At 40.3% G+C, this 144,179-nt stretch overlaps 3 protein-coding genes across 7 annotated transcripts; 2 read left to right on the top strand and 1 right to left on the bottom strand.

Annotated features, from left to right (window-relative positions):
• Positions 1-13,726: 13,726 nt before the first annotated feature.
• Positions 13,727-26,114, bottom strand: SUB1 (SUB1 regulator of transcription). Its single transcript, XM_080371220.1, has 5 exons — positions 26,029-26,114; positions 24,026-24,098; positions 22,226-22,345; positions 16,412-16,520; positions 13,727-13,976 (listed from the first exon to the last, which is right to left on the bottom strand). The coding sequence occupies exons 2-5, from the start codon at positions 24,095-24,097 to the stop codon at positions 13,897-13,899; spliced, it is 381 nt and encodes a 126-aa protein (XP_080227346.1). The 5' UTR covers position 24,098; positions 26,029-26,114; the 3' UTR covers positions 13,727-13,896.
• Positions 26,115-35,033: 8,919 nt separating this feature from the next.
• Positions 35,034-81,823, top strand: ZFR (zinc finger RNA binding protein). Of its 5 annotated transcripts, none has more exons than XM_080372587.1 (20): positions 35,034-35,154; positions 35,446-35,530; positions 47,698-47,980; positions 49,651-49,795; positions 50,612-50,830; positions 52,106-52,353; positions 53,315-53,506; positions 58,093-58,381; positions 59,313-59,506; positions 64,030-64,149; positions 65,126-65,271; positions 65,640-65,802; positions 67,443-67,648; positions 67,883-68,033; positions 69,477-69,618; positions 74,577-74,674; positions 75,496-75,591; positions 78,422-78,533; positions 78,644-78,741; positions 79,471-81,823. In XM_080372587.1, exons 1-20 carry the CDS (start codon positions 35,118-35,120, stop codon positions 79,648-79,650), a joined length of 3,204 nt encoding a protein of 1,067 aa, XP_080228713.1. In that variant the 5' UTR covers positions 35,034-35,117; the 3' UTR covers positions 79,651-81,823. The 5 variants fall into 5 exon arrangements, 4 of the variants coding, with proteins under 4 accessions (XP_080228713.1, XP_080228712.1, XP_080228715.1 ...); XM_080372586.1 differs by having other exon boundaries at positions 58,093-58,393; XM_080372589.1 differs by lacking the exon at positions 78,422-78,533 and having other exon boundaries at positions 58,093-58,393; positions 79,471-79,609.
• An 8,903-nt stretch (positions 81,824-90,726) lies between these two features.
• Positions 90,727-138,505, top strand: MTMR12 (myotubularin related protein 12). The gene is made up of 16 exons (XM_080372590.1): positions 90,727-95,441; positions 104,166-104,220; positions 105,405-105,544; positions 107,327-107,399; positions 108,646-108,776; positions 109,422-109,515; positions 112,024-112,147; positions 113,475-113,550; positions 116,893-116,999; positions 119,189-119,313; positions 123,514-123,592; positions 125,238-125,308; positions 132,529-132,701; positions 133,440-133,607; positions 134,507-134,668; positions 135,693-138,505. Exons 1-16 carry the CDS (start codon positions 95,382-95,384, stop codon positions 136,266-136,268), a joined length of 2,214 nt encoding a protein of 737 aa, XP_080228716.1. The 5' UTR covers positions 90,727-95,381; the 3' UTR covers positions 136,269-138,505.
• The last annotated feature ends 5,674 nt before the right edge of the window (positions 138,506-144,179 follow it).

Below are 144,179 nucleotides of genomic sequence, written 5' to 3'. Positions count from 1 at the left end.
GAGGCTTTCTGTAACCATACATGTGAGAGGTGCATCGACTTAGGTGGACTGTCGCAGGGCTTTTTCAACAAATCCAGACAGAACAACCCTTTTGCTCTTTTCCCCTGTCTTCAATCCTGCAAAACCCAAGAACCCCTAGAACTTCAGTAAACCAGTTATCACTAACAAAACAGATGTATGTTGAAGCCCTGCAAACGGTATTCACCCCGACAGACACCCCACCTGGGGCACCCCAGTTGCCTTCTGCCCACCTGCTCCCCCCAGCAGCCAGTTCACAGCACCTATCACAAAAAATTGAGTTGCTTAGTTATACTGTACCTTGGTTCTATATAATGTCTCCCTGCACCCCAGAGAATGGTACATGCATTGTAAGTCAGTGGCTGAGGCATTTTCAAATTGATGGGATTTAAAGCTCAGAGGAGGAGTGTGTCCAATCCTCCCAGCTTTTGAAAAACGCTGAAGGGGTTCTACCTGCAGACCCATAGGGGTAGGAATTAGATGTATCTTCTCATACATATTCAGATCTATTTCTCTTCATCTTTTCTCCTAAAAAACCTATAACACTAAAAAAAGGTATTGCAATTTACTACAGCTTAACAAAATTGACAGATTCTGAATTTCTCCATCATTTAATTGGTCAAGGTAGAACAAACTGTAATGCACAGTTCGCCATTTTTCAGCACTAATTTCTTTTTCTTCTCCCTTCCCCACCCAAAACAACATAAATTATATGGAAAAGTCTGTTGTGGGGGTTTTGGGGAGTTTTTTTCCTGTTGTTTTTTGGTTGTTGGTTTGTTGGGTTTTTTTAATAATTAATTCTGGACTAAGACCAGGTTTCTAAGTGGAAGCAAATTTTTATGTCCAAGTTATAACCTCTGAAAAACAACTTATAATAAGAATGCTGACACATTTTTAAATGGAGTGACATGAATGGCGCCAATATAATGTAGTCAAAACATGTGGGAAATAAAGTATTTTGTTACAGAAGGATATAAAATTCCCAACTCAGAATAAAGTATATGTCTGGTATTTACTGGATTCTACCAAACATAACAATTTTGCAAAACATACATGGGCTTCAGGGAGTATAGGATTCAATCAGAATTCAAAACCTCTTCATCTTGAATACATTTGAGACAAAGGGATGCACAAGACACAGGGGCTAACTTCTTTCCTTCCTCCAGAAACTCAAGAGGGATTCACCCCGAGTGAATAATGGTTACAGATGAAATAGGAGTTCAGCAGAAGATCTGCCTAGCAGAAGCATTCAAAAGCCCACATAAAATCCAAAATGTTATAAACCACTTAAAATTATGAACTGTGTAGTAACTATGCCACATAGGAACCATAACAATATACCAAAAAGGAAAAGAATGGGAGTTTATACATCCTTTGCAAGTCAGCAGAGGTAGTTTCAGTGCTGACATGAAGCAGAGCCTGAGATGAGCTATTATCATGTTATCTTTTATTAGTTGTTAAGCACTGTATTCAGATCTTCGCCAGAGAGCCCTTGTCCTAACGGATTTACAGTTGCAGGCCCTCTGCCATTTGTTCCAGCCAACACTTAAGTCCTCTCAAACTCCTAACGTCAAGATGGATAAAAAGATCTGCCAACACAAATCCAATGACTGCAGAAAAAAAAAAAAAAAAACACCATGAAGAAATACTACAACGCTAGAAATACAGAAAGAGTTAATTGCACTTTTACAAATCACTTACTGTGGGAAATGTTTAAGAGCAAATGTTTAAGAGTGACATAAATGGGAAGAGATGGATTAGCGAAAAAAATGGATTTGTCCTCTCCTGAGGACAAGAAAGCTGGCACAGACTGCAGAAAACACTTGCAGGACTCTACCCAGCATCTTTGATCAGGCAGAAACAGGAAGAAATAGCCATGAAAAGCAAAAGGAGTAAGATGGGATGGAAATTGAGTCTTGTATGAGACAGGTAGATACTGTGTCACCTGGGCAAAGAAAGCAAATAGAAATTAGGAAAACCTAAGGACTCATGTTTGTTTAAAAAATGTTGCCCCTCTGCCCTTCTCCCCTCCTCCCTTCAGCTGCACAGTCTCACCCATGGTGCTGACACAGGCACACATCTGATGAGAGAGGGATCATCGTCTTCCCTGAAGAAAACTACTTGCTTGCTCCTGCTGGGTTATTTTTCTGCCAAATTAGCCACTTGAAGAGCAATGGAGAGAGGAGTAGGGCTGTATCTTTTCTGCGTTAGTGAGCCGCTACATTTGGTTTAGCCAGCTTGCCCTGCTAAATGCAAGCCCCAGTGTGCACACAAAAGCCCTTCAGCATTGCTGAGTGAAAAAGCATTTTTGCTGGCAGGGAGCTGCCTCCCTCATCTCTCTGATGGATCCATGCTTGAATGTAGGCACAACTGAACTTCAAAAGCCTTATTAAATCTCACTTTGGTTTTAGCTGTTTTACCAAGTATCAATGCTTTTTTCATGGGGTGCAAAACATGGGAAATTATTAGGAAAATTCATCCTGGTAGGTTGCTAGCAAGATGCGTTTCACTGAGTGTTGCACAAATACAAAAGCCTGTGGCCCCTCAGTACTAGTCACCAAGTCTCACGCTGTCAGAGATCAACTTCAGATCAGCACATTTTAAGCAGAAATGGCCAACTGGTCGCTCAGCTGTTAATATTTAAAATAATGCTGACATCTAGTGGCTCGTACACTCACACATGTCTGTGCAGGTCTTAAAGCCACTTGTGTCCAGCATCATTTCTTACCTTTTGGAGGCAAGAGGCTCCAGCTGCAAGTGTCATGTCCCTCCCAGCTGTGCACTATTCCAACAAAAAAAATGCATCCCAGTTCTGCAAAGATCATAAATTAAATCAAAAAATGATAGGCAAAAAAACAAAAAGGACAGGAAGAAAATATTGTTCCCCTTTTGTAGATGGAAATTGCCATGGGATGAAAGAAATTAGAAGCCAGATGATTAAAAGATGATGGGGTCAAGACAGAAGCCAACTACAGCTGAAGAAAACTAAAGAAGAGTCCAGACTTCCCCAGAAATATCAGGTGCTTGAAAATTGTCAGATTTGGCGAGCTGGAGTGAGGCACATCAAACACTAACCCTACCCCACCTCACCCTCAGCGCACAGCTGCTGGCTGGCTCTGCCCTAGAGCACTGCTGCTCCTGGTCTAGGTTGAAGTGTCTTAAGTGACCCACATACAAAGAGAACACACCAAAAGGAGGAAGCCAAACCTTGAGAGACCCTAAAGATAGCCAAAGAGGAGCCTGACACCTGGCGAGGGCAAAGATTAACAGTGTCTTGTCCTGTCCATCTGTACAGTGAGCTTTTTGTTGAGAGACCTATAAGCTATGAATCAAATAAAGTAATACAAAGGTGAACTTTTTTATATTAAAGTTCTGCAAAGACACTTGAGTAGATCTCATTTTGGCCCTAGACAGCAGCTCTGCTCACTTTAACTGCCAGAAAACTGGAAAAATCTAAATAGATACCTCTCCAACAAATGAACATCACTGCCCATACACCCCTCCTACACTGCATTTGCCTTCTGATGTATCAAAAAGCAAGAACTGACCACTCACTTGTGCAGTGCATTTATATTTTCCAGTACAACTTAAATATCAGGCCCTTGAAGATGAGACTGTAAAGTTTTGTATACATTCACATGCTGACTAAACTGTAAGATGGCTCTCTCTCTTCAGAGTTATGGAAAGCTGGTCTGAAATTTTCTCAAAATGTTGGCTATTAGAAGAACCTTTGATGATAGAAGAACCTAGGCTGATCCTACATCTTACCTGGTGCAGGAGTAAGACAGATAATCCAGAGATGAGCAAGTCAGCCTTCCTCATGCTGGAAATTGAGTTGTCCCATTTTCTAGTCACAGGAGGCACATGTTCATCTGGAAACAAGTTATTGGACCAGAAATGCATTTCATACAGCTGTTCTTGCATTATTTTTTTCCACCAAGAAGAAAGAGTCCAAAGAGACTATTGCTAGCACTTTGCAACAGTACCTTGCCTCATTTCAAAACAGACTTTAGTGGAGGAAGATTATTCTCCTTTTTCCAGGTGCTGGAGATAACAGGTAACAAAGCTGACTGCCAGGTCTCACAGGTGCCATCGATGCTGCTGGCAGTATCGCAGGAGGTATGCCCACGGGCACTGAGAACCTGATAGGGGTAGAAGACAGTTTAGAGAGAATTACAAAAGGTAGGACCGTAGCAAGATGGCTGATCATTTGAGGAAACCTGTATGTAGTAGAGAGGTGAATTTACACTTCATGCCACAACCATATTCAGTCTATACAGAAGAACAGATATGAGTGGGGCCCACATCTTCAGAGGACAAGCCAAGAAGTCCACATGTAGTAATCCGTCTTCACAAATTTTCCTATCTTTTACAGCAGTAAATGCTCAGTGTAGTCTGAAATAGCAAAGTCCTGAGGCAACAGAGGGACTACGTGGCCCACGTGAACTGTGCTATCATTGCTCTGCTTTCCTACAGGCTGAAACAAAATTCTTAGCAAGAGTAAACACATTATTCTAAATATCTTGAACAGTGAACATTGTCTTGTTTTAATGTATTGCTCAAAGTGGTCATACCAAGGCAAAAATATATCTGCAAAACACTGGCCGATTAAGCTATCAAATGGAATCTACACAGGCATGCCTTTTTTGAAGACAACTGTTCTCTAATATCCCTAGTCCCATCATTAACACAGTAACAGGGTGTTACTTAACACAATGTTTTAATTTCAACTCTCATTAATTTGAAAATGATGACTCAACTCCCTGTCCCACCAAAGTCAAAGTAAAGACTGAAGGTTCACGTATCAAGAAGCGGAGGAGAGCACTCCAACAGATGTTTCATGTCCAAGTGCTGCAAGGCCGTGGCACTACTGGCAGCCACAGCACAGAGCACTCAAGCATGCTTTATCGACAACTGCTCGCCATCATAACCCAATACTCGCTCTGAGGTGACTTGACTCTTTTCATAGAAGGGAGGAGGTCGACCTCTGAAAGACCAGGACAGCATCTAGGAGGTTTAGAAAGGAGGGAAGGATTCTAAACCAATAATGCAGTGTTATTACAGGCCACACACATGCAGACTCCCAGTTCTTCTACACAAATGAGCTTTCTACTCTACAACATCCAAGACATCCACATACATAGGCTGAGATGTAGTACCTGCTGCAGGTGATTTAAGAGAAGTCATTGTTATGAGGTTAACAAAAAGGTTTTGATTAATGACTAAATGATGATCAAATGATCATTAATTGATGACTGAATGGAAATTAAATTGTGAATAAGCAAAAATTGAATAATAAACAGTGATTTGAGAATGATCTAAATTATTATTTAGATGGCAATCAAACACTCTGCTACTTACTACACTTGTAATAATTAAGCTATAGCTGTAGATACAGATATGTATGTCACCAGCATACAACATAGATTCAGGCTGAATGTAAGATGCCACCCTCGCTGTAGGTATCAGATGCTGGGTGAAGGGTCTGTCAGCCTTGAGGACCAGCTCTGAGAGGTGTCCCGGCTCGAGTGGGAGCTCACTGCAGTGCCGCCCGCTGCTGTGCTGCAGAGCTCAATGGGCTGGTGGTGGAGGCTACGGGCATTTATATGTGAAGCGATAGACTGGTAGTCAAACCCCCCTTGCTGTTTCTGCAGCTGCAGCAGTTTTAGTTTTGTCTTGTCCCAGCTCAGGCTGGAGCCGTTATCTCCTGATAAGATGTACCCTAGACTCTTCGGTCCCTGAGATGATGCGGCCTCGTGTGGTTCCCATGGTTTGCACAGCAAGGCTGTATCGGCAAGGCCTGCTTGTTGGTGATGCTTGAACCGAAGCACGGCTCAGTGGGCATCCAACTCAGTACCATTTACATACTTAACACTACACACATACGCCGCATTAACCTATACTGAATTACTGCTTAAGAATTGTTGCCAGCACAGAACTTGCATTTAGCAGCCACTTACACAGATACTTGTCTGAGTATTTGTTAGAGAAAATGTAAGTTATTAAATAGTAATTATTGAGGTTTACCCAGAAGAAAAAAAAAAATCTCACTTCTCTGAAATACTACTCACACTGTTGAAGATTTACCAACAGGCTGTCAAACTGTTTTATAAGAAGGTTTTCGATTCAGATCTTGTATACTTTCAACATGAAAAGCAGTGATACGAGTTATTTTATTCCACTTCTTTACACCTCCCATACATGTTGCATTCAAAAGATCCATGACAAAAAAAGATCTGCTTGGCAACATTATTACCTTACCTTGCACCAGGACCCGCATCCTAAATGCTGTACCCACTTACGATGCCTACAAACATACACTAGCCAACAACTCAAGCAGAAACATAGCCAGATGCAAAACAGAACTGAAAACTATCCAAACTATGTATCAATTGCAGAACTATAAATTTCTTGACTATGCACTAATCTCAATCCTCCTGAAGACAAACCCACACAAAACAATGTTTAATTAATAAAGCTAAATATCCATCCAAGGCTGACTTTGACAACAACCAAACACTCTAAAAAAAGTCAGTTGTGCCCTTCACTAATACGGCAGACTGCTAATACCAAGACTTTGAGGCAATTCTGACCTCAAGGAGATCCATCTCATTGCCCAGTGCACCCAGCAGCAGCCTCCCTGCCCAAGAACTCCCACACAGCAAGCGAGCAGGTCTCTTCCTTCAGGCGAGGATGCAACCTCCATCTGTGGAAGGCTCCAATGTTCTCACAAACCTTCACAGAAATTTACCTATTTAGTTAAGATAAATGCTTCAAAGTATTAAAAGCACAAACAAAAGCATAAAAGCACTTTAAAACTATATATTAGTATAGATTCAATCAGCTTCAAAAATGTCGTGGTGCTAAATATCCTGTTTATCTAGGCAGGTCTCTGAAAAAAAATAAATCATTGCTACAACTTTTTTCAGAAATATTGCATTAAAAAAACAGCACATCTGTTGTTGAACTTATGTTTGAACACAAATAGTTCCAAATTTAAGCTTGGCATTTTTTAACCATTTGGGCTTTAGTTTTTGCTTTCGAAATGAGGAAAACACTGTTTCTGGAACATGTCCTGAAAAAGTTCAGAAAATAACTTGTTTCTTTAGTTGCGCATTTCCCTCTCCTCACCTTTTCACAAGGCATATAACAAGCTTGCAATTTTATAGTCCTGACAGACACTTCTATCTCTTTTCAACAGTTGCTCAGACTACAGAACAGTCTCAACCAGGTAACAATCTGGGACTCTTAACAAAACCGAGTAAGAAAAGCATCCAAGCATGACCTTTGCAAGTTCACTTTCAAAAGCTGCAACTGGAGCATGTTAAAAATAAGATTTGCCAAACTCCTTAATGATCACGGGAAAAAACATTTCCATTTCCTGCAAAACAGTGCCGCAAAATTAAAATACCAATGTTATAGTTGAAATTGAAATAGCTAAAGTCCGAAATAAATTCACTAAGTATTTATTAAGGCAGGAAAGCAAAAACAGCGTGCTGGGCGGCCGGGGAGTCGCAGCTCCATCCAGGCTTGCGAATTCCAACAAGTAACACAGCCCTTTTATTCTCAGCTTCAAGGCCAGTTTTAAGCAAACAGTTATGCTCTCAGTACCATAGCAAGCAGCTGTACATTACAAACTAAACTATTTTTACACTAAAATCTAGACAAAGACAAAGTTGTCATAGTAACATGAGATTATGGTTTAACATTGGCCTTAAGAAGGTACATCTCGCAACCTCATGGTTAACTCTTTTCTCGCCAGACAGAACGTTCTCGAATCTGTTGCAGCAAGATCATTTCTTTTGTTAAAAGCCCATTTGATCAGCAAATCACCCTTAGTTACTTATTACACCAAGGCACGCACAAATTTATAGGACAAGTGGGCAAAATAACTAAATAACTTATTTACAGTAAGTTGTCCCCAAAACCCAAAATGTTTGTTCCCAAACAGATAAGCCACAAACATTTTCCACCAATCACTGTGAACTGGTTTGGTAGATGAATGGCACGTTACTACAGAATAGTAATGTAATAGATGCTGTGTGAAAATGAGAAAAAGATAGGGACTTTCCCCACACAGTCTCAGAGAAGTGGCTCACAGTAAATCAGGGCAACTAGCTCTACTACTGAAACAAGACTACACAACATATGGTGACAAATCTCTTAAAAAAAAAGGGGGGGGGGATAAAAAAGTAGGGTATATGTAGGGACAAGCATTCTGCAAATTAATATTGTTGAAGCTTTCTTTGAACAGACAGAAGGGCAGACAGTACATTGTAAATGCTACTCATGTCCTACGTGACACTTCAGGAACTTGTCAGGCTACCCAAGCAACTTTTTCTTTCTATGAACCAAACCCCTGCAATTACAAATACCCTTCCTTACGGCAAGCAGGTACCCAGATGATAACTCCATTCATTTTTGCCCAAGGATCTGTCGCCCTGTGGTATTTTCCAAGCTGTTAATGATCATTTCAGGGGGAAAAGCATTTGTCCAGTACTTTTCACTGCAGACAGTAATCCAAGCTAGTCTGAAGAAAATTACTTCATTTGGGAAGTATGCATGCTGGCAAAGAGTAATCCAGCTATTGTTAAGTATACTTTTTCACAATGCTAAAAAAAAAAACCACCCCAAAATAAAGACATAAGACCATTAATTGGCCTGTGTTAGCAGTAACAGCTCTATCTGCCAACTATCATTAGGATCCAATTGTTAAGCTATTCTTTGTTTGGTGGTAATACGAGTGTAGCCAGAGATGATTGTGTTCCAGGAGATGGAAGGATGCTTCCAGTCAGAATACAAATAAAAGAGGAAATACAAAGGGAGCTGCAAATCTTGGTAAGGATGGCAAACAGAAAGCAGAGGAAACAGCAGAGCTCTGCAGAGCCATTTCATGTTGGGATAGCTAGCAAAAACCTTCAGAGATCACATAAACTCAACACCACAGACAAGACTCCAAAGTTTTATTGCTATGTACTACTAACTTTCTATTTCAAGTAGTTAGTTGTTAGGATCACATCAATATCAAGTTTGTTCTCATCATACGATGTCATCCACCTCTCCCTCAGATATACTGTGTGATGATATTTTAGTAAATAGAACAACTTAGGTCTTTCTTTTCCTAAGAAGAATGGGCTTTATTTTCCAACAGTCTGAAAATTATTCTGACACATTAGCCTATTAGAGAAAGCATGAAATGGTTTTTTGATTTTAATTTCTGCCCAAGTGAACTGGTAACTAACAATAGTCTACTAGGCGCGCTGGCCAAGGAGGCATAAATGTTTTTATTATTTAGCCTTATTAAATACACCTAGAGATTTCCAAGAACACTCTGTTCACCCCACCAACTCGTTTTACAGCAATTTCTATTCACCTTTAGGATTGACAGCCCACCCTCTTTCAAAGGGTAACTATGTTTTTAGAAACTTGAGTGCTCAACCCAACCTCAGTCCTAACGTCATTCGCCATCCCATCAATGAGCATATGGATTCATTGAAAGTGAAGAGGAAGTACAATGAAAACCAAATTAAGCAGATGTTACAAAAAAAAAAAAAGTATTATTTTTGTTAAATGAAGTGCAATACCAAGGGGAACAGCTGTCAGCAAGTTCTCAGCCTTCAAGTTATACATACCCCCATGACTAATGGCATGTCCCTCTGCTCACAAGACCACAAGATTTAAGCTTCCCTGATAAACAGTCACTAAGCCAAGGACCGTCTCTTCCCGTTCTTCAGCAGGTGTTTTTACACCTTTGCATAACAATACCGAGGGCAGGGAACACACAGGCTTGGTTCACAACAGGAAAAACATTGTCTATCAGATTGCTCTACAATACATAGCCACCGGAGCCACAGCCAAAGATGAATCCGATCAGTAAGTGGGTGGCACTAAATGAGAATCGGTAGGACATGATGACCCACCACCAACCCCAAACTCCACCTCTTCCTTTCAGCCACAGTCATCTCTCTTTCTGTGCCTATAATCTGATAATCAAAATTACTTGAAGAATTACCTGTTAGGTTCATAGCTACAATCAATCAGTTAATCCACTCCCTAAAAATCAGTTCACACCAAGCAAATACCCTTCTTAAAGAAGCCTATGCTGACCTAACTGACCAGTGATAATAAATAAATGGTGAGAAGCTTTTTTCTGTCTAATCTATGGTTACGTTTATTGTCAGATCAAAAAGAAACTCTGCTGAAAAAGAGAATCTGCCGTTTTCTTAACAGTTGCAACTTATCAGGCACTTCCCTTCCATTTGATGTTTGAAAGTGTGTTTATATCTGCTGCTTCCATTGTTTATATGACACCCGTTCTTCTGCCAGTGAAAAACTTCCATCCCTCAAGGCTACACAATCAAGCTCCCACCCACAAACATGGACCAAGAATAAGATGGCTAAGTTTTCAGATTTCCAAATGACAAGTTGCAACAAACAACAGTTCCTATAACCATTTAAGAAAAAGCAAGTTTTAGTGCAGCTAAATTTCTATTAAAAATAACACTATGTCAACAGAAGTCTTCATTTATTTCCAAGTCTTCAGATTGTTATTACACGTATGCCATTTAAACTATTTTTTATTTGAACATTAAGGTAATTACAGTTGGAGGGCTCAAATTTCCAGTGGCCTCTGTAGTAGATACCACCAGAGCAAAACATGAAACATTCCACATTGTTAATAATATGACATTTGAGTTACCAGAATTACAATCACCAATTTTTTTGCTAACAGATCACATAAGAAGTACGCAACTGGGGTGATTCCTTTAGCAGAAATATCAAACTGAGTACTGCATGTGTTTAATTTCAATATGAACATCTCCACATAAGAGCAACATCATACATGACAGTTGATTTATCACACATATGGTACTTTGGCTGCTCTAACTGTGACTTATTTTTCCTCCTAAGCTCCATAGTAGGTTTCCTTTATGAAACATATTGCTAATGTGCCCTGCATAAACATCAAGAATTAAATATATCTTTCTTCTGCCACTTCAACAGGGAAGGGAGCAGTGGTTTTATCTCATACAACACAGCCTTTTCATTCATGCACCATTTTTGTCCATTGACACTTCTACATGTACCCTAACTACCATTTTGTCTGCAAAAAAATAATCTTTATTCAAAAAAAAAAATCTGAATTTTCTTCTCAAATTAGAAAGACTACAGTCATAGACAATTACATATGACAAAATCACTACCACCTATTTATTTCAAAGTTACCACTGAATGTGTCAAATTTTTGTCAAGTAACAAGCACATCAGTCATCTGAGGTGTAATGAACTGGCTCACAATTCAGCTCATCCCATTCTGGAGTTCGTGTGTTTAACCGACTAGTTTTAGTTACCTTTTTTATAGGACACTCATGCAGATGTTGAGATTGGGTCAGGTAAAATATACGATACTTTATTACACACAGAAATACGAGTGGCACGTGGAAAGGCATTTTTAAAACACAGACCTAGTGAAATCAAACTGTCCCAAGTTTATCAAGTAAAATAGGATAAACAGCTCCAGTAATTATCACCATAAATTCAGCAAGAGAGTCATCTATATAGGAACTTGACTAGTTCTTGATTAACAAATATTAATTTCTTTGAACACCGCTACCATCAGTTTCAACTAGAACTAACCACTGTATTAAAACTTGTTCACTTACGCCCCCTATAAATGAATGAATTTAACCCTCCACCTTCCTGAATACAATTATATTGTCCTCTGATACACAATTGCCATCCAATGACCTACTACCACAGTAATCTAAGCGAGGACAATGTTTCCTCTAATACAGTCATGCACTTTAGCCACATGAAAGTTTTGAGGTAAAATGGGTGACATCTGGTTGCAAACTTTCAGATTTAAAAGAAAAAATAATCATATATACATACTGCAAATAAAGAACACCTAGAACCTGTCAATGGTGATCTGAAGCAATTTATTTCATTCACTCATCTGTGAAATTTTAGCAGATATTTCACATTTATAGTATTTGGTCCAGATATCCATACATGCCTTTAAGAGTCACTCAAAATACAATGTTGTGTCCAGAAATGCATCTGCTACCACAAAACATCTCTTCATCCTTTATTCACCCTCAGGCAGTGCTACACAAAACCAGATCTTAACTTCATTTGTGATACATCAACAGTGGGTAAGTCAGGAGGTATCTGACATAATATTTAAAGTTTGATGCAGTCACTATTCCTCACCCTTCAATAACTGTTTGTATTGAATTATTATAAATTCTGCAACACAGAAACAGTGTATAGCACTTCCATGCTTGTCTGCAATATAAACAAAACAGGATTTACTGTTTGTTCAGTTTATCTATAGAAAATTTAAAGACATTGTTTAACATCAAATGGCAGAATTACAGCCAAACCAATTAAGCTGTATATTCACTACGTAGCCATGAAATGACAATTCTCATGAATTTTTTCATCTTCTTCCTTCAATTAACTGAATTAAGTCAGAAAATTAACTTCTCCAATTCTGCTCTTCACTGTAGTTACTATGTGTCAGCTAATGTGTCAGCTAACCTTGATCCTTTGCCATTAATTTCCACACTACTATGCCTCTTATGTCTCCGAGTTCTCCTCAAACATTGTATTCCCCCTTCTTCATTCCATTGTTTTGTGTCATCTACAAAGAAGCCCTTCAACTGGAGCAGCACCTAGTCTAATAGAGGTTCCACTGGACAGCTTTTCTTAACAGAATAGTACAACGGTTGACAAGTGAAGTTTGCTGGAGACATGATCCATGATGTACCAGTGCTCCACCGTAGGCACCAAGTACCTTCTGTACACAAGATAAAACAGCTGTGCACATGTAAGCCACACAAAACAAGCCGAGTTAAGTGATTTGGGCAGGCAGTGTGGACAGGCCAGAAGCACGACAGCCAGACATTTCAGCTGAAGCAATTTTAATCCTGTTTGACTGTTTAACCTGTGTTACAGCCTAATTGAAGCATCGATTACGCAATACTCTCCAACAAACAAAAGCCCTACAAAGACACGTTAACTGTTCTTTTCTATAGAATAACTAGTTAGTATGTGTTCGAGAATGAATTTAATGCAAAGCTTGAAAAAGGTACCTAACTAATAACCACATCTGGAGCTTTTAAATACTTACTCTGAGGTATGTCTATTACTGTAAAAGTTTATGCATTGCATTCTAAAGTCTAGGGTCCAAGAAAAAAAGGCTAACTGTATTTTCTAAGTCAAGCAAGCTATAGAAAACTGGGAAGAAATAGCATGTGGTTTGTGTGCAAGTGTTACTATTTAGCATAACGCTTCATGCAAGTAATGCAAAAAAAAAAATCTATATACTCAGGACTGTTTACATCTGAATAAATAGGGTAAATTAGCAAATACAGTATTCAAAATTATCTACAAAAATGTGTTTTACCAAGTATTCACTGTTTGTATCAAGTCTTAAAGCAGAAAGCTGTCAGGGAAATACCAAAGAGTATGAAATAAAAGAAAAAATTAAATGCAGACATTCTCAGAAATCTCCTCAGAAAACAAATTCATTTTAACCGATAACTAAACTGAAACTAAACCAGAAGACTAAAGCTATTAAGTGGCCTTATCAGCAAACATCTTTGATCAAAAGGCCATAAACAAGTATGCTTTACATATTATTTATTTTACAACATGAGGTCAAAGCAACACATCTCCTTTTAGTAAAGTATACACAAATAGCCTCACTCAGAATACACTTTTAATGCACATAAAAAAAGTATTCATCTTACAAATCGTTTTGCAATCCAAATATACAATAGCTTGGAAAACAATATTTTAGAAAACTAAAGCCAATGTAAAAAGACTGCTTAGAACAATGAAAATGATAGAAGTTTCTGTATGGCTTTGTCTTTACAGTTTTCTTACTGCATCATCAATATCAGAAATCTGTTCCTTCAGCTGGTTCCACTGTTCTGGATTTAAAGAAATACCTGAAATGCATTAAAAACAAACACTTAAGACAAAAAGAAAATTTTGGCACAGGATCTTACATAATTTTATTAAGACTGGTTTCATACACAAAGTCTGTGTCAAAACTATTAACGCTTGAGACACTTCCACAACCATCTTTGTTACAAAGTGAAACTACTTATTTGGAACACTTCAGTTTAACTTTTACACTTTAGCTCATCTCTGGACAAGTTTAAATTACAAAGTCAATTAGTATGTTGTAACAAATTCAATCACAAATATTAAGCTAAACATGGAAAGTAAAATAGACCTCTGGCCTTGACAGAAGGCAGCTCAGAAGCCCTGGGTGAGAAGAAGAAAATATATTTGTATTCCTGTTGGCTTCTAAGCGCCATACCTCTGGACTGAACTTGTATGCACTTTTAAAGTACCATAATCCTGGGGTTTTTTTCCTCCCATTTCTTAAAGCACTATAAATAACACATACTGTAAGTAGCATTTTGGAAACTATTCCACTCCTTCACACCCACAAACCAACACGGAAATTATTTTTTCACTTCCAGTTCACTGCAGTTTCTAGTGACATTCAATCAATAATCATTCAGTGCCCCACAACCTATGTCCTCAGTTCTAAATCTGCTTCCTCAGGCTTGAGTCCAGGCACATGTTTCCTTTGTGCCTTAGCCTCTTCATTCTTCCCCTACAACCTCTATGACAGGCCTACACAAGTACAGACCCACAGGCCTACCTCTCATACTCTCTTCCCACCAGATGGTTCTCCCATTTACTGCCATTCTCCCCCCTCACTGATCAGGTTTCCTTCATTGCTTTCTCCCTGTAGGTGAAGCCGGACTTGTAAACAGGTGAAACACTGAATTTCATTTTTGGGGCTCATCGCCCTTTTCTTCTTCTACCATCACTGTCTTACCAGGGCACCATAACATCTCTGAGCAGCAAGCAATCTGCATGGAGCTACTCTAAGCAGCTTTCCACCAGTCTTTCAAGGGCAAGATTTTATTTTAAACAACTAAGTCAGGTGTGGTAACCATTATTAGGGGACCAAATGTCAAGATGTCCCTGAACCACAAACCAGATTAAGTGCACCCAGTTCAGTCCTTCTCTTTGAAACAATCTGACACAATTTAAACTGTTGGGGCTGGGCAGGGAGGGTCTGGTTTTTATTGCACTGCTTATACCATTTTTAGGACAGCTGGATAAGCAGCTCTTAAGTGCCTCAACAGAACATTAATCTCACATACTGTATCAGATTATTATTAATTTTATCCTAATAAAATTCAGACCCTCTTGCCACATTGGTAAACACTTCTACCTACATCATGTAATTTTTGTCACTTAGCCTACCCATCAAATCTCATTCTAGTTTGCCACTCAAACTTTTATGCCCCTTGTAGACTTCTACCTCAAAACACAGCAGGTTAAAGTCCTTCAAAGTCAGAGTAATTTTTTAGTTACATAGCAACAACAAATCCAAAATAAGTTTTCCTGTACAGTACCAGTACACCTGTTCATACAAACCTGTTCTCAGTGGTTATTTAAAAAATGTTGAAAATGCTCCTCAAGCTTTCCAAGCATGCATTCACTGAATTCCCCCCGGACACACCAGAATAAGGTAACAAACTTTGCATAGATTGTACATTAAACATCTTCAATTTCCAGGTAGAATGTTTCATAGTTGCCTACTTCCTTGGCACAATATGAAAACCAATTAAAAGAGGGTTTTTCTAACAGAAGCAACATGACTTCTAGAAGAGCGCTACTACTGCAGCTATCCTTGCATCCTCATCTTGCAGATGGTAAACTTCTGGAAATGGTTCCATGAAGGCATGCCACAAAAAGCAAGTATGGGAGTAGCAATTAAAAGTACAGTGGCTTATGCTGTGTTGTAAATTAGAAATACCAAAACTTGGAACATGAGGTATTTTCATCTCAACTAAAATACTGACATATTTTTCCAAAATTAGTCACATTAAATGTTTTAATGATTTTAAGCTAAATTTTGATAGCAATTCAATGACATAGTTGTTCTAAAGAAATTAACATCTTATCACAAATAAGTACGTTAAATCTTTTCAGTGCTTTTTTTAAAAATCCAGCTGTAATAGAAGAAATAAATTGTGTTGATTAAGTTGGGGGCGGGGGACAGGGAGCTCGGCTATAACTGCCATACCCAATCTGCTTGTATTTGATGCCTCCATAAATCATGGAGGACCCATTTGGGAAAACAGACTCAGGCCAATGAACCCACTTTGCTTTTGTTTATAATCTACACATAAAACTAACCATTTGTTAAAATATAAACTACAGAAAAGTAGAAATACTACTTTAAAAATACCATGTAGCAAGAAAGTATACAAATTTGATACGCAAAATCCATTTTGATCCAGCAAACCGCAGACAATGTTTTAATACAAAGTAACATGAAGCAGAACAATACCTTTTCTGCCAGGCTTCATTTCACCTTCTTGGTCCATCCAATATTCTCTAATATCAATTAAGACTTTCCCTTTAAAGTCACGGACACTGACATACCTCATTTTGCCAATCTGTCAAAACACATATAAGGGTCTTTTAGGTATTTTACATATTACAACATTCACTTTTCCCAGCAGTATCAGATTTGGACATGTGACATAGCACACTGCAGCTTATTTTAGACACCAGAGACACAAGTAGTTCAAAAGCTTAATCCAGAGTAGTCAGTAGGCTGGTAAGCAATGACTTAAAACAGGTTGAGCATTCAATGCTCAACAGAAAAGTAGCTCTCCTAGAATAAAAGTACCTATATTCTTAACATGCTTATTTTTTACAAAAGCCACTGATTCGCTATTTTCCGAAAATATTTTGCCTCTATTATAACCATCTTCCTTCACAGCAGTTGTAAACAAACAGGGAAGAGGGAGCTCTACTCCCAGATTTTAGTCCATTCCATATGTACAGAAAGCAAACTACACATTCACATGAGGTAACCACAATTTCTAAAGGGGTTTTTGTTTCGTGTTTGTTTGGGTTTTTTCCTTCTTTCCTTAAACACAGTATACACAGATGGAAATGAAACTCAGCCACCAACTGTCCCGTGCCCATTCCCAAGTCCTTATGGTGCTTCACTGGAACTATGGTTAAAAGGTTATTTCAATGTACCAGGTATTCCAAAAAAACATTCAAATCCTTTAAGTTTACCAGCATGTAGCATAGTATGAAATGACGTTGAAATTCCCTAATTTCTGCACTACAGTGGCTTAACTGAATTATGAGGGTACTTTTTTTTTTTTTTTTTTGGGGGGGGGGGGCGCGAGGAGGGGACCGGGGGGTGCAGTCACACGTGACAGCTATGCCTTACACTGCATATAGGGTCTACATTTAGGCTACACATTTAGGCTCATTAAAAGGTCTTTCCAAATTTGATAAAAAATTATTTGTTTACATAAATTCAAAGTATAATGTGAACTTGAGAATCAGAAATTAAATAATAAAACCACAGCAAAATACAATTCATGTAAGAAATTCTTAGAATACTACATGCACCTTCTGGCTACACTTTATGAAGAAAGAATACATTCTGAAGTAAACCATTTTAAAATAGAATATTCCTTCCTGAAAAAACATTAACTTTAGTTCTCAATTTCCTTAATTTATGCATCTCACACTTCGATACAAACTTAACAAGAGCCCAAACACATCTTACTAGCACTAAGACTGACCAGAAAAGCTGAACAACTCTCCAATCAACTAAAATCATCAACAGAGGTTTAAGTCATAAGCTACTATTGCACAAAATAGATATAAACAAAAATGCTTTATGTTTGTTTAAAGCAATTTTTCTTCTTATGCAGATCATGATAAATTAACTCTAAAACTGATTTTAAAACAATTTGGACATCTTTAGATTCCCGAAGCCTGAAGCAGTTTCTCTACTTCAAAGTATCCTTTAAAATGAACAAGGCATTACAGTTTATAACATAGTATTTTTTGATTGACTTTATATTAAATAGTTTCACAGTGCTACAAATATAACATCCAAAAATAAGGTATGATGTCATAGTAGCTTAGTTCTTTCAGACCAAACTTGGTACCATGCCCAACTCCATCAGCACTGCTGACAAAGAATATCCTAAATAGCCTGCACGAACAACATTTCTTGGGTTTACCCTTTAACACTTCAGTGACTTTTAAGGTCACCATTAAGAACAGCTTCAAGCAGTAGTACTCTGCAACACCTTTATTTTTCCAGGGCTATCAAAGAATATTAGTGCATTGCCAAGTAATTCCAGATTTGCTTTAAGAAAAAAAATCTGATACAATATAGCAGATTACAGCTGCAAATATAGTAAAAGGGGTTAGGATTTGAATTTTAAGACAAGACTTTGTCTTAATTCAACTACAGTAAGACAAAGGGCAATAATGCAAAGTTCACATTTACTTAATCAGTTAAGTCTCACCTTAAATGGAAACAGCTCCATATGAAAATGCTAAAATTAAGTCTTACATGACTGTCTAGATTTCAGCTGAGTGTTCCCATCAAATTTGAACATTTAGTTGAACTATATGCAAAAGCTGCTACTGCTAAAAGCTTTAACTAGGCTTCTGAAGAACAGTTTCAATTAACATCTAAGTTAAAAACTTCAACTAAAAACTCGATTTAACTATTTAAGTAAACCAATGTTTCTTGATGCACAGTTACCTGCAATTCTGGCACAGAGTCATTTCTATACAATTCTTTTTTCTTGCAGCAGCTGACAGTCCTAGAATAATTTCACTGATCTAAGCATCTCTGTATCTCTATAACCACAGCAGTGTCCAAGGGTTGTATTGATTTATAGCTGTGTAGTTACCGCAGTTCAACCTCCATAGACAAATTCATATGCTTTTTATTAAATATTACAGCTCCTTAGATTACACTATTCTATTGAATTACATAAATCAGAAGACATGAAGGGCATTATTTCCATGTTTCCGTTCCTTAGAATAAAATGCACTGTACTGTGTCTTGGTTCCTTTCACACTATGCAGCTGACTTCCTCTATGAGTTTCAGCGATCACTTCTTCACAGTTACTCCTATTTCCAGGTCGGCCTATGTTGCGATGGAGGGAAGACACAGTCACTCAATATGAGTGATCAGCAGACTTCGTTTATTGTACCTTACAGTCACCTTTTATGCCTTGTTATAATTAGCTCATACATATTACAAAAGTTAAGCTCATTATTGGTTAGTTGCCTAAATACCAAGCCCGCCCCCAGTTTCTCTTCTGTAGTTATCTGTTCCCACCTGCAACACTCTTTTCCCACCGAAATCTTCCTGTTACCGTGTAACAAGAACAGCCAAGGACAGTGTATTTTTGCTTTATTATTATTCAGATAAGCTGAGAGGGATGTGCATTTTTGTCCAGCCAGCTGGACTATGTCTGTGTGACCCTTTTCAGCTAGCCAGTTATCCACAGGCTTGATTAATCTGTGTACAACTGTGGAAGTAGAAACAGCAAAAAAGCATCCTTTCTTAGCTGATAACTGCATATACAGCATTAGAAGGAGCACAATAAAAACTCCTGTCAACAGCAAGATCTGCAACGCAACAAATCCGTTGTGAAATGCATCGATGACCACCTAGGTTTCAGAATTAATGTGCTAAACCAATCACCTTTCTAGAGCATCATAAATTTATATATTTATCTACTTTTGGGAGCCTATGATAAAGACATTATACTGGGAAACCAAAGCACTTATTTCTCACAAGTCAAAAAAAGCAAACACAACCCCAACTTCATAATAACAAAAAGGAGAAGCAGGACAACACAGAGAGGGACGACTTTCGAAGTAACAATTTCAGTGAAATGCCTGATCACACAAAGTGGTTCTACTCTGGGTAGTCATTAATACTGCATCCTGAGAGCATGAACACACCTTACCCAAAGCAAGCGTAGGCAGATGACAGGATCTGTCAAATTAACCAAAGCACACGATATAGAGCTCATGTTGGCTTGAAGCCATGGACAGGAATCTAATGCATCAACACCAAACCCTTCCACATTAACATGAATACTGCTTGTCTTTAAGGCCCCTAGTAACACATGCCAAATGGGAGGAGGATAAATTTCCACACCCCAACTGCACCCAAGTCCTGTAACAAATTCCAAGGTATACTAGGCTACCTATAAAAACTAAAAAGGCCAAGACATGTAAATAAAAAAAAACACACTTGATCTCTGATACTGAATTAATTCCCTTGTACTATTCTTCATAATCAGTTTCAAGAGTATCATTATACCAACACTAGTCTCAAACAAAAATAATGAAATGTACATCTTCACGAAAATGCTGAATCTTCTGAATACAGCCATCACAATGAGCTCTATATTAAGGAAAGCTGTATACTTTAAAGAATGCAGCCTGAGAACGTAGAACAACAAGTTGCAAAGTTCTGCATCATTTGCTGCCACTCCCACACACAGTATGGACACCACAGAACTTCTGATTATCCTATGAATGCTTTACAGCCTGATTTCCATCTATTGAAGTCACACTGGGAAGTTATACCGCAAAGTCACTTGCACATCACAGATCATTTTACTGCAGCGGGAGAGCAGAAAGGAGAGTTTCAAGTATAAACACACAACCTAAAAAATCAACATGCAACTAGAGCTTCTAGCATGCTCTCCTGGCGAGGGGGTAGAGAGGGCAAGTATCCTCAGACCTACAGTGCTATTTCTACACTGAAACAGTTGCATCTTCCTTAACCCACACAAACTGATGTAGCATGAAAAAACTCACAATGTTTCACACAACACAATAAGCCACCTAAAAGAAATACTGTTGTTAACTAAAAGGCAGGCAGAGACTAAGTAACACTGACATTTTAGGTCAAGGTGATATTCAAATACTTTTTCTGGTTTATATTCAACACTGGAAGAATCTTGTTCTTAGACTAGTGTAAGAGTCCTCCTCTATTGCCTATTTTAGTAACTTGTTATTATCTTAGGTCAAAAAGATTGAAAGAAACAGATCACACAAATAGTTCTGCTTTTATTTGAAAAGGTTTGGGGTTTTTTTGCATCAAGAGAGCAGTAAAAACTTTAACAGCTTTGTCCAAGGCTGGAATTTTTGAACTTATTACACATACAGCATAAAGCTTATACATAATTTTTTTGAGCTCTAACTGCAATTCACCTCTTAAGATACAGAAGACACTATCTCCTTTTTCCAACATGGTTCAAAGCATGCCCCAGCAGAACTAGAAGTTTAATTTTCCTTCAATGGGGAAGTACAGGCATTGCCTTCAACAGAAGCTCTCACTCCCAACTATACACAAAGAGGAAAGCAAGAACTGATACATTAAAAATAACCGCCCTGTATTACAATATCAGTTAAGCAGGTCATCCCTCTAGAAAAGTTAGTTGGGTTTTTTGCCATATTACTTCACACAACTACAGCCCCACACCATTTCTCTTCCCTTATTCAGTGTTGAGGCCATCTTATTAGCCACTTCTCCCATACCCTTTCAGTAACTTAAGAATCAGAATCTCTAAGAATTTAAAGTTAATTTCCAGGCACATTTAATAAGCCTTGATCCACACCCCTAAAATACGTAATTCTGAGCTACATATATTCTCGCACAGCTTTCAGCACACTGCTACCACCTGAGCTAACCCCAGAAGCTACGATACCTTGAATTCACAAATGCATCTTGTCACCGAAAAATGTACATTCATCCCATCTTAAAAACAAGGACAATGTCAAGAATTATAACCTTTCTGGATCTTCAGTGAGAAAAATCTGCAACATAAAACAAAGGAACAAGCAAAACCTATTCCAAGACACTGTCTTACAATACAGGAGCCTAGCTGCCCTTGACCTAATTAAATACAAATGAAGAGTCCATATTTTGGTTTCCAAGAACCATTTTTTCAAGAGCCCTGATTAAAAAACATTTCCATGTAGAGACAGTCCTGATCTAATATTTACAGTATACTCATGGTAAATACCTCATTTACCAACAAAATGACTACCCAGAGATACCAAGGGCAAAGACATCAGCATTAAAGCTACTGCTACAGCTCAGATTCTTTTACTCTGCTGAAACCTGACAATGCTTTTTCTGAGCATCTCATCTGAATGCTAGCATTGTAATTCCCTTTGTCCAAGGCTTCAGCAGACGAAGTGCTACGCTGCCAAGATATTCAGACCACCTCATAAAATTTATACTGAGTATGATGTAACATGTTACCTTAACCGGGCTCTAAGAGTTAACAGTTTTACCTGAAACATATTCTCATCTCTATTACTGCTTTGCTTAGAAGACGCTGCACCTTTTGAACTTTCACCAGTCTTTTGTTTCTTTACAGGCTTTTCGGGAGTCGCTTGCTTTTTCCGCTTCGCCTTGGAGCAAAAATATAAAAAGAAGAGCATGAACCACAACTTGTTCTGTAAGTTACAGAAAAGTTTACATTAGAGGTCACAAACTACTGCTATGCAATGCGTGTGATCACCTTCCTGCTGTGAAGCCAAGAATCCAATACTGTATATTTAGACTGAATATAATAAAAACCTAAGTATCTTCAAATAAGCCTAATTCTGTTCCCAGTGAAGTTCACCATAATACTTTGGCTTCAAAGAGAATTACATTAGACCAGCATACATTTCAAAAATCCTATTCTTTCTGCACAGTAATACTTTTGGTTCAGTAGTTTTAATAAAAAAATTGGACTCTGATAGAAGTTTCACCTTCCTTTCTACTGAGTGCAAGAAAAAAATGCAGGACAGCTTACAACTCTTCTAAAAAAGAAAAAATAATCAGATGAGCTAATGAAGCATCTAGAAATTACCTCCATCAGGGTAATCTTTTTTTAAAATCAGCATCCAATGTCCATCCACAGTATGATAAATTAATTCAGACAGTATCACTTGTAAATCGGATCACCTGCAGATGCTACAAAATTATCATTCCTACTAATGGTTATATAGTGACCATGCCCAGCCTAGGGGAAGGAGGGGAGGAAAGTGTAATACAAAGATACCAAAATTAGTCTCACCTGCTACAGTTGTATTTGATAACCTCTTTTAAAGACAGACAGTTACAACACACATGGAAGGTTATAATAGAAAAAAACAGAACCCACGTTATTGCCCACTGAAGTACTGTTAGACTATGTCTATTCAGGAATACACTTCTCTATCAAAAAAAAAAAACACCTGACCTTTTCTCTTCTATTAAGATCTGACAGAATGCTTAATTTGCAAAGTGCAACCACATCATGTTTGAACCAATTCAGTAAAGACTGAATCTCTACACATACTACATTAGAAGACCTGACATCTGTGTTACCACCTAGGATTTCTTAAAAAGATAAACTCACTCGTTTTTTTTCTGTTTTTTTTTTTTTTTTTTTTCATAAGAACTGGTGTATCTATACAAACTTATAAATTAAATAACTATTAAAAATAAAGAGAACACTCAATTTATACATTTAAAACAGTCAACATATGTTAAAATTAACCAACTCAAAGACATTCAGGTTGGCTCAACTTTTAAGTGAGAAACTAGAGATGGTATTACAGTAAACGTTAAGAACCTGAAACAGAGAAAAAGAACATGAAACAAGATAAGCAAGCAGTACATGGAGAACAAGGCAAGTCAATGTTTTTCTTTTGGATAAGTAATCCAGATACCAAAAGGAGGGAGAAGGGGCTATCCCCAAAATTAGTCCAAATTCTTGCCACCAGAGCAGCTTATAGAGAAGCCTCCTATCACTTGCCCACAAAGCAGCAAAGAATTCTAGGAAGCTTGTGGTTAGATACATCATATGGAAAACTCCGGAGAGAACAAAATGCAACTTAAGGCAGAAACATTTTATCCACCCAAACCCTATCTCAGGTGGTGGTTTTTGTTGTTGTAGTTGTTGGGGGGTGTGGGGTGGCTGGGAGAACGGGTGTTTTGGGTTGTCTGATAAATTACATGGAATGACATGCAGGTTGTGACATAATGCTCACCTAATTCCCTAACCCCAGTCTGAAACGTAAGAGTTAATACAGTAGTAATAAACTGCATGTAAGGTTCACCTTTTTGTCAACTTCACTATCTGAATCACTTGCAGATGAGCTTGAAGACACAAGTTCCTTTGACTTAGGCATTCTAGGAAGAGAAAAATAATGTGAGAACACTATACAAGGAATACATCCCACTACAGCTGAAAAGCCATCTTCAAAACTGTTTGCAAAGTCTCTTCTTGTTCAGACTCCTCCCCTAAAGACCTTCCTGCCTTTTCATACAAGCTTTAATACATATTGTAGATAAGATCTCAATCACTCTTACCTCTTCTACCTCTTCCCCTTTTTGTCATGACTGCATTAAATGCAATGTTTTATTTTCTGCAGTTTACAAAGGGACAATTTTTCACCAGTTTCATATAACCCTAGATATGGCAGAAACCATGATGTAAAAAATACAACACAATACTGTCCTCCAGTTGAATTCTTCATATTACAGTCACAAATATAAACTATTAAGGCCCTAGCATTACCTGTACTCCTACATGGGCATTTTGACCAGTTAGATTTGCAAGTAACACACTAAATAATCATCACACATGAAGCTGATAACCCAAAAGTCTGCAAAACACCACAGTTACAGTGATATACGGTATTGCATTTAACACTTCCACTGCAGCTTCAACACATCAGTCACTAGAGCCTATTCATTTGCCAGACAAGCGGACATTCAGCTTTCTTTGAATGCAATGCTGCCAGGTGCACTTCTACATCTCTCTGGTATGCAAATGTGGTTAGATAAGGCAGTTGCACATCTTGCCTGCCACTAGCAATTCTAACAAATAAACAGCTCATTTCTTCTTTTAGAACAAAAATAAGCATCCCAGAGAGAAAGTGTATAAAATAAACTACAGCTAGGAAAGGCTAATAAAAGATTGAAGAAGCATATCTCGGGGGGGAGGGTGGTGGTGGTGGTGGTGTAAGAATAGCAGTGGCCTTAAACTGGTAGTGAAAAAAAAAATATTTGCAAATGAAAAAACGGGAGCCCGAATAATGCTAGTGGATCAACGTGGTTCCAAAGTAGGATAAGTTCTGTCCAAGGATAGCTTGGAGCACAACGATGAAACGTGTAACACTAAAAATGAAAGAGGGTGTGGGGAAGCACACAGAAGCCACGCTGCAGGATGGAGGCAGAGGACAGCCGGTATGGGACAACATAAAAATAAGCACAAAGACAACATAAAATCGTGGAGCCGAACAAGAAAAGACTGATGCGCGGGCATCAGCAGGGCATAACCTCAGGGTCCTCATCAGAATGAGGGAGTGACATGGAGGAAGGTGGAGGCGGAAACTGGAGCAAAAAGAAACGTGGGGTGGTAGGTGCCCCTCGGGAGGGGACTGGCAGGCAGAGGGCGAGGAGACACCAAAGCACCAGCGAGAGCGAGGGCGGAAGGAGACGGGCCAAGGGTGGACAAGAAAAAGATAAAGGAGAAAGACAGGCCAGCACGAGCTAGGAACACGAGGTAGGCGGATCCCAGCCGCCATTTTCCTCCCCTATTCCCCTTTTCCACAGCTCGTATTACCCCCTGGGAAAGGAGCGAGGGCCCGCAGGCGGGAGCGCGATCAAGGACGCCCAGCGCCTGCCGGGGCAGGGTGGCACAGGCGGGCTGCAGGGCACCGCCGCCGGCGGCCACAAAAAGCAGTGCCAAAAAAAAAAAAAAAGGGTCGGGGGTCGTCAGCGGGCAGGATCAGATCCCGGCGCAGGGGGGAACGGAGCCAGGCGGTCCTCCGCCGCCATTTTCTCCCTCACTCAAATCCTCTTTGCCCCCCCAACATGGCAGCTTCTCCTCGACAGCGGCTCCTCCTCCCGCCCCAGGCCCGCTCCACAGCGGGGCAACCCTCCCGCAGGCAACAGCGGGCACTCGAGGAAAAGGGGAAGCCTCGCCACACAGCTGCCCACAGTGCCTCCGCGCCGGCCGGGCAGCGCCAAGGCCCCAGCAGTCGGCGACAGGGGCGGGGGACGGAGAAAATGGCGGCGGCCCCTACGGGGCGCGAGGGGGGACCCCAACACTCACGTCCTACTCCGCGCGCGGCTCCTCACTACCACGAGCGAAACGGAAGTGATGTGCCGCGGAATCCCCGCCCCGCACCACGTGGGAGGGGCGGGGGGGACACACAGGACGGTGTTTAAAGGGGACGCGTCCGTTGCTGCCTCGTTCCCGCTTCTCCCGCCCGAGCTGGGGGTTGCGCGGCCGGTTCCTGCGCCCGCCGCCTCACACCAACCGAGCGGGCAGAAACGCGCCCTGGGAAGGGGAACCTGTGGGGCTGGTGGCAGGGCCTTGCCCGCCCGCCGCTCGGTCTGCAGCAGGCACCCCTCGGCGCTGCGGCCCCGCGGAGGGGAGGCGCCGCCGGGGCCGGGCCTTTGCCAGCCGCCTGCCGCAGCTGAGGCGCTGCGGGAGAGGGTCGGGAGGAAAGCACTTAATGCTTAAAAAGAACTTTTTAAAAAAAAAACAACCCAAAACAAACAAAAAAACCCACAAAAACAAATTAAAAAAAAAAAAAAACTCAGAGGCTGTTTTCCTTTGCACGCTGCGAGGGTTCCTCGATGTCGTTCAGAGCCGCGCGGGCAGCAGCCGTGCCCGAGGAAGCGCCGTCCGGCGGTGTCGCTGCGGCAGCTTTGCATACCGAAACCGCAGCCGCGGGGGGCACCGAGGCGCTGTTGAGGAAAGCGCTGGTTCCCCTTTCGCTCGTCGGGCGGCCCGGGCTGCGCCTGCCCCCCGCAGGGCTTTGGGGCGGGGGGCAGGTCAGCGTGAGGGCGCCCATCTTGCCGGTCACCCTGGGGGCTAACGGAGGTGTGGAGCGGCGTGGGCTGAAGGCTGAAACAACCTCGGTTCCTATTTTAACCACCTTTCTAAAAGCCATCTAAGAAAAAAAAAACCCAAACAAACAAAAAAACAACCAACAAACCCTTTGAAAATGGAATTCGACAATCTTGTCTATTTCTGTAACGGTTACCCCAGTACACACTGTACCCTGTGTACCGTGCTGGTGCCTTCCGTGTCCTTCCTCGAGACTTCGGAGAGGGGCTGTAGGCCTAGCTGATCTGAAAATGTATGCAACAGCTGAGATAAACGAAAGTGCACCTCTTTGGACGGGAGGTGGGGAAAGGGTCCTCTGCCCTCAACACTGTGAAGGAAGACTTTGGCAGCCTTTGCAAGCTGCCGTGGGCCAGGCATGTTGTCAGGCCATGAGCGGTTTCATGTTGTGTCTTCCTCTCTTGCCTATTTGAGCCTGTACTTCGTTTCAGTTTATGATGAGATTAACATTGAAGTATTATCATAGTCAATACAACTTCACACAAAGCTACCATAGCCTGTTTCGTATATTTATCACTCTTTGCACCTATGGGTCATCTAGCTGTGCTGTAAGCACAGCGGGATGCTACTGCTCCAGAGCACCCATTATCACTTCAGTTTACGCCTTTTCTCATTGTTACTACCTCTAGACCTGTGCTTTTTCTACCATGACAACTCCAGCTTTTTGTAAAAAGCACAAGCAAACTATCAGAAATAGGTACTGGACTCTAGTCCTGATCCTGGTTTTCCAGTAAAGGTGGAGTGGAGCGGTGGCTGATTAGCCTCTGTAGTTTCAAGAACACACACCTATGAATAAAGTGTTTACAAATCAAAATTCTTGGGCTTTTTTGAATTCCAAAGATCCACATGCCACAAGGAGAAACATCATGCCTCAGGAAGGGATTGTTTCAAAGAACGTCTTCAGAATTTCTTAGTGAGTAAGTATTCTTTATTGTCGGCACCGGGCGTACGGGGGATCCTTCCACCAATCGTACACACCCAGAGGGGCAGATTATCTTATATTTATATAATGAAACAATGAATATTCCATTAACGCCTATACATATTCATTACCTGAACCCGCCTACCCTCGCTTCGTATGCTAATTAGCTTATCAGTCTTTCACGCTTGCGCAGATTCTTCCAAAAATTGTGGGCCGGGGTCTTTAGAATGTGGGCAGTGGTCTATGGGAGGAAGGCTGTAGGTCTTCCTCATGGTGTACTTTTCACCTTTTGCTCATTATGTGATGGTCTTGCACATTTGCAGTGTTCTTACCAGTCTGAGGTAATTTATGCCCTTGCTGGCCATCTGCTTTTCTTGCTTAATTATTTCTTTTACCCTTATCTGTCTTCTCCTGCTGAAGTGTTCCGCTAAAGTTTTAACATAGAAGGTCAGCAGACAGGCGGATGTCTAACAAAGGATAACAGAACAGACACCAAAGGTAGATGGCGGTACATGATATCTACAATTGTTACAGTGGCTAACAAACATAATGGTTATTCTTTAATTCTATTCTAAAGTTCGTTCATACTACATCACTTTGAAGCATACGCTTTGCTGTGTTTCAAAAGTGATGAGTTGGCAGACTTGTAGAAATCTTTCCCAGGGTTTTTACAATACCCCTTGTAGTTTTACTCAGGGACTTCCAGCTGTCCCATTATCTCCTTGGTAGGCCAGCTTGCTTTGCAGATAAGGAGGACAGCTCCCCTTGCAGAGATTTGCAACTTTCTTGTCAGAACAGTCTATATGATCTTTCAGACATTTTAACCCCTTTGTCGCTATACAATTACAAGCTTATTTATGCATTAAAATGAATATTGGTTTATGAATACAAACTTGACCATGTTATTTACAGCTTATTCACATCAGGATAATCCCCAAAAGTCAGTATCAGCAGCTGGAAGTCCTAATCAGTGTTTCTGAAAAAATACTGACAGGAGGTGGGCAAAGAGATTTTTTAAGGGATCCATGAGGTAGTCCTTACAGCCCTCACCATGAAATGAGGTCAACTGGCTCTTAGTATGAACCAGTTTTTCACTTTTCAATACAGTAGCAGGAAACCAGGAAGTACCAGAAATTAGAAGTGCACTTTTTTAACTAATTATTGGAAATTGGCTGTTTTGTAATGTTATGTATCTTGCAAAATGGAAAGGAAGAATACACAGTTCTTAGTGCATGCCTGACCTTTGCAAAATTAAACCATAGTTGTTTATATAGAATCAAAGCGCAGTAAATCACATGCGTGCAAATATAGTGATTATTGCCACTGTGCAAATACCAGGCTTGTCAAGCCATATAATTGTGGAACATGAACAGATGATCATATAATACTTAATGCTTAACTACAACAACAACAACAACAAAAGAAAATACTTATTCCACACAAGATAGTCTCCACATGTGGAGTATTAAGTTGGAAAAACATAGCCTTTTTTTTCAAAGCTTTTACTAACTTTTCAAATTAGAATAGTAATGGCAGTTCAGGCCTCTGTAATCTGTCTGCTTTGCTTTCTTACAGGTCAACACCTGGTGCACAAAGGTTCTTACTAAGGTTTTAGGAACATCACATTCAAAACAATTCTTTATGCATTTTTAATTAAGTCCTTCAGCCTTGAAATAAATCAAAATGACTAAAAGAAAGAGATTTTTCCGTTGGATTTCTCCCACCTGCAGCATTTCCTCCAAAGCAAGCACCAAATTTATTTTTTAGCTGAATTCCAAAACAAGTCAGTGAAGGAAAGGGAGTGTTTGTTACAACTGGAGATTTCGTGTTCAGTTTTTCAGTAACGCTAAGTTCCTTCAAGAATTATTCTGGTCATTGGGTATGGTGGCTGTTTGAGCTTTTTAGTAAATTGCCCTTACTGTATTTTATTCTACTTAAAAAGAAGAAAGAAGCTACTGTTATAAATTGAGACCACAACAGATCATAATCCAATTAAAATTTTATTAATTATATCAAGTAGAATATGAGCAAAAACAGCGCTGGACGGCAGGGGAGTCTGCGCTCCACCAACTGCCGCCCTGAGCAGTTTAAACAGTCCTTTTTTATACTTTTTACTTTCGTGTTTATGAAGTAGTGGAGGTGTTAACCCCTTACTCATATATCTTTATATGGGGTCGTCTGTCTTGTTTCTGTCTGGCGGTTATCTTCTCTTTTACAAGCAGCATCCTGGACATCTGGCGGTTATCTTATTTTTCACAAGAGGCATCCTGGATATCTGGCGCCTAGTCTTTACATTATACTTAACATAAATCTTAATAAACAATATCCTAGTCCATAGTTTCTTACACTACTAAGAAAAAATGTTGGCTTTAGAGAAGTGGGAAAGGAGCCTTAATTTTTCCAAGGCAAATTTCTTCTGTTACCTTCTGAGTGAGTCATGTATCCCCCCAAGGGTTATAGTTCACTTTTTGAGCTCTTAAAATAGATTTTTGTAATGGGTTTGCTCCCTCATCAAACACTTTCCTTCAGTAGTTGCGTTAAAAGGGTTTACATTCTTCTAGTTACTGCCTGATTGTCCCATTTCATATCACACGTCTTTGGCTGGGAAGAATGTTGAAGCATTAGCTTTTTCTTTAGAGAGAAATTTTAGCATGCAGATTTGAATGGGAATGCTGAAAAATACAAGCTCATGCTTCTGATCGCATAGCAACTAGTAACTGCAATGGTTGACTCTACAAATATTAAAGCTGGTAGAAAATAAATTTTGGGGCAAGGACAGAAAGGGACTGCTCTTTAAAGTTGCAGTATTCAGTATGTAGTAGTAGTTTAAAAGGTGGATGAAGAAATTGGCTGAGGAAGGGAAGGCTAGCCTATAATACAGACACTGATTTTATTAAAGTGTCAGGAAAGAAAGGCTAAGTGTTACCTCCACGCAGTATTTTTGCTTATATACTGCAACTGGTTCATTTGTCATGTGTGTATGATGTGTAATTTGAGTTTGCAATAACACTTGCATAATTTTGTATTATGCTTATGTTTGAGTGATAGGATTTTAATGTTGCGATTCTAAATACTGATAACTTCCATTTGTGCTTTAATAATTACTTTTATTTATTTTATGAACACGTCTGATGTTATGGTCACTGTTCGATGTCTAAACCTTGTTATTAAAAGTAATACTTTTTTGCTTTAATCACTTAAAACCTTGGTGAAAAACATAGGGTCTTTGTCTCCACTACTTAGAACATGTAATTTCACTTTAAAGTAAGAAGGTTGATGAACTAACTGATGAAGGTCTTGTCTCTGTAGCTATATGAAATAATTTCCAGGTGAGAATATAGCACTGGACTCCTTATACTGATAGTAAACCACTTCCTATCTAGGGCTTTTACAAAGACAGCAGTAAGCATTAGATGACCTTTTCATGAAATAAATGCGCAGCTTTTGTTAACGTGATCTGTACTCTGCTGTGTCGGAAAGCTTTAACCTGCTGCTGCATCTTCTGTGCCCACTGCAGGTGTTGCAAAAGCCAGCTGAGAGACTGATTTCCAATAAACTGGAAGGTAAGAAATCTTACCTCCATCTGGTACCACCAAAAAAAAAAAAAAATTAGTGTTTGCAGAGAAGGTACAAAAGATCTAGAGTTTTCCCCACTGCATTTCAACTACGGTTTTGCGAACCTATGGGAGCAGCAGAGACATGTGTCTTAGGTGTTAAAGTAAAATAGTAGGATTGATGACACTGCATGTTATATAGTGCTTTCTTCTTCTCACTGTATTTTGGAGATCTTTCATATAGTTGAAATGAAGGTCAAAGATCTGCTTTTCCGAAGGCTAGCTTACCATTTTTGCTGCTGTGATATTTTCAGAGGCACTGAACTTTTCACAAATAGAGTAGCTGTACTGTTTAATTCCAGATTAAAGTTTTGTTTTCCAGTATATGTTTTAATTCTGGAAATTCTTGGCTGTTCTTCTGTAATCTTAATAGGAACAGATATGAAGAAGTTTCTTTTCCCTATTAAAAAAAACCACACTTTTGAATGCTTCACTAAACCTTTTATGTCTTTCTCCCTCTGCCACATGATTTGCACTTTATCACTCCATTTATTTCTTCCAGTTAAGGTTACAGAAATCAGCAAAGTTCAGAATGCCCCAAAGGATCTAATCTGAATTTATTAGTGTTTCATTTTGAATCAGATCTGATATGTATGTCTTACAGAGATGCAATCTTGTTTCATAACCCACTGAGGTTTTTTAAATATAGACTATGAATCTGATCCTGCGAGCTAGTAGTAACCTAAATACATGTTATGTAATGGTACGCAAAGTTACCAGGAAGCATCACGTTCTTATGAGGAAGCTGCTGAGGGAAAAACTTTTATAATAACACTGGGGTTTTTTCCCTGACAGAATGGTAAACCTTATTGACGTTCGTTTTTGGGGGGTTTTTTTGTGTGTCACACTTAGTAAGTGTGACTCCTCATAAAGTATATTGTAATCTTTCTGAAGTGAAATATGCACTGAAGATTCAATATGCAAAATTCACCCAGAAAAGTAATCTGAAACTTCTGCTGAAATTGCCACTGAATTGGGCTGCAAAACAGGAACTTATGTTCAGGCATCTGCAGGGCTGAAATCACAAGATATAGGGTGGAATATTTGAATTAGAACTAATATAAATTACTTGGATAAAAGAAGTTATGAAGCCTAAGACAGAAATCTGTATTTTGAATAAGAAAGTTTTTGTTTTCCTCTGCTTGTGTAGCCAAAGAGTAAATATTCCAAGTTCACTTCATCAGTGAAAAAGGAATAGGCAACTGCAGGTCTACCTATTTGCAAAATACAGCTTTAGTGATACAGTTTTAAAAGGTGTGTGAGTGTCTGTGTGTGTATAGAGATGTTTATATTTTTAATGAAATGTGTATTGAATTCAGCCTAGAGAAGAGAAGGCTCTGGGGAGACCTTACAGTGCCTTCCAGTACCTAAAGGGGCCTACAAGAAAGCTGGAGAGGAACTTTTTACAAGGGCATGTAGTGATAGAACAAGAAATAATGCTTTTAAACTGAAAGGTAGGTAGACATAGATTATAGGAAGAAATTTTATACTGTGAGGGTGGTGAGACAGTGGAACAGGCTGCCCAGAGCAGCTATGGATGCCCCATCCCTGGCAGTGTTCAAGGCCAGGCTGGATGGGGCTTTGAGCAACCTGGTCTAGTAGAAGGTGTCCCTGCCCATGGCAGTGGGGTTGGAACTAGATGGTCTTTAAGGTCCCTTCCAACCCAAACCATCCTATGATTCTACAATTCTGTGAATACTGTATGTTTATCAGTATATTGAAAGGTTTGTGACTGAAAAAACTTGAAAGACAGTGGAACAAAGAAAACTTCCATTTCTGTCTTTTCCAAGCACCATGATCTAGTTTTCCAATTATGAACAATTTTTAACAAAATAATGGAGGGGACAGTAAAGATATTTGTGTATGCTGAATGCATTGAGGCTCTCAGGGCAGAGGTCATGCCCTGTAAGTTCTTCTACAGAAGATTTGTATAGAGCCCTCTCATGAAGTACTCTCATATACAACTTCAGGATTAGGGCTTCTGTTTGTTTAAGCAATAGCAATTGAATGTCTTCACCCAATAGCTGCTTTCCTCACAAAAAAGCACTTTGAGTGGAAGTGCACCACGGAGGCTGGAAATTAATTCCTTTTCCCATGCCAGTTCCTTTTCCTGTTGTGCTTGATTAGGGTAAGAATGAGCAAGTGATACAGTACTGTTTAGTTCTTATGAAAAACTAATAATAATGACCAACAAACTACATTCAGTGAATTGGCAAGGATGTTTGGCATCTTAAGTACCTGTACTTCATATGCAGCTGCAATAATGTAAGGTTTAGATGAGAAAATACTTTCTTCTTCTCATTTGTTTTAGGGATGATAATATCTTTGTCAAAGTCTTAATGTCTAAGATGACCGCAGGTACTGTGGGATAAAGGAAACCCCTGCTTTTGCACGGCCTGTGGGAGATCCCAAGCAGGCATGTTTTGAGTAGGTACGGCATACAGAAAACAAATACTTGTAAAATTATCACTTTTTAATTAATCCAGAAGTGTTTATAAGTCTTGTTTAGTTTATAAAAAATGTGTATCCCAGAGCAAAGTACAGATATTAGATGCAAGTATTTAAGGATTTAAGTTTTGCAGTTTTCTGAGCTCTGAGAAGCATCTGCTGCTCAGGGAGAAGGACTGCCTATGGGTTGAACAGTCATAGGGAACAGATGAACTCAGTCACATTGAACTGTAAGTTACTGCACTGGCTGCATTATGCTGCCCAGTGTTTTTTCGGAACAATCTGATGGACGCCTGGCGTCTAGAAACTGCAGATGGATGTGCGCTGTATAGGTGAAGCTTTACCTCATGTGTGCAATAAGCACATAGGAGCTACTGCATAATTGGTTTGTAGAAGTGATTCAGCTGTGGTGCCCTGGGGACAGGTCAGACAAGGAGTACATGGCTTTAGTTGGATGACAGCACTGTTGCTCTCCATGTGTGCAGTTGTGGTGGTGCAGCTGGGGGGCCCACATGAATCTAAACCTAGTTTCAAGTTTAGACAGGCCCTTAGGTCTTACTGTGAACTCTGCGTGCATGTACACTAATGGCAGCTGCTGCGCTCCAGCACTGTGGTCTTGCAGGAGTGCTGTGTACCTGCTGTGTATGCCAGCCCCACCTGAGGATGCGTTTGCATGGGAAAGCCGGTAAATGCTGTCAAGTGCAGTATGTGCGTGGGGACAGACACCACGTATGTGGCAGGGGTGGTGGAGAGCTGCTTCACTTGTTTCTTCTTCACTTCTATAACGGTGGTGCATTGTGCCTTTGTAGGCAAGAACAAGAAACCTACCCTGCCTTTACAGAATGAGCCCGCCGGTAGGGGCGCGATGCGGCTGCGGGCGCAGAACGGGGTGCCATGGAAGGAGGAGGGGGATAAGGGGGGCGGTCCCCTCACCGCGGCTCGCCGGGGCGCCTAGGCCTGAGGGGGGGAGACTACCGCTCCCGAAAGCCTTTGCGCGCCCGCGCGCCGGAAGGCCCACCCGACCATGGCGGCGGCGGAGCCCAGTGCGCCCTTCAGTGGGCGGGGGTAGGGGCGTGGCCGGGCGCGGGACTACAATGCCCAGCGGCGTCTGGCGTATCCGGCGCCTGCGCACGGTGCCAGTCTGGCCGTACTCCGCCGTTGTCGTCGTACGTGGGTGGGTGGGGGGAAGGGAGAGAGCGCGGCGGCGGTGGTGAGGAGGTGGTGGAGGAGGAGGAGGAGGAGGAGGAGGGTGGGGGGGTGAGAGTTGAGAGTTCAGCCGCCGCTGTCGCTGCTAGCTCGGACTCATGATTCCCATATGCCCGGTAGTTTCGTTCACCTATGGTAAGTAACGGCGCCCAGTCTGTGTGTGTGTGTGCCCGTGCGCGGGGGGAGGGAGGGGATGCGGCCCGCGCGCGCGGGGCGGGGGAGCGGAGCGGAGCGGGGCGTGCGCGGGTCCTGAGGTGCCGCCTCTGACCTGGCGCTCGGCGCTCTCTGTCTCTTGTCCGTCTGTCTGTCCCCTCGCCTTCCCCCTTCCCCCGCCTCCTCCTCCCCCCTCCTCCTGCCGGGCCTCCTGTCATGGCCCCGACCGCCGTCGCCGCCGCTGCCGCCGCCTCTCGGTTATCGTCGCCACAGTGCCCAGCCGGCTGGGAGAAGATGCCAAAATGGCCACCGGCAACTACTTTGGATTCACCCATAGCGGGGCTGCTGCCCAGTATAGGTAACGGCCGCGACCCCTCCCTGCCCTGCCCGGCCCCTCCCTCTGCCCGGGCCCGCAGCCCCCCTCTCCCCTCGTCGCCTCCGGTCCCGTGTCCCAGGCCGGAATCTGCCCACCCCCCGCCCTGTGCCGGGCGCCGCTCCTCCGGGATGGCTGTGCCTGGGACCCTCCTGCTTGTCTGCCCCGCCCGCCGGTGTTTCCTTATCCTCCTGGTGAGGGCTTCCCTGTATCACCAGTGGTGTGAGGGTGGGGAGGTGGAGCTGGGCACCACGGAGGAGGAGGAGAATCAGCGGCAGCATCAGGTCCCAAGGCCCTTAAATTAAAATGGCCACTTGTAGTCAACACCAGCAGCCAGTTACAGACTGCTGCCCTTGGGCCCTTCTCCTTCAGCTTCAAGGAAGATACGGCTTGCTTCCCAGGTCTTTGCCCCCATTTGTGTTGGTGTGGGAGGACAGAACCCTTTTTGACCTAGGTTAGAACCCAGTCTATGGGAGACTGGATGGAAGAGGGAAGAGCTGAATTGCCAGAAGATGCAGGGAACTTAATTCCATTGGATGTCTCTAATATAATGTTTCTAAGAAAGTAGAGAAGGTACTTTCAGGGCCAGGTACCCTTTTAAAAGATTTCCTACCTTGATATGTAAGACCAGGAGTAGGTCTTCTAGTGCTTGGAACCTGTAATTGTACATCTTGCATAGGCACACTGCTGTAAGTCTTTGTATCTTTGTAGTTTTTGTGTGTCCAAATTGTGTATCAGAGTGTTAAAAAGTAATTGGTAGCACCTATTATCTCACGCTTTCTGAAATTAGATTACTTAATTTGGCAGAAACCATATACAATCAAAAAAATCTTCACGTTTTTGACTTGTATTGGAGTAGCACCTTAAAGTACACATTGGAATCTACATTAAATGTTTCATTAATCTGTAATAGGAACCTTCCTTGACACCTTGGCCGTAGTTAATGGGAAAACCAGAAGAATAAAGGAAATACATGATGGGTTATTAACAAACAAATGCAGATCTATGCTACTGTTAACTGGCTATATAAGTTGCCTACCTGACAATAATTTCAGGAATATACAGTTTTATGGAGGTCTTGGGATGACTCCTAATTTCTCTCCATTTTTTCCTGGAAATGGACATAAGGTACATTAAATTTCATTTACTCCAAGGTTTAATAGTTAAAGGAGAGGAAGGATTAAACTTAGTTCATCTTCTGATTCTTACAAGATTAGGTGCTTAAAATATGTTTATGTTTTACTACTGAAATTTGGAAGTGAGTTATGGGGTATGAAGGAGATTCTAAAAAGGATTTTCTTTTAAGTAAGCAAATGATCTTTGAGAGAATAATAAACTGAGGTCCATCTTTCTACATTTTTTAAGTGGAGATAGTTTTTTTTAAATTATTACTATTTTTATTGTGGAGCTGAGGTGGTCTCTAGACTCTATGAACCTGAACGACTTGTTTGAAAATTCCTTTTTAATTGCAGTATGAAAACATATAATTGGAATAATGTCGGAGTTTTAAACTTGTGTTCATAGTTACTCCTAAATGTGTTCTTGATAAAATTGAAAACTGATCAGAAGAATCTTTTTTTAATTTGCTATCACGAGTGCAAGATAACTTCATTTGTTATCAGTAAAAGACTCTAATCCTGTAAAAGAAACACACCTCTGAAATTGAAGAGACACAGCAATCATGTTAAAGCAGGCTTTTCATGAGAATGAACTTAATGTTTTGAGCAGAAAACACAGGAGTCACTTAAAATGTCTAAAAGGGAGTTTAGCTTTGAGAAGCAGAGTTGGCAGGTCCCTGGTAGCTTGTTGACTGTGCTACAAAATACAGTCCACTCTAGTATATTTGAGAAAGAGATGGTGCTGGCAGGGAAAGATAGTGAAAGACATAATATTGCAACTAGTCCTCTAAGATTGTTACTAGTATTTGAATGAACAGTTTATAGAATAATAAAATTATTGCATTCTTAGAAACCAGGATAACAGATAAACAAATGGATGTTTATCTGCACAGTTAAAACATAGGTGAGCCTCCTAAATCTGTCAGAAATTCTGGCTACAAGACTAATCTGTAGGTTTTAAAAAAGTGCTGAAAATAGCAAGTTGTTTTGGGAGGGCAAACCAGACGCTTGCAGTTGAAGACCTTAGTTCTCTGATATATGCTATTTAGAAATCCCGGTGCTGTAGTTTTTATAGCAAGTAACAGAAAGTAACACATTATTGGTGACGTTCGTGGGGGTGTTCTCTTGACAAAATGGCTGTAAAAAATTCTGCTGCATAAGGAGAACTTTAGGCTGCAACTTTTACAGGAATCTCAGTCAGTGCTTCCTAGGGATAACATATAGAACAACATCATGTTGATCTGAGCACTTACTTCACCTAAGCACAAAGAATCTGTGTGATTCTTTTTAGGATACACACCTTTCTCAGAATATCTCAAAGTATTTAACTGTTAAATATTCAGCTGAAGACATGCAGAAACACCACCGCAACCACCATCCTGCTAAACTTTGCATCAGAAAAAAAGGCAATAAATAAATAAATAAAGTGATTGGAAGCATTTTTGTTCCTTACAGTGTTGTCACTGCATAAAATATCCTGCTGCCCTCCTCATTCAAAATTCTTTGTGTGCACTACCCAGTAATAATACCATGACTTAATGAGAGAAGCATTAGGCCATGCAAATACCAAATACAGGACATTTCTTTGACTATAGCAATACCTTACAGTTTGTGCTTTCTGCTAGTGGTGGTATTAAGAGCCTAGCGTTATAATCCTGCATGCATTGCAAACTTTGCCTGTTACTTCTTTAAGTAATTGTGTTAATTCTTCTATGTAGGAGCCTGGAATAGATGTGGAATTTGGTGATATTAGTCCTCTCTTTGTGTGTGCATGCTCCATAGGTCACCTGAACTGCTGTGTGTCTATTCAGTGTGAAGTGAACAGCCTCATATTGGCTTGTCTTTCATGTGTGAAGACCATTAGCATTCTTGATTCAGTGCTGGAGAGAGACATAGTTATGCCTTTACTCTAAAGCTGGCTCATTTAAACATGGGGATGATGGTGGAGAGAGATGGGCATTGCGAAATGTTTGGACAGAGAGTGTGCAAATGTGATAGTCTCATTTAATTAACCCTGTGTTAAGATTTTTGTTCCTGTTAAGAAGGTAAGGCGTCCTTTACCTGTCTGAGTTTCATCTTGGTGATATTCATGCTGTGCCCCTGCTCTTTTGAGACAGGCCACAGATGGGAGATTCTTGCGTTGTTAGAAGTGATTTGTTAACTTTGAAATGCCTTCAGGTAGTGTGAATATGACTAAGTATGGTGAGCCTTCACAGGTAAAGGCAATTTTAGTGGTTTCAAGTCCAGAGCAGACCACAGCGCCTGTGAGTTTAGATTAAGTTGCAGTCTTCTAGGCAGGCATATCAAAGTGAACTCTTGCAGTTATAGCAGGTTTGGAATTCAAGTACAGTGTGCAATGTTACAGGAGTTGGAGGCTATAATTGGGTAGTTGGAGGTAGTAACTGGGGAGGAAAGATACCTCACTAATCAGAGGAGCCTTTGTAGTTTTTAGGAGGGGGGTCGGTCAACTACTTGAAAACTGCAGCAAAATCGTGTCTTTAGGAACCAAGCACTTGGGGGGTTTTTTCTGTTAATGGTATAGTTATGTCCTTTGTAGATGCAACCTCAAAATGGATTGATGGTTGTAGGCTTAACTCTGGGGTATTGAATTGCATGTAAAATTTTGCGTGCTACTAAAATGCAACAATGGTAGATTTAAATGTGGTTGCATTATTGGTACTAGAAAAGCAAAGTAGTACCTTAAGACAGGAAATACAGTGTTTTAAGAAGTGGATACAGTTTTCCATGCTAGTGAAGTTTCTTTACTTTTAAAAAAAGCTTGCCAATGTTAGCGTTTTTTCTGTTTACCGCCTTCGTTACTGATCTAGATGATGGGGCAGTGTACCCTCAGCAGTTTTGCTCAAGACACAAAACTGAGAGGAGTGGCTGATACGCCAGAGGGTTGCACCGACATCCAGAGAAGAGAGATTTGGATGGGCTGGAGAATTGGGCAGACAGGAATCTCACAAAGTTGAGCAGGAGGAAGCGCAAAGTTCTGTACGCAGGGAGGAACAACCCCATGCACCAATGTGTGCAGGGCGACACCAGCTGGAAAGCAGCTTGGCAGAAAAAAACTGGTGGACACCCAAGCTGAACATGAGCCAGCAACGTGCCCTTGCAGCACAGAAGGTCACTGGCATCCTGGGCTGCATTAGGCAAAGTATTGCCAGCAGGTCAAGGGAGGAGATCCTTCCCCTCCCCCTACAACAGCTCTGGTGAGGCCACACAGAGTCCTGTGTCCAGTCCTGGGCTCCCCAGTACAGCAGAGACGTGGATGTACTGGAGAGTCCAGCAGTGGGCCACAGAGATGATGAAGGGACCGCAGCACCTCTCCTACGAGGAAAGGCTGAGAGAGTTGGGACTGTTCAGCCTAGAGAAGAGAAGGCTGCGTATACGTTATATGTGTATGCATATATATATGCACACAATGTATATAAATACCTGAAGGAAGGGTGCCAAGAGGACAGAGCCAGGCTTTTTTTGGTGTTGTCCAGCGACAGCACCAGAGGCGGTGGGCACAAACCGAGACACGGGATGTTCCCTCTGAGCCTCAGGAAGCACTTTCTTACTGAGAGGGTGACTGAACCCTGGCACAGGCTACCCTGGGAAGTTGTGGAGTCTCCGACCTTGGAGATCCTAAAAAACTCTCTGGACACTGTCCTGAGCAACGGGCTGCAGGTGGCCCTGCTTGAGTAGCGGATTGAACCAGATCACCTCCAGAGGTCCCTTCCAACCTCAGCCACTCTTCTGTGATTTTGACAGCCAAAATGTTTGTAGTTGGTGATTTTTCAGGCAGATGTAAAATCCAAGCTCATTGCTTTTTTTGTCTTGTGTGTTATCATTGTGAATATGGCTGTTGACAAGACTTGAATAAATTCAGTGTTTTGGTAACGAAGAAAGCAGTATAGGTGATGAACTGTCATGTGTTCAGCTGAGTAAAGGGAGGTAGATACAGAGCGTAAATTGCAACACTTTAGAGTAATGTTGTGATACACAGTGAGGAAAATGTTGCAGAGTTTGGATTTAAATCAGATCATGAGACTAAATGTGAAGATTAAGAAAGCAGTAAGGGTATATTGGAAATCTTTGAGGTGAATTACTGATAGTGTATGGTTAAGCTACCTAGTAGCAATGTGTTCTTTGTTTGTAATGGAAGGATGCGTGGATGATCTTAGAAACAAGGAGGAGAAACTCTGAATTGCTACAAAGAACTATCTTTTCTAGGCCTTATGTAGTTAAACCATAGAATATGTTACTAGGAGCTGCTGAAATTTAACAGAATTCAAGAGGGGATTGCATATTTGCATGCCTTCAGGCCTTTCTTTGGATTAGAGTGAATTGTTTTGCAATGTTCTGTTCACAAAATTGTAATAACGGAAATACTTCTCATTAAAGTTCTGAAAAGATGTATTCAACCTTCATTGAAATTTTATGCCCACAGTGAGTAGCAGGTTCTAGAAAAACAACCAAAGTCACTTCTGAAGTATAACTTACTGTAGTGCGATACTTCATTTCACTGTTTTCTGCTGTTTGTTTTCAAGTATGTTCAGGATGAAAAAAAGCTCACTTAATTGTTGGTTTAAAAATTATTATTACTTTGCTTTTACTTTGCCCAGGTACCATTAACACACCTGAAACTTCATGTGATGAGTTATTCAAGGATCTGAAAAAGAAGCAGATAGTAGTTCTTCTTTCAGTTTTTGTAGAGTTAGGACATACTTGTTTCAGTCTTCATATCTCTGAAAGAAAAACTGCAGAACTGTTTTTTCTGTTCTACTAATAGAATAATCTATGAAACTTTGAGAAATGTGGCAGTTAGGTCTTACCAGCTGCGCTTTCCTTAATGCTAAAATCTTCAAATGTTCTTAAAAATTAGAATTCAAGAAATAAGTCTTAATTGGGGGGCAGGGGGGCTGAGTTTAATATATTTGTAGTTTAGAAATTATTTTAAGTGTAGCTTAAATGCGGTGCTAAGCTAGCCTGAAAATCACTTCTTTAAATGAAAAAAAACCCCAACAAATCAAAACCTGCAAGGAGTATATTTTACTGTATACTCCTTAGTTAGAATAATATAGAATAAATTAGAATAATATGGAATAAGTTAGAAAAATATAGAAATAAATAGAAGTTGTAATTTCTGATGAAGCTTGTAGCTTGGATAGAGGCAGAATTGGTTTTATTCCTGGTCATAATTCTGTATCAATATAACACTCTTCAGAAAACTGAAGCAAAAATATTTAAGATGTTATCTCTCTCTAGGAAGAGAGTTTCCAGTGTTCAGCACCTTAAGCAGAGCTGAAATAGCAGCAGCATTAATGTGTGTGTGCATATGTTGGCTGGTACTACAGAGGTACGCTGGAGATCAGAGTGATTGTTTTTCTTCAGCTTACATGCACATGAGTTACAATTTGTGTTTTTTAAATAGAATCAGCATGGTGGAAAGCAAGGCTCATAAGGAACCTTTTATGTGCTTCTTCTAGACAAACCTTTTGTGCTATATATCTTCTATTTTCCCGTAAATGTAGTCCTCTGACAATAATTGCTACAGATGCCTTAAGTTTCTTAATGCATGACTTACTCCACAAATATCTTAATGTGGAAAATAAAATATCTTGCAATCTTAAGTCAGCTGAAGTTATTACTTGGCAAAATAGTGTTGTATTTTCTTGATATTGTTAATGTACAAAAAAGTTTTCTACTTTCAATTCACTTTTTTACCAATGAAGCCTCAACAGTTTTTTACTAGAAGAGGCCAGTGGCTGGAAATGAAAAAGGGCACGAGCCAAGTGTTCTACAGAGAATTCAGTATTTGTTTCTTAATTGCTCTTAGTTCTCTGTCATTTGGGGGGGATCTATTACAGGGAGTCCAGACCTTCTGTCAGTGTTTCTATATAAAAGTAAGTAGCAGGTGAGGGTGTGCTGGTTTTGTCCAGAATAAAGTTAGTTTTCCTCACAGTAGCTGGTATGGGGCTGTGTTTTGGATGGGGATGTTTTAGTTATTGCTGAATGGGGGATGTTGTAGTTATTGCTGAGCAGTGGTTACCGAGATTCAAGGTCTTTTCTGCCTCTCACAGCAACCTAGCAGCAAGCAGGCTGGAGGTGCACAAGAAGTTGGAAAGGGGCACAGCTAGGATGGTTGACCCCAACTGACCAAATGGATATTCCATACCATGTGACACAGGCCAAGTGTTTAACAAAAAATACTTTTTCTTGTGCACTGTAATACAATAATTGTGAATAAGGAATTAATTCTCCTAATTTTGAGGTTACTTCAGTAGGATAAGGAAGATGAAGGCAGGCTAGGTGTACACTGGAATGCAAAACTTCTGAATAGGAGCAAGCTTATTTGGGAGGAGGAAGCAAACAGCATGGGGAAATTGCAATATGCATATAGCAGTTTAAAGCAAGTGGAGAGAGACAAAACACATTAGGCAAGATGCTGGAAATGACCTTCTGTAGTTGACTGAAACGTACATCTACAGATCCTGGAGCAGAACAATTGAGTGCAACATGTAGACTGTAAACTAGCCCTGGGTAGGATAGTGAAAATGCAGCAAAATAGAAATCTGAGCTGGAAGATCAGCATCGAAATATATGTGGCGTTCCTAGAAAACAGGAATTAAAGTCAGCTGGGTGGGGAAGCCCTGTTACTATTGTGATCACCTAAAGAAATGTGTGTGGTATGAATAAAATACATTCTTCTTGAATGAAAATTTCTGGTGGAAAAGGTAATGTGATAAGACAGTACAGCAGAGTACCATTTGAAGTTGGCAGGTCCTTCACCCGTAATTTCTTAAATCAAAGGGTGATGTTTATTTTGATAGTAAATCAAAACACTGTAAGAATTGTAATGTGAAGTTATATTGAATTGAATCGTCACAAACTGAGTTTGCCTTATGTAAATGTCTAGAGCTCACTTGCTTTTAAAACTGAAGTTTTTCTAAACTACAGAAAAAATCAACAATGAGGGTGCTCAGACACTAGGACAGGTTGTCTACAGCAGGTTTACAATCTCCATTCTTAGAGATGATCAGAACCTGACCAGATGAAACCCTGAGAAACCTAATGTAATTTGAAATTAGCTGTGCTTTGAGCACTGGATTAGAACAGATGACCTCCAAATCTTTGTTTCAACCTAAATTATTCTGTGATTTTTAAGCCTAACCTAGGTAACAAAGCCAGCTGGACCATGTATCTTCTCATATGAAGAGAGCTGGAATTCCTTGAACTGAAAGATGCTAATGAGGATATTAGAATTTATTTTGCAGAAGAGAAGAATTGATCTTCAAAGAAAACTGGCTAAATTACCAGGTCAATGAGCTTCCCTTGTCTGTTGTGTTGCAGTACCTGTTTGCGTGTCCTTAGCCAATAGAACATACAAAGTAATTTGGTTCAACTCTTTCCCACTGTGTTGGGGGATTAAGCTAAACCAAATTACTTTCTTTGTTGTGGTGAAGAACTCGCATGTGGTTTGTTACTGTAGCTTAGCTGACATACTCTGTTTCATTGTTGCTCTATAACTGGATCATGTGCCTAAATCTTTTGGAGTTGTATTTATTGGGACTAAGTTGAAATATATGATGAGGAACAGTATAGGAAATCATTAGTTAAGGTAGAGATTAGTAAGAGAATTGTAGAGAAGGAGCTGGTAGAGGTGGTTAGAATTAGAAGAGTGGTTATCAAATAGGAATAATTGCAGTGGAGCTCCCTGGATATTGGTTCTGAGTCTTACTTAATATTTATATTAGTATGGCATGTTGTTATGTTTGATGCAAGGAAATTATTGTCAATACAGAGGTGGCTTTACAAGAAGCTGCTGTGAGGAAGCTACACTGGAAAGGAAGTGCTCTTTGGAGCAAAGCAGGTAGCACAGCTGAAACTTCATCTGAAATGATATATACAGTTCTTGCCATCTGTAGTGAAAAAAGAATAGATAATACTGCGATAGGTCCATAGATTAACTGCAAGACAGATCAATGGAATAGGTAGTGTGGCTAAGTAACCTAGGAGGAGGTAAGTTCACCTCAGCAAATGTGATGAGGCACGAACTACCAAACAAGGACAAAAACTTGTAAATTAAATTAAGAAGTTGGCACAAAAATATTTTCATGTAAATTAATTACAAGAAAATGGATGGTCATCTTAATTTTAAAAGGTATTCAGTAAGACTGTGGGGAGAAAAAGAATGTCATGAACTTAAAGAAGATGTTTCTGTAAGTAACTTTTAAAAAGGAAGAAGCACTCAGTTATAGAATATTTTTCTTGCAGTCTTGCAAACTCGATCACTAGCTCTGCATGATGTTGCAGAAGCAAGGGGAACAGGTTTGCTAAAATAAACATGGTCATAGAACTGTATTAGCCTTAGAAATCTGATGATTTGGGCTGTTAATTCTATACCATGATAAGGAATTTCGGTTAAAAAATAGTGTAAAAGAAATTAAACTCTCTGTACCAGAATCTTGTTAATAGTCCTGATGATAATGATCATAATCTCTTCACAATATTAAATACTGGAAACTGTCAGGTAGCTTTAATCATACATATTCTGAGAACAAAAAGGTTTCCTTTAATAAACTTGACTGGCACTGCTAGTTTGTAGTGTATTGTGAGCACTGTATTGTATTTTGTAGTAGTAACTTAAGCACAGTTTCATGAAACTTCGACGAGCCAAATTAAGGCTTCCTGTACAGGTCCCTTTTCTTTCTCATAGGATCATAGAATGGTTTGGGTTGGAAGGGATCTTAAAGACCTTAAAGAAGGGACGCCTTCTGCTAGACCAGGTTGCTCAAAGCCCCATCCAACCCAGCCTTGAACACATCTCTTCCATTTTTATTCCAACCCCCCCAATCTCCCTGTGTATAACTTAAATGGTTTCTGGCACTCAGCTGACTTGTTTTGTAAATTCTAGTGTTTCTGACATGTCTACCATGTTAGAAAACGAGCCGAGCACAAAAAACCCAACTTGTTTTCTGCTAGATTAATGACTTAATCAGTGCACTGAATAGCTTGACAAGTAGCAGAACTAGCACCAAGGATGGGATAGGATGGCATAGCCAGGTTTTTTACATGAAAGGAGGAAAAAATGAGGGTGGGGATAGAGTGGAGCAAGGCTTTCCTTGTTGACAATATTGGACTGTTGATGTGTTCAACTGCAGTCTGAGTTAAACAGACTGCTGTCTGTTTTCTCAATTTTATGTGTTTTTAGTAGATACATAAAATGGTAATTACCTCACAATTTTTGCATTTCTGTACTGTTATGTAGATAATGTGCCCTAATTTTATAGACCATCACTCACTTCTACTGTCATAAAATAATCTTCCTGAATTGTCTGATGGAGTCCAATTTCTCACCTTAAACTGACAAAACAGAGAATCTTCCTGTGTATGTCAAGTAGGAGGAATTTTTCCAAGCAATAGTGAGAGCTACACCAAAGAGTTTTAGTCTTTTCCTTCTACTGTTATGCTAAAAAATTGAAAATAGAATGAAACATAGTGGTGAGTACAACTCACAACTGAAATAAATTTGAATGTGCAAGTGGTCTTTTAAGGAATTAGGTGCCTACAGTGGGAATAAGGTGGAGTCCAGGTGTGGAAGTCCAGTAATAACAAAATTACTGTTTCTGGTGTGAGAATTTTTTTTTTAATTCAGCGACGTTAGTGGGTTCTGCTGTAATTAAAATTACAAAATCAGTTTTTCTAAAAATAAATAAAAAATACTAAACACAAGGGAGTTATGCTAATATCTTTTGCAAAAATAATATAGTATGTGTAGTTAAAAAGGTGCTTTGTTTCTGGTAGTTATATCAGAGACAATATCTCAGACTTTAGGAGAAAATATTAGCATAACCTTATGCAGTTCATTGTGCCAGTGAGTATGTTTGCTTCAAGTGAGATTTGAGATTTCATTTTTATTTGGTTTCTACTTTCTTCTGAAAAATAGGGGATACTACCTCCTTGATAGGCATAGAGTTGGTTTTGAATTATCTTTTAATAGTGCTATGGACATGTGAAACCCTATAGAGATTCTTAAGTACTATTGAACAGCAGTGCGGAAAGTATACTGAAAAATTGAATCCCTGCTTCATTTAATTGTTCCAGATAGTGATATTTTGCCTAGTTCATTTTGATTAAAAATCAAAGTAACTATTCTAAGCTTCTAATCATAATGCACAGTTACACATCAATATAGGACGATAGTACTAGTGTCTGTTCAACTAATTAAAGTTTTGAAGCCATGGGTTTTTATTTCTGCTTGTTTTACTCATTCTTAGGAAATAGCCACATACTGATGTCCTACCTGCAAATTTTAGAGAGGCAGATTAGTCTCAGCGTGTGCCTGGAAGATTGCCAGAGCTCTGGTAGCAGTCTTCTTGCTCGATCTCACTGTCCTTTTGATTGCCTCATGTTGTGAGGCAGTGGAGTTTTGTACATGCGAGTGGGGCCAGCTTTGTAATTCTAAACTTTTTTTTGGGAGAGGTTCAGCACTGGAGGTGTGTATTTAGTATCTGCCTTAAATGTAAGAATTCTGAGCTAATTTTCATGGAAGACTTTATATCTTATTGCTTTAATATGTTTTATTGAAAAACTTCATGCAAGTGCAGGTCAGTCGTGAGCTCTCGCAGAAAAGTAGTGTTTCTTAATATAACAGGGATGACAGTTTTGTTGGAAGAACTACTAAACCATTTAAAAACTTGTCAGTCATGAAAAGATAAGTTTAAGGCTTTTGTATTATTTTGAATGAAAGACTTGTGGTGTTCTGCTTGAAAAAAACGCACACAAATTTGCCCCTTGCTAAGAACGTCATCAGCTGCATTATACATGTTCCTCCACAGAAATGTCAACATTATAACAGCCTTTTTAATGGGTGTGGAAGAGAGGTGATAAGAGCCATTGAAGTGTATGCATAGGTAGATCGCTGTTCCAGGTCTCTTTATAGAACAGACAAGTATTAATCAGATCTGGGATTTTGAAATGTGTAGGCATTAGCTTTGAATGTGGATTAATCTAATTACTTGCTGCCTTTTTCCAATGTAGCCAGCAGCCAGCTTCAGGTGTAGCGTACTCCCATCCAACTACAGTTGCCAGCTACACTGTCCACCAGGCACCCGTCGCTGCGCACACGGTTACTGCAGCTTATGCTCCAGCAGCAGCTACAGTTGCAGTAGCCAGGCCTGCTCCAGTAGCTGTTGCAGCTGCTGCAACAGCTGCTGCATATGGAGGCTATCCTACAGCGCACTCAGCTACAGACTATGGTTATACGCAGAGGCAGCAAGAAGCTCCGCCACCACCACCTCCTGTCACTACACAGAATTACCAGGTGGGTTCCAAAAGAATTACTTCTGTTGTATGATTTTTAAATGACCTGTTAAAATGAGGAGGCCTGTTTGGGTAAGAGAATGTGGTGATATTTACATTTTTTTTTTCTTCTAGGAATTGCAGTTTGAGTACAACTACAATAACTTAGTAGCAAAACCTCATAGAATGTGAAGTGACTGCAGTGTGATATGGCCCATGTAGAGGAATGTCAGCACTACTACTACAGAAAATTAAGATTTCAGATGTTTACATAATAAGCAGTGAAGGGATATTTACCTCCAAGTGATTTTGTGAAACTACTGCTGAAAAAAGCAGTAGTGTCTTGTCTCAGCTAGCTTGAATGTTTGAGTGGCATGTGGTAAACTGGGTCATGGAACTGATGTAGCTGAAAAAAACTGTCCCATTAAAAATTTTCAGTGGAGGTGGAAATAGTTCCCTTGTCAGATTCCTGGGTGCCGCAGGAGTTCTAGTGCCAAACACGGGGCTAGGAGGTTGCCCTAGAAGAGGAACTACCCGTTGCATGGGTTTGGGTACCTTTTGTGAGATCACTGCCTAACCTCATGTGGCTACAGGTTTCTACAAAAGGGAATTGTTTGTTTTCATCTTTGATGTTGAAATAGTATGTGTTGTGTAATGGTTTTTTAACCTTCTAGTCCTAAGGTTATCAAGGCAACATCTAAATTCTAATTGGTATTCTAGTTTGTTTAAAAGGACTGTACTGTTGCTGCATGTTCTCAGTTCTTTTGTACAGAGGTTATGATTTGTTACATGTGGTAATTAATCATAACATAGGAGAATTTCTAGTAGCATGTGTACTCATAATTATGAGGTCAGTTAGCAGATGCATTCGGATAGAAAAGAGTACACTAAATAAGAATAGTTTCAGTTTACACAGGTTGGATGGAAAAGAGATTTTATTGTTACATTTCTTGAAATAATAAAAAAAATTATACATTAATCCATTTTAGCTATATGCTTTACTTCCCCTCAGTTGATCACCTCTTTATACTTTACCATAAATATGGTGAGGATGAGAGAATATATGTACATACATACATACAGTGGCTTCCTGGCCCTGCCATTCTAAGCTTAGTAGCAATCTCCCGAGTTATAAAGGTGTTGAATGGGCTACTTGCTTTGCCATTATAGACTAGATATAGTTCCCTAATGGACTAGTTGATACACCAAAAAGTAAATAAGTATTTAATTCATACTCTAAAAATTTAACCTTAAAAGTATTGTTAATGATGGGATTTTTAAAGCCAATAGAGCGTCATGTTTGTAAACTTGTGAATTTATTATGGTGTTTTTTCACTTCATATTTTACAGAAGTGTAATTTGATACAGTCATCATGAAAAACTAGTGAAAGTAGTTGCTTTTCAGCAACAAAAATAATTTGTAGAGAAAGTGATTTAATAGCATGAGGTTAATTACTGTATCAAGTCTGAAAAAGACCATCAGGGTTGTTTTCAGGCCTGAAGTATCTATAAATGTAAATCTAATTTCTTTTAATACATTTATTTGTATATACTTTATCTGTAAAGTGATTTAAACTGCTTTAGTTGACCAGAAGAAAATACATTGTTTCTTTGACTCTGCTAATGACTGTTATTACTCCAGATACATACTTAAATGAGAAATTTGCTGGGTTTTCCTTTTTGAATTTTTAGGATTCCTATTCTTATGTTCGATCTACCGCCCCAGCTGTAGCTTACGACAGCAAGCAATACTATCAACAGCCAACAGCAACTGCAGCAGCTGTGGCTGCTGCTGCCCAGCCTCAACCTTCAGTGGCTGAATCATACTACCAGACAGGTAGGTGACACGATTCAAACTGCTGTCATTATACACAGTCAGTGTATACTTCAATACCTTAAAAATAAGTTTTTTGAATATTTCACATTATCCAGATTTTTTTTTTAGTTTTGTCATGTAATCTCTGTCAATATGTAGAGAAATTCACTGCACCTAGAACTTGAACATTATTGTGATGCTGCTATAAGTAGCTGTCTCTGAGGTTTGGATTATTATTAAATACACTCAAAACATACTTCTAGTCAGCCTTCTTGATGATTTGTTTAGAAACCTTGCTGAAGGAGGTTTAGATAGTCAATGGTGGGTTCAGATGATAACTTCATTAGACTCTTTTTTTAATTCTTTATTTACTTTATGTAGTTCTTTAATTATGATTGCTACAAAGCAAAAATCCTATTTACTACTTTTGCTTTAATTAGAACTAATAAGAAAGTTCAGGTGTACTTTGGTTTAGTGTACTCTAATAAAACTGTTGAATGAGAAGGTTGCTTAAAAACCTGGCAGCACAGTTTAAAATAAACAAATCTGAGGCTTACTAGTGTGAGCTGTGACATGATCAAACAGTTGTGTGATACATGGTACACAATGCATAATCATGACTGAAGAAAAAAACACACCAAAACCCCAAAAAGAACCCCAAACCCCACAAAACCAACCACAACACAAAAAAACAAAGCCAATCAAAAAACCAAAACAAAACCCACTTGTTATGCATTTATTCCCCAGCATATTGTTAAGGATCACTTAATATGGTTTGCATTTCAGTCAACTAAAACATGTCAATGATTGTATACTTCTATTTTCTATCCTAATTAGCTCCAAAAGCAGGATATAGCCAAGGGGCAACTCAGTATACCCAAGCTCAGCAAACACGACAAGTGACAGCTATAAAACCTGCAACCCCAAGTCCAGCAACAACTACATTTTCTATATATCCGGTATCCTCTACTGTGCAGCCAGTAGCAGCTGCAGCTACTGTTGTTCCATCCTATACTCAAAGTGCAACATACAGTACAACAGCGGTTACTTACTCTGGTAAGAATTTTGCATATTATGCTGCTGGGATCTTTGCAGTTGCTACAGGAGAGGCTTTAAATACTCAGAATTTTAGCAGTTCTTTTTCAGTTACATCATAGTCTACGGAGAATTATCAACCAATCAAATCGTAATGGCAAAATATTTTGCTGTACCTTTAAAAGAGGTTTGGTGTTTGTGTATGCCTATTTTGTTACATATGAGAATATATAAAGCATTGGCATTGCTGCATTGCACAGTGTTTTGTGACTAACTGTTAAGGTTTGGAAAGAAAAGATGGGGGATAGAAAAAAAATAAGCAAACACACAGACACAGATATTGCCCAGGGAAACTGGAAGGGAGCATGCTGCCATCAAACAGCAATTACAGAGACAGGGAGGAGCTGTTCAATATGAATCTTGTAAGTTTGAGCTGTCTTGACTCAACATGGGAGGAGAATGGGTGCTGAAAAAAAGACTTTGCTTCAAATGTTAGAAATCTGAAAAGTAGTTAAAGACGGAAAGATGTTAACTTTATGGCCAGATGATAAATCAACTGGCGTATTATAGCTACCTTGAACTCTGTTTTGTTTTGTTTTCTGTTTAAAAGGGATTTTAAGACTTCGTTGAGACAGAGCCTGATCAGAGGATTTAAATAGTTGAACCAGTAGATTAGAAATTTTATGGGAAAACTGGCTCAGAGGCATGAAAGCCCAGTTTCCTTCATTTATTCAGCTTTGATATTAGAAATCAAGGACTGCATAGCCAAGTTTTAGCAGTAAAGCAGCTTCTCTGCCCTAAAACATATGAAGTCATTGAAATAGAATGTAATTGCACTAGCCATTCTGTCTTCATATTTTTTTCCCCTTCTCTACATAATGTCTGTCCTCCTTGACATTTGGAAACTTGAACAGTAAATCTGGTTCTAGAAGACTGCTTACTTCAAGCGGCCTTTGATAAATCTTTTATTAAAATTCTTGTTATACCATACTCAGTCTAACCAGATGTACCAGGAAATTTTACATACGCTTTTGGGATGCTTTGATATAGCTAACATAACTGTGTGTCTGCAAAGATGTCTAAAATCAAATATATTCCTGATACAATTGGTAGCTATATATTTGTGTACTATGAAACACCAAGAAAAATTCAGGTTGCCTAACAAGATCTCAATAAATCATGTATGCCCTGGCCTGCCCCCCAAATTCTATTATGCAACATGTTTTGCATTAGTATATTATGTAATTGATACATGATGTACAGTGTGGTAACATATATTTTATTTTGATTTTTGAGGTACCTCTTATTCTGGCTATGAAGCTGCGGTGTATTCAGCTGCATCGTCCTATTACCAGCAGCAGCAGCAGCAACAGAAACAAGCAGCAGCAGCTGCTGCTGCTGCTGCTGCAACAGCTGCTTGGACAGGGACCACCTTTACTAAAAAGGCACCATTCCAAAATAAGCAACTGAAACCAAAACAACCTCCCAAACCGCCCCAGATCCACTACTGTGATGTTTGTAAGATCAGCTGTGCTGGACCACAGGTACCTATAATATGTAATATCCTGTCATACACTTTAGTCATAATCTCTTCAACTAAAAATCTGACTGCTTTAACAGTATTTATTAATTTGTAAAGGCCTTATTCTATACTTCTGTTAAAGGAATAATTAAATGAAAATGTGTGCTATTGTAGAAAGAGTTCCTATGAGAAGATAAAAAGATAAATCTTTTAGATTTTGAATGTGGCTTGCTTTTTTAACATAGCAAACTTCTTAAAAAATACTTTTTTTTCAGAACTATGGAATTACATACATTTTTGTGAACTGTAAGCCTGAAAGTTTATTCTTCATAGTATTCCAGCATCCCAGTTTAGTTTCACAGTGGGTACAAGTGTGTACAAAGTAGATAACCAATTCTTGCAAAGTGTTGACATGTGTGTCTGGCTAAACAGTTATTGCTGTTTGGGTAAACTTGTTATTTCCCACCCTGTCTGCTCTCTGGATTGCTAGTGTTGGTATAGGAAGAAATACCAACTTCTGCATTTCACTTTCAGTACCGCTTTATTTATGCACCACCTTCTTTTGAATTTTCTTTTTTAGTTCTCTCAATACACTTGATCATTGTGGTCTTGTAGTTTGAGGAAAATTCAAAATCAAGAATAATAGAATGCAATGCAGAAAACTGCAGTTTTCCAATCATATCAAGTTTTCAATGGTACTATCTGTTGACCAGTGCTTGATGAAATGAGAATTAGAGGAGAAGAGCCCATATTGTATTACCTAAAAGTGGCATCCTGGTAATGGTGAAGAGAATTTCTTCACCTTAGAAGTAGCATGCTATTAATGGCTTTAGAGCATGTCATATGGAAGAAATGTTCAATGTAGGAAGTGTTTCTTATACAAAGCATGTGTGTTATACTATGTTCTGTATTACATATATTCACGTGAATGATGAAGCAGGACAAAGACAGCTTTTTTGTGTGTGTATTGTTTATTTAAACAGACTTACAAAGAACACCTAGAAGGCCAGAAACACAAAAAGAAAGAAGCAGCATTAAAAGCTTCCCAGAACACCAGTAGCAGCAGCACTTCTGCTCGTGGAACTCAGAATCAGTTGCGCTGTGAACTTTGTGATGTGTCTTGTACAGGGGCAGATGCTTATGCTGCCCACATCCGTGGAGCCAAGCATCAGAAAGTAAGAGTTCTCTCTTATTCTTATTTTACAAGTGATTTGTGTATTTCTTCCATTGTTTTTTCTTATGTTAGAGAGGAGAAGATACTGATATGTAGAAACAACAGAATTTGAATTGTTTTCTTTACAGATGTTTAAATCTGCTTTTTGTTTCAAACTTGTCTTTAAGCTTACTGTTAGAATGGCCTTGCTGGGAGAAAGGGGGAAAAATATTGCCATGGCATCATTGAGAAGAGTGTGTTTTGGGGAAAGTTATGTAAACTGTAGGAAGATGTGGGATAAGATGGGGAAAAGAGTCCATGAGGACACAGTAGTAGTATACTTGTACCTCCTAACTGTTTTCAGTGCTTTTCTTGTCATTAATCTTACTCATCTAGTGCTGTGCACTTTGAAACACTGTAAGCTGAGTCAGTGCCAAGGGGGACACATCACTCCTTGGTATGTCTTGTGAAGAAGACTTGCATATGGGAGCAAGGAATGATGTCCTGTAGTAGATTTATAATGAGTATGTTTGGAGGTTTTTTGGTTAGCATGTTTTCCTTAATGTTTGAGTGCTTTTTAGGTGGGCATCCTGGAATAAAGACTGTAGGCTGCTCTGTGAATGTGACCTGTGTTTTAAATTTGGCCATGCAATAGTAAATGGAATGCCAGCGTAAAATGTGTTTTTAGATATTGCAGATTTTCCTCATAACTCTGGAAATATTAGTGTCAGTAACAAATACAGTGTTAATATTCAGCTTTTATAGCTCTTTGCATCTCAGAACACTGTGCAAAGTTGCGGGGACACAGCTTGATGCAAGCAAATGTCAATTTATTGTACAGAAGCACGAGTTTATATACACTTTCAGAAGCTGCGCGTTTTAAACAGATTGGTTCTTGAAGCTAAGCATTGCATACTAGGCAATCCCTGATTGGTGGTTAACTACCATCAATTAACAGCAAGGTGTTACCTTTCCTTGGCACCATGTCTCCCACTCCCCTGTGCTCTGTAAAGATGTCTCATCATGTTAATTGTTGTCTAGACAAGCTCGAGCACATTCCCCTCAGCTAACTGATCGCCACGCATGGTCCTAGTTTCCAGCCCGCTCCTGCATCTCCCCCTTCCTGTTGCACAAAAAGAACCTTTGAAACCGAATGAGTAAAAACAAGGTATAAGTAATAGAACAAATAAAAGCAACTAAGACATATTATCAGTGTCAAAATAACCCACTGTCTCTGTTCCGTACAATTTTACAATTTCCCCTTTTTGTTTTTGAGCAGCTAGTACAAGGCTTGCCATGTTCTGCAGGGCCCTTGCAAACATGACAGCAACCAAGGTAATAGCAAACAAACAATACTGCCAATTGAGTGAAGGAATGCCAAAAAGGCTGAAATTTTCTCAGATTTTGATAACATGTTGCTGCAATGGGGCGCCTAAAATCCATGCAGCACATACCATCAAAATCCTCACAGCCATGTAGTTGAATCAACAGCAAAAAGCAGTGGCAATTTTGACTCACATTCTTAACTGCCTACCAAACAAGGTGATTTAACTCTTTAATGCTTTCCCTGCTGTTACTCTGGATAAGGGAAGAACCGCTGCGACACGTTCCCATCATAGCCTCCTACTACATTAGCATCTACAGAAAGAGAATTATCGACATTCAAAGTGTAAACAATATCATCTTCTTTTGGATTAACATTATACATAGGTGGAAGGGCACACCAAACAAGAATTGGTTCAGTCAAAAAGTTCAAAACATCGCATGCCTTCTCTGAACATACCTTTGGGGGCATTCCCTTCATTCCCTCTCTTTTTTTATGCAAAGAGAAACACTTTTACCATAACAGAGAAGCCCCTATTTACATCTCTGAGCCCGGACACAAACCGCAGCTGTATGCTCCACCAGGCTCAGGGCAGAAATCTTTCATGTAGTTACATCTCTACAAGCATGCAGACACCTATTAAACACTAGATAACCATGTTTATCTTTCCTATTCTCCTTCACAATACCTAGCTGTTCTCTCATTATGAATCCTCCCTTCCCGCACTGCTTTGCTTAACTCTTTAACAGCCTCGTATTGCACAGGCTGCCACTCTCGAGGTTGATTTGTCTGACAAAATACTGAACATGCCATAGCAACTCCCAAAACCCCTCACTTAAGTGCTTCCCACTTGCATTCCTGCCACCAATCCCTCAGACCCACTTTCACCCTCCCCAAAAAAACAATCAATGCATCAGGAGAGACAAGGGGGTGGGGGAAAGGTCTAGCTCCTTTTCCAGATATGTAGGACCTGGATCAAAAGGTTTATCAGTGTTAATGAAATCATTGTCCGAGTTGTCCTGTTCGAGCGACAGAAGCTTTGGGGGCAGAGGAGGTGTGGACAGAATCGCCATCGCTGACGGTGTCTTGAGAAGAGTCGTGCTGTCGGTGGAATTTACAGCTTCAAAGTCTTAGAGTTTCTTGGCTGCTCACCTGTCTCGATGCAGGTTGTCCGCCTGGTGCGGCCAGCCAGACGCTCGTTCAGCCAAGACATCTCCTCCGGAACACAGCCCTCTTCCACGAGCTGTCTTTTTTCCGTCCTTATTCTTCCAAGGCTTCGGAACACCACCATAGGGGTCACCGTTTGAGGAGATTGAGGCACGGACTCCCTGATCTGACTAGAAGACCCTTCATGAGTCCATATACGTCTCTTTCTGGGGACGAAGCCTGATTCCCCATTACGGATTTCCCACAGCCCACCTCTCAACTCCGGAGGGATTTCTGGCCGGCTCCTGCTTCCTTTCAGCAGATCATTCAAAGTTCTGTGGGATTCGCTGCATGTCACTCAGTTAGGCGATTCGAGAGCCCTTCACGTCAGATCCTTTAACGCATCACGTCGGGGTCACCAATTTGCGGCGAATGAAGAGACGGGACGCAGCTTGATGCAAGCAAATGTCAATTTATTGTACAGAAGCACGAGTTTATATACACTTTCAGAAGCTGCGCGTTTTAAACAGATTGGTTCTTGAAGCTAAGCATTGCATACTAGGCAATCCCTGATTGGTGGTTAACTACCATCAATTAACAGCAAGGTGTTACCTTTCCTTGGCGCCATCCTTGGCACCATCCATCTCCCACTCCCCTGTGCTCTGTAAAGATGTCTCATCATGTTAATTGTTGTCTAGACAAGCTCGAGCACATTCCCCTCAGCTAACTGATCGCCACGCATGGTCCTAGTTTCCAGCCTGCTCCTGCACAAAGTGGCATCAGTAACATTGTTCCTATTAAAATTAATAAATCTTGTAGCAAATTTAAAACATTTTTTCCACAAGAGCAAAAACTATAATTCAGATAGATTTGGCTAGTGTTCTTTCTTTCATTAATAAGTTGAGGCATCGCATTTTTAGGTTGTGCCCTGTAACTCCATAGGTGTATGGAGTATAGTGGATATTATCTTTATATATTTGGATGTAGCTTTCTTTTCCTCATAGTTTCTAACCACTACTAATGTAAGTTGTAATCACTGTAAAAATGAAATCTCCAAGAACTCTTATTTCTGTGGTACACTGAAGAATCTTGGGCCCTCTACTGGGAAAAAAGTAATTCTGAAGAGTTGCTTGAACTTACAGTATTGTGTGACACTAATATGTGTGTATTCTGATGGGGAACATTCTTTAAAAAGTAGGAACAAAAACCTGAAAAGTGTATGTATACAGTTGTGTGCATATCTTGATAGTGTACATGTGTTTGCATTAAAGGCATGTCTTGCAGATTTGTAGGTTTTTTACTACTATTTTTGAAACCTAGTCTTTAGTTTTGATTTTGCTTATTTTATTCTTACGGACTACCTGCACTACTTTTTCAGGTGTGATGGTCAGCTGTCACCAAAAAGTAGTAGTATTCTATCTCCAGCTTGCTATGAAAGCTTATTAAGAAGCTTATTGCTTCTTAAGAATAAGCATGTACCTCTTTACTTTCTGTGCAATACTAAAGAGCTCTGAAATATACCTCTCACATCGTCCTTAACTATCTCTGCAGATGTGCTTTTCTTTAACTAAAAACAAACAAACAAACAAAACAAAACACTTTTGCCTAAAGAATCTCTTCAGTTTGCTATTTAACCTGGCAATTCTTTCAGTATGAATACTCTTAAAATGTGATGATCAAAAGAGACAGTGTTGTTGAATCTGAATTAAATAACTTACAAGTATTATTTGGAACCAAAGTAGTTTGATATACTACAGTTTTGAGGGGAGAATAAAAAGCAACCATGCAACAAAACAGTCATGTTGAAACAGTTGGAGCAGAATGCATCCTTGAGTTGTACTGGCTTATGAATTTGTTGGCTTTCTGTTCTCATCTACACTGTTTTTGGAGTAAATATCTGAATTTCTAGTGGAAATAAGCAATGTGAGATAATTATTAACTATTTCCTTGTTACAGATTACGAGAGTTTTTACATGCGCATCAGGGGCTTTTTGCCAAGATCACTTTTCATAAAGAAGCAAGAGCTACCTTCTTAGTTACATGGATTTTTTAGTTATTGATGTTTGTGTTACATCATTTTCTATAGTTATCTCAAGGAGATCATATAACGAATTTTGAATTTCTCTGCATTCTTACAGGTAGTAAAGTTGCACACAAAACTTGGCAAACCCATTCCTTCAACTGAGCCAAATGTGGTTACCCAGGCTACTTCCTCAACAGCCACATCTGCTTCCAAACCAACTGCCTCTGCTTCAAATATAGCAACTAGCAGCAGTACTGTGAACTCCTCTGTTGCGTCCTCTGCAGTGAAAATTCTTACTCCCACGACAAACACACCACTTAACACTGCATCCAACAACAAAACATCTTCAACCGCTGCTAATATACCTGTAAAGAAAATATCTACACCGAAAATAAACTTTGTTGGCAAGTACAGAAGTCAGTCTTTATTTTGAAACCTAACCTATTCTATATTTTTTTAAGACTTAGTGCAGCAAATACAAATTTATTTAGTTAACTTTATGCATGAGTAACTGTTGTGTTTAAGAGAATTACTGATATGTGAAAGTAAGAATATATACGGAAGTTTTGCTTCAAAATTTTTGGTGTTTTCTGCCCAGTTGTCTCCACCTGACCTTTCCTGGAGGCTTCTGCAGCCTTCATAAGAAGCCCACCTTGGTTTCTTATGTAGTAGGTGATGGAGTACTGCAGTTTATAGTCCAGTTGGTCGTAATTTCAGTTCACAGCTTGAGCTGTCAAGGCAACCTGCAGCAGGTTGGCAGTTGATAACTGGGCAACTGAAACATCCTTGTAACAGTGGAAATCTAGTAGTGGAAATGTTTGAAATGAGTATGACAGATGTTTAGAGATGGGAAGCAGCTGTTCCACAATAAGCTATCAGGCTCTTGAAGGAAAGATCTATGCAGTTGCAACGTTGAGGATACACTGCCTTTGCTAGTACAAACATTATAAGGTTTTGAAGTACTTTTTTGGATCCAGTTAAAAATCTGATGACAAAAAAGAGATTATTAAAATGTGTTTGCTGAATTGTTCCTGTTCAGCCCTCTCTCTTCTGAAAAAGCATGAAAATTACTTAGGAACATTGCAATGGTATAAAGGAAAGGGTTTTTTTTCTAAAATAAAACATTGTGTTTAAATAACTTCAGTGTTGTTAAACTTACTTTTAACAATATTTTAATTGTATTTAAAATATGGTTAAGTTTTAACTAATTTTAGAGGACTGAGAATGCTTTGGCCAGAACACAGGTATTTGCAAATAAAGTCTTCAGTTTGCACATCATATGTAATCACATTCTCATTTTATGAAAGTTAATGATTTAACTTTTTTGATTTGTAGGTGGCAATAAGCTTCAGACAACGGGAAGTAAACTGGAAGAAATGAAATCAGCTGAAAGTGTTAAAACAGCTCCTGCTACTACAGTGCAAGCACAGGAAGTGAAATCAGACACAGCAGCTGAACCAGTGACTCCCACAACTCTTGCTGCTTTGCAAAGTGATGTCCAGCCAGTGGGCCATGACTACGTGGAGGAGGTAATGATAAGAAAATGTGTATTATTTTTAAACTATTTTATTGGAAATTTGTTCAACATGAAACAATCACAGAAGAGTGGCTGAGGTTGGAAGGGACCTCTGGAGGTGATCTGGTTCAATCCGCTACTCAAGCAGGGCCACCTGCAGCCCGTTGCTCAGGACAGTGTCCAGAGAGTTTTTTAGGATCTCCAAGGTCGGAGACTCCACAACTTCCCAGGGTAGCCTGTGCCAGGGTTCAGTCACCCTCTCAGTAAGAAAGTGCTTCCTGAGGCTCAGAGGGAACATCCCGTGTCTCGGTTTGTGCCCACCGCCTCTGGTGCTGTCGCTGGACAACACCAAAAAAAGCCTGGCTCTGTCCTCTTGGCACCCTTCCTTCAGGTATTTATATACATTGTGTGCATATATATATGCATACACATATAACGTATACGCAGCCTTCTCTTCTCTAGGCTGAACAGTCCCAACTCTCTCAGCCTTTCCTCGTAGGAGAGGTGCTGCGGTCCCTTCATCATCTCTGTGGCCCACTGCTGGACTCTCCAGTACATCCACGTCTCTGCTGTACTGGGGAGCCCAGGACTGGACACAGGACTCTGTGTGGCCTCACCAGAGCTGTTGTAGGGGGAGGGGAAGGATCTCCTCCCTTGACCTGCTGGCAATACTTTGCCTAATGCAGCCCAGGATGCCAGTGACCTTCTGTGCTGCAAGGGCACGTTGCTGGCTCATGTTCAGCTTGGGTGTCCACCAGTTTTTTTCTGCCAAGCTGCTTTCCAGCTGGTGTCGCCCTGCACACATTGGTGCATGGGGTTGTTCCTCCCTGCGTACAGAACTTTGCGCTTCCTCCTGCTCAACTTTGTGAGATTCCTGTCTGCCCAATTCTCCAGCCCATCCAAATCTCTCTTCTCTGGATGTCGGTGCAACCCTCTGGCGTATCAGCCACTCCTCTCAGTTTTGTGTCTTGAGCAAAACTGCTGAGGGTACACTGCCCCATCATCTAGATCAGTAACGAAGGCGGTAAACAGAAAAAACGCTAACATTGGCAAGCTTTTTTTAAAAGTAAAGAAACTTCACTAGCATGGAAAACTGTATCCACTTCTTAAAACACTGTATTTCCTGTCTTAAGGTACTACTTTGCTTTTCTAGTACCAATAATGCAACCACATTTAAATCTACCATTGTTGCATTGTTGCATTGTTGCATTTACATGCAATTCAATACCCCAGAGTTAAGCCTACAACCATCAATCCATTTTGAGGTTGCATCTACAAAGGACATAACTATACCATTAACAGAAAAAACCCCCCAAGTGCTTGGTTCCTAAAGACACGATTTTGCTGCAGTTTTCAAGTAGTTGACCGACCCCCCTCCTAAAAACTACAAAGGCTCCTCTGATTAGTGAGGTATCTTTCCTCCCCAGTTACTACCTCCAACTACCCAATTATAGCCTCCAACTCCTGTAACATTGCACACTGTACTTGAATTCCAAACCTGCTATAACTGCAAGAGTTCACTTTGATATGCCTGCCTAGAAGACTGCAACTTAATCTAAACTCACAGGCGCTGTGGTCTGCTCTGGACTTGAAACCACTAAAATTGCCTTTACCTGTGAAGGCTCACCATACTTAGTCATATTCACACTACCTGAAGGCATTTCAAAGTTAACAAATCACTTCTAACAACGCAAGAATCTCCCATCTGTGGCCTGTCTCAAAAGAGCAGGGGCACAGCATGAATATCACCAAGATGAAACTCAGACAGGTAAAGGACGCCTTACCTTCTTAACAGGAACAAAAATCTTAACACAGGGTTAATTAAATGAGACTATCACATTTGCACACTCTCTGTCCAAACATTTCGCAATGCCCATCTCTCTCCACCATCATCCCCATGTTTAAATGAGCCAGCTTTAGAGTAAAGGCATAACTATGTCTCTCTCCAGCACTGAATCAAGAATGCTAATGGTCTTCACACATGAAAGACAAGCCAATATGAGGCTGTTCACTTCACACTGAATAGACACACAGCAGTTCAGGTGACCTATGGAGCATGCACACACAAAGAGAGGACTAATATCACCAAATTCCACATCTATTCCAGGCTCCTACATAGAAGAATTAACACAATTACTTAAAGAAGTAACAGGCAAAGTTTGCAATGCATGCAGGATTATAACGCTAGGCTCTTAATACCACCACTAGCAGAAAGCACAAACTGTAAGGTATTGCTATAGTCAAAGAAATGTCCTGTATTTGGTATTTGCATGGCCTAATGCTTCTCTCATTAAGTCATGGTATTATTACTGGGTAGTGCACACAAAGAATTTTGAATGAGGAGGGCAGCAGGATATTTTATGCAGTGACAGCACTGTAAGGAACAAAAATGCTTCCAATCACTTTATTTACAGGTTTAAAAGGAACTTATCTCTTTTGCTGCCTTTGATTACATATGAAACAAGTTTTCAAATGTGTTTTATAAAAACTAGTATTTCTGACCCAATAAAGACAGACATGTACTCCCTTTCCTACCTAGTCAATCCAAGCAACTATACTGCTTACACTGTTAGAACAGCAAATAGGTTATCAGCTCATGAATTTCCCAAGTCCAAGATCTAACACGTAGACAGCTACCAATTTGGCCCTTCTAACTGCATCAAGTATCGGTATTCCATGTTAAGACTACAGTCCTTGGACAAATTTTAATCTACCCTTCATGTGAAGGATGAGAGAGTATTTAAATAATCTGCCATGGTCACACGAACTAGAATCACAGGAAGACACAGCGACTTCTGTGCCAGTAGTAGCTTCATCATCTCTCTCAGTGGAGAGCCACCACACTGTGGGAATAGTAACTTGCTGTTTATGGATGCTGAAATTGTAAGGAACCAGCTAAATGTTTACAAGCCCATGCGGCCTGATGGGATTCATCCCAGAGTCCTGAAGGATCTAAAGGATGTTATGGTGGGACCCCTGTTGCACATCTTGGTCTTGCACAAAGGTCTTGGGAGGTCCCTGTTGACTGGAAGCTAGCCAGTGCTATTCCAATTTACAAATATGGTGTAAGGGAAGACACAGGAAACCACAGACCTTTAACCTCAGTTCCTGGGGAAATTACGGACAACAGCATACTGGGTATTTCCAAAAGTCATTTAAACAAAAATACAATCATCAGGCACAGTCAACACGGGTTCACAAAGGGCAACTCTCGTTTAACTGATTTGATATCCTTCTATGATAAGGTCACCTACCTAGAAGGTGAAGGGAAGTCAGCAGCTGTAGTTTTTCTGGATTTTAATAACTCTTTTGATACTGTCCCTCAGAGCAGCCTTCTAAACAAGTTGCTCAACTGTGAGGAGAGCCTGAGGACTCTGGGTTTGTCTAGTTTGGAGGAAAGGAGGCTGAGGGCGACTTCACTGCTCTCTACAGCTTCCTGAGGAAGGGACATGGAGAGGGAGGTGCTGATCCCTTCTCCCTGGGATCCAGTGACAGGATGCATGGAAATGGTTCAAAGCTGCGCCAGGGGAGGCTCAGGCTGGACGTCAGGAAGCACTTCTTCACTGAGAGGGTGGTCAGACACTGCAACAGGCTTCCTAGCAAGGTGGTTGATGCCCCAGGCCTGACAGTGCTTCAGAGGCATTTGAACGAGATGACTGTTGCGGATTTCTTCCAACTGAATCTGTTCTTTGAAGTTGATCAGAAATTATTTTATTGCCTTTTTTCTGATGCAAAGTTTAGCGGGATGGTGGTTGCGGTGGTGTTTCTGCATGTCTTCAGCTGAATATTTAACAGTTAAATACTTTGAGATATTCTGAGAAAGGTGTGTATCCTAAAAAGAATCACACAGATTCTTTGTGCTTAGGTGAAGTAAGTGCTCAGATCAACATGATGTTGTTCTATATGTTATCCCTAGGAAGCACTGACTGAGATTCCTGTAAAAGTTGCAGCCTAAAGTTCTCCTTATGCAGCAGAATTTTTTACAGCCATTTTGTCAAGAGAACACCCCCACGAACGTCACCAATAATGTGTTACTTTCTGTTACTTGCTATAAAAACTACAGCACCGGGATTTCTAAAGAGCATATATCAGAGAACTAAGGTCTTCAACTGCAAGTGTCTGGTTTGCCCTCCCAAAACAACTTGCTATTTTCAGCACTTTTTTAAAACCTACAGATTAGTCTTGTAGCCAGAATTTCTGACAGATTTAGGAGGCTCACCTATGTTTTAACTATTCAGATAAACATCCATTTGTTTATCTGTTATCCTGGTTTCTAAGAATGCAATAATTTTATTATTCTATAAATTGTTCATTCAAATACTAGTAACAATCTTAGAGGACTAGTTGCAATATTAAGTCTTTCACAATTGAAAACTGAAGGCTTTTCTTTGCCTTCTTTCAGTTATTGTCTGAACTTTTTTAGCATGTTTTGAGATGGGTAGATGTTATCCAGTGTCACCAAATTAGACTAATTTTTACATTGGCTTTGTTTGATTTTTTTTTTAAATCCAGATATGTTTTAAATTTATTTTCCAGGTAAGAAATGATGAAGGAAAGGTGATCCGCTTTCACTGTAAACTTTGTGAATGCAGTTTTAACGATCCTAATGCCAAGGAAATGCACTTAAAAGGGAGGCGACACAGACTTCAGTATAAGGTTAGTAGAAATGCTAATGCTTCTGTCTGAAAATCTACCAGATGTTAGCTGTCTGATTACACATGCTTACATTTAAAGACTAAAGTAGGTACTCTGAGTAGATAGCAAATATAAAAAGGTAGAGAAATAAATTTTTTAGGGAGTGTAGTCTTTAAAGAAGTAATGCAGACTGTGAAACTATTTTGTTGGGTGTTTTTTTTGCTTTGGGCTTTTTAAAACATTTTGGACATTGCTTTCATGCAACCTTTGCAACATTAAAATACGGTACAACACATGCAAGCAGCCGTATGTTCTTTATGTTGTTTACAATAAACTTCAAATAGTTCAAATAGTGCTCTTGTTTTTGGCAGAATTAGCCATATAAACCGTTGGTGGAGACATTTGAAAAACAAGTGTTGCAGATTTTTTTAGTCATGAATGGAGAGACACGTGTACCGACATATGGCGTGCATTTCGATTATTATAAATTATATTAGAAGAATCTGTTGTGGTGACAGGAGATACAGTGGGCTTGCACAATCATGAAAGGGATGAAAGAAGAGAAAAAACTGCCAGAAAATTGTATTCAGTAATTCATGATTATGCCCCTGTATGAAGGACCCTTTAGGAAGAGGGCATCAGGAGGCACACTGTAGTCAAGGTGAAATGTTTTTTCAGGCTATAGAGAGTCATTGTGCTACAGAATTGAACAGCAAATCACTCAGTATTTCATGTAACATTTTAATCTGAAGTTGCTTTGTTCTCATATAAGTGAAGAGGGAATTCATGCCATTTTGTAGTATGTTGGTTTTTTCCTCCAAAATACTGGGCACAGATTTTTCTTCTTCAGCTACTCATTCAATGCAATCTAAAAGGGCATTTTACTCACTTTGATTTTTATCATAGCCCAGTAGTGTATGTTAAATATGTCAGAAGAACTCTATAATCTTGAGATGAGAAGAGGAAAAACATTTTATTCATTGTTTTTCTGAACTAGAAAAAAGTAAACCCAGACCTACAAGTAGAAGTAAAACCCAGTATTCGAGCAAGAAAAATTCAGGAAGAGAAGATGAGGAAACAGATGCAGAAAGAAGAATACTGGAGAAGGCGAGAAGAGGAAGAACGCTGGAGGATGGAAATGAGGTAATACATTCTCTTTTATCAGTGAATGAGACAAAGCTGCAGTCCAGTTCTTTAAAACTTAACTCTGCTTCTGTAGTTACTTGTTTTGAGAACTCTGTACTGTCTTGTTTTAAATTAACTTGTCATTATCCCTCTGGGGTTTTTGTTTGTTGCTGTTCAAGCCCTCTGAGGAATGTAGACTCTTCTGAATTATTTTGCTGAATTAATTTCAGGCCCACTTTCAAAATAACCATTCATCTTAGTTACCCTCTGGATTTCACTGGTATTTGCTTATGACTGCTAGAAATGAGGACATACAAGAGTTTCTTTAGAATGGTTGCAAGTATTAATTGCTATATAAAGAGAACACTTTGATTGATGCACTTCAGGCGATATGAAGAGGACATGTACTGGAGGAGAATGGAGGAAGAGCAGCATCACTGGGATGACCGTCGCAGAATACCAGATGGAGGATATCCTCATGGTCCTCCTGGACCTTTAGGCCTGCTGGGAGTTAGACCAGGAATGCCTCCTCAGCCCCAAGGACCAGCTGTGAGTTTCTTAATTTGACAAAAAAAATATGAAATCATACTCACCTGGAGGTACAGTTAAGAACTACTAGTTATTCAGTGCTACTTCAGTTGTCTCTGGTGTTTCTTAATAAAGAATTTGGAAAAGTGAGGAAGAAATTATATGCTAATGAAACTGTGCAGGTAGACCTGTCTTCCAAAATAAGTCCACTGAAATGACAGAAGGATGCCTTAAAACCCAATATTGTTTCTTCTGATACACAAGTCACTTGAAACTTGTGTACTACTTTTAATTTTATTTAATTACATTATACACCATTATTTATCTAATTGTGGACAAATGTATGGATAAAAATTGGTTGGATCATTCACTTTCAGAGGATAGTGGTTAGTGGTGGGTCATACTCTACCTGGAAGTCTATAACAAGTGCAGTACCACATGGGTTTATCCTGGGATTTGTCTCATTAGCACCTTATCAATCATCTGAAAGGTGGAGTGAGTGCACACTCAAAAACATTTGCAGCTAGCATGAAACTGAATCAGTTTGGGGTGGGGAGAATAGGTGATACCTTTGAGGGCAGGGCTGCCATCCAGAGGGACCTAGGCAGGCTGGAGGAATGGACTAACAGGTACTTCATGGAATTCTGCAAGGACAAATGAGTAATGCTGCACTTGGGAAGGAATAATTCCTTGCACTGATACAGGCTGGGGAGTGACAGACTGGGTAGCAGCCCAGCTGAAAGTGGTCTGGGAATCTTGGCAGATAGCAGACTCAACAAGGTGCCCTTGGCAGGAATGAAAGACAACAGCATCCTGTGTTTTATTAACAGGGGCATAATCAGTAGATGAAGGCAACTTTCATTAGACCCGAAGGCAGCTTTCATTAGACCTAAAATGCAATACTACATTCAGTTTTGGGCTTTCCAGTCCAAGAAAGATACTATAAACCATAGCAGGTTCAGTGTGGGGCTATCAGGATGATCAGGGATCTGGAGCACGTGGACTGAGGAATCTGGACTTGTTCAGCCTGGAGAACTCTTCAGTGTTAATAGCCTGTTAATACCTGTGCATTGTAAAGACAATGGAGCCAGGCTCTTGACAGCCTTAAGAGGCTGAGATAAGTCAGCTTAAGCTGAGACAGAACAGGAACGGATTTTTTTCGTACAGATGTTATGCAGACTCCATCTTTGGTGGTTTTCAAGAACCAACTGGATGAAAGCCCTGAGCAACATGATGTAGTCTTATGGCTGACCATGGTTTGCACAGGAGGTTGGACTAGAGGACCTCCTGAGGTCTCTTGCTATTTGTATTGGTCTGTGATTCTATGAAAGCAATCATGGATACTTGATTTTGCAGCAGTATGCAAGTATTTCCTGGTTGATGGACAATAGATATTTATGTTGGGGAGATACGTTTGATCCTGGGATTTCATAGTTTGTTTAATTTTTATACATTTCATGTTTTTTTCAGACATGCTTGATTGTGACTGTTCTAAGTTAAGGACACTTCCCATTTTGTTACACTTCATGTTTTGTTACATTTCAGCAATTTGAGGTTTGAATATTCTGGGTTTTAGCCACATGTTTGTTTTTTGGTCACTTACCATTTGTGAACTTGAAAGTGCACCCAGATTTCAAAAATATGCTTTTTGATCTGTTCAGCCTCTACGCCGCCCTGACTCCTCTGATGACCGCTATGTGATGACCAAACATGCTGCTATATATCCAACAGAGGAGGAACTTCAAGCAGTCCAGAAAATTGTTTCTATTACTGAGCGTGCTTTGAAGCTTGTTTCTGACAGCATGACTGATCATGAAAAAAGCAAGAACAAAGAGGGAGATGACAAAAAGGATGGCAGTAAAGACAGGTATTTTTTTAAATTACTTTTCCAGAATTTCCTATTTTCTTTTTCTGAGATTTTCCCCCACGCTGTTATCAGTGCTTTCAGGGATTCTCTTCTCTTTGAATTTTGATATGGTATGTGTCACTATGGCCTCAAGGGTATGTGGAATATGCCTATTTTATTTTGCTTTTCTATCTTCAGTATTGGCTTTAAGGTTTTTACATTCTTTTAAATGCAACTTTTAACTGTAATTCACAGATCTTTGAAAGGAGTTTTACGGGTAGGTGTTTTGGCTAAAGGTTTGCTACTCCGTGGAGACCGAAACGTCAATCTTGTTTTGCTATGTGCTGAGAAGCCTTCAAAGACATTACTCAGTCGTATAGCTGAAAGTCTTCCCAAACAACTTGCAGTAAGTAAATTTAGACCTTTGGATTTGAATTTTTGTAAAAATACTGTAAAAAATCTGTCCTCAAGTCAGATGTCTGCAGGGCTCACAGTGCCACATTTCATAGCCCAGGTTCAGTTTCTTCCCATTTTCAGAGTGTTTCCATCTGAATTCAGGGACTATGCTGCATGTTTTGCTTTCTGTATATTGCATCCATACACATGTCTAGGTGTTTACGCTAGCAGGGTAGTATCAATCATCGTTTAATCAAATTTATTTAATTGGGAAATAGAAATGAACAGAAGAAAGACTATTATCCAGTTACCAGGAGCACTAGAGGTAATTTGTGCAGTGTTACAGGAAGCTTGGTGCCTGAGGGACAAAGTTCTCCATTAATACGAGTCTGTCTGTACTTATATCTTGTTTCCAATTTATATGTGTGAATGCCTTGCAGTTCCATAGTTAGTTAACTAAAGTCTTGTGTGTGGGTTTTTTCTTTTAATTTGGCCCTTGAAAAAACCCAACAAAAACAAACGTCAAAGTACATGCAGTGCCATTCAGCAGAATTAGTATAAACCACTTGCTGTATTTCCACAAGAAATGACAGTATAGAATAAAATCTCTATTCTGTGCTGAACAAAGCCTGTCTGCCTTCGTTATAGAATGCTTGTCATAGCATTAGTAGTTAAATACTGTCTGGTAAAATGTTCAGCAGAATCAGTGGCATGCTAGAAGCTTTAGCAGGATCACATTGATTAGAAAATCTTGAGTTTGCGCTTGTTTGAAGTAACAGAATAAAAGAAAATTTAAACACTGCATATCTTGGTTTGGCTTTGTGGAGAAGTCACTTATCCCTTCAGTTTCTGGAAGAAGGTGAGAGGTGCCTACAGTTTCCTTTTGGGGTGATTTAGAATTATTTTAAATCTAGTTGCAAGAAGCAGTTCAGAATAACCACCTTGTTAGTTGTGTTGACGTTCTTTTTTCCCCCTGGTGTTTATCTTGCCCTTTGTTCTTAGCATGTTGTGACAGCCACGTATATAGTGTACCTCGCAGTACCCATCCTGTAACTGCAACCTGAAGACCAACCACTGCATCTTTGTGCTTTTCAAAGGCTGTTACAATGAGAAGCATATCCAGCTGACATTTTAAGTGGCACTGAGGCTTTGTCTCGGACACTGTCAATTCTTGTTATGCAACTTGTACATGAATTTCCTTTCTGGGTAGTTGTTTTGTTTTTTTTTTAATTCTGCATGCTTGGTGATTTGGAAGCAGTATGCAAGTCCATATATATATATATGTATATATCTTAATTGTGTATACTGTGGTTTCTTTGCATACAGATGTATCTGCTTCATGTAATCATATTGTTTCTGTCTTTCTGTTAAAAAGACTATGTTGAAATCCATTTTCTTTCCCATACCTTTATTGGCCACATGCTAACAGAAATTTCTGTTTCTTGATATTTAGGTAATAAGTCCTGAGAAATACGATATCAAGTGTGCAGTCCCAGAAGCAGCAATAATTTTAAATTCATGTGTGGAGCCCAAAATGCAAGTTACTATCACACTGACATCTCCAGTTATTCGGGAAGAGAACATGAGGGATGGAGGTTGGGAAGCTGTTAAAGATGTTACTTCTTTCTCACCCCTTTTTTTTTTTTAATTGTTTATCTGTTCTGCTTAAGATGGCATTAAGGTCCTGGAAGGCAACATGCTGGCATATGTGTTTGATTGAAATAAGTCTTGGTAAAGAACAGTTGGTTAAAATAAATGTTTATATGATGCGTTTATTTAATTTTTAAAATTTCTAACTTCATGTCCAACCTCAGCTTTCTGGAAAAGGTACAAGCTTGATGATTTTTTCCCCTCTTCTAAAATTATGTGGAAAACTAAGTATTTTATAGCAAGTGGCTATAAACTGGCTTTCTAGAGCAGCCTTATCCTGAGAGAAGTATTTTATAGCTTTAGAAAAAATCAAATCCCAAGTTTTCGGGTTTAAACTGGATCAGTATTACCATCATTTACACATTCCAAATAGCAGTGTCACGTAAAATGCTCTTTTATAATACTTTTGATGGTAACAGTACTTCTAACTTTAAAAGACAATGCAATTTTTTTCCAGCTCTCTGAGGTTGCTTTTTGGTCTGGAGTGCTTTTTGAGTATATATTTAGGCTCTTGGTATTACAATCAGTCTTCTATCCAACTGGCAAACCCAGACTAGTACAATAAGAAATGGCTTTGTTGTTGAACTGAAGCAGAAGGTGGAGCTTGTAAATCAATTTACATTTCTGAAGTTCAGTTTCTCTGGTGCCAGCAGTGTTGCTTTAGGGTCTGTTCTGTAACACTTTCAAAGTTCCAAAAGCTTTTAAGCCAACAAGCATGATTAATGTCTGCAGTACATTGGTTCTTTTTGTTTACGGGTCAGATAAAATTAACTTTTGTTTCCTTTTAATCCTGTATTTTCATAGTTGAAACATAGGCAAACAGGGTTCTGGTGTTTGACAGTGAACCTACAAATAGGAAATCTGAGCCTAATTTAACACTTATTATACGCAGGTTGAAAAATTGTATGTGTGTATGTATACATGTGCTTGTGTATATACGTATTTATATAAGCCACGGAGGTTTTTTATTTCATCTCATCATTACATGTCCTCTAAAATACTTGAGGTTTTTATACTGCATTAGTAAATGTCCTGTAGCTGTGACTAGGGCATTGTAAGCAAGCTGTGTTAACAAAGTCGTCCTGCATAATCAGAAGGAAAAATTTCAAGATGCATTCTCTGGTTTGGATGACTTCTGAAGAGTTTTTAAGAGTGCCTTGTACATGACTTTTTGGCTGTGCATATTATTTCTAGCTATAAAGGCTTTGTACACGTACTGGCACACCCAACCGATTGTGCTTGTTTTTTGACAATCTAAGTGTAACATGACTCTTGGTTTGTCTGTGCTGAATCCAACTACACATATTATTTAAGTTTATAAAGAATACTTTAAAAGATTTGATTATTAAATTAGATTAACGATTAAATGAAGTTAACGTTAAACCCCATGTTTATTTCTTAATGTACTGTGCAAAATTTTAATACTGATTTCTGCCACAATACTCAGTTTCAATGAAGTGGTTTCTGGCCTAATATTCTATGATGTGGACTGAAAATAAAATAAATCTCAAATTACTACCATCAATCCCTTGATTTATGCCACCTAAAGGAAACAAATCTGTATTTTTGTCTGACCCACACTTGAGTTAAAATTTATTGTTGTGAGTTTATTCACTGCTGAATGCAGTACTGCCTCTAGGCAAGCAAAATCAAGTTAGATTTATCTTCAAGACACTGAGCAGTGTAATATGGATGTGCAGAAAAGTTCACTGTTGAAACTAGAGCAAATAGAGTACTGAATTGCAAATTATTGCAGCAAAGAAGGCCTTATTACGAAGACTGCTGTTTATTTGCTGCAGAGTAATAGTATATATGTTTGTGGTTTTCCTTACTGCAGCTTCTCATGCTCTGTGTCTTACAATGGTTTAAAGTTTTCATTTTCTTTAGCCTGCTTGGGGAGCTAGTTCAGGTGATAAGGAAGGCTTTACCGGAAGAATGAGTTTGAGTAAAGATGAGACTGAGACTTGCACGTGGAGTAGAATCATGTTTGAAGTGTCATAACCCCATTACATGATAAAAGGCTAAAAAAATAAATACAGTGAAATAAAATTGTTAACCGCATAGCTACTGTTTCTTACAGTATTGTGCGTTTGACAGTTTACCAAATCTGACATATTCAAAGTGCTCTTAACCCCTGCTGTGGAATCTTTCCTTCAGCAAACAAAGTGTACATACTTATAAACGCATATATGTGTGCGCGTGTGTCTTTTTTTATCCTTAGCTAACAGCCCCGGTCCAAAGCCTTCTAGCAGAGGGACTTGATTCCTGTCAGGGGTTGCTGCCAGGACATCGGAAGGATTTTTGACCAAGGTTTTCTAAAGCTCAGTGTCACACCTGCCATGCTTTACGAAGGAGGGGGTTTGGATGCATAGTCCTAGCATCTACTGTTACTTTGTGTTTTGGTTTGGTTTTTTTTTCTTTTTGTCTTTGTCTTTCTCCTAGAATTAAGCAGTGTTCACACTAGTCTTGAAATAGTTGGCTGGGTAAAATGTATTTTACATAATAAAACATCAAAATTGATCTACCTGTTAACTTTTAATGAAGAAGTAGTGTGGACACAGCATGTCTAACTGAAGATTAACCCCTTATATTTAGGCTAGTAATAAGCTGCATAGGGTAAGAATTCACGCTTGCTTTTGTAAATTAATTCAGTTTTTTGTCTTAGCTTAACAGAGTGGTAGGTTAGGCATCTGGATTTAGTTAAATAGTCTTTAAGGGGTTAATCCTGAAATGTGAAACAGATGCAAAAATCCACAGATTAAGTATTACAAGAGTATCTTTGATAAGTTTTTTCAATGTATTGTTCTCAGTGCAATAGGTGCCTTCGCAACTTCTTTCAGAATTAACTTTCAGTCTCTTTAAGTTCCAAGGGTATTCATATACCTGTTAGTAGCACATTTTAGATCAACATTTCCAGCACTAAGATTCTCTTCTGTGCATTAAAACTAATTTTTTAGTAAAATTATTTTCCAAATCTTAAGTTTTCAGAGCTAGAAGTAATTGGAATTTCAAATTATGTAATGAATTATTGTGCTAAAAGTTTGCACAGTGTCACCTATTTGCATATTAGTTTTAGAAGAATGTAAACAATTGGCTGATTAGGCTACTGGGCCCAACAACCCATATTTTTATTTTTAATTTCTCGGTCTTACTTTGCCACTTTTTTCCTGCTGTGGGTTTTCTCTAAATGTATTCCTTGTCTCTTATATCGCAGCTGTACTCGTTTCATCAGTTATCTTACCTGGCACCTCTTGTGTAGGTTTGGGTCTGAAGATTTTTTCAGTTTGGTTTTGTTTTATGTGAAAGGAAACACCACTTTAAATGTCATTTGCTCTGTAAAAGCCTTGTTAGTGCACATTTTTGTCTTTCCACTTTAACATATAGCCATATATTGGAATATCTATGTGAGAAGATACCTGTGTTCTTCTCAGATTCGTTCTTATTTTGAAATCCTCCCCCTTTTAGCCCTGTGCAGAGCAATGGGACTATCCTATAAAAAACGTTTGAATCTGAATGTAGTACTTCAGATTAAATTTAATTATTATATTGCAAAGTTGTACCACCATGTTCATTCATGGCTTTTGACCTCTTGGTATAGTAAATTATCCTGCTATTTATTTTACATTTTTATAAAACAGGTGGTTTCAGAGCTGTCTTTCTGCAGCTTCTCTAAAAGCTTCTCATTTCAGGCATGTATTATGAGTCTTAATACACCTTTTTTTCTTAAAATTTTATTTTATTCTCTGATTTACCTAAATTTATATCTTGCTGGATTAAACTGTATTGTTCCATACAGCCAGCTTCTGTGAAATGAGTGCCATCGAGTGAGGGCTTTTTGCTTTGTCTTGTCTGGTATATCACCAGTTATGCTACCAATAAACTTTATTACTAGTCACAATAGCCATTTTCATAATTAGTAAAACAGAACTTTTAAAGCTGGTTACTGCCTTATATCTGTGCAATTTTTAGGTAACCTGAGGATACCGTTTCACATTGTTCAGTCGTTTCAGTTTCATTGATCAAAACACTTCCGAAAGGGACTGTGGTCTCTTCCGTTTCACTAACAAAGCAATCAGCTTGGTAATTGAATCCTTCTCTGAACATTTAAATACACAAAAGCTGCTATATTTTCTTTATCTTTCAGACGTTCTCTTTGTTTTTAAACTGTTCCTTGCTTTTCTTTCTCCTGCTGAATCTCCAGCAAAGCAGTCCCTTTTCAGATCCTTCCTTGGCTCCTGGATGATACTGGAGCACATACATTATGGGCCGAGGAATTTTGTTTGTATGAGTAAGAGAGAGGGCACTAGAAAGTAGTAGAACTCTAGTACTGAAGAAGACTTCACATTCCTTTAGCCAGGTTTTTAAAGCAAAATAATTCCAAGTTTAAAGTGTGGTAAAAATAACTTCATTACTAAACATCTAGTGCTTTTGTTATGCTTAGTTTTTCTTGTAAGAGTAGGTCCCAAATAACACATGACCATTAAAATTTACAAGAAAGCTAAGTCTGAATATTTCTACTTGGTTAAAGTGGATTTTTGTGTTCCTTCTGTCTTGTGTTCTCTGTGCTGGTGCACTGTGTCCAACCATCCTTCCTTTAGTATTTAATTTTAGGGGATATGTGTTTTTTCTGGTGTTAGCTTAAAGAAAGAAATACTACGCATTGCATAATCTGCAATGCATTTGAAAATAATCTCAGAGCTAAAGTATAATATGCTCTTGATCTTCATATTGGGTTGATGCCCTAATCCTAATTGAATGGCTTTTGTTGAACATTTATGTTCATTGTTCAAGGGTTTAAATTTCAAATGGCATGTGTGACATTGAAGCTACTTTAAGGAAGTGTCTTGCTCACCTGGTCAAACACCCATTCCTCACTGCATTTTGCCAATTCAATCCATTTTAGATGTAACCTCGGGTATGGTGAAAGACCCACCGGACGTCTTGGACAGGCAAAAATGCCTTGACGCTCTGGCTGCTCTACGCCACGCTAAGTGGTTCCAGGTTCGGAACATCATTTTACTTTCTTCTTGTAGCCTTATGAGAGATTAGTTCAGTTGCAATATAAATGTTTAATTGTGTGAAAACACTCAGCGTTGTTCATGCGAATAATACTTAATATTTTTCGGGTCCCTAAATTTAAATGTAGAAGTTCGAGTATGGAGGAACTGCTTTATGCAGTTATTGCTCATTTGACATGATTTTTTTTTTCTGGTCATTGAGAAGGCGACATTGAAAGCTTGACTCGCTTGGGGTGATCATATGTTGTATATTTGTTATATATTCCATAAGGCTGCAGAGTAACTTTGCTTTAAATAATGGAATATGTGTTTAAAGCTTTGTGTTTAGATTTAAGACTTTATTTCATATTTCTTTAAGTGCATTAAGTGTAGGGAATGAAAGGTGAGAAGCAACTGTTTGGTTTAGTGACTTTGCAGTCTGGCAAAGGCACAATAAAGAAACCAAACAGATTCCCTTGACCTTTCAGTCTCTATACCTATTTCTTAAATCTTTACTTTATCCTTTTTATTTCTAATATAGAAAGACACTGTATTTACTGTTACAAGTGAATATAGGTCAAAGTGTACAGGGGATCAAGAAATGTTGTTCTTGTATAACCTGTGCACTTTGACTTCTACCACCTTAAATTACTAACCCTGTATAAAATACTGCTGTAAATGGCAGCTCATGGAATAAAGTTGTAGAATGATTTGTTTCAATCTTGTATCCGAGCTTCCATTGAACAGTGGTGTTTTAGTCTTTCAACAAGTCCTATTTGCTGTAAGTGCTGGGATTAATTAATTTGATTTTGTATTGCTCTCAAGGCTAGAGCTAATGGTCTCCAGTCCTGTGTGATTATCATACGCATTCTTCGTGACCTCTGTCAGCGGGTTCCAACTTGGTCTGATTTTCCAAGCTGGGTGAGTAATGTTCTTTTGAATGAGTGCTTTAATACACATGATACTGCCAGTAAAGAATAGGGAGGTGTTACTACAGTTTTTAAATGTAGACTTTTTCAAGAAGTAATGTAAGGAATTGAGGGCTGAGGTTTTTTGGTTTATTTTCCCAACAAATAATCCAGATTCCCTCTAAAAATTTAATTTTCTCGGGTTTTGTCATTTGGAGCTCGGTTTTCTTTTTTTTGCTCCAGAAGGAATTTTTTTGTTCTTTTGTATTCTTTGTCGATAGTATTCTTATTCTAGGTTTTAGCATTTTTTCCTTTACTTGGTATAAAATAATCAATTTTTTTTCTAACCACCTACTCTGAATTACTTGGAGTTTACTGAAACTTACTTAAAAAAATTTCAGCTGTACTCGCATAGTTCTGTGCTAACAGAAAGGCTGCTTGAAAGAGTAAATCACAGTAATTCCTGTGATTAATATGCCCCTTCTGCAATATCAGATACCACAGTACTTCAGTACAGCGTGGTATTGCATCACCGTTAGCATTGTAATCAGTGTCACTTAAACCTCTACGTTATCTGTGAAACGTATTGTAGTAAACTTAGCTTTGACTGTTTTGTTTCACAGACTAAATCCTGTCGCACTGTGCTGCTTCCTTTTCAGTTTTGGCAGGAAGAGCACTAACATTGTCAAGACAGTTTGAACAGCTGGCATTATTTCAATGAGAAATGTTTGCAGTCAATTTCTTTAAAATTACTTCTGATAGTATTTATTGCATCTGGAAAAAAATGTTGGGCAGTTATTTCTGCTTTTTAAATATTTAAATTAAGAAAAAGTAGTACCAGTTACTTTTCATGAAAGATACAGTGTACAAATACAGCTTAAAAGATGCAAAGAAGTATATGAATGCCCTCTTAATATGACTGCCATGCTGAGCTGCCAAAGAATAAGCCATGGCATACCTTTAGAAAAGCCTCCTTAGAACTATTGCAACACACAGCAAGCATGTAGATAAGAGCAAAGAATATTGTTTATTTCTCACGTTACCTGTTCTAAGGCACATCCTGGAGGGAAGAGATGTGTGAGGCAGTGTGTCAGGCCTAGCTGTGTCTCAGTTCTCACCAAAAGTGATTCCTGATTTGCTCCCAGTACCTAATGCATTGTCAGTGACATGAATCAACATTGAAGTCTGTATAGTCAGCTGTTCTTTTGGCCTGTTGGCAAAGTCTTACTAATAAAAACAATGACAGAATAAAAATGGTGATTTTATATATAATTTCTGCTAGTCATAGGTGGAATTTCATAGATTGAAGAAATTGTATTTTTCTGGGTACAGAACTTCTAACCTGTATGCTAGAAGCCTGTCACAACACAGAGTTGCCAGAGCTTTTAAAAAAAGAACCTAAGCAGTTTTAAAATAGAAGAAGTCTAAATGTGGGCATTAGTAGCACCCTCTTTATGTACCTAAAAATAAAAACTAAATTAGAGGAATTTTGTCAAGTTCCTACAAGTTAGAAGGAACTATTATTCAAAGTCACGTTTTTTTCAAACTTGAAATCCAGCCTTTCATGCACACACACACACTAGGGCATCATAATTCAAATTTTCCTAGGATTAAGTTGTAGGCTTTAGTGTATTGTATGAGGATCCAAAAGAACTAGACTTGAATAAATGCAAAAACACGATCTGCTGGGTTTTTTCCCTGCTGTATTTTGCTTCATACTTGAAAACCAAATTACTTTTGCTAAATCCTGAGTGATCCAGTGGGAGTATGGAAATACCATGCTTAAGAATTGAAATTTGTCAGTTAAGTGAAGCTAAAATAAAAAGGAATGGGCACCCTTGGTGCAGGATTGTAATCAACATTGCCTATAGTTACTTGCATGCGTCAGGATAGGCATTTACTCCTAGAAAGTAAAATTAAAAGGCAACATTTGAATGACTGTAAACTCAGTGGGAAGGGGAAGGACCAAACACCAAACCCCCAGAAAAACCACCAAAACCCAACACACATGCACATTGTATGAGAATTAAACTTGACAAAGAGGAAACATCCATTTAATGCTGAAAAAAACCAAAGGAAAGCTGTTTACTTTTGCAAATAACTTTTATAGGTTTGTCTGGAAAAAACTGTCTAATAAAAGTAAGCTATGGAAATATTCACAGGAAATAAAGATTTAAAATAAAGCTAATAATTTAAACCATTTTAACTAATATAAAATAACGTATAAAATTTACTAAACCTGTTTATCATCAAGGGTTTTTTACACTTGGCTAACATATGAGTTAGTGTTAGCGTACATCCGGGACAAAACTTGCTGTGAACTTCAGTTTTGCTAAACTGAAGAACTACTAACCACTTAAATGCTAAACAATCACTAAATTTTTGATGCTTTATGTTTCCGTGCTGTTGTGGAAAAAAAATACATATTTCTACAGCATCCCATTAATTTCATTAGGTATACTGTGTTTGCTTTACTCATGTGACTGACAGGTTCAGGTGACCCACCACGTTTCATACTCTTTTCAAACAATGCCGGACAAGTTGTCTACCTGCATGTAGGCTCCTACTGTATAAATTTCTACAAAACTGTTGAACAACTTGTGATGAGAAGTAGCATATCGGTATCATACTCAGTGTTAGTCTTACACCAGCTTTCTTTTTATTAAACTTTATGAAACACCTGGGTTTTCTTTTTTTTTTCCCATTTTATCTGAAAGCGTTTTATGATGATTAATGTTCTTCAGCATTCCAGATTCAAAAGTTCTGTATTGAACAACAGGAGGAGTTTTTTTCTGTTTTAATCTGTCTTCTAAATTGGCTGGATTTTCTTATTGTTGGTTTAGGCTATGGAGTTGCTTGTGGAAAAAGCCATTAGCAGCGCTACAGGGCCACAGAGTCCTGGGGATGCACTGAGAAGAGTTTTTGAGTGTATATCTTCTGGCATCATCCTTAAAGGCAAGTTGCATTTGATTGGTGTCTGTATACTTACGCTTAACTAATGTAAAATCTGTAATCTTGATTGAAATAAGGTGGAGATGTGCTACTAATTAACCTGACCGTTGCAGGTGGTCCTGGCCTTCTGGACCCTTGTGAAAAAGATCCCTTTGATACACTTGCTGTAATGACAGACCAGCAACGAGAGGATATTACTTCGAGTGCACAGGTCAGGAAGCATGTGTGTGTAACTAAATTTGATTAATGGTTTTGGTGTTTTTTGGTTTGTGGTTTTTTTTTTTTTTTAAATGGAGCTATATATATGGACATGAATTTTCCTTTCTTAGAGTACAGTCCAATCTTAACAGTCTTAAGCTAGGCAATGAACACATCACAACAGAGGATGTATGACTGTTCATTTTTGCCCTAAAGTGAACATATTTTTCTGAAAAGTTTGAAGCACTCCCAACTATGTGTATCTGTAAAGGTGCTCACTCTACAGACCATGTTACTAGATATAAAACTGCCTTGACATGTAATATTTTATGAATAAATCTTTGTGGGTGTAGTTTTCAATATTTATTATATCCACATACAGTACTGACCATTCACACTTGTATCTTAAGAGGTTACTGCCCCTGCCTCTTCATTTGATCCTATTGCTAAAGATCACTAACATGTAATGGGACGTGTGACAAGCCTTGGCTGCTTCAGTGCAAGTCCAGCAGCTAAAACACATGTGCATTATTTTTAAGCTAAGATGATGTACTTTGTATAGAAGCAGTAAATGTGACATACATGTTTTATTATGTTGATTTTGTTGGGGGAAGGAAGAGGGGATAGTGAGAGCTAAGGATATCATCATACACTGTTAATGTTCTTCATTAATTGTTTGTCAAAGTACTGAAAATTGATGTTTGTTTCTAACAGAAATACCTTCTTTCTACCCTTTTTCTAGTTTGCACTGAGACTCCTTGCATTCCGTCAAATACACAAAGTTTTAGGAATGGATCCATTACCACAGATGAATCAACGCTTCAACATCCATAATAATCGTAAAAGGAGAAGGGACAGTGATGGGGTTGATGGTTTTGAAGCGGAGGGGAAAAAAGACAAAAAAGATTATGATAACTTCTAAAATGTTTGTCATCACTGCTATAATGGAAGGTGATAAAAACTCCATTTGTTGCCTTGCTTTTACTTCATTCATAATAATGTCTGTTTAAAACATCCAAAACCAACTTAGGAATTAGATATTGAAGAGAAAAACCTAGCTCTTCTGTGAGATTATGAATATTTTAATGGATGTACTGTACCAGACAAATTATGGATGGAAAGACTGCAAATGGAAACTCTGTTGTTGAAAGAAAAAGTTTCCCTCATTGCATTTTCTTTAAATGTGTTGCTACCTTCTAACTTTTTTTGTCTTTTATTAACAAGTATGTTGTCTTCTTGACTGTATTTAATGCAGCATTTGTGCTTCTGTTGCGAAGTGTATTGATTTTTTATTTAGAAGTTTTTTGTTTGCCTTTGACACTAGTTGTATAAGTTACTTTGTGTTAGGTAGTATAAACTGTTCCCCTCCCAATTAATACTTTACAGAACTTTTTTTTGTAAAGTGAGACTGCAGGATTATGTTTTTTTTCTAAATGTGAGGGAGTTACAGCATATAATTATCCTGCCATTTGAGTGCTCAGAATTAAATGTTTTTGCCAATCTTGTGGCATTTGTCCCCTTAGTGTGATATAACGGTGTAATTAAGACAAATTTGTGTTAATCTAATCAAGTTTGCTGTTAGTTGTGCATTAGCAGTATAAAAGCTAATATATACAGTATGGTCTTTCAACAGTTCTAAAGCAGCTGCATAATTGATCAAAGTTTTGCATGATGTTTTGGTTAATAGAAGGGCTTTTAAAACTATTATTTTAGGTTAAATGTGTAGGCCTTTGTATGATTGACTTGGTGACATAGCAAGGCCAAAAAATAACTTTCTGAATTTCTTTTCTCAACATAAAAACAAAAGTGGGAATTTCCCGTTTAGACAAAGTTAGTCATTTTCTTTTCAGTCAACATTGTTGATGCGATATTAATGCCTCTCAGCCCTTAAAATAAATGTTTGTCATATCAGTGCCTGTGAGGTTATTCCTTATAGCTATTCCTGTATGAACTTTCTGTGATTTTTTTTCAATAATTCAAACTTTAAAAGTGAAGTATTACTGAAAAAGTGAAGGTTATCAAAGAAAAAACCCAGAAAATTATTTGATGTGGCCATAGTGTATGCTTATGTCTCTTTCAAAAAGCTAAATATAGCAGTGGTGTAAGTAAAGTTACATCACACTGTTGTTGTATGCTTTAATACACAGGTGTGATGTGTTGTCACAGCACTACAGTGGAATACAGAAATAAAACCTAAAATTTATTAAATTACTAAAATTCATTATACACTGGAAACTGAAGTTTCAATCTGTTCTGTATGTATTATGCTTTGTTGCAAACCCATAAAACACAGATTAACATAGACTAACATTCCGGTACCTACTTTATCAATGGCTGTAGGAAAGTATCGCACATTACGAAGATCATTTGTTATTTATGGTACCATTCATCTAAAAATCCTTTTGTTCCATTTTGAGATCGAATTTATCTTTGACCTTTTTAATAAGTAAATCTTGGAGTCAGGGGGATGCTTCTCTTAGCTTTTGCTACCAGCTACCTTTTGCTACCAGCATGGCCCTATGAAATAAAAATACAATGTTTTAGAATAACAGAGGGAATCTAAAGAATCAATTCAGAAAATTTGATACAGTGTTCTTTAATCATCAGAGTGCAATTTTTAAGGGAGTGATTATTAGTGGTTAGCAAATAAAGGAAAAGTTTTCTCATTGTAGGAAAAATTTCTTACTTCAGAAATTTAGGAAGCAGAAATGTTTTGAAGTTATTTTAAAAAAAGATTACACTAGTTTCTGTTGTCCAGCCTTCACGCATACATCCAAGTATATGCTTGTTCTTAGTCTTTTTTTAAGAGGGTATCTTGCTGCCACAGTGTCTAGTTAGTCATTACTATTTATTTTGAAAGCTACAGGTGCTATTCGTGTGGCTATTCAACTCCATACCAAAGTTTCTTTCATCGTAAAGCAAACTTGTCTGTTCAGGCACGTGACCCTAAAATTTAGGATTAAAAAGGTCAAAGATGTATTTGGATTTCCTGTATTTTTGTTATACTGGCTTTGAACTCCTAACCTGTTTCTGGATCTTTTGAAATATTGTACATTTAAAGTGATTCCACATTAAATATGAAGCTGTGACCATGATTTTTGTGCTGTGGTGAAGCGTGAATTTTCAGTTCATTTCTGGGTTTCTTGCTCATTTTAATGGGCTATTTTAGGTAATTTCTGACTCTTGTTAGCCGGAGAGGAATGGAAAAGAAGCACATAGCTAGCTTTGACTTTAAATATTACACTGAGCACTTAGGAAGACAAAAATGAGACCAAGTAATCAATTTATGAACAAGTAATCATTTTAATATCCTGTGTCTTGGTAATGCTAGTTGTTTACTAATAAGTAGTGTTTGCCTTTTTTATTCAGCAACTCTGTGTTAAAGCTCAAAAGCCCAAACACCTTAGTCGTCATACACAAAAGAGAAGGGTACACAGCAAGAGTTTTCCCCCCTCAGTGCTCACCTTAGAGGAACAGCTGGTGAAAATGTGAGCTGTTCTGTTTTGAAGCTTTTTCAAACTTTACTTGTCTGCCTAGTTTATAAGTGTGTCGTCCTGTCTGTGAGCAGTGTGGTTTCACATGGGTTCCTGTATAGAGGCACTGCTGGAAATTAAAGTCTATTGGATGTAGTCCATCGATTTCGTGCCCTTTATGGAATTCTAGATAAATTGTTAGAGCTATTGAATGTGGTGGGTTCATTTGCTCCTTCTATTTTTAGACCTATTTCACTACTCAGAAGTGATTTAATATTACTTAAAGTTCTTTTACGTAGCAAATTTCTGAGAGTTGGAATTAACTTTAAATATTCCTACAACAATTTGTATGCAGGTTTAACATTCTTGTTGCTGGTTGAGTCTCTGCTGATCATTTGTACGTTAAGTATTGACACAATGCCAAATTAATTTCTTTATTAAGCAATTAAGACTTATTTGGGCTAGCCAAATGGATTTTAATATCATAGTATTAATAACAGAGGAGGGGGGAAGCAGTAGGCACAATTTGCAGTCTGTTTCTTTCCCCACTGATTATATTGTAGGTTTACAAAGTACAGTGATAGATTGAACACACACATCTATTTTCCTTCTGTTTGTTTTGGTTTTTTTTCTCTGACAGCTGTAAGCCAAAGAGCTTTCTAACCAAAAAGGCTAGCAAATTAAATTTGTACTGAGAGTTTCTTTTTTTAAATCCTCTCAAGAGTTCTTTTTTTCCTTCAGCATGGTGTTTCTCAGCCCTTTTAAAATGAAACAGAAACCTCATCTTTTGGGAATAAAAAAAACAACCAAGGAGTGTCATCTGCAGAGTTACCACAATGGTTTTGATTTATATCCAAATAAAAATCAGGCTTCATTCTGTAAATATCTCTTAATTCTTATTTCTCCCATTTTGTTCAACTTTCTCATTTGGATTATGAAAATATCCATATATATCCGTAGTACTGAAAGAAGTATTCAGGGTTTTTTTCTTCAACTGCTTTCTGGTGTTTTGCAGTTTCCATTTTAAGAAATGCTGCCCTAGTAATACTGGCCAAGTGAGAAGTTCCTGACAGCATCACCTAAAGGTCTTTGTCTTTTGTGGGTACATGACTGGCAGTTGCTGTGGTTCTTTATCCTGCACAGTGCACGCATTCCCATTTAACATAGCCTTAACATACCTGCATTAGCAAGCGTCATCATTAGGAGTAATCTTCTTTAACGTGTCTGTTTTCTTAAACTATTTTGCAGAGCCATGGCCATTAGTATTTATTCTGAAGCCAGTAATTCATTTGTTGCAGAGTAGTCTGAAGCCTATCAGCTTTTGGAGGCTCAGTCTAGCTTTAATATTTTCACGTATATTCTACATCAATCCTATTTCAGGTTGATATCCTAAATCCAAAGAAGCTTAGAATGGCACCAAGGAACTTCTGCGGATTTTTGAAGTTTCCTATATTCAAAAATCTTAAGATTGCAGAATGGAATAGCTGACCAAGAAAAAAATAAAGTTTTTTCTGCAGTAAAAGGTTAACATTAAAAGGGGGAGACAAAAGCCTCTTGTTTCTGTGTGAGAATCACAAACCTTGCTCCTGAAGTAAGCTTTTTTTTTTTTTTTCCCTTTTCTGCATGCTGCATTGTGTATTAGTTGTGTGCATATATGATTAGAAAGTCATGCCCTGAATGTGTAAGGCAGCCTTATCACAGACTTCTGGCAAACATTTAAATTTGCCAGTGATTTGCTGGTTATACAAGTTTAATGTTTCCTTACCAAGACAGTAAGCTGAGCTGCATTGCTAACGGTGCAAGTCAGGACAATACAGGAGGGGTGAAGGTGCAAGTCAGGACAATACAGGAGGGTCGAAGGTGCTCTGATGCAGGGCTTCACTGACATGTTACGTGCTCCTGGGGTATGTGCTGCTCCATAGGGGGCAGGTTTCTCAGAGGTCCCGGCCCCTAGCTGCCAGCCCCATATGGATACTCAGTATGCCTTAGGATGTCCAGGATAGCATTGTTTAGGTGACAACCATGTATTTGCATGCATGAGAGGAAAGTGCAGGTACTTCTAAGAATCGCAGCCAGTGTGGTCCAGAGTGTTGCCAATACGTTCATGTGAAACTGCAGCTCTGAGTAGGTGGAATAATCCTGAAGGAAACATTGTGGTGTCGGAGCGTGCTTGTCACAGTAAAGTGCCTATAAATAAATGCCATCCCAGTTTCTCCCAGTAACTTCAGTAATCTTTTTTCAGTGTGTTTTGTAAGTGGAGAGGGAATGGAATAGAATATGATAGAATAGAATGTTTCAGCTGGAAGGGACGCACAACGATCACCTAGTCCAGCCGCCTGACACCGCTTCGGGGCTGACCAAGGGTTAAAGCTCGTTACTAAGGGCATTGGCCAAAGGCCTCTGAAGCACTGACAGGCCTGGGGCATCGCCCACCGCCCCAGGAAGCCTGTTGCAGTGTCTGACCACCCTCTCGGTGAAGAAGTGCTTCCTGACGTCCAGCCTGAGCCTCCCCTGGCGCAGCTTTGAACCATTCCCGCGTGTCCGTCACCGGATCCCGGGCAGAAGGGATCAGCACCTCCCTCCCCACGTCCCCTCCCCAGGAAGCTGCAGAGAGCAGCGAGGTCGCCCCTCAGCCCCCTTTGCTCCAAACCAGAGGAGCCCAGAGCCTCAGCCGCCCCGCGCAGGCCGGGCCTTCCCGCCCTCCCACCAGCGCTGTTGGCCTCCTCTGGGCGCCTTCGAGGACCTTCACACCCTTCTGAAATGGCGGGGCCCAGCACCGCGCACAGCACCCGGGGTGAGGCCGCACCGGCGCTGGATGCGGTGGGACGTCGCCCCTTCTGAGCGGCGGGGTGGGCTGCCTTTGGTGCCCCCGGGATGCGGTTTGTCCCTCGGCTGCCCGGGCACTGCTGGCTCACTGAGCCGGCTGCCCCCAGCACCCTGACCCCTTCCTGCAGGGCTGCTCTCCAGCCGCGCCTCTCATGGCTTGTGCCCCGTGTTACTCCATCCAGGAGCAGAATCCAGCATTTGGACTTGTTAAACTTCGTCCCCTTAATCACTGCCCGATGCTCCAATCTATCTAGATTCTCTGCAAAGCCTCCTGTCTCTCAAGAGAGTCACCCACGTGTCCTAGTTTGGATCATCAGCAAACTTGCTAATGGTGCATTTAAATCCTGCATCCAGGTCATTGATAAATATATTGATCAAAACAATGTGTACATGACTTTCCCCTTATTTCTCATATGCAGCAACCAGCTTTCTATGGCCTTAAGCATCAAGAACATCACCCAACACATTTTCATTCCTAAATGTATTGTTTCCAGCAATGCATCCTGTTTCATAGCACCACAGCATGGTCAGGGTTGGAGGGCACAGATATCTAGTCCAGCCGCCTGCTAAAGCAGGGTCTCCTAGCGCAGGTTGCACACAGTCGCATCCAGGCAGGTTTTGATTGTCTCCAGAGCAGGACATGCCACAACCTCTCTGGACAGTGTGTTCCAGGGCTCTGTCACCCTCAAGGTGAAGAAGTTCTTCCCCAGATTCAGATGGAGCTTCCTGTGCTGCAGTTTGTGCCCAGTGCCCCTTGTCCTGTCGCTGGGCACCACTGAGAAGAGCCTGGCCCCGTCCTCTGGACATTTGTCCTTAAGATACTTGTAGACATTGGTAAGATCCCCTCTCAGCCTTCCCAGGCTAAAGAGGCCCAGCTCCCTCAGCCTTTCCTCACCAGCCAGGTGCTCCAGTCCCCTGATGGTCTTTGCAGCCCCCACCAGACCCTCCCCAGCAGTTCCCAGTCCCCCCTGAACTGGGGAGCCCAGCACTGGGCACAGCACTGCAGGTGGGACCTCACCAGGGCAGAGCAGAGGGGGAGGATCCCCCCTCGACCTGCTGGCCCCGCTCCTCCTCATGCCCCCCAGGGTCCCACTGGCCTGCTTGGCCACCGGGGCACACAGCTGGCCCACGGGCAACTGGCTGCCCACCAGCACTCCCAGGTCCTTCTCCGCAGAGCTGCCCCCCAGCAGGTCACCCCAGCCTGTGCTGGTGCCTGGGGCTGTCCCTCCCCAGGGGCAGGACCCTACACGTGCCCCTGTTGAACTTCATGAGGTTCCTCTGCCCGACTCTCCAGCCCGTCCAGGTCTCACTGAACGGCAGCGCAGCCTCCTGGTGTGTCAGCCGCACCTCTTCACTTCAAGTTCATTATAATTTTGGTGGTCTTTTACAGAACCAAGGGAGCATACATTTTAGCAGAAAAACATCTGTTCTTCCCTGCCTTTTTCCCTATCATGGTCAATCACTCAATAGTTGCATTTTTCCAGTCAGCATTCGTCTTTGAGAAGAGAGAAGAAAGGGGGGAAAACCCAAGAAAAATTATATCAAAAAGAACAGAACTGATTAAATGGGTCCCACTAAAGAAATAAAATCAGCAAGTCCATTAGAGAGCTACAAAGCTAAACTAAAAATGGAAGGAAAGTTAAATCAATTAGTAAAACACTCAACTACAAACTGCAAAAATTGTGGGGAAAAATGAAGGAAATGCTCTATGTTGTGCAGAGAGAAGACCTGGTCTAGTACATGATTTGCCACCCATGAAGCAACTGCAGTGCTCCATGAAAATATAGAAGAAAAAAAGAAGTGCCAGGTGACTGAAGAGATTGAGACTGAAATGGTTTAGGCCAGCTGAGCTGAGGTGTTAATAAATGCTGCATGAACTGCCACTACAAATGAGCTGGGAGGAAAGGTGAAAGGAAAGATGGAGACAAGGGACTGACCTTTTGTGCATCTATCCCACTACACAGACAAAACTGTACATCTGGTGGCCGTGCCTTGCTCCTCCTGTACATGTGAGTGAAGAGGCGAGTGTTGAAGAGTGTGTGAGCACACTTCTCCAGACGCTTGTAAATCAAAATGAATGCTGCACAGCCAAAAAAAGAGTGCGATTTCAGCAGGCTCAGCTAGGCTGGTATTTGAAGCGTCTCTGGTGGGCTGGCAGCAGCAGAGAGCACTGTGTTGTCACCAGCAGCTTCCATTTGGAAAGGCAGAATTCATTTTCACCTTGCTGTGACAAGCACTAAGCTAAAACTGATGTTTCAGCTGCTCCAGCATTCCTCTCTATTGCCAAAGAATGCATTTTGAAAGAGTTTTAAAATAGTAATAAAAAAGAGATGCAGCAAAGTTGCCATGGCAGCAAAAATCCAGCACAACATCTGTGCTAGTGCACAAGAAGAGAGCAGCAGTTAGAAACGCTATTAGGACTGTCTCACGAATAAATTAAAAGCAAATACTTTTGGGGGTAAAGAAATAAAACATTTCAGGGTGGGCACAGGAGAAGGGAGAAGAGAGATTCAGTTAGTCCAGAGGGACAAGAGGGCTGCAAAGAATTCATGAGCTATAGAAGTTCTCCAAGGTAAGGATTCCTGCTGAGGAAGGTGACCTGAGAAAGAGGTTATAGAGGAAGACTTGGTAAAATGTGTGTCAGAAGAGTATAATGGGCAAAATATTGAGAACAGAAGGAGAGGGACATTTCAGCTGCAATTCTTGTGTGAGGAGATAATGTGCATTTTTGCTTTCTTTCAGCCATTTCTTAAGGTTCTTGCAGCTGCTGCCGGGGTGTTTTCAGGGCAATAGATTCAGGATAAACGTTCCTCATACAGCAGTGGTAAATCATAAACCAGGATTCTGGATGCTTTAACTGACATCCCCAGCATGTTCTCCAGCATATCTAAAGGCATAACGTGCCAATTAACAAGCTGTGTGACCAGTTCAGAGCTCCTGTTACAGGAGTAGCCAGGGCTGAAGTGTTTCCCAAGGAGCAGTGAAGCACAGTGAGAGAAAACAGACCTGAAAGCCAAAAGCTTTGAACAAAGTCCCCACCGGAAAGTTCCACCGACCCTCTGCTGGTTTGTACACTCTCCCTGAGGAACAGTCCCTCTACAAGTGTCACCCACACATCAGACAAGAACAGAAAGTTTAAAATAGCTTACTTCCTCGGGAACACCTTCTGGAGTTCTCGATGTGGAGGTGAGTGCTGCAGTCCCCGGGACAAACGTTTCCAAATACCATCCAACAGTCAGGTGAGCCAAATTCCTATGCAGACATCGGGGTGAACACATTTTAGTTCTAGAAAGTTTGGTCAAGGAACTTTTCAAAGGCCTGGAGCTGAAAACCACAGAAATTCTGGAGAAAAATCTTCTAGAGAATCAAAGACAGTTTCTAACAGGGAAGAATAAATGGGTTTATGAGATTTTTCACAAGATTTGCTGCCTCTGCAAAGTTTGCTTCTTCAAGAATTCATTTGTCTTAGCCAAATATAGGTTTACCTTGCCTAGACGAAGGCCTTTTCGGAGTCAGGGACAAAACTGGGAAGCTAGAGCCAGCCTCTAGATTCATATTTGTGTTTTACCATTAGTTTCTGAAAAAAAAAAAGCAGTGGGTTTGTTCCTGTTTCTTAAATTTTCTGGGCTGAATTTTTTAGCTGCAGTAGCTGTATGGTTGCTGAGGACAACAGCATGAACATTGAGCTGGATGGCTTCTCTCAGTACCCGACGTCCTTGATTAATGACTCACACATGTATTTTTCATTAGGAAATCAAAGCCAAGAGTATGTCAAGGGCCTGGTAGGCAAAGTAAAAGAAGCACATTTTTTACTGCGGTCGTGCACTAGATACGATTTTTACTGCTAACGGAAAGAACGGAACAGACAGGACAACGCTAGCAGAAGCTTCAAGTCTCTGTGTACTCCACAAAGAGAAGAGGCTACTGTCTAGGCTTAATACCAAGAGTTTCTCCCTATGGATACACTGGAACCTGCCTGTCTTGTATTCTGTGACTCAGATGCTGGATGGTTCTCACTAGCTGCTTTCCTCCCAGAGCAGGAGTCATCATGCCCAGTAGGAAAAGCCCTGCAAGGGACAGCTATTCAGCTAGATGGACCAGATTCCCAGCTCTTGATGGACAGCTGAAGGTCTTTGCCAAGGACTTTTCATCCATGTTGTGTTTGGAGAAGTTACCTGGGCAGAATGAATTGGGGCCACCCAGTAACTCCATGAAGGACCCCTTGGTACCTTTTTCTGCCACCCACCTCAGGGACTGACATCCAAACTGGAGCTGAATGTTGCTCTTTTCTGGAGTTCATTCCAAGACAGAAGAGTCAAATCAAGCTCTTTGATATCAGGAGGACTGCATAACTCTTTACCATTCTTGTTTTCTAAGAGCTCATGATCCTTAGCACCTCCCTTTGCACTGTAGGTTGAGAAAAACTGAAGGTTCAAGGTGAGCCCTGATTTAACTTTGCCTCACATCCAGCTGTGGCATTGGCTTTCTCCTGATATGGATGGACTTTGGCTCACCCTTTGGGCACTGTTAAGGAGGAGAAGCCTTCAGTAATTTGGATTTACAGCCTTTTGGAGAATAAGAGGAAGTAATTTGGATTTACAGCCTTTTGGAGAATAAAAGGAAGAGGCTCACCACACAACAAAGAAGTCTCTGTGTGCCCATGAACAAGTAATTGCATTTGGTTTCAAGAGAGCTAAAAAAAGGTGGGGAACTTCCCTAGCTCCTATGTTCTTGTTTCTGATACCCATGCTTCCTTGGGTAAATACTTACTCACTTCCTCTTCTCCCACTTGTAGCTAAGAAAAGGAGGTGGCTTTGCTATTAGATGTGAGGCGCTTTGTTCCTTCAATTTTCACAGCTCTCATAGCAATATTTTGTTTTCCATACTCAAAGTTTAAAACATCTAATCCCAGCTGCGTCTCTATGACTAAAGTAAACACTCTGGTCCAGGGTGTGTTCTCAGTGGTTAATGCCCCTGTCCTACCCTTCATTATGTGCTTGTTAATTTAGTCTTGCACTCTTTTGCATTTGTGTTTTGGCACTATATGCCCCAAGTGGCAGGTGAACCTTCCCGGAAAGTGGTGGGACGCCCCCATGGCCCCTCACTACAGCCGTTTACTATCTAAATTACCACTTGACCAGGAGCTTACATTTCACTTTGCTCCTTAGCTCTGGAAGGTCCTTGTAGAACAGAAACATTCAGTAATTAGGAGATGGACACAAAATTGCAATGGTCTGTATTGCTAGCGCTGAAGGAACTGCTGTTTGCCATCTGAGTCATGACTTAGCCACATGGGACCTCGCAGACAGCTTTACTGAAGAAATAAAATGCTCCTCTTCAACCACCTGCAGGGGGGAACTGGGCACATCATGTCCCAGCGCTGAGGCACGGGACAGTGCAGGAGCCAGAGCCGGGGGTTCCAGCTCAGAAAAGCTAGTGTACAGCTGCTTTTGCTTTGCTGGGGGGATTCACACAGATCCTCCCCAAAGAAATCAGGTTCTCACAACTACGAACAGAAAACTCTGCTTAAAAATTCGAAGCACACAATACAGTTGGTAAAGAAAGAACACTCCAACAAAGATAAAAGATAAAGAATTCATGTAGGACAGCATCATACAGTCTCTGACCATAGACTTAGCAAATAAGAACGAAAAAACATGGTTATATTCCACAGCTCTAAATGTTACCTTGGAGTTCACTATGAAGGTGCCAGACTTTGTAAAGGATGAAATCTGATGCAAGTTTGGAAGCTAACTCCCAAAGGACACCTGAAAGTACTGCACGTGAAAATGTCCCTGTGAACCCAGTGCTAAAAGCATCACTTTAGAGCAGAACCCTTCTTTTAACTCCTCCTTTTCTTTCTAGAGTTGTGTTAATTTGCATAAAGCTAACATACATGACTTTTAGTAGGAAATTATCTTAACCAGTGTAAAGCAGAGGTAGCTCCTGGCTGTTTATAGGTAAACTGATTTGCTGATCTTTCCTCAAAGGACAGCACAGTACCTTTCTCACTTCCAGTTTTTGCTTTTTTAGTTTCCAGTAATCTGACTTCCAGCTTCAACTTAAGTCTTCTACATGTCTTGCATACTGGTTTCAGCTATTTCAATGTGATCTCATACTGTTTCATATACTAAGCTATAAACTAGGTTATTTAATTGAACAGTAGAAATAGGGGGTATCAGACCCAGCGTGCATGGCTGATTGTTGTATACTCGGGGTAAATCCAATACTTTCAGGATGCCTCCTATCTTCTGAGCATGCATGGCCATCTGTGATGCTCCGGGAAGTGTCAGAGTACATATACTGTAGAAAAACCCAGATTTCTGCACCTCAGCGTAATTATTCTGGTGATGCCCAGAGAAGTATGAAATCCCCAAAATCTTCACATTCTACTCAGGGTAGCTTTTATGGATAGAAGTGGATTGAGAAACCTTGACTAATGGTAACTTTGTGGATACTCTTTCCTACTGCTACTTCAAAATCTTTACCTGTGTCACCACTGGAAGTGCATTTACTTTTAAATATTTTCCTGCTTTTAAGCAGTCTCCAGACCTGGATCCAGCCATGATGAGAGGTCAAAGGAGGAGCACAGACACAGAGTCCTTCCAGTGATTTACCACCCTGGAATGTAACCTCTGCACACATCTGTGCTTTTGCAGGTCCACATCAGGGCAAACCCAAAAAATTTCCTTCAGAAAGAGGAAGCAGGGGGTAGGAATTCAGGTGTAGTCATGCAAAGTTGCTCAACACTCAGCAATGGCTTTTAACACTTAATTCCACCTGCCCAGCCTATGCCAAAGCACCCACCATAGAGACCTGCGATCCCTGCCCATCAAAGCGCTCTTGGGACTCCCCAGGGCACTGAGGTTTGCAAAGCACCAGACTCAGAAAAGCTGAAATGTGGTATAAAGCTCTGTTCAGTGATTTTTGCCAGCTGCGCTCCAGATACTGCCTGGGATAATGCCTTATCCCAGCTACTCACTTCCCAGAGCCACAGCAACCCTGATAAGGAGGACTGCCACAAAGGAAAATATAGGTAGAACTTGTTGCATTTAAGAGGATCCCTGAAAGAAAACTGACAAGAAAGCTGCGAACAGCTCTTTTGTGGCTCCCCTCCACCAGCTGTTCCACTAAGCCTGGGCACAGCTGAGAATTCAGCCCAAAGAATTACTCAAATTAATGGCATGTAAGTTTTTTAAACAAAGCAATCTCTGTTCATGGGAAAAGCAGAGCTGGTCTATGAGTTTCCCTTCTGCAGACAGCTTTAAAGGTAAATACTGTGATTATATTTTTAGAAAGAATGCAAAATACCAGAATAAAATGGGGCCAGTGAAATGCCGTATGTTCTTCACCCAACACAGACAGACCAGAACTTGACTTTTCAAAAGCTTTGCTCTTCTATATTGGCATGACTGCCATTGACATACATCTAAAATGAAACAAAAGTAAATAAAAATTAATTTATAAGCTCACCTTTTCTTTTTTAAATGAAAGGAAACTCATCAGCGGCATGAACAAGAGTTCCCATTTAGAAGTAATGTGGGAAGACAGATTCGCTTAATACACCATCCCAGAAACTTAAATTTATTGCAGAAATGATTTTTCAAAAAGTCTTCATAGGGAGGGCGCAATCTGGAAAAAAACCTGCAGAGTGAAAATGCTGGAGGGAGGGAGCACATGAAAATAACAGGAAAGTTAATATATAAATACATAAATGAAAGGCTGTAGATGACTGTGGGGGGAGTGTAAAGATGAGGTAGGGAGGCAGGATGCTCAGGAAGGCCAACTTCAGCTGATTTCCTGGGGTGCCCTGAGCACCAGGCAATCTCTGGAGGCTGTTTCTGAACAAGGGGGGGGGGGGGGGGGTTGGGTACCCCCACGGCCTTCAGGAGGAGCCTATTTTCCTCCACGGTCTGCAGAGGTTGGGTGGCTGGGCTGAAGTTGGCTTGTGTGAGTATTCCTCACAGGCACTCAGGATTTTAAAAGAGGAAGGAAGACTGCCCAGAAATCTTCCAGGGGGAAGGGAAGATCACCAAAGCCCTCGGTGCTCTGTGATCTGTTGGGGCGCAGTGTCTGGGTTGCAGCTGGCCTTTTCAGATGCAAATGTACTTTTCTGAGGTAAGTTAACTTGCATGTGTGATGGCTTCATTTCATGCATTCCAGAAAAGATGAACACACTGACTAAGTGGGGATCCAAATCCAGCACTCAAATCCCATGAAAAAGGCTTCAAATCCCTTCCACAATGGTTTCAGCCCAGCACATTTGGCAGCCTGGGGAGCAAACCCCAGGAACTAGCACTCCCCGTTCATTACCGGGGGCAGGACATGGGACTATGTGGATATTTTGCCAATGCAGAACAGCAGTTACATGTCTTTTTTTTTCTTTCTTTTTTCTTTTTTTTTTTTTTTTTCATGTAGGGCTCTTTTTGATGAGATGTTGAAGAATGAATTCCCATGTGCTATGTGGGAATTAAGGTCCTTTTGCACTTCCCATCGGAGCTGAGACTCTGGCGTGGTGTCAAAACATCCCTTCCTCTTTGATACATGCTATGCCAGTAAGTAGCTGATTTTTGCTTCAGTCTGCTGTAGACTTCAGGACATGCTCAGAGGTAATCCTGTTACTGCCACTGTAAATTCAGATGCTTAAAAAGAATTATTTTTATAGTGCTATTCTCTTTCTTTGTGTATTTTAACACACTACAGAGCATGAAGCTGCTGTCCCACGTGTATCCCAGTTTTCCCCTCACCCTAAATTTGCACCAATGTAATTTCATGGCCTGTACTTTTGACCTATGCAGCTGAGGTCACGTGCAATGTAAGGGAATGATGTGGAGGCAGCTGTGGTGTGAAACGTGAGCGCTCCTCTGCATGGGATCCCACACCAGAACAGCCTTTGTTGTAAAACTACTGAATGAAACCTAATCTGAGTTTTCTTTTTTTCAGGCAGAAGGTGATTAAATCCAACAGGCTTCTCGTTCCTTGAGTTTGAGATTGGAAATGGGGAAATAAGATTTATTTCTAAATTAAAACAGGCACCCCATTTTACTTTTATAAATGCTGTCTTATGTCTCCAAGCATCTTTTACGTTCTCCTTTAGTTTTCCTAGGTCTGGGTTTGGTGCCAGGTAAATAAAGTATTGCAAGAAAAAGAGGGGGGGCGATATGAAAAATGCTTATAAAAAGTTAATATTTGAAGGAGCTATTGATTTTCACGTCCTGTGGTCTACTGGAGTTTGTAGAGGATGTTTACTTTTGTAAAATTATTTCCATAAAGTCTACTCCGTATGCAAATTTTTGTCCCCCGGGTTCCCATCAATCATTCGAACGGCTCGGCAGCCCTGCTGCATCGCCCAGGGCGGTTACAATATTTGCATTGTTCTGTGTCCGCATAAAAAATGAAGCTTTAAAAAGTAACCCAGATAGCCGGTAAACCTGGTGTTCATTTCACAGCTCCGATTACACAGTGTCCAAAGACAACATTCCAGGGAGGCGGCGGCTGTGACACTTTAATGGACACTGGGCAGAGGCCGCCTTGGGGTGCATCGGCAGGCGGGTTTTCGGGGGTACCATGCTGAGAGCCCGCTGTACGTCGTTCTCCCTGCACCTCCCCCGCCAGAGGCAAACCCCAGCCCCGCAAGGCTTTGTTTGCATCCTGCCCAACTCGGCGCATCCTCACGGGCGTGCGGGGGTGCACGGCGGGCACTCCGGGCACCCCGCAGCGGGTGAGCGGCAGCGCAAGGGACGGTTCGGGCTCCGCCGAGGAGCAGCGAGAGCGGGCGGTGCCGCGGGCACGGCGCCGCGGCTCTGAATTGACAAATGCCCGGCGGGAGCCGCGCATCACAGCTGAAGGCACGGCCGGGCAGGGGGCCCAGGGGCACGGCTGGGCTGCGCCCCCGCCGCCGCTCACGCATTCCCGCCATCTTGCGCGGGTCCCGGGACGTGGGTGCTCATCACCCGCACCGGGGCTTCTATGGCACCCGGGGCTGAGGGGCGCTGCCCCCCGCCCTGCGGCGGCGGCCCCCGCGAGCCCCCCCGCGGGGGCACGGGGAACTGCGCCCCCCGGCGGCCACCGCCCCGCCTTCTTCAGGCACGACTCCCCATGGCCAATAAGAGGAGGGCGTGCTTATGACTGACAGCAGCTGTGCCCAGTGAGGACGGGCGGGGCGGGGAGGCGGTGCCCTAGAAATGGCCGGCGGCGGGGTAGGGGCGGGATCAATCACGTGTGTCGGATACTGCCGCGCGCGCCGCCGCTGCCGCGGGCTCCCCCCCCGCCCCGGCCGCAGTGAGGAAGAGCCCTGGGAAGTGGTGCCGGTGCGGCCGCGGGCGCCAGGGGCGGCCGGGAGGCGGCCGGAGCCATGCTGGGCAGCGGGGCCAAGGCGGCCAAGCCCTCCTTCGTGTCGTACATCAGCCCGGAGGTGCGCGCCGGGCGCGACCGCCGTGTGAGAGGGGGTGGCGGCGGCCCCTGAGGGGGCTGCGCGGGGGGCGCCAGAGGGAGCGGGCAGCGGGAGGGGCGGGCGGCCGGCGGGGGCCCTCCGCGCCCCGGGGTCTCGGCAGGGCCCCGGGGTCTCGGCAGGGCCGCGGGAGCCGCCGTGCGCGGCTGGGCCGGGCGGGGGGGCGGGCGGCGCGGAGCTGCGCCGGCTCCTCCCGTGCTGCCGCTCCCGGCGCTCCGCTCCCGCGTCTCGCAGTTCGCCGCGGGGAGTTGCGGAAGGGTCCGCGGTGCGGGACGGGAGCGCGGCTGGCCCGAGTGTCAGCGGGCGTCTGGTGAGGGGTTGCATGTCTGGTGCCTCCAAGGTGCTTCGGCGAGGGAAACATCTCGCTTGTTGCCTCTCGAGAAAGCTTAAAACCACCGTGCATGGCTGGTCAGCTCTAAGCTGATGATTTTTCTGGTGCTTCACTTGAATTGTTTTTGTAAGCGGTGACCAGATGTCCGGCTGTCATCGTGACTGTTCACCTTGTAAGGTGGGACTTCACGAACCTGTTTTTCTCAATGGCCTTTAACATCCCATTCACTCCCAGCCTGTGCTTTGTCTTTGTAAACGCCTTGATTTCAGTTCTGTCGCTGGAAAGCCCTAGCTGTCTTTCCTTAACAGCTCGATGTTGAACTCTTGGCTGTGTGTTATCTTTCATATTGTTCTTCCTGTTGTCCTTTCACTTACTTATTGAAACTTAGGTTGGCAGTTCGATTGAAGTCACTTTAGACTCAGTTTACGGAGGTCATGTTGTTAGCAGATGGTGTTAGACCAGTATTGTGCGGTATTCCTTCATACGTATTCCTAGTAAACAGCTGTTTTCAAGGAAGACCCGTGTTCATGAAAACTAGCCATTTGTGAGGCTGGGCTTTTTCCACCTCCTAATTCTTTGTATCAAGCTGGTGGTTCTTAATTGCTCAGTTCTCTTGAGAGCTTCTTAAGGAAGAGTTTTTTGTCTGTCTTGTGAATCAGTACAGTTTGTCAGTGATAGGACTTTGGAGGATCTGCTGCTTTTATTTTTCACTGAACCTGGTTTAAGAATGCAGGGTTATTACGGCTTCAGTCAGCTGTGCTGTTTAAAACTTGGGTCCTTATTTTGTGGAGGCAGCTCTTGGTTTTATATGTTGTTCATCCCTGGTGACTTGTGGTTTCATCAGTTTACTTTAAAAGTTTTCTATCTTGCTTGTGTTTTCCTGTGAAAACGGATATAAATAATAGGTACAGACATCTCCGGAGTCAGCATATACATCTCTGCGTGAAGTCAGTCTTTCACCTTAGGGAAGTATGTTGTACAAAGGTACAAAAAAGTGTGCTCAGGGAACTGAATTTCGTGAAGGTAAGAACTTTACTTGTTGGACTTACTGAAGGACACTTCACTGTTTAAAGGAGCATGCTGGATGGTTGAAGTGTGCTAGGAAAAAAGGTATTTAATATCAGAAGCTGAAGCTCTTAATGAAATATCCTAATGCAGTAGATAGAGCTTGCAATCATTCCCTCTTTGTATTCATGCTGCTTTTATGCACTTAAATTTCAGAATTTCATGGGCTCTTGCAACAGCAGCTTTGAAATACAGACCTGACTTCTGCCATAGGTGTGTCTTTTGCACCTTCAAAGGCTCAATGAAACTGAGGTCTGATGCCAGTAGCAAGTAAAGCAAGTTTAACGCTTTGCTCTGTTGGCTATTGCTCTCTTTTTGGCAGCCAGTGACTGCCTTAATGGGATGGTTACACAGGAAGCTGAAGACTTTAGTGGATTTCATGAGGATTAAAAATAAAACTTTATATAGGTGATGAAACCTGTGAGGGTATCTGGGAATCTGAAAAAAAGCATGTTGATTAGATATCCTAAAGTAAGTGGAAGTGAGCATCTCAAGGAACTGTATTCTGTATGCACCTGAGAAAAATAACTTTCTGAACACAAATTTCCTGTACATGTTAACTTCCATGTAGTTGAGTTTAAAAACTGGAGCTAGACTTGTAAAACAGTGGACATACTTAAACCCTTTTATGGGAACGTAGTTTGGTCAACTTGGAACTTTGCTTTCATCAAGACAGCATAACTGCCAGGTGCCTGGGGGAGAATATAGGTGCCAGGTGTTTTCAGTGTAATGCTTCCTCTATTAGACCCTGCCAAAAGGTGGGGAACAGCAGTTCAGGGACCTCATGAGCTTCAAGTTACATCTGTAACGGTGGACTTGATGGTGAACTTAAGGAGCGTTGCCTTGAATCTGTTTGTACTTCTGACTTGCAGCAAGACTTTCTGTCAACCACTATGCAGTACAGAGCAGTATAGTAGTGTATGCTGTAGTCCCCCTTGCTTTCAATGTCCAGATTCTTCAGGCTTGTCCTTGTTTGCCTGGAGAGTTGTTTTGAGACCTTAAGATACTGCTTCTAGGTTAGGGGAGCCCTACAATAAGAAAATGTAACAGGCAGAGCTGAGTGTTTTTCTAGCCTCATCTTTAGTCAATGCTCAGATACCGGAGCAACACAGTAGATAGTGTTCAGAAAAATAAAATGAAGTTAACTTTAAGCTGCTTTTGGGGTTTGTTTTGTTTAAATATGAAAAGAAACAGGAACTCTATTCATGTTAATATATGGTAAGATGGGGAGTAAGGAGTGAGCAGCAGAAAATACTGTTTATTAATGGAAAAGAAGTAATTTATGCTGTGAAACCTCAGAATGTCTGGAAAAGCAGTGTTTTTGACATCTGACTAAATATAACCTAGTTATGCTCAGCTATATGGAACCACAGATCAATCAGTGGTCTGTTGAGAGCAAGACCATAGGATGTTGATATTAGTGACACACTTCCCCTCAGGACAGACTTGGCTACCCTGCAGGAAGTGGGGTGAGTACTAAGGTATAAAGTCAATGTTTTGACATGTCTGATCATAGACTAGGAATATTTGTCTATGGAGACACAGAAACAAGAACCAGTGAATTTCTTCATTATTTCTAACTCAAATGTTTCAGGATTGAAAGCATTTATGAGGTTAACAAGCTGGATCATATTTTTCTTAAAAATCTTAATATGAATAAAACTATAGATATTAAACTGGATTTGTCCCATAATGTTACCTTTTGTGCATGCATTCTTAAATGTTTAATTCCTCATGTTAATTTTTATAGGTCATTAGTTCTTGTATTAGCCCTTAAACTGTTAAGAGTTTCTTCTGCTTTGTGCTGCTCGTCCCTGAAATTTGGTGTACACGTCAGGCTGCTGAGTTGTGAGGGTAACTTTCGTGCCTTTTGTGCTTTCTCTCAAATTGTGCACTGCTGTTAGCACATAACCACTATGAATACTTGTTGCTTGTAAATCTTGGTACAATATTTTGTGTTCTGCAGTGATTGCTTTTAAAATAGTATGGCATTCCTTCTAAATTGGAGTGATGGAATTGGAGGATGGTGTAAGGAACAGAAGTTACAAAAAGTAGACAGCTGGGCTCTGGACTCATATGGGGGAAACTGGGCGTTGATGTCAGAGGGGATGGGCAGGACAATATAAGGAAAGAGGAAAGGATAAAAGATGAGGCAAATGTGGAAAACATGCGCAATGATCTAATGGGCTATTGGATAATGGAGCCACGAAAGGAAGGAAAGCAAGCAGAGATTATTTTCAGCACTGTTGTTAAAGTAAGTATCTCCTCTGGGCTTTTATGACATACAACATGGGATTAGGCTTGTTTGACCAAGAAATAGTCTTTTAGAAAATACCAAGTGTGTATTGTAGTTTGTTTCAGAATACAAAGTATATGCTAAGCATGAGCACAGGTATTTGCTTTTTTTCCTTGAGATTCCAGTGGAACTGTTAGACAAAAGTTTGGTTTGTTTTACTTAGGAATACTGTATTCACTTGTTGGAGCACCACAACTAACTTGCAAATATTTTAGTATACAGTTTCACTTTTACAACTGATAAAGATAAATATATAGTTAAGAAAGCTATCTCAACCCTTTGTTAGTCTTTAGTGAAGTATAAGTAAATAAGGAAAAAAGTGGATGTTCACACCAAGCCTCACCATGTTGTAGAGCTTTCCTGTGCAGAGATTGCTTGTGGATAATTGTATAACAACATTAAAATATCCTGTGTTCTCACAGCACTGCTATTTGCTGTCAGCCTTGAAAGAATGCATGTTTCAGCCAGTGCTACTCATACCCTAGGAAGTGATAATGAGTTTCTTTATTACTTTAATCTAATAAACAATGTTTTTCTCAGTATGTTTACTAAAAATGTTGTTTTCCATTGTTGGAATTACCTGTAGCACAAGTGTCCCAGCTATGGGTAAATGGAAACATTACCATGGGGTAAGTAAGGTAGTTTCAGTGCTTACAGCATATAATTTGCAGCAGCAGACTGTACGCACAGTCTCTCTGAGAATGATAAGCAGCATCCAGTATCAATAGGCCTATATACATACTTTGCAATACTGATTAAAAGAATACCTGAATTCTCTGACAAGATCTGGATTCTGGCATACAGGGAATGTTCTTCACTTTTTACTCATTTTCTGTCCACAGTTGTTTACTTCCCTGTGGAGTGGTAGGTAAGGAATTGTTTTCAGTTGTGAGGCTCTAGGAAGAAGAGTGGGAATTATTTGGGATCTCTCTCCTGCCCTAACTGTCAGGACCCTGTCAATATAGCATAGCCACTACTTGACCTTACTGCCCTAAAGTCAGTGTTGCCTCACACATGGTGGCTTTTTTATGCTTCAGCATTTGGGAAAGACATATCTCCCCAGACAGACTTGGGGAATATATTTAGCTCCTTTAAATGTGTCTTTAGGGGAGAGCTGAATATTGTCCCGGAGCACTGCAAGTTGTGCAGTGTTTCCCTATACTAAGGTAAAGACCAAGATAAAGAGGTTTGTCTGTTGTGTTGCGTCCCCCCTGTTGAAGCAGGGAATCTGTAAGGGCATGGTGGCTCCTCTCCCTGGCACTTCATGGTTTCAGAGCGCTATCAGCTGTGGCTGGGTTGAACTAACAAGGATGATGCATTATGAATTAGTATGGTGTGACATTGTCAGCCTTCACTTTTGGTATGATTTGGTACTCTGTACTGTTATATTTGATAATTATGGGGTGTTGCTGTATTGTCTACCACTGTTCGATTGCCTAGGAAAAAGGAATGTAGTGCAAGGTAAGTGCACAGGTGAGAAGCTGCTCTGAGAAAGAAGTTTCTAAAACCTTGCAATAGTTTAACCCCAGCTGGTAACCAAGCACCCTGCAGCTGCTCACTCACTCCCCCCACACCCAGAGGGATGGGGAGAAGAATTGGAAAGGTATGTAAGACACAAGGGTTGAGATAGGAACAATTTAATAGGTAAAGCAAAAGCTGCGCACACAAGCAAAGCAAAGCAAGGAATTCATTTACCACTTTCCATCGTTAGGCAGGTGTTCAGCTGCCTCCAGAAAAGCAGGGCTCCATCATGCATAATAGTTACTTGGGAAATCAAATGCCATAATGCCAGATGTGCCGTCCCTCCCCTTCTTCTTCCCCCAGTTCACATACTCAGCACAGTGTCCCATGGTATGGAACACCTCTTTGGCTAGTTTGGGCCAGCTGTCCTGACTGTGTCCCCTCCCGATTTCCCGTGCCCATCCAGCCTTTTTGCTGGTAGAGCCCAGGAAACAAAAAAGTCCTTGATTTAGTATAAGCATTACCCAGCAACAGCTAGGAACATCAGTGTGTTACCAACATTGTCACACCAAATCCAAAACAGCACTGCACCAGCTACTAAGAAGAAAACCAACGCTGTCCCAGCTGAAACCAGGACAAACCTTCAGCAAAGTTGAGGTCTTTGTTTCTGTAATTTCTGAGACAGCCCAAATTTTTCTCACTTGTATGGTGTCCTGTGGGTATCTGCTTTTAATTATTGCTGGTAGGAGGGTTCCCTGTGTTGTATCTTGAGTAAGAAGTGCCAAGATACTGCTTGGGGAATTCAGAATGGGGAAGCTACATATGAAGTATCCAGATTTCTAGGGGTGTGTGTAGCTTTCAGTGGTCACGTGTGGAAAGTGCTTGCAAGCTTAACTTTAACAAATCATCAGAAGGTGAAGCTTCATCAGGTTTGAGTGGATTTGGTAGCTTGTGGAAAGGGACAGACTTCTGCTTCCCTTTCTTTTGTTTCTGTGCTCGGCTGACCTGTTGGTGAGCCAGTTCTGCTAACAATAGGCAGTAACAGCAAAACCAAATGTAGCACAAGTGCAGAATTTCCGGCTGATCTTATGAGCAAAATTACCTCTCTATGCAGTCAGACAAACCCAGACATGAAAGAGGTGGGGGGGTGAGTATGAACTGTGTGACTGATTAAAGGGGTGATGAGGAGCATGCATTTTAGTGTGAGCAGGCTCTTAAATCAGTCCTGAGATCTGTGTTACCGCAAAACTGAAATTCATTAGGAAAATGAAGATAAAACAGAGTGGAGGTATTAGCTAAACTTAGAGGTTCCTTCAGAACTTGCACCACCTCAGGGTGACTTAACAACTTTTCTTCATAAAGATCTTTGCCTTCTTCTCTTAAAAGAGCAAATACAAAATGTGACATTAATAGAATTTAATATATTTTCATATCCTCCCTTGGAAAATGAGCACAGTGGCATGGATTCTTCAGCAGTGTTCATGGCTTGCATTCTGTCTTTCCCCAGTGCATATGTATGAAAACTGTCTTTAAAATATTTATGATTTTATTACAGGAATATAAATGTTGGCTTTCAAATAGAACTCTTTGGAGGCTCAGTCTTGGAAGTTGTATATTACAGGTATTCTGCCTATAGTAAGCACTTCAGTGTCTAGGTTCTTTCAACGAAGATTGAAGCTGGATTTTACAAGCTGATCTCAGTGTTTGACTGAGGTCTCTATTCTGCTGTGATGTTATTTAATTGAAATTCTAATTCCTTTCAGAACTTAAGCAATTTAACTTCTAATCAAAATCTAAACCACTTCTTCAAAATTATTTGCCTCTGTGATACCTGTTATAAAAACTTTATTGCATTTTAACAAATGGGTGTAAGCTTGAGGAACTAACTTGATGTCAAATTTTGTTTTGCCCAGATCTTACCTGCCAACACTAGCATCAGCTGGTACTCTTGGCAATAAGTACAAACATGCAAGCATTGTGTATACATAAACAGTAGTTGTTACATGCCTTATGATACCTTCCGAAGTTAAGGTTACTGGAAAAGCACCTGGTTTTACTATTCTGTAGCAGTGATTGCTGGCATATCGTTTGTGAGCACACAGTATTGCATTTAGTTGCACTCAGAGTGGTAGTAGAAGGCATATCAATAAAGGCAGTAGTAAACCAAAGTTTAGCTTGGAGTTACCAGCAGTGAAGAGACAACATTGGGAAAACATGTATATATTTCTTCTCTGAATGCAGCAGTGTTCAGCGTGAGCCATGTTTGCATACCAGCTTATTTAATGGACAAGCGTGAACTTTGATGAAAATTTACTTGTGCAACATACACACTTAGAAGTTAAAGGCAGCAGATTGTTTTTCCTGCATTTAGTTGCCATCTAGTTGGATTCCTTTCTTCACATCATCACCACTTCATTTTATAACCTTTGCCTCTTTTCAACCTGTCTTGAATGTCTGCTGTTCTCATGACATGGTTTCCTGGTGGTTCTAGTTTTGCTATGCAACCCTCAAGCTTTGTTTTGGGTCTTCTGAAACGAGTTGAGAGCAAGTGTTTATATGAATGGCAGAGGGGGATTATGTTATGCTCCCATGGGCTTTTCTTTCTCTGTATTTAATCCAGCAAAACTGTTGCTGTTTGTCTATTTTTGATTGCTTGTTTTGATTTGCAGTATCTGACTGGATGCTGGTGACAAACTAAAATTAGCTTGCTTACTGCTGTGGCCCCGGGTGTGTGTGTGTGTGTGGGGGGGGGGATGGCGTTCCAGTTAACTAATAGTTTTCCAGAAAGGCTGGACTCGGAGGAGGAAGTTCTGAACTGGCTGAGCAGGAAAGGGTGTAGCATGTCCTCTAGTTTAACAGTCTTTTGGCTGGAGATTTTAGCCAAACTATCAGTGCTTCAAGGCTAGAATAAGTGATACTGAGAGTTTAATAGGTTTGTTTTCTGCAGTTTGGGTCCAGACTGAAGGATATCCTGTGACTGGTTTTACCTCTTGGCTCTGACATTCTAAAATTCCTTTCGCTGTAATCTTGGTAGTACTGTTTAAGTAACTTTGGTTGCAATAATGCCTGTAAGAAAATCAGAAACAATGAAGGGTGAAACTTGAAAAACTGTGAAGGGTACATTAGAAACAAATATTAAGTTATATGTGGAAAAGCTTATGAATGAACTTTGGGAGATGGTTTTTATATGTGCTGAGAGAACTGAAGGTATTGGTAATGCTTTATTTTTGTCTTGTTCCTTATACAAAAAATGCATTCATTTCCTGTTTTATGTTCACAGCCACATTTAACTGACACTGTGGGTGTCAAACCACTGATTTAATTACTTAGCTAGTAGACTGTTACTGTTTAGGAAGGACCACACTGCAAACCTGTTCTCCCTAATTCTTCATAAATTCTTCATAATTTTTTTTTCCTTAATTTTAATTTGCCTATTTGCTGGAACATGAGGAATTTAAGAGGGAGGTGCTGTTATTTACAGCATGTGTTGAAGTTATGATCTTTGCAAAGTAATGATTACTCTTTCTCTCTTTAGGAAATATACATAAAGGAACCTATAGAAAAGGAAGTAAACCCTCACTTATTACCAGGTAACTAGTGTATATTATATTATTAGTATTAAATATTACAAAAAATAATGTAAGCAATATTTAAATATTTCCATGTCACATCAGTGTTTGCTGCAGACATCAGTGTCCCAGGTAGTAAAATGGAGGGTTTGGTGTAACAAACCCCATAGGTTGAAATATTTATAATATCTATATCAGCATGGGTTGTTGAAAATTTCAATTTTTGTAGAGTACAGTGTCTTCAGGTAAGCTGCATGTGGAGAACTATCTATGCTTCAGTTTTCCCTTTTTCTTAAAAGATAGTTGGGTGGGTTTTCTGTTTGTTTGGAAACTGAAGACCAAGAGCTAGTGCAAACTTGCTTTGTAGTGTTCTTTGATTCTACTATGAGTTGCTTAGGCCTTTTGATGCCTTAATCACTGTTAAGATTTTTTTTAATTTACAATTCTTCTTAAATATTTTCCAAGATCAGGAGAGATGATGTTGTTAAGATAAAGCAGAAGTAAAAACTTAGAATAAATTAGTATTGTTCTGTGGATTTTTTTGCAGTTTGTTGAAGGACCATGAGTCTGGCTGATCAAAGCTGGTTTGACTTTCTTAAACTTGAAGCTCAGTTCCTGAAAATCTCAAAATTAGAACTCCATTGAGCATAATTTGTGCAAAGTTATGGTTGAGAACTTTAAAGTAGCCCAGGGACCTGTAAAATAAGCAACATCCCCAGTCAAAGCTATGAAAAATTAAATATGATGGACTTGTAATAATTAACACAAATGTTTCAGCATTCTTAGACTTTAGCAGTAAGGAAAACTGGAACAGTTCAGCTTGTTTATTGACTGTATAAACTACTTTTTGGTGGGTTCTGTATTTTTCAAGTACACACTCATATGGTTGCTCTTTACAACTTCAGGTGTTATTCTTCTGCCACTTAGAATAGGCCATGATACAGGTACCTGTAGTTACAGAACCCTTAAACATGTGCACTTGAACAGGGTTCAGTCCATCTTTAGTAATGTTAATAATCTGGAAGGCTCTCAACGTACTGATTCCAGGAGCTGCCTCCAGTCTTTTTGTGTAACAGTGATAAAATCTCTTCAGGCATATGGTTAGGAGAAGCTGTCAGAAAGTTAATGCTGAGTTTAAGGTAACAGTTGAAATAATCCAATTATAAATGTCAGTTATGTTGCAAGTCAGTGTTTCTTTTATGCAGGTGAACTGCTGCTTTGTGAGGCAAACACAGTATACAAGTATATGCAAGAAGATGGATCAAATCGTGGCACTTGCGGGAAACTTGTATGCACAAACTTCAAGATTGCTTTCCTTGACGACGATACTTCTGCAGACGATAACGTAGGAAGAGAAGTCTTCTAATTAAGACCAAGCAGGCTCTGAAAACATGCAGTGTCTAAATAATCCTATCTTTCCCTTATATAAGGATACATCATTAGTATAGATTTATAAAAAAGTTTTAATGGATGCAGATTGATTTTAAACAGTTTGCTTCTGCTTAGTCTATGCAGATCCTTCCTCAGGCTCTAATGATGAGTAAAAATAGTGGAAGCCTGTATGTAGACACTTACATTAGATGTAGTGTATAACTCTTTGTCTTGTGAGTTGGTAATTTTGTAAAGCTTAAGTTAAAAGAACAAATTGTTTTGAAAATTAAATCAATAGTTTGCTTAAACCTGATTTCTCAGTGCTTGTCTAGTAGCAACTGCAAAAGTGACTGTCAGATGTACTTCTAATGTAGAATTTCTGTCTGACTTGACTTTGGGCTACAGCTGCAGAACCATTTCAGGGCTGCACAAGTGGAAATGCTGTGGATAATTGTGTGGCTCAGTAAAGCTCTGAATTATTCCATTCAAAGTCAGGTGTTGACTGCAAAGATTTGAAAACCTGGTACTAATGAGCTGGCAAACATTAAAAAACATAAAAAGTCCCTAAATATTAGAAGTTAGTTGAATATTGTTTCCTTTGGTTTAGGTACTCAAATTGAGCTGTCTAAAGGCAATGGTAATACCACACCTTTATTTGATGTGCTTTAAACATTTGAGACAGTCTGGTCCATTTAGGTGATAAAAGTAAAGGAGAGCCTAGTAGATGGCTCCCAAGTGCAAGGTGATCTTGACAGTGAAGAATAATGAGAATCATATGATTTGACACGACTGTAGTTGAAATTTTCTTGGGGTAAAATTTGAGGGAGTTTAAAATTTAAACTAAGGCTTCTACAGCCAAATTCAAGTTTTTGGACTTTCTGAAATGAATTTGAACAAAGAGCCCTTTCCACAGCTTACATGAGATTTATTTGAAAGTTGGTAATGACCATGCTAATTTCTGTTCCATCACTAACTTCAAATCTTGGGTTTATAGCATGCCAAGTCACAACAACATTTCTCTTAATAAAACTTCACTGTTAGCCACCTGATTCAGAGTACTGCAGGCCTGAAAATAACTTGAATTAGGTTACCTTGTGTTCAGAGCTGTCTTCATGTAAAATGATGCAGTGTACATCAGCCTTCCGGTAATAATATTTAGCATAACAATGTTTAACTGTGACATCAGTCAAATGTCATTTTTAACACTGAACTCATGGAATGATAAAAGTGAAGGAACCCAAAATCGCTTCAAGTTTGGAAAACAGTAGAGAATTGGATTGTGTGTGTCTTCATTTTACCTAGTGATAAATCTGGCTGTTATGTTGGAATATTCTTGGGATACTTTTTCTTTTAAGATATTTTCTATTCCTGCCAGGTTCCCATAGCAAGGAAATCTGTCATAAAAGGGCTTGGATTACACCAAGTTACTGTATTTCCTGTTTACTGCGATGATTCTAGTTTGAAAAGTAACTCTTAATGGAAAAGCATGCTTTGAAGCTATTTGAAAAGTAAAAACTCTTATCTACATTTCAAGCATGGCTGAGATTTAAACTGCAGGTCCTGATTTATTTATAAACTATGCCTGAGTAACCTGCATCTGCCTATATTTTAATAACTGTTCTTCAGTGCTCTGCCTTGCACAGTTTCTAAGAGGTAATGCTGATACTAACACGTGCCAAATACATCCTTTACTTGTGAGAAGCTGCTACTGCTTAGTAGTGTGGCATTTCTAAGGGTTTTTTTTTTCATGTTCTAGGAGCCACAATTTAAGAATAAGATTGTAGGAGAAAATGACATAACCTTGCAATGTGTAGACCAAATCTATGGAGGTAAGTCAGCTTTCTCCTCTTGGTTTAACATGCCTCATGCTTTTAAGTGTCTTATAGTGGTGCTGCTCGTTGTACATGTACATCCTTTATAGAAAACAGTGTTGTCACTTTGGAAACTAGGATTGGATAGTCCAGAAAAAAGATATAATAGATTAATAATATAATGACAGATAAGAGATCTGTCAGAACATAGTCTTATCCCTCAGCTTGTCAGAGCTACATTTTCATTAATTATCTTTCTGGGACAGACAAAACAATTGCTACAAAATGCCATGATTCAAAGCAAAGAAGACTGTACTATGAAAAGTCTCTGATTAAGATGGTGCAAAAGGGTCTTGAAGTGTATCAGCTGTTTCTATAAGCATGGAGGTATTCTCTTCGTTTGAGCAATGGTACTGCAGAGCAGTAAGGTGCCAAACAGTACCTTTTGTTTGTTTAAGAGAACTTTTGGTTTGAGATTTGCAATGTCTTCAAAATACCAAAGAAGATAAAAAATGAAGTTTTAATTTACAAGTAAATCAAAGAGTTTATTTGATTTTTTTGTTGTTTTTTTTTAATGTAAATTTGCAGTAGGGCTTACAGTTATGCCTGTATTGCTCAAAAAGGTAAAGGAGAATGGAGCTGGTAATTAGTAAATAGTGGGGAAGGCTTTGTTGAGAAGCCTGACCTTAGACTAGTGTTTGAGTATTCAGAGTATGAATGGTGGTGTGGATTCGTGAAGGAGTGGACTGGGGGGAGACTAGTGGAAGCTGGTTATGAGACACTGTTTAATTTCATATACAATGGCCTAGGTGGCAGCACTTCAAGTTGTGAAACAATGCATCCTCAAACAGAAGTGGACAAAAGGCTCTCTTGGGGACTTTATGGTGGTTAAAAAAAATAATAATTTTAGGAATGAATGATCTCAGTTGTTTGGGGACTTTCCTTCGGGTGGAACTTCTAAATTATGCTTTTTATGCGTCTCAGAACTTTCAGCTTACTGTTGAGTCAGAATGTGAATAGAAATAATCGTGGAGCAGCTGGCTTGCTGCAAGCTTCCTTTCATTGCAGGAAGTAGTTTGAGTGGGTTTATCAAGTATATTAGCACAAGAGCTTGCTGGTATGTGTTGCAGGATGCTTGTTCTGACTTGCTAAAACTTGAGCTTAAATTAGTTTCTTGAGAATTTTTAAAAGTTAAGCAGAGGTAGTTTTATCAACAGATGGCAAAGTTTTTCTTGATGTTTACCTAGACTTTTTAATTTTGCAGTTTATGATGAGAAAAAGAAGCTTCTAACTGGACAACTGAGAAAATACCCAGAAAAGCTAATTATCTACTGTAAAGACCTTAGGGTATTTCATTTCTGCCTGAGATATACAAAGGAAGAGGAAGTGAAAAGAGTAAGTATAGATTTTTCTTTTTTAAGCTTAGTGTTGGGTGTCTAATTCTGGGGATGAGGTAAGGAGGAAATTCACCCTGAGAGATCCCTTAAACTTGAAGTGTTTTCTGATCGTTCCCAGTTAAGAGAGAAAGTAAAGACCTAACTTTACTAGCTAACCTTACTCATTAAACATTATTATGGATAGCAGTTAAAAAGATCAGATGCACTGGCTCTTTGAAGAAAACCAGAGCTTCAGAGTACTACAAGAAATGGGCTTCAGCTCAGGAAAACTTGTAAAGCTGTTCTGTTTGTGATACATAACTATTATATTTTAGACTTCAGGCTTTTTCATATGGGAATAGTTATTTTCCTGATAACTTGAGTTCTTTTGACAGGTTAATCTGAACTCCAAACCTAGGGCTCTACTACCTTTATTTAAATATGAGAGCCATTCTGGAAGTTGAATATGTATAATGCTTCTCATTAAGTCAAATAGTTAGCGCCTTCAGGCAACAGAGGAAGCTTTCTAAAAGTCAGCTGTTAGAGACAGAACCCATTGAACAGTTTTGTTTAAAGACTGGGAGGAGGGGGTAAAAAATACCATGTTTTTCACACTGACAGTGTTTAGTCTGTGTTTGGGTGTTAATTTTTGGTCCTTTCCTAGATCGTCAGTGGTATAGTTCATCATAGCCAGACTCCTAAGCTGCTTAAACGCTTGTTTCTGTTCTCTTATGCATCAGCTGCCCCAAACAACACAGGTAAATATTTTTGTATTTTTTATTTTTATTTGCTGTATACTGTTAGTTCTTTAAGCAGTCTGGGATGCTTAGTAGCCGAGTTTATTCTCGGGTTATGACTCTGCCCTGCTGGCAGATAGCTTCAGAAGATTGATTTTTCTCATTCCACATTGTTAGACTTGTTGCTAAAAATCTCTAGATTTTCTACTATTGGTTTCTGTGTCCTTCAGTGTAGTTGCACAGGAATTTTCCAAGCAAGAGTAGCATCACTGGATTGCAGACTTACTGTGATCAATATGCTAGTGCTTTTCCTGTGCTTCTGACTAGAGTGCTCTCATCTAGAAGATATTTTCCTTAATATTATCGATATGTCATTTCTGTACTATTGCAGTGAACAAAACTTCCTGCTCATAATTCTTAAATTACTACATTTTCGGTGGCATCTGACAAAGTATTTCCCTTTCTGTTGTTATTTGCAAGCAATCTGTTTCTCCCAGGCAACTGCAAAAAAAGCATAGGTTTGCATAGCAAGATTCTAGTAAATATCTGACTTCCCCTTATAGCTCACTTATTACATAGTCTTCCCACTTGATCAGACTTGGCTGAATAATATAGTAAGCTGCAAAATTCAAGATAAAACTGTCAGTGCATTTTTTAGCATTTCATAGTTCAGGCTTCAGCTGAAATAATGGTGCTGTTTTGAATTAGAAACCTGAGTCGTAGTGCACCAGCAACAGCTATTCCTTTCAGAGGGAAATTTTGATATACCCAAGGTATTAATCAATTACTTGGTATTACCAAATACAATTTGGTATTACCAAAATATGTCAAGGAATTACAGAATCATTGAGGTTAGAAGAAACCTCTGGAGCTCATCTAGTCATGTTCCTGTCCATCTGCTGCTGTTTAGAGTAGGGTTAGCTACAGCAAGCTTACCAGGGTTGTGTCCAGCTGGGTTTTGAGTATGTCCAAGGACTGAGACTCCACAACCTTTCTGAACAGCCTGTTTCCTTATATGACTGTGCTCATAGTGAAAAATTTTGTTTAAATGGCATTTTCTGTAGTTCAGCTTGTGTGCGTTGCCTTCTGTCATGTCACAGGATACCACTAAGTCCAGATCTATCTTCTTCACTCCCCTCCTCTGCTTCCACTCCAGCTGGGTGTAACACACGCTGGAAAGACTTCTTGCCCCTCTGCACCCCTGCTGAGCCTTCTCTTCTCCACGCTGAATGGTCCCAGCTCTCAGTCTCTCCTCACACCAGGTGTTTCAAGCTCTTTAGTGATCTCAGTAGGCCTTCACTGGGGAGTCCAGCACTGGACACAGCACTCCAGGCATGGCCTCGCCAGTGCTGATCTGAGGAAAGCAATTACCTCATTCAGCCTGTAACCAGTGGTTTACCTAATGCAGCCCAGGACTACATGGGCTGCCTTTGCTGCAAGGGCACGCTGCTGACTCAGGTAGTTCCTGCAGGCTTTGTCTGTAACTGGTGTTCAGTTTGAGCTACAAACATCAGAAAGACACTAAGCTTTTCCAGGTAGAGACTAAACAAGTGTGGGAGAAGCCTAATCTTCATAGCAGCATTGAAAGTATTGTGCCAGAATTCTTTCATATTTTAATAACTATCTTCAATAATAAATGCCTAGGTCTCATTCTTTATGAAGTTGTTACGTTATGCCACTTACAGTCTCATACCCTTAAAATCTTAATTCATCCCTTAGAGCTCATTAATAATCTGTTTCCAACTGTAAATTTTTCATCTACTTTGTGTTGTGGTGGAAAGTTTCAACGTGCCATTGTATCTTCTGTGGAATTCTAGCTCTGTTTGGTATTTCAGTGTTAGCTGATGTTGCAGGATACTTAATTATCATGGGTGCTTGAAACAATTGGCCTTATTTGGTAAATTTTATGGTGGTTCTACAAGATCTGGGGCTAAACCATCCTGCTGTCATAACTGTTGCTGAGGTGGCTGAATAGAAATAACAGGAAAAGTTCTCAGCTGAAATGATTGAGACTGAATTGCTGCAATTAATTTTCTGCTCTTGTCAAGTGTCTGAAATGTTCTGTTCAGTGCTAAACTCCTACCCATGATAGAAGAATGAACTTTACATGAAGCGTAATATCTAAATTGCAGGAAGGCTTTTGGTACGATTGTTAATTCCACATTTGAGCCTGGATTATTGGATGTCAGTCAGCTGCACTAGTTTGCAGTGGTATTGGCTGCACAGCATCCTGGGTTTTAGTCGGGATATAAGTCAGCCTCAACTGTATGAAAGTTCCATAAGAACTGATTATTTTCTGTAGGAGAAACTGTTCCTGAAGTTATTAAAGCAGTATTTGATGGAAGATGTGTCACTGAAGATCAGAAAAGCAGTGTGATATACAAAGACATTTTATCTTTCACTCAAGGCTTTCTGGACACAAGAGGTTTTGCTTGCTTACCTTAATAAAAACTAACTACTTGATTTAGGAGTGCTTTCATGTTAGAGCTCCTGATAGTCTACAAAGTTAACATTATTGATGTCTGACAGATAGAAGAAACCAAACTGTAATGTTTGACACTCTTGAGGATTGGCGTGGAGAGTTGGAGCGGACCAAAGGAAATGTGAAATACAAAGCAGTGACTACCAATGAAGGCTACAGAGTCTCTGAAAAGTAAGCTTGACCTGGTTAATAGTGACCTTTGTATATATGTCTCATTAAGATTTGCAAAAATCAGTGTTATCTTTCATGCTGAACCCTAGACAGTTGTTTAGGGTATCTGGTTTCCACTTTGACTTATGGGATACGTTGATTTGGGACCTCAGGAGGTCATCTTATACAACCCCTGCTCAAGCAGGGTTAACTTCAGCATTAGGTCAGGCTACTCAGGACCTTGGTCAGTCAGGCTTAGAGTATCTCTAGGGGTGGAGTTACCACCTTAAAATGGAATAGAAAATACATAGGTCTGGTAGCTACGCTTTTGTCATATTTACTGGTTAGGATAACATTTTCTCCTTCCTCTACCTTTACTCTGGTAAAATTTCAAGTTACGTGTTCTTGAGATTTTTCTGTATTTTTAGCTGGGGGTCTGGGTGGGGAAAGAGTACTTGGTTTAAAGTGTATCTGCAAAATGTGCTGATGGGAGTTGTGTTGCCTTTAGTCGAAGGTTAGAGATGTATACTTCTACGCGTATAGCTAAGTAGCATCTATTGGGGAACCTTCAGGATGTGTACAAGGCTTTGTGTACTACTGTTGTTCAATAAAATCATAGGATGGTTTGGGTTGGAAAGGACCTTAAACATCTAGTTCCCACCCCACTGCCATGGGCAGGGACACCTTCCACCAGACCAGGTTGCTCAAAGCCCCATCCAGCCTGGCCTTGAACACTGCCAGGGATGGGAAATAGTCAGATCCTGAAAGGTTTCATAGATCTTGGAAACAAACAACAATTTTCAAAGAAGTCTTTACCCCAGGACTCCGTCTTGAGAGGCCCAAGCTGAGGTTAAGTGCTTATCTTTGTTGATTCTGTGGGCCTTAAACATAGCGTTGGCTGGTACTGGAAATTCATGATATATTAAATTACATTCTTGAATTGTGGCATGAACTGCTTACAAAGTATGGAAGCAGAACTAGTTGTCTAATACTACAAGGGTATCCTTTGAAACAACGAAGAGTGAAAGAACCAAGGTGGTCTTAACAGTCAGCCTTAGATGTTACAATTAAATGTAGGATTTAATTACAACCTTGGAAAGGCAGAGGAATGTTGCAGTGAAGATAATGAAGAGCTCAAGATTGAAAGAAAATACCTTATCCAGTTGAAAATAAAGGGAGGGTGTTGAGGACAATATAATTATCTAGCAAGAAAGGTTATTGTAGCAATAAGAGTGAATATATAATTAACATATGGGCTAGAACGCTTACTGTCATTAAAATGAGCTTGGAGATTGTTCTTTGTTCAGTTTTTAAGTGCAAGAAACTTTTTTTTTTTTTGTTACCTTAGGCTGCCTTTGTATTTTGTTGTTCCCATATGTGTTTCTGAAGAGAGTATCTTGAAGTATGAAGGCAGAGGCATTCCTGTAAGTATATATGCATGGCTGAGGGTAAGAAATCTTATGGAGAAGACACAATTTCAATTAGATAGTACTGCATATTATTTTCAGAACTTGCTTTTAACAGCTCACATGTATACCTAGTCATCTATAGAAGTGGAAACAGACGTTGGAAGAAGTGCTCTAAGTATTCTGTAGTGCTGTATGTGTGTATGTAGTGCAGAATATGTATGCATGGTTCACAGCCCCCATTTGCTTGTATCAGGTGTCTAATGTCCTGTAGTCTACATATACTACTAGAGTGTTTTTACATCAGCCTGTTTGTCATGAGACTGACTGCTAGCTGAGGCAGGATGCAGGGCTTGAAATGCTATTTGGATATTGAGGTGAAGACCGTGCATGTACAGGTATAGCTGAATACCTCCAGTTACCAAGCTTGGGTGCTGGAAAGCAGCTTTTTTACAAAGCCAAGTAGCCTAACTGAAAAACTACTTCTGCCAGTCTCAACAGAAAATGAAATTAAATACACTGTTCTGTGCCATGTAGCAAGCTGGCTTTGGCTTCCTACCTCATAACAGAGTTTAAGAACCAGTATATAAAGAAACAAGGAGCAAAGTAACCTCACTTATGAAGTGTTAACTTCGTTGCTGCCTGTCCATCAAATTTGCCAAGGAAACCCATGTTCACTTTATACTCTGAAATTAATCCACGGAGAAGGTAGTGCTGTACTGCCTAATTTGTCCTTTCAGGTAATGACTTCAAAATAGTTTGGGTCACTTTTTTCTGCGATGGTCAACCAGACAAATTACAGTGGCTGTTACACAGAAACAGAAGTGATTTATTTTTTTTTTTAATTGCGTCTTGTATTGATAGGATAGTTCAGGTTGGAAGGGACCTTTAAAGTTCTTCTGGTCCAACTTCCCCTGCCATCAGCAGGGACTCTTCAACTAGATAGGTAGCTCAGAGCCATGTCCAACCTGACCTTGAATGTTTCCAGGGATAGGGCATCTACCACCTCTCTGGGAAACCTGTTCCAGTGTTTCACCACCCTCATTGTAAAAAATACATTCCTCATATCTAATCTGAATCTGCCGCCTTTTAGTTTAAAACCATTACCCCTTGCCCTATCACTACAGGCCCTGCTAAAAAGTGCCTGTCTCTCTTATAAGCACCCTTTAATTACTGAAAGGCTGCATTGAGGTCTCTCTGGAGCCTTCTCTTCTCCAGGCTGAACAACCCCAAGTCTCTCAGCCTTCCCTTACAGAAGAAGTGTTCCATCCCTGCGATCATTTTTTTGTCCCTCCTTTGGATGCTGTCCAACAGGTCCATCTTTCTGTGCTGAGGGCCCCAGAGCTGGATGAAGTACTCCAGGCAGGGTCTCACCAGAGTGGAGTTGTGGGGAGAGTCGCCTCCCTGGACATGCTGGCCACACTTCCTTTGATGCAGCCCAGGATACAGTTGGCTTTCTCGGCTGTGAACTTGCATTGCTAGCTGATGTCCAGCTTTTCATCCATGAGCACCCCCAGGTCCTTCTCTGCTCTCAACCTCTTCATTCCCCAGCCTGTATTGATACTGGGGGGGTTGCCCTGACCCAGGTGTAGGACCTTGCAGTTGGCCTTGTTGAACTTCATGAGGTTCTTACGGGCCCACCTCTCAAGCCTGTCAAGGTCCCTCTGGATGGCATCTCTTCCCTCCAGCATTTCAACTCCACCATTCAGCTCGGCATCATCAGCGAACTTGCTGAGGGTACACTTGATCCCGCTGTCTGTCATTGATGAAGATATTAAAGAATATTCGTCCCAGTATGGATCCCTGATGGACGCCACTTTTCGCTCATCTCCATCTGGACATTGAGCCATTGACCCCTGCTATCTCGATGTTACCATCCAACCAATTCCTCATCCACCAAATAGTTCATCCATCAAGTCCATCTCTCCAGTTTAGGGAGAAGGATGCTGTGGGGGACATTGTCAAAAGCCTTACAGAAGTCCAGGTAGATGACATCCATAGCTCTTCCCTTGACCATTGTTCAGAGGCCTTGTAGAACTCTTCTAATTATTTCCAAATTTTGGGAAAGCTATTGTCAAAATAGCTTGACCATTTTAAATCCATTTGAGCTGGCAGTAAAAGGACAATATAGTAATCTTTTCCACTTTTGATGATTTTGAAGTTTCAGCATCCTTTTTGAGGTGTATCTCTTGGCTAGTATAAATTGATAGCAGAATGATAACTTTCTGATTTGTGTAATATTCCTGACAAAGATTATTCTGACTGCATTTCAAAGTGATTTAAAGAATCAGGCACCAATATTCAAGTGAGCGGAGGTGATCTTTATTTGGCAGCGCTGGGCGCATGGGGGATTGCTCCACCAAACTCATGCACACCAAGGGAACCTTTCAGCCCCCTCTTTATTCAAGCAACTCATACCTATTCATTAACTTTCCGGGAAATCGTTTACATATTCATTACAATTCTGGGAAGTTATTTACATATATCGCTAAACTAGTGACCATGATTTAAGTCCTTGTCTTTGCCACGTTGTATAAACAACAGGAACTTGGGACCAGATAGCCTTTTTAAAGATGACAAATCCAAGGACTTTGCAATTAGTACATCCGTCATGTTAGCAATAAGGGTCCTTGGACGTTTCCCAACTTTTAGATAAACATAAGTACATCATCCTATAGATAAGTGGTACATCATTCATCATTCAAAAGCGAATTTAATTATCAGCTTGAGAGGTTCAAGCAGTAGGTGTGAGTCAAGAAATTGTGTAAAGGGAAGGAAGAAGCTTTGAGGACTGGTTTGCTACAAGGAATACCAGTAACACTGCAATCTGATTTAATTGTGGAGTGGTTAATATCTTCTTTCATATGCCTAGATGACCATTTATGCACAGCTCGTGGAAAGGCATGACAGTGTACCTACTGTGAGTTATGTCAGGGCTGACCTATAAGAAAAACATTACTATATATTATGTGTGGAGAAACTGGTGGCTAATATATATGAGTCACAAGAACTATGTTGCTGTGGCATGTCTTCCAACATAATTTGGCCATAGACATTTTGATCAATTTTTTTACCTATGAGGGCAGTTGAAAAAGTAATGTTCTGATATAGTCTGGCATTTTATGTTCCCTGTGCCTGTATAAAGCTTAACTTAAAACTTGCAAGTGGTAACAGTGTACTGAGGCGTGTAGTCTTGGTGGAGATACAGAAGTTTGCTTCTACTGATGGGTTTGTTGAATACACCAGAAGTTCAGTCAAGCACAGTGTAGAGGAATTTCTTGTAATCACTCAGTCACTTAAGCAAATACTTTGCACAGGATGGTTTACCGATCTTTGTGCCTGCTAAATGTGTTTCTGCAGATTTGGTGTTGGTCTTGCCATAACGGTGCTGCTCTTCTCAAAATGTCTGCATTTCCCAAAGAACAGGATGACAGCACTTCACAAATGCAAAAAATCTTCTTGGATGGGTCAGTAATAGCTATTCTGTCCACAACACTTTGCTTGGTATGGACCTTGCTTCTCTTTTTCTGTAATGCTATATCTTAAGCTTGCACGCATCTGGAAACAAGTTCTAAAAGTAGTTTTCTGGAGTGGAAGGGGTTTAAGTCCTTTGCCTAACAGTGTTGGTCAATTGTGCAGGAGTGTAACATTGCTGAAGGCTTATTTGTGAAATACATATATATAGAGATACAGATATATAGATATATACCTCAGATGAATCTTTCTGTACAAATTGTGGCCTGTTATTAGAAGGCAGCAAGGCTGGTAGGTCAGTTAAAGTATCATTAGCTGATGGCTCAACTGTATTTGCAGGTAAGAGAAATCTAGACTCCATCTGTAAACATGGATTTGCAAGCCGAGTCTTAAATCTCTCTGAACTCTGCCATCTTCTGAAAACTAGATTTTTTGTTCTTAAATAACTTTACAGTGACCTAAAATGACTGAGAGAAATACTACTTTCAGATGTGATGGCAGACAGCACTTTATTTCAGTTGAAGGTAGTGAGCTGAATTAGCTCAGCGGTCTGCGGAATGCCAGGGTTTACATAGGGGGAAGAGCACAGCTGCCTGGCTGAGTTAGGACAGTGAGTTACTGCTTTTTTTCTTTTCTTTCCTCCCCCTGGCTTTTTATAACCTGTTGGGTGTCCTGGAGGGAACTTCTCTCTTAGTAGCAAGCTGTTGGATCAGACTAGTTTGTACAGCTTCACTGCTAGCTCCTTTCTTTTCATAGATGGAGAACGTGTTAATCACACAGAACTAACAGAAAATAGCTTGATTAGGCTCTTAAAAACTCTTTTATTTATAAAATTAATTATACTTGCAAGGGAAAGGCTTTTGACCCTTCCTGCTGATTCTCTTAACATTTCTCTCCCGAAATGGGGAAGTTTACATGACTCAACTTTTTTAATGCTATTTCATAATGTGAAAGTAAGTAAAACTGACAGTAAGCTGTACTGGTATCAGCTGATATTTTGATCCTTTGTCTGGGGCCATTTGAACTTGGAGCAGTATTGGTGGTTTTCTTTGCTATGGAGTACTGATAATTAACCATTAATATTTAAAAAAATATCCACACGTTGTCCGTAAGAGTGTGTTAACATGCCATTGTAATAATAATCTGAACTCAAGCACACAGCAGATGTCTACAGTTAACAGCTTCCTGTATTGAAAAAGCTGTTCAGAGCCAGATAGATCTTCTAGCTCAAATTGTTTACTTCAATTTGGAATAAGTATGGTAGTCAACAAACTATTGCTTTTCCCCGGTTCTCTTATCTGATGCATCTTCCAGTAGATGTAGTAACCTGCACTTATGATGTGGATGTCTATAATTCTCGCTTTAAAGCAGGCTTCTGTGCTCCAGCATGCAGGAAACAATGTACTCTGTCCTGTCTGGGCAAGGCTTCACTTCTGAAGTATGAGCTAGAGCAACCTTTCCCAAATCTTGACAATAAAAAGCCAGCATGACAACAGAGGTATTTACTAAGGTGATACTCACCTGAGCTCTGAAGCCTCAACGATGGACAGAACGTCCCTCAAAATGGGATGTTCTGGGTCTGAACAGAACCTTCACCTCGCCTGTATTTTTAGCTCTTCTCCTAGGGAAAATATTAGCAGATATGTAGGAAAGTACAAGGCAGGTATACTGTCTTGTTTGAGCCCAAATTATTTCTTCCATTTACTCGTGTGTTCCATGAGCAGACCTGGCAGCTAGGTAACAGAATGTAATTTGACTGTTGAAAGTCAAGAAAAACTGTGTCTACTGGGAGGTTTGGGTGTTTCTATCCATCTCTTCTTTCTGGATTCACCTCTAAGTTGCCAGCTAGTAAAGTAATTTTGGTGTATCTAATGAATACAATACTAAAGAAGCAGTAGTAAAAATCAAGTAATGCTTGTAATATTCATAACTGCACAACTATGCATGAATACCATTTTATTGGGAACAGTTAAGAACAGCAAAACTTTTCATAAGCTTGTAGGCAAGCTTCCAGCCAGTACTTAAAAATGCATGGAGGGCATTAGTTTTCCACGGTGTATATCTTCTAGTATTACAGCTGTTTCCCGAACCATGCCTATTAACTTTGCCTTTAGTGATAATAGTTTGTGCATTATTGGACTTGTGAAGTCAGCGGCTTTAATCTCTTGATGATTTAATTTAGAATCTATAAGACCATTAGCAAACCTCCCTATGAACTCCTGAAGATGGATGACTTGTCTAGCAGCCTTCCATCTCTGCAAGATATCCAGACTGCGTACACAAGATTTAAACAGCTATTTTTGATAGGTAAGTCAAACTTTAGTTTTTGTCTCTAAAGTGACTGACATGCAAAGCATAATAATGCTGGTTTATGTTTCATGAATGCAGTCCTTGTCTTGATTGTTATCTTGCTTTTGATGGTGGTTAAAAGCAGATTTTTAAATGTAACTGAAGACTGTGCTTATGACTGGCATGGTAATGGAGGTTTGTAGTTCTTAGACTTAACTACCTTGCTAAGCAGTCACAGTGCCTGAAAATTACTTTTAAAGAGAGTGACTATGGAGTTTGAATTTTAGTTGGAATATACTACCTGGACTGAAATTTATGGGAGAGATTTTTCAGTCTTCTGTGCTCCATTGAAATTGAATGTTAATGTTAACCTTTTAAGCCTTTGCTATGTCAAGAGTTGAGTCTAAATGTTAATTAATTTTTGCCCTAGCTTTTGTTACAAACTAGTTAAATCTCAAAATCTATGAACTGTGAGCTTGCTTACAATTCTGTCACACTGGCTGTAGGGCTAAACATGACTACTGTAAACAGTAAGTCCTCTCAAAAGGAGTAAAAATGAGAGCTATGTGAAAGTATAATCCAGGCTTTCAGACTTTTTTCTGGGACTGTTTTGCTGTCATGAAACAGTACTTCGACCTCACCTCTTGGCATGAAAAAAGCTCCACACCACCCTGCAGCTGTACAATGTGCTATTGGGCCATTTTGGACAGTGTTTTTTCCACAAGGTAATGAGGGTAAATGTTGCAATAACCTCTGGTGCGTGCTGAACACTGTGGCACAGTCACCTGTGGCTGTTGATGTTGGACGTAACTGAACTGAGCATCATTGAGGAACTGTATATTTGCAGTGTAGCTTACAGGCAGTGTCCAAGTCCTTTTTATTGGTTTTATACGTGGAATTTAGGTGCTAAGTTGGTATTGATTACAAATTAGAATGACTGGTTTCTGGTAAATTTGTAGTAAAGACTTCAGTGACACTCTGAAGAAGATATGAGGTATTTGCCAGAGTTCTACATTGAGGATTTTGTCCAGGATAGACTGTCAAATCCAAAGTCAATCTTGAGAGCTAAAAATAATTACCTATATTTTAATGTAGTTTCTAGTAACCTACACTCCTATGGGAAAAAGGCTAGGGCTTGAATTCAAGTCATTTAACATCTCTCAGGAAATACTGTGTATTTCAACGGTGTAATTGTATCATTGTCTTATATTACTTGAAGCAAAAGGGAATATGTTAAAACTGCTTTCCGGTAAGTGTCCTTGACGTACAGCTCTTTTTAATAAGCTTTGTTAGTAGTTTATAGCTCACTGAACATAGCACTATGCACTAGCAGTCTGAGAAAAACATTCAGGTAACTTTTTGCTGAAATCTTAAGAGCTTACAGAAACTTACTACCTTACTACTGTTTTTCAGAGTCTGAGCACATTAACCATTATTTTTGTATGTGCCTAGTTAATTTGTTTTAGGGAACTTGGGCATGTTGGCTGATTAGTAGTTCAGCGTGACCTGGCAATGTGCATTTGCAGCCCAGAAAACCAATAATATCCTGGGCTGCATCAAAAGGAGCATGGCCTTTTTGTGATTCTCCCCTAGCTCCATTCTTTTGAGACCCCTACCTGGAGTGCTGTGTTCAGCTCTGGGGTCCTCAGCACAGGAAAGACATGGACCTGTTGGAGAGGGCCCAGAGGAGGGACACAAAGATGATCAGAGGCATGGAGTATCTCTCCTATGAAGACGGGCTGGAAGAGCTGGGGTTGTTCATCTTGGAGAAAAGGAGGCTCTGGAGAGATCTTACAGCAGCCTTCCAGTACCTAAAGGGAGCTTTATGAGAAAGACGGAGACAGACTTCCTAGTAGGGCCTGTAGTGACAGGACAAGGAGTAATGGCTTTAAACTACAAGAGGGTAGAATTTAGATTGGATATTAGGAAGAAATTCTTTACTGTGAGGGTGGTGAGGCACTGGAACAGGCTGCCCAGAGCAGCTGTGGGTGCCCCATCCCTGGAAGTGTTCAAGGCCAGGCTGGATGGGGCTTTGAGCAACCTGGACTGGTGGAAGGTGTCCCTGCCCATGGCAGGGGGGTTGGAACTAGATGGTCTTTAAGGTTCCTTCCAACCCAAACCATTCCATGAACTTCCAGTGTAACATAATGTTCTGAACACATGCCCAAACTGAAATGTCAGTTATAGAAATCCTCATTAAGCAAAACGGAAACCACAGTAGTATGTAACTGCTTGAAAGAGGATTTAGATGGGGACAGCTTGGATCCTCTTAAATTGTTCCTCTTACTTGAAGTGTTGCAAAGGTAGCTGCTAGTTTTGCTGGACTGTTCACATGCTAATTGCCCACATACCTTAGATAAGATGTCCAGTTCTCAATCCTAGTGTAGTATTTCTTCATTGTCCTGGAGGATAGGAGGAAGGGAAAAAGTTTGCTTTTTATTGTGATGTTTTTAAGCAAAATACCTAGATTAAGGGGTAAAACAAGCTGCAGGTGTTTTGTTGTGCTTTTAAAAACTTTCTGTTTTGACCTGGAGGTGACTTTGGCTGGAGAAGAGCTGCCAGACCAAGCGGTTGTACATGGCCCTGTGCAAACAAAGTGGTTGAGTCTAATTGTGGTTGAGCATGGTTGAACAAAACAAACAGCCAGCCACAATTAATATGGCTACTCAACTTTTGGAGTAAAACTCTTCTGTACTGTCCATAGTGTAAGACAAGTAAAGAAAACTTCAGTATGCAATATAAATGTTATCACTGTAGAGGAAAGCCTGTTATTTCTACAGGGGAAAAAAAGACAAGAACTTTTCCTTGGTATCATGGCTTTGGGATGGTTTTGAAGGACTCAGAATTGGTACTGTAATTTTGTCTTGATTCAGAATTTTCTCAAATAGTGATGGCAGCCTAAATGGAACATGAAATTTGGATGCAAGGGAATATTCTAAAAATCGGATAGAAAGAGGGCGGACTGGGGACTGAAGGGTATCTTGAAGTACTGTGATGTATACACTTTAAAGGGTGTCGTACATAGAGGTTGGTAGTGAATTTGAAGATGTTAATGGGAAAAAAATTGGAGAAAACTGTCTAATGTGAACAGAACTGACTAGGAAGCTTTGAAGATAGTTGCAGTCTAATGCTTTTCTGGGGAACTGGTTTCTAAAGTCAGGGTGAAATAAATTGGGGAAAGAAAGATATTTGGGTTTTTTTAGATGTGTAATGAACAGAATGAGGGGCATGAGCAGGCATGGAGGCAGAACAGCTACAGGAACAAAACTAATATATGCCTGTGCACTTGAGGGTCATAGATGCAAGCTGCAGAAAACAAGACAGAAGTGAGTATGGGAATTAAACATTAGAAGCGTCTGGAGAGACTTTGGGAGGTGAAAAGAAGCTATACAGAAACATGCAGAACTGAACCTGCTGGGGGGGCGAGTAGTGAAGGAGGGAAATGTGGCGTATCTTGGTTGTTTCTGAGTAGTAGAACTGTTGTAAACCTTGAGCTTTGAGGTGCAGGAAAGGTAATCTATTCCAGTTTTAATTGACTATCAGCTTGAGAGCTTTCCAGTTTCTGAAGACTGGCTTTGATAAAAATAAAAGCAATAGAGATTTAATTGCATTTAAAAAGCTGCAAAAACGTTAGTGAAATGCGTAAGAGTTTAATGACATTGTAGTATTAAACAGGGAGGCCAAGTACATCTTAGCTGTTCCCTTTTTGATGTATTGTAATGACTCTTCAGTTGCAGTGAAAGCTGTTTAAAACCTTTTTCAGGTAGTCTTACATTCCATAAATTTGTGTAACCTCCTTCTAAAACCCATTTGTGTTTCTGGCTCTAATGGCAGTGGCTCTCACAATCCAGCCTCTTTATATTAAGCTTTGATTGGATCATGCTTTAGAGTCAAGGCAACTGGAACTTGGAAGAACAATTGCCTCTAAAACTTCTTTTCCTTTCCCATTTTGTCAACAGATTTACTTGGTTTGGTTGTTACAAACTCTACAGCATACTTCTGAAAGCCTGTGGTGCTGTACACTGGAGTTTGTAGGACTACTTCACTTCCTCCTTTAGTTACAGGGTGTTGACTTTAACAGTGATTAGGATTTAATGACTCCTTAGTATTGGTCGTTTTGTAACAGTTTATAACTGAAGAGTAATACAATGGATAGCTGTTAATTAGCACAACATTTATGTGAACAAACCAATTTTTGGTTGTGGTTTTTTTTTGCAGATAACAGTACAGAATTCTGGGCAACTGATGTGAAATGGTTTTCATTACTGGAGAGCACAAACTGGCTAGAGATAACCAGGTTTGCTATATCTCTAACTTTCTGGTTTTCAAATTGTTGTTAAATGTTTTTGTAGTGGGTTTTCTAGCTAGTTTCTTGAAATATGACAACATTCTTCACCTCTGGTAGGAAAGAAAATTAAGACAGACATATGTTCCCATTTATGTATCTTTACTTCTACAACTTGAGACAATGCAGGCCTGTGTTAAGCCTCCTACGTAAAGAATGTGAGAAGCAGCAGATGATTCCAATTACAACTCTTCCAGCAAACCTATTAAAAATATAGATCCAGTAATTTCCCTCCTGCACTTAGTCACCTTCTTTCCAAACTGAAGAATCCTATTTGTTTCTTGCATGAAACCTGTTCCGTGTCTCTGACTAGCCTTGCCATTCTTCTCTGTACTCTCTACTTCTATAATATCCTTTAGGACGAGATGAACTGCAGTATTCAAGATGTTAGCCAACCAAAGATTTATAAAATGACAGTTGTTCTCAGTTTTGTCCCCTTCCTCTCCTGATTGTTCCTCAAGTTCTTTTTTCTTCTCTCAGCAGTCCACAGTGAGTAAGTGTTGGAATGGCGTTGGCTAACTTAAGGCTTGTAATAGTGGAATGTTGAAGGGTTTTATTTGTTTTCAGTGTTACTTTGTGCTAGCTCTATTGTCTGCCGGTTTATTCTGTGATCAGCTTGTTACTGTGAAGTGCTTCTGCAGTCAGCTTCAGTTTCTTAGTCTTAATAACAATCAATAAATATTTATTCATTTCCTTATCCAGAATTTAAATGTATGTTGAATGAGAGTTTTTAGTGGAGATTGTGTGTTCAGAAATGCATTGAAATAACCAAGATCACAAGTAGTTTAAAGTAAATACCAGCCCAAATTCTGTCCGTATGTTGGTTTGACACTGGTCATTTCCATACTTGGATCCAGTTGCTTCCTGGAGCAGCCTGTTCTTGGCTCTTGCAGTTAGCAGGAATGCCTTCTCAGCTATTCTAGATGCTATAACAAAGAATCTGACAACTCCACACTTAAAAAATAAACTGTCATCTTCTATTAGTGACCTAAACAGTTGCAAGAATCCTAATCTGTATGCAAACTCTTTCTGAAAATAATCAACTGTATGAAAAGTTAAGTCTAGAAAACAGCAGTGTTACATCTGGTTTTATGTGTTCTGTCATTCCACTCAGTCTTCCTTGTGTAATGGTAATTTCTGAATAAGTTTTGTCCGCATGTTAACAAGATCTGATTGCTGAGCCTTCCCTCTGCCGCTTAAAACCAGATTATGGGAGAAATGTATCTAGTAGATTAGAACATAAGTGTGGTGATGTTGACTCTTTTCAGGATACAGATCTGGCTGTTAGCGATTGTAATACTTCAGTGTGTGTGTGGGTGGGTGGCTGCTACTGATCCAGAATAAAGTATTGTATTGCAGATGTACAAAGGTAGCAACTAGAAATGCATGACCAATGGCCAAATAAAGATACCTCTTGAAAGTTTGCTCTTGAGGGTAAACAGTTCCTCTTTTACACAAGTTGAGCATGTTTTTTTGTTGTTTTAAAGAAGTATTAAAGTTTCAGTAGTATGACATTCTAATCCCTTTTAGGGTAAACATAAGAAAATTGTAAAAATGCTATGAAAATGTTCACTTATCTTTTCCTGTATCACAACAGGCGAGTCCTGAAGAAAGCAATAGAAGTTGCTGAGTGTCTGGAAAGACAGCATACAAACGTTCTCCTTATAGGTAAGAATTTAATGAGATTAATCTATATAATTGTTTAAAATTTCTTTTGAATTTCTTTAGATGTAGCTTAAGCTGTAAGTTTATAATTACAGTAGAGGCCAGTAAAATTCACTAGAGTACTCAAAGTACCAGAAGTACTGGAATTGTTTCCTGTAGTTAAAAAAAGATGGTAAGCATAGTTCCAGGCCAAGAGAAATATGTTGTGAATGAGAAGGCTGCTCATAAATTGGCAGGAGGGTTATGCTGCCTCTTACTTGTTGGAAGAAGGGCTCGCCGGAGTCTAGTTGCTCAATGAGTTATGCATCTTGCTCAACTTTATTAGTTTCTAACACTACTTATATAGAACCGATACACATGCATATTCGTAAAGCAGAAATAAAATAGGTTAGTAGTCTCTAAGTGTGCACGGTTCTCACACCCCTAATTGTCATGACTAAAATAAGCATTCTATCCATGTAGCTAATTGTGTTGCTGTGCTTCAGCCTTGTAGTTTGTTTCTCCCTATTTTCCCATACCGGTCCCCATCTTTCTTGGCCCTGCACCTGCTTTCCCAGCAGCTGTAGCTTGTTACAGCCACGGCCTGTTGGCACAACATAATTACTTGGTCTCAGGATTCAAGAATAGCTCAAGCTTTCTTGTTAACTTCAGTACAATTCTGATTACAGGCCTATTCTAATGCCAGGCCTGGATTGTGCAGGTCTTCAGAGATTCTAAGGCCACGCTTCTGCAGCCATTCTTCTACAATTCCCCCTTTTTTCTTTTGCACAAGCCAGGCCTGATTGGTTATGTTAAAAACTACACTCTTTAAACAAGAAAAAACACAGCTAAAAACTAAAAGCATTACAATAATGATTATAACAAAGCGTATTCCTTCCGTCAATAACGTCTTTAACCAACCTGTTATCCCCAATCCTCTCAACCATTCATCAAAGGGATTATCATCAGCAAGAATATGCTTCATGTTTCCCTGCAGTTGTGACAACTTCTTGTGGATAGATATGGAATGATCGGAAAGGTTCACACAACACATCCCTTCAAAATCCTCACAACCGTGTCCATGTACTAGTAACAAAAAATCTACTGCAGCTCTATTTTGTAATGTAGCATGCCTAACACTATCTACGTCAAGCGATAATGAACTTAAAATCTGCGATGTAAGATTAAATTGCTTCTTTCCCCAGCACGTTAACCTTCGTATATTCTTGGTGTTTAATGCAGTCATTGCTCCTGGCATAAATATGGAGGCTAAGACATTTGTTGTTACAGACTGCAGATCCACTCAGTCATTACATGCTCTGTCTCCACAGATCAAAAAGACTCCCGGTGGCAGCTGATAGCCCCCGATACATTTACATATAGGCCTCCAGTTTTCAATTCACCCCAAATAGGTGAACCGGTTAGATTTTGAAACCTTGTATCAAACTCCCATTCACCTTGATGTGCTAGCCACAATTGCCACGGTTCACCAAACCAAATTACTCCAGTGCCATTTAGAGGTTGAAGTGGTGGTACCGTGTCGTCGCATTCCTGTTGCAGTTATGTTAACGTATTTAACGGGCACAATGCTACCCAATAGGTCTAACTCCTGCCATGGCAAATGATATAGTTGATTTAAATTCTCAATAACCGTTTTCTGCCACGCTGCATTATGCATAGAAGGCCAAACAAATTGCCCATTTGGACTCATACATGTACCATTCTGATTGGAAGTCAGATCCACTGTTTTAACATTTCAAAAAACCATCAAAATTTGTTTCATTCCCTTGCAGGGGAGTACCAATTAAACAAGTTCTAAAGGGGTTGTCTGCTTGTTGCAGACTTAAACAAAAGTCTGTTACCCCTGTGATATTTGCCCCTGTCACCCATATGTTTGTTCTAGGCAAGATGTCAAAAATACTTTGGCCAATGGCTAAAAAATTCATCAAGTCCGTAAACCAAGTCCACCACTTAAACATGTTAGCTCCTACAATTTCCACCTTTTTTTTTTTTTTTTAATTCCACCTCACAAATCTGTGCTTTCACAGATTCTGATGATGTATACTGTCTCCAATCAGCATGGTATTACACTAGTCGTATGCTTTCTCTTGTTTCATGCCCAGTTACTAATCAAACACATACACTCTTTACACCATTTACATTTAAGCTTTGGCTTACAGAACCGTTTTACCCCACACAGCATGCATCGGCACAATACCCACGGGTTACATCCCGTACAACATAGACAGTTCATTCCATCTGCTCGCTCAGAGTCTTCTCTTCCGTCTTCTGAACTTGACATATAGGTCGCACAAACTTGCTAGGGATGCATATAGGTCCTTTATCTGTGGAGATACAAAAATAACCTCTACCAATAAATAACACTGGAATAGGTCCTTCCCATACACCTGAAGCCATATTTTTATACAGAACATTCAAACAACTGTAGTTGTTTGGTTCCCTTGTGCTGTTTGGTGATGTATAACGACAGGTGGTCCCTCTCTATCCTCCGTAAGGGAGAGACAGTTTAAGGTAAACAACACCTTAGTCAACTGCTTAGTTACGTCTATGTCCTGCGATACTTTCTGTCTCTGAAGATAATCCTTCAGGGTACGGTTTGCCCTTTCAACAGCTGCTTTCAGTTCTAAGGTTTGAAGGTTGTCCCGTGGTTCACCGGTGATCACTTGTTTCTGCCACTGATTATCGGATTGCCAAACACACGCAGCCTTCTTCATCTTTCATCCTGCATCTGTAAACACCGTTGCCCTGTCAACTGGTCTTTTTGAGCGTAATGGTCTCACAATCCACTGATAATGTTCTAACATCTTCCAGAGAGGTCCTTTTGGCCAGTTGTTGTGTACACCTGTATAACCCATCAAGGCTTCCTGTATGGCTGTTGAATGTCTCAGAAGCCATTCATAATCATCACCAAGGACTGGAATACTGGTATCTGCCGGTTCAGTCCCATCAATTTCAACAATCCTATCTCTTCCTTTTCTCACCAAGGCCACTACTGCTTCAGGGTGACTTAAAATACGATGTCTGGGTTGCAGTGGCAGAAACAACCACTCTAAAACCATCGCCGTATTTTCCCATTGCAAAATAAGGGCAAAAGGTGAAGTGGCAACATTACAAACCAAAAAAAAAATAACGGATGGTTTGCCATTCCGTGACCACACCAGCTAGTCTGAATCTTGCGGGACACAATTTCAGGGCAGCCCGCTGTTCTGGTGAACAAGTTTGAGGACTGTTGGCTTCGGTGGCATGCAACCAGGATCAGAATGGTTGCAAATCATCGTTAGTGAGTCTTTGTGTGTCATCAGGGTGTAAGGGAATCATTAAAAAGACAGAACAGTCTTTCAAGTGTATCACAACAATTTACCAAATCTGAGGGATCATCATAAAAGGTGGAAGAGCAGGTTGCAACACTCCCATCGCTAAAACCTGATCATTAACCTTCCATAAATCATGTCCCAGTTATATGCATCACGATTATTAATCAGTACTGGACAAGCTAACGAGCTGGCCACCTGCCAATCACCCTCCAAAATAGCATCATGAAGAACACCAGACCAACACTGTAGAATTGGATCTTTTCTTGAGTTCAGCATCGGTGGGGTAGTTGGGCTAACTGGAGGAATTACAGGTATTGAAGTAGTAGGCAGGTTCATTTTAACTCGCTTTACCAGGTTTCTTAATTTATCTATTACCTCCTGTAAGGTTTTCTCTGTATTGTTATCACAAAGTTTCTCCCCGCCTTCCTCCTCAGACCCGTCTGATGACATTTCAGGACAAGGAGGGTACATCATTGCACGGCACTTCTGCCCACCCTGATGTGGTTGGTGCAGCAGGACTCGCTGCCCGGCCCTCCTGGGGGGGCTCGGCAGCCTCTTCTGGTTCAGCTCAGTCACAGCAGGCTCCCGAGGAGGAACTTTCAGTTTGTCCGCTGTCTTATCTAAAAGCTCTGGCACTGTTGAACACGCAGGGGCGGACATACCCTTCATAGGACGAGTATGCCCAACTCCGAAAAGTGTAGCCAAGAGAGAAGGCTTGGGTGAATCACCCTTCTGCTCCACCAGCTTTTTGACACATCTTTCCCCAACGCTTCTATGGCTGCTGGCTGCTGCCACTACTATTTATTTTTTTTTTCGCCTTCATAGTTTCCAGAGTGTTAACTATCGACCACCACGTCACTCCTAACGCTTTAGCTCTTTTCCTTCTTTGCCTTCCTCGATCGTAGTATCCCAGAGGCAATTTCCCACTTCTCTTGATTCCACAATACTAAACAATAACGCGGGCTCGGGGATCTTACTCTTTTTTCATGCCCAGCAAACTAAGGTCTCCACTTCTGTCTCTTTAACGCCCTCCCCTCTCTTAAGGAGGATGCTAGTTAACAGTTTAATTTCCGTGTCTAATTCCGTCGAGGTCTTCTCAGAGCTCTCCCCTTTCACAGAAAGGATATCAGCGCAGAGAAGCCCTGCCGCGATTTACTCGTCGTGGCCTTCCGTAGTGCGCCCCCCCCACCTCACAGAGAGGAATTTAGCGTAGAGTCATGCTGCGATTTACAGGAATTTAGCATAGAGTCATGCCGCGATTTACTCTACGCGGTCTTACCACTGGCGGGGGTGCGATCTGCAGCTCCACACCGAACTCTGGACTCCCCTTTTCGCCAGCAGCTGGGGGGATCCATGGCGGTGGGTGGGCGGGTGAGTGGGGTGAGCTGCGGGGCACAGTGTGGGGAACTGTACTGGTGTAAGAAGCAATCTGGCTAGCGAAGTACAGTCACTGGGTGTCATGATTTCGGAGTCAAACAAATAATTCAGCAGGTGCTTGGCTGGTTCTGATTGTAAACCATATTGTGTAATGGCTTGTTGTAGCTGCTGCATAAATTTCCAATCAAAAGGTTTCCACGCAGCGGCTGCTGAACCATCTGGTAAAGTGGTGGTCCGCACTGGACATGCAACAGCAGAAGCAACCTGCCACTCTCCCTCCAATATAGCGTCTTGTATAACCCCAAACCAACAACTTTGGGGAGTGGCAGGGTGGAGGATAACGCCTTCCTGGGTCAGGATCCGAAGATCACGACCGGCAGTAGGCAGATGACATTCGTTCAATTGCCGCTGCAAGCGGTTTAGAGTCCAGTTGGAGGGTTTTGTTCGGGGATGGGGTATCGGGGCAGGTGCAGCTGGGGTGGGCTCATTTTCTTCATCGGACTCTGCACTCTCAGAGGCGTGCTCAGACCCGCTCTAGTACCCTCGTCCTCATCTAGCAGGGGGGGCGGCTCTCGGTAGCTTTCAGGTCGGCGTGGAGCACCCGTTGCGGCGGCACCCTCCGGAGACGGTGTCGGCTGTAATAGCTCTGTCGCAGATTTTTTTAATAGGCACAATTATGCCTTTTGCAGACGGAGTGCCTTGACCAAATAATCGGGTAGACTCCGACTCGGTTTCCTGACCGAGGAAGTCTGAGGCAGCCATAGCCATTTTTTTCTCTGCAACCATTGATCGTAAATGGTTCATGACCTCCCTCCAGGTAGTCCCCAAGTCCTTGGCCGACTTGCTGCCGCTACGGATCGCATCGCAAAGGGAATCCCTGATCTCTCACCACTCAGTCACTAAACATCAGTTGTGGGTCTTTTAAGTGTCCTTTTTCATTCGCCCACCTATAGAGCTCATGGAGCTTCTTCGTGCTCATGCTAGCCTCTCGCTTAGCAAGAATATCAGTTAATAGCGTGAGTGCTGCCTCCCTTTCCATTATCGAGGGAAAAACGGTCTTACTGGTGCAGATCCATGCAGGATCTGCCAGTTTCAGATGTCTTTACTCCTTATGGACGCCTTCCTGCTCGAACTCCTCTCAGCGACTCTCAATTTGCAAAGCCCACTGTTGCGATGCAAAGGCAGAGTTTTTCCAGCTATTTCCAGCTTTCCCGTGGTTCGGGCACCAAATGTTGGAAGAAGGGCTCGCCGGAGTCAAGAAGTCGCTCAATATGAGTTATGCATCTTGCTCAACTTTATTAGTTTCTAACACTACTTATATAGAACCGTTACACATGCATATTTGTAAAGCAGAAATAAAATTGGTTAGTAGTCCCTAAACGCACGCGGTTCTCACACCCCTAATTATCATGACTAAAATAAGCATTCTATCCACATAGCTAATTGTGTTGCTGTGCTTCAGCCTTGTAGTTTGTTACTCCCTATTTTCCCATACGGGTCCCCATCTTTCTTGGCCCTGCACCTGCTTTCCCAGCAGCTGTAGCTTGTTACAGCCACGGCCTGTTGGCACAACGTAATTACTTGGTCTCAGGATTCAAGAATAGCTCAAGGCTACCTTCTTGTTAACTTCCGCACAGCAACTTCAGCACAGTTCTGATTTTTGCCTATTCTAATACCAGGCCTGGATTGTGCAGATCTTCAGAGATTCTAAGGCCACGCTTCTGCAGCCATTCTTCTGTACTTACTGATGCATTCCTATCTTATTTAATTGAAGGTCTCCTAGACTTTTTGCTGTACTTCGAGGGGGCGTGGGCAAATACCTGCACAAGGAACACAGAGCAGGAAAACTTTCTATAAAGGACATTTTTATGTTCTAGGTACAGGCAATACTGTGTTGTCACTTTGTTAAAAGTACATGAAGGAATGCATGTACTGTACACATCTTGAGCAGTTTTTTCCTAGAATGTGTAAAGTAATTGCATGGAAAATCAAACTCAGTGTTAACCATTATGCTATTTTATGGAGTAATAATTTTAGGGTTTTTTTCCACACACTGCCATTTGAGAAACCTAGCATGGGGAAGAGATGTTTCTAGAAGGCACCTGAAGGGTGAAGAATGCATGTTGCATGCAGAAGCAATTTCATACCTTGTGAAAAGATGCATGCAGGAGAGAAAGGGTAAGGGCAAGTGGCTGGACTTGTGGCATAGGGCAGGAGGGGCAGTATATGCGTTGTAGTAGACTGAAGGGTGTAGGCATCAAGGTTATAGTAGTAAAAGCCTGAGCTTTGCAGGTTTTATTGTCAAAGTATTATCCTAGTATAAGTGTAAAAGAAACCTTCAATTTTTACAGAGGGAAGTACTGGAAACATGGATTAACTTCTCTCTGATGGCATAAAACTTGCAAGAAATTCTGTGCTCCTCTGATCTTGAAATACAGTTTTGTTTATGTGAAGCTAGCAATACTTTGCTTTCTTTACCCAGAGTTTTAGGAATGGCTTAGTGCATAATGTGGTTTCTCTTCTCTTCTGTAGAAGAGAGTGCTACCGATCTGTGCTGTGTAATCTCTAGTCTGGTTCAAGTGATGATGGATTCGTACAGCAGAACAAAGTCAGGGTTTCAGAGCCTTATTCAGAAGGAGTGGGTAATTGGAGGACACGGCTTTTTGGATCGTTGTAACCATTTACATAAAAGCGACAAAGAAGAGGTATGGTTTTATTATTATTTCCGTACTTGCTTTTTAAAAGTTTACTTGGCATGAGGAGGGATTTATACGTCAGTCCAGAAGTTCCAGTTACTCTGAAGATCTTTAATTTTATGTTTTGTTTCATGGGTTGATATTTTGTACAATGTCACTATTTTTGCTGTTCAGAGTTGAAGAACAAATGTAAAAATTCCCAATCAGTCTTGGAGTCTTTCAAAAGACATGTATCTCATGTCCTTTTAACCTGTGTTAAATGGTAGTAATGTCCATAAAAATAACTCAAGTGTATTGCCTATTTTTGTCACATCTACTGTTTAACTTTATGCTGTTGTGCTAAACATTGCAGTCTCACCTCTCCATTTTTTGTTTATGTTTTGGGAATAGATCAGATTGATTTCCATTCTGTATAGAATAAGTGTAAACTGACTAGTTCTGGACAAGAATTGCCATAAACTGGTTTTCCTTTGCCAGCTTTAAAAGGCTGCATAGCAGCAACTTTCATAGCAAGTTAATGTGTGCAAATTCAGGTTAGAAAGTGTTCATCTCTTCTGTCCACAATTGGCCAAGGGTCCCACAGATGGTACTTCAGAGTTCTGCTAAAGTTATGTGCAACAGTTCTGTAGTTAACCAGGTTGCTTTCCCTAAGATTTGTATTCGGAGACACTAAATACTGTAAAATAAATAGTCTGCATGGTGGAGCATATTTTTTTCTGAAACTGAAGCAATGTTTCCTTTTCTTAGGCTCCTGTTTTTCTGCTCCTGCTAAATTGTGTTTGGCAGTTGGTACAACAGTATCCTCCAGCATTTGAGTTCACAGAAACTTACTTAACCGTCTTGTCAGACAGCCTCTATGTGCCTATTTTTAGCACTTTCTTCTTCAACTCACAACATCAAAGAGACACTAATACGGTAAGGGTTTGTTTTGTGGATGCAATGGGTTGGACAGGTTTGACGGACAAGCAATGAACACTCAAAAGTAGTTTCCTAGCAGCACTTTTTTCCATGCTTATTTGAAGAGTGATGCTTTGAAGGGTGAATGAGTGCAACTTTGGGTGTAAGAAGTCAAGTTCGGGACTTAGGAATTTATGATGACAAAAGGAGGATAACTCGGGAATATATGTGTGGCTATAGGTTCATGTTTATTGCTCTTCAGTGAAAATGGAGCTCCTTAACCTAAGAGGAATATCCTGCTTATCCATAGTAAGTTATTTATGAAATTGTTGTATAACATATAGTTGTGTTCCAAAGTCAACATTTCCTGGATGTTGATTTGTTTGGATCATGCTTTCTCTAGCCTAACAAGAGGGAAGCAATGGGAGTATCCTCTGCAAGGCTGCACAGATTGAAAAAGTGAAGATCAGTCTTGCATATACATAAAGTGTTGATCACAAAACTTAAACTGGTAGCACCACATAGCTGCAGTTAACTTTTGGAGTTTGGAGAAGTTTATTCCACAACCCTAACATGCCCCCTGTGTCTGAAGAATTCAAACCTGCCCAATTTTCAAAACTTTCTTTTTTTCCTTATTATTTAATCTTGCTTTCAGCTGTGGAAGGCATTCCTTATGCTGTCTAATTGCACTGTTGAAGCAGAATACTGTCTGAAGTTAGAGAACAATTATATAGATAGCCTTTGTGTCTGTACTCCCTTGTATCTGATAACATTGCCCAGCTATTGAATACATAGAAGTCATGAGTGTTGTTGGAACTCTGTGGCCTCTTCCGTGAAAAACCAGCTTCTTAATTTCACCTTGACTTGGTCAAAGTTACTTTCTAGTAGTAGTAATTGTCACGTGTTTGTTCTGGCAGAGTGGTGAAAGCCTCAAGACACAAAGTGGTCCTTTCAGATTTCTTACTGTGTGGGACTGGTCTGTGCAGTTCGACCCTAAGGCCCAGGCTTTCCTGAACAACCCTCTTTATGCGGAGAAGCCAAAACCAGATAAAAGTCAGCGGAAAACTTCACGTTTCAAAGTAAGATATATGCTGCCTAACTATTTTTTTTTAAATGATAAAAATATTTTGCACAACTTGTACTTCAAATGTACTCACAGTGGAATTATTGGCACAAGGTTTTTAAATTAAGATTTTAATAAAATACACATATGCCACAAACGCACCTTGGATCTTCAGAATACAATTTGCACCCACCTTGGTTATAAATCACTTTTTTACATTTACTGTGCATAGCTGTGAACTTAGGGGTTTTTCCTTCATACTTTTGTGCAAGTGTAGTGATAACTCATGAGACTGAATATCCAGGTAAGTTGCACCAACATGTTTGAAGTGAGTTTATTTTGTTGCTCTGTGGAGTACCTAACTGAAATACATAGCGGGTTTATAATTGCCTCCCTAATTTTGTCTTGAGTGTAGTTGGAATGTGTGTGTGTTCTTGGAGGGGGAGGGGGACTAATAACAGCAAAAACTGTCTGGGGTGTGAAGATTATGAGTGGACCACCTCATTACTGGAAAGTAGCAGAAATTCAGTAAGAAAAGCTTGTTTGAAGTAGCCACCTTTGGTTATAATATCCCTGTGGGTTAAATTCTGTTCTGTACAAAGCGTTCTTAGGTGAGACATTGTCAGTATGATCTACAGCTTCAATCAGAACTCTTACGCAGTGGGATGCAATGAGGAACCACTGGCTATAAATCAAGTGCTCTTGATTTGTGTGGGCAGCTTAAACTAAACATGGAAATCTGCAGTACTTGAATGTATGCAAAGAATTCTCCTTTTTCAAGGAAAAGCACTTTATTCAATGTTACTTCATTGCTATAGTTAGTGCAGAGAATGTGTCTGAGAGTACTTCACACAGCATACTTATTATTGGTGTATTATCCATTGAAAAGTAATACTTCTTAGACTATGTAGCAAAGTGGTGGCAGTGTTTAAGTGACTTTGTTGCTTGTAAGTATTTTCTGATTACAAATTATGTTTTTCTTCCTCTAAAGTCCCATCAATATTTCTCTCAGTATATTTTTCTCTTCTTTCCTCTTAAAGCATCAACGGCAACTTTCTTTGCCATTGACACAAACAAAATCTTCCTCGAAGAGAGGATTTTTCAGGGAGGAAACTGATCATTTAATTAAAAACATTCTGGGTAAAAGAATTGGCAAGTTCATAAATTCTTCAGATGAACCTCCTAATAGCTTCAGGGAATTTTATGATAGCTGGCATGGTAAACCTGTTGACTATCATGGTCTTCTGTTACCTCGCATCGATGGCCCTGAAATAAAAGTCTGGGCACAACGGTATTTACGATGGATTCCTGAAGCCCAGCTTCATGGTGGTGGTACAATAGCTACAGCTGCCAAGATTTTGGACTTGATGGAGGAAGTGCAAAGCTTGCAGGTGAAGATGGATGAAGAGCATAGTCAAGCTGTTTCCAGAGATGTACATTCTGTTCCAATGCTGAGAAGTTCTGCCCGTTTGTCGTCCTTGTTTCCGTTTGCTTTACTTCAGAGACAGTCTATCAAACCAGCTTTACCCACTAGCACCTGGAAAGACTTGGAAGATGAAGATGATTTGGTCAAGAGGGATGATGAATTTGTTGATCTAAGTGCTGATATGTCATAAAGTGTATATAAATCAAAGTATGAATTGTATGTGGCTGAGCTCCCAAGTTTTAAATGTTGTGCTGTGTCTTCATATAAGAAACTCACTCAACCATTTGTAGCCTGTTTAATGGGTTTGTAGGGTTAAAAACCCCTTGGTTGGAAAGAACTAGTTGCCATGATTAACTGAGCATATTTTTAACTTAAGTTTCGCTTTTACGGTATTTATTGCAGCAACACATTTTAGCATAGCTGTAATAAAAACGCGTCTAGGCTGGTGTAGACATATGGCCACCTTGTTTAAAAAATAAAAACGAACAACAAAAACCCTGTTTTCTGATGTGAAGGTGAAATACTAAACATATATAGCAATGATTACTATCTTAACATAACCCCTTATGCTAAGAGTACTAGGATTAGAAATACTGTGACTAGGAACTTAATACGTCTGCATTTTCCCCTCATGTAAACAGGGGAAGGTGCAACTAAATGTGCATTCACAAATAAGCATGGTACAGCTGAAGAATAAACTCATGGTCACCAGGGGTTTTCAGTCTGTTGTGGCATCAACTGAAGTCATGTGCTTGTCAACATCATCTTTTCTGACAGCATTCATCTTTTGACTTGCAGCACTTCATCTTGTGTGGTATTGTAATAGCAGCTTGGCTGCTCTAAGCCTGTGCATGAGCTTAGCTTAAGGATCAGATGCAAGAGCTTAACTACACATTTCAAGTCTTATTGTGTGGCTGCTGTGCTATACGTCCTTGCTGCCTTGGAATATAGTCCCAAATGTTTGCTGTTAATTGTAAGAACTGGCCTGACTGTGAGATTCTAATTTGCTATGAGTATTTTTTCTCCTTTTAATAGAGCGAGACATTCATTTTGACTTCCCCATTTATGCCAGTTGCCTTTGAGGCTTTCTGTAGCTTGCACTGAGACCCCTTACATAGAAGGGAAGACTTTTTTTTTTTTTTCTATAATCCTGCAATGAAGCTGGATTTGCAGTCAGTTGCTACTTGTCATGAGTTGGTCCTACAGCTTATGAATGTGGCGTTCATACCATATGAACATTTGCATCCTGTTGCTGGATGTTTTAACAGTACCTCAGTGAAAAAAGCCATAAAGAAATGCCTGTTGACTTTGATCTACTGTGTGTATGTTTATATATATAAAGTATTTTTACTGCAGATAATTTTCCTTTGTAAAGCTGAATATTATTTGACTGTCAAATCTATTTTAAACCCTAAAATTCTAGAATACACCAAGAATGGATGCAAGTCATAAAATCAGTTACCCTGAGAGCATAGACATTGAATATTTTCTGTGTTCTCATACCAATTTAGAAGTCGGTGTTGGAAAACTTGGCTGGTGGAGAAACTGTTGCTTAAATTGTATCAGCTCTGTGTAAATGGGGATATTAAACTGGGTTACTGATTGATCATTTCACACAGAGAGTCATTTTAATAATGTGTAGCAAAAATTTTATCAGCAGCCCTCTAAAAATAAACTTTAATATGTTAAAGTAAATGTATTGATGGGGAAAGAGGGAGAATTTAATGCAACTATGCCAAACTTAAGCTTCCCAACTCTTAATTAATTGCCTTAAGTCTTAGTTGTGTGAGGACAATACTTGAGTTTGTAACATTTTATCTAAAAAATATACTAGTACTTATGCTTTCTTCTGTAATACATATGAACATACAGCTAGCACTTGCTACAATGGACTGTCCAGCACACGTCCTTCAGACTTTATTATTGTAGTTCAATTGACTCATGTATGCAATAGTACTTTGCATGTTGAATGAGCAATGCATCTTTATGGCAAAGAAATGCCTATCATTCTAAGGTCATTTGGGTTCAAGCATTTTTTTAAATGCTGCATTAGAAAAAATATTAAATGGATTTTTCTATACTTTTGATCAAGCTGTTAGAATGTTTCAGTCATGAAGATTACATATTTATATTAAAGAATATAAGATGTTGGACATCTTATTTGTACATAAGTTATCAGAAGTTTTTATAGAAGAGAAACATATATGTGGAATTGAACATGGGGATATTTCTTACGTAGATTAAATATCATTGTTATTGGTTTTCTGCACTGTGGGATTGGAAATGTACTTAATATCTTTACTCCAGGCTTCTGTTTATACCTCTGAGTTTTTACACTGAATGCAAGCTAGAAGCTTTACAGTTTTGGTTTTTGAATACTGTCATTTGTCTGTAGTGGAAAATATCAATAAAATATACTTTGATGTATTTGTCCTGAAATGAGATTATATGTTTAAGGCCATATTTTGCAAATTATGCTTTAAATCATAGTGAACTTGGCAATCTGAAGTGACAAGGCTTTTCTAGTTATATGCTGGGGTTTTAGAGAGTGTTACTGTTAGGAAGCTGTGCAGTTTTGACTTATTTGACTTATTGCAGGTTATGCTTACTGGAGAAGTGCTGTCAGCTCAGGAAAGAGGAAAGCTCAGTGCAGTATAGTAGGGTGACTAAGTTACCAAGGTAGTCTACAAAGTGTCGGCTGAATGTCAGTATTTGAGGGTTTATTAAACACTTTTTATTTCAGTCTTAGCAATGTACTTGTCTTCCACCATATCAAGGGGGAATGTTGTTCTCAATATTAAACTAAGTAAACTCTTGAAATGACTACAGCATGGTATGTCTCAAACCAAACGTGTATTGAGCATGCAATGGGGGGTGGTCACAGAAAGCCATAGAGTACGAATCAAAAACATTGGATTTCTTCCAGAGATTACAAACTGCTAGCTTCTGTACAAAATCAGCAGTAGTGCAAATCACACATTCAGTAATCCTGCCACTTTGGATATTTCGTAAAGAGAATATTACAAGACTGCAACAGACTTGTTCTTGAAGTTTCGTACAGCAATGGCTTATGCACGGGCTGTGGAGTGCCAGGTCATGTTGTAACACAAGGTGTGCCTCTGCCTCACCCACATTCTCTAAAGATCACTGAGTGTACTGGACCACTTGGCTTTGATTTAAGACTGTGTGCACAAGTGAAAATATTCAGCTATCAATGCACACCGTATTGGAATGCAAATATGTGTTTTATAAAGGTACTTGAAGCCAACTTGGCCTCCTGATCTCTTCTCCGGTTAAAGCTTTTTCCATTCACATTCGAAGCACGGAAGCATAACTTCTTCAGGAGGTAGCAGAATACTTCCTGCTGTGGATGCCTGTCACAGTCCACTCAGTGGACTCGTGATGGTTCGTTTACTATGATCTTGAAGTGCAAAAATCAAGGCGACCATGCCAAGGGGTTATGCTTCAATCAAACAGCACAATTTTATTGTTTGCCTGTAAAGCGGTGTGTGATAAGTAAAAAGACAGAAAGTGAAGAAAAGATAAAGTAAAAAGAAAAGGAAAGAGGATTATAGTCCAAGGCGTCCCTATGGTCCCAGGTCCAGGCAGCGTCCCACCGGTCCTTCTGATCGTCGTGATCCTTGGTGGGGAAGATCTCCCAAATTCGGTTGCTCAGGAGTCATCTTTTATGCCGAGCAGCGCACCTTGCTCCTCCTCTGGCCCGTGGATTGTTGTCAGTCTCTGCCTTCTCGAGCCAGGTTATCACGCATGTTCTGTTCCGTTGTTACGACAACGGTTGTGATCCACCTTCTGGACAGCTGCTATGTGGCCTTATCATAGTTGTTCCTTCCAGTGCTGGGTATCAGGGAGCGGCATAGTACTCCTCGTATCGTGCAGTTCTCCTTCAGGGTCACTGAGTCCCGGTGTCCATGAGGAGCACATTCCATCTCCAGGTCTCTGTTAGCTATGTTGAGACAATATCGTTCTCTTCAGACTGGCTCTTACAGTGTCTTACAGTGGGTTAGTTACATCACACCAGAGGTTACCTTCATTCTAATCTTTAGCTGGAAACTTTATATGCAGTATTTACTGCCTGGTGCTGTCTTAGGAGAGGAGCTAGGTTTTCATAAAACTCTATTTAGAAGTTATGTGGGATGGACTTCATTTTCTGCAACAGGGAGGGCATGAATTAATGAACTTTATTTTGAGTTTAAAAAGAGCATTCTATATACAGAACTATATGTGCTCTTCCAGGATAAATTTAGTAGTTGGGGGGTGGGGGTGGGGAGTGGTGGGAGAGGCAAAAAAACCCTTCCCATAGCCTCCAGTCCTTTATCTTGTTTTATAGTAAAGTTAACTTGTGACAAATGCTTTTTGTCAGCATTTGCAGCATGGCAGAACTCTTACCTGGTGGGGAAAGTGTTAGCTTGGAAAGGAGTGGGCAGAGAAGGTAAGGATAGCTGATGTTTGAGCTGGAGGAACAATTCTGTGGGGAGGGCACCAAGCCAAATTCAGTGTCTTGGTTCCTGGGGGCCCAGGTAAATGGACGTGACTTGGTGTGGTACTTGTGTGGCCAGGCGTACCATCTCCAGACTGTCTGTTGGATTCTAGTAACTTGATACCTGTTTCTGTCAAGTAAGATCAAGATTAGCTGCCCTGTGTGGTTACTGAGAGCATCAGGGTGGGAGAATGAAACTAAAAACTTTGTACCTGCAGCTCAGGTGTTACTCAAATCTGCAGTTTCCAGGCTAAAAGCAATCCTACTCCCAAACAGGAAAATCTGCTTGTTTACAGTCGGATCAGGTATCCAAGTTTTTTCTTATTGCAACAATTTTTTCTTTATCTTGGGTGATGTCTCTTGTTGTGTTCTGAAATAAACTCTTCATTACGTTGTAGGACTCAAAATTCAGGCTAGGGACCTGTTGATTTTCCTGGAAATCAGCTGTTTGTATGACTTCGAAGGTCACTTACAATCCTTACTGTTATTTTCATTCCCATCTGTGGTGGTGCATCTTGCCCTTTCCCCTGGGCCACTCTACCGTCTTAGGAATTCCCACTAGGCCTTAGCCTCTGTGTAACAACGTGCCTGGTTAAGCATCCCTTGACTGCACCAGCAACTTTTGCATGGCTGAGGTGGGGAACAGCGCTGACTGTGCCAGAAACGCTCCTTATCTGAAACATGGCACCCCCTAACCAGCCTTGGAGCATTCCTTACCTGAATCAGAGTGGTGCAGTACCACGTTTTGAAAAATTCCAGTAATCGTAGACTCAGATTGCAGCTAGGGTGGAAAATTGCTGTTAACTAAACCCCATTGTCTCCGACGCTATAAACAGTGTTGCTTTTCAAAGTAAGGCCCTTTGAACTCTCCTGCACTGCAGTGGGCTGTGACCAGCATCCCCCTCCGGGTGGGACACCTCTCGGAGCTCGCAGACTCCCAAGTCTGTGAAATTTGGAGGACCGTTGTCGAAAGCTGGTGGCAGGGCCTGAGCTGAAACCCCCACTCCTCGAGGCTCAGCCCTTTGCCCACTGAGAAACGCCAAGTTTCAATGTGTATCGCTGAACTCCGGGGGAACTCTTAACAGGTATACCTTTGTACATTTACATATATAAATCTATACATCTATTCCTTTGTGTCTTTGTGTGTGAATTGATTCAGACACCTCGTAATAAATGTAAGTTTTACCATCTTGGGCCTGTAGTTAAGTTAGTTATGACTGTGGTAAATCTTACTTGATTAACTTTGTGAATGATAGACTAGTTAATGACTAAGTGCTGCTAAAATCCTATGATCAACCTTAAACTGTGAACAAGCCTTAGACATCTTTTACATATAAACCGTTGACCAGGTCTGAGATGAAGACTGGATCTAGCTGCACCTAAACTCCATTAAGAGTTTAGAGAGCAAGGGGGTCCACTCTGAACTTCCTGACTCAACAGAGGGTTTCCCTTACCCTTTTACGTCCTTAATTTCTGTATAATCATTTCAGCTTAATTTTAGATTTGATTCTTCTTTGTGTGATTTATCTATGTAGTAAGTAACAGGGTGAACCTTGCCACTGAACTTTGTAAAGTCTCACTCCCACAAATTCCTATTAAGCTGTTTCTCTAACACCTTTGATGATGATTCTTTACATGACCTAAACCACTCATTCATGACAACATCTGAAGAAAATGTCCAATTAGGAACAGCTAATGCAGCTAGAATTAATGTACAATTTGCTAATTGAGCATGTAAATCTTAAAGTATTTTATTTTAATTGTCAGAGCTGTGTGGGCTTGCTAGCTAGCTCACTTTGCAGTCTGGGATTCGCTTCCTTTTATGTTTCTACAGGCATTGAAGTATGTTTATGCGTGACTGTGATGACAGAAGCAAATTTTATGCAGAAGGCATAAGTGCTCATTGCTTCATGTTTTGGTGGTGATGCAAGATGATACTTCAACTTTCACTGTAACCCCAATTCAGAAATCAAAACAGGATCTCCTTACCAAGCTCCTTAAGTTCCCTACAGGGATGAACCCAGTTTGTTTCCTACAAGCCACTTCCTGCATTTTCCACTTTCCTGCCCTGAACTTTTTACTGTGGGTTCTCTCTTTAAAAAATCTTTCTTGACATGCTTTTCTGGTAGCTGTTCATTTAAGTTTGGAAAATGCTTCTTTTCAACCTGCCTTCTGTACTTAGTTTTTCCTGTTGCATTCTCCTGAGGTAATGGGAATATCTCAAGGTGAGAGAAGAAGTACTGTGGATAACTTAACCAGACTTTTCAAAGAACAAGGTCCCTACTTTCATGCCAATATAGAGCATGGCAGCTCTGGAAGTTGTCCTGTAATAATAATAATAATAATAATAATAATAATATTACTTAGAATTAAGTAAAATCCTCTTGCACAGCATTTTTCACAGACAAAACCTGCATCGAAGAAAAAGTGGGATGATAATGTCAAGCTGTGTTTTCCAATGCAGTGCATCTATTGTAGCTTTTGGCACTTTGCTGTCCTGCTGCCTGCAGTGGAGAGTTGTGAGCAACCTGAGAATGATGGTCTGTTCTCCCAGCCGGGTTTGCGTTTGGGTTACACCTGACTTGACGAAACTGCAGACAGCATCCAAAGGGGGTCCTGCTGTGCGCTGCCCAGCGGTGTGCTCCCACCACCTTTGCTGTTAGTCTCATGTAGCTGCCAGCTGATTTTACGGAAACATTTTGCTTTTGTGGGTTAGTTATCTACCAGATCAGCTTGCTGATCCAAGTCACCCCGTGGGGGTGCAAGGGGAAACAATAAGAGCAGATTGTCTGAGGATGTCCTTTTCAATATGCAATCCCCAGTTAGAGCAGATGAGGTGGAAGGTGGAACCACAAACGCAGTAAATCTAGCTTTTGAGCTGCTGTGTTGCTGAAAAAGAGAGAAATCCTGGGAACCGCATCTAATGTGTCTGGCTGAAATGTTGTAAATAACATGCACAGCTAATTCCAGCTATTGAATGTTTCTGAGGGATGGGGGGGGGTGGGGGGGAACCAAGAAGCAAACACAATCCAAACCGGTTTTGGTTTGAGGTTGCCTATAGGAGCATTACAGGGTGATTTAAAGTATAGTTGCATTGGATCTGAGCTGTTTGCTACAGTAGGAAGGTAAGGCAAACAAAAGCAGTCAATTCAACCTATGACCATCAAACACACTTAGATGCTCTTCAGGCCTGTAGTTCTTTAGGCTGTGCTTTGGTTTGGACTGGCAGAGTTTTTAAATGCCATCATGCTGCCCAGGCTGTAATTAAGCAGTGGTTGAGTATGGCCGCTGAAAAACAAAAATCATGTTCTGACTTGTAATCTGGAAACAACCATTGCTCAAAGTGATTTTGGATTCCTTACGCATTCCTGCTTTTGTCTGTCAAGCTTCAGCTATGCATAGCTAGGCTGTTTGGTTACTTACCTTAGCCCGCCCACCCACCCCCCAACATATTTTACTTACTTCTTGGTGTTATTTAGATCTAATGCAGATGTTGTGATTTGTCCATATGCAGTTAATTATCCATCTCAGGTGTAGGACGGAGTGCTCTCCATTCTGATTGAGATGCCCTAATTTTCCAGGGAAGTTTATCCACCTAGTGTT

Source organism: Falco punctatus, assembly GCF_963210335.1.
Source record: "Falco punctatus genome assembly, chromosome: Z".
Taxonomy (NCBI): Eukaryota; Metazoa; Chordata; class Aves; order Falconiformes; family Falconidae; genus Falco; species Falco punctatus.
Note: the sequence above shows the minus strand (reverse complement) of the source record. Positions and strands in the feature narration are given on the sequence as shown.

Bases quoted from the DNA above. Each gene is read 5' to 3' on its own strand.
- SUB1 (XM_080371220.1), bottom strand. From the start codon at position 24,097: ATGCCTAAGTCAAAGGAACTTGTGTCTTCAAGCTCATCTGCAAGTGAT. The intron at 22,346-24,025 runs GTGAACCTTACA...TTTTGCTCCAAG, and splicing joins ATAGTGAAGTTGACAAAAAG to GCGAAGCGGAAAAAGCAAGC. The intron at 13,977-16,411 runs GTATTGTTCTGC...AATGCATTTCAG, and splicing joins AATGAAGCCTGGCAGAAAAG to GTATTTCTTTAAATCCAGAA.
- ZFR (XM_080372586.1), top strand. From the start codon at position 35,118: ATGATTCCCATATGCCCGGTAGTTTCGTTCACCTATG. The intron at 35,155-35,445 runs GTAAGTAACGGC...TCGTCGCCACAG, and splicing joins GGTAGTTTCGTTCACCTATG to TGCCCAGCCGGCTGGGAGAA. The intron at 49,796-50,611 runs GTAGGTGACACG...TATCCTAATTAG, and splicing joins TGAATCATACTACCAGACAG to CTCCAAAAGCAGGATATAGC.
- MTMR12 (XM_080372590.1), top strand. From the start codon at position 95,382: ATGCTGGGCAGCGGGGCCAAGGCGGCCAAGCCCTCCTTCGTGTCGTAC. The intron at 109,516-112,023 runs GTAAATATTTTT...GATGTCTGACAG, and splicing joins AGCTGCCCCAAACAACACAG to ATAGAAGAAACCAAACTGTA. The intron at 133,608-134,506 runs GTAAGGGTTTGT...TTGTTCTGGCAG, and splicing joins ATCAAAGAGACACTAATACG to AGTGGTGAAAGCCTCAAGAC.